At 40.7% G+C, this 136,994-nt stretch overlaps 1 protein-coding gene across 4 annotated transcripts; it reads left to right on the forward strand.

Moving 5' to 3' along the window:
• The first annotated feature begins 3,886 nt into the window (after positions 1 to 3,886).
• Positions 3,887 to 103,123, forward strand: ZNRF2 (zinc and ring finger 2). Of its 4 annotated transcripts, none has more exons than XM_058180699.1 (5): positions 3,889 to 4,823; positions 51,814 to 51,909; positions 74,906 to 75,011; positions 77,122 to 77,203; positions 102,967 to 103,121. In XM_058180699.1, exons 1-4 carry the CDS (start codon positions 4,361 to 4,363, stop codon positions 77,177 to 77,179), a joined length of 723 nt encoding a protein of 240 aa, XP_058036682.1. In that variant the 5' UTR covers positions 3,889 to 4,360; the 3' UTR covers positions 77,180 to 77,203; positions 102,967 to 103,121. The 4 variants fall into 4 exon arrangements, with proteins under 4 accessions (XP_058036684.1, XP_058036683.1, XP_058036682.1 ...); XM_058180698.1 differs by lacking the exon at positions 102,967 to 103,121 and adding an exon at positions 82,670 to 84,140 and having other exon boundaries at positions 3,890 to 4,823; XM_058180701.1 differs by lacking the exon at positions 77,122 to 77,203 and having other exon boundaries at positions 3,887 to 4,823; positions 102,967 to 103,123.
• Positions 103,124 to 136,994: the final 33,871 nt, after the last annotated feature.

Below are 136,994 nucleotides of genomic sequence, written 5' to 3' on the forward strand. Positions count from 1 at the left end.
GTGGGGAAGGAGACAGAACAAAAGCCACTTGCACGTGGCACACCCTCTCAAAACAATTCTCCTGTGTGGAGCGCATGCATCTCATCTCGCCATACTGTACTGAGCCTTGACGAATCGTCATGTCAAATACAAATATGCATGTACTTGTATACATGTATGATGTATACAAATACATCACACACAACGGATCGGATCGGCATCGATTGAATATGGAGATTAGTCTTCAAATATTGAAAAGGAGGATATGTAGGAGGACACTTTTCAAGAGAGGACAAAACTTACAAAAGAAGGACTGTCCTCCCTAAAGGAGGATGATTGGTCACCTTGTGTAATCATACATCAGTTCACATTACTATTTCATATGTGGAGATTTTCAACTTGGATACACTTATAGAGGTGGTTTAAATCTAATGCTGAGACATCTTTTAGCACAAATGGCAGCAATCTAGACTACAATTCTACCCACTCCTCCCTGCCTTTCAGTCTGCCCTGGACACTGGGAACCTGTGTCCCCAATGCCAGGCCTTAGTATCAACTTTTCCACCAGCAATTGGTCTTCTCTTGCCTTTTGGTAGATACTGATTTTTTTGCAAAACTAATATGAATTTCACATGGTAGTCTGTGCCTTCTCGCGTAATTTGTTTATACTCGATAAACTTCATTGATGTTATTCTATAGTTTCTGTTTGTCCATATGTAGCGATTCCACTAGCAGTTCCGCCATGAGCTTGTATAGATCCTCCTCTTTGTTCTCTGCTATATTTTGAAATCCTAAATAGATTAAATAGATTAATCTTAAAATTATAAATTGACGATGGCAATAACATATAAAGAAAACATCTATAAAATGTTTTATAGATGGCATTTAGCATCAGCGAGATTGGCAAAAATGTACCCAAACTTATCACCCAAATGTTGGAGATGTGGCCATAAATTAGGAACATACTACCATATGTGATGGATGTGCCCCAATGTTAATAAAGTTTGGTATAAAATTAAGAGTTTTGTAAATATATAGGATGCAAATATACATAACAATTTTGGTTACAAGAGTTGTTAAGATGGTTATATAAGACTAAAGGATTATATAGCAGAATTGAATTTAAAAGCAAAGATGACTGTCGATGCAGAAAGTTGTAAAAATATTATATAATATTGTTACTTATGTTTTGTATTTTAATGTTTGGTGTATGTGTATGTTTTCTTTCTTTTTTCCTTTTTTCTTCCTTTTTTTTTCCTTTTTGTCTTTTTCTGTTACATCTTTGGTTTTAAAAGTGTAAAATATTCAATAAAAATTATTCTTAAATTTTTTTTTACAAAAGATTAGAAAAGAGAATTTATACTATGCACATAGTCTATCGGGTCCAGTAGATAGCAATGGTTTATAATAAATAATAAAGATAATAAATAAAGATACTGAACTTGTGCAGAAATGGATAGGTTGACTCTGGAATTCAAAAACAAGGGTGAAACGGAATATTATGAAACCTGGAATAACATGCATCAATGATTGGAGAGGAGGAGAAATGTTGGGATAGTGAAATATGGATAAAGCAAGAGTTTGAGAGTTATTATGTTAGTATTATGTGATTATGTGACAGGAAGCCTGGAGAAATGTTGTCCATGGGGTTGTGATGGGTCGGACATGACTTTGCAACTAACAACAACAAATTATGTGATAGGTAGGAACTGTATTGGTATTGAATGTAATTTTTACAGACGAAGAGATTTATGTAGCTGCATTTTGATAGATTGTATAAAGGTATATTATATTATTATTATTATTATTATTATTATTATTATTATTATTATTATTATTATTATTATTATTTAAATTTTTATACTGCCCTTCTCCCGAAGGACTCAGGGCGGTTCACAGCCAGATAAAACAGTAAAAAGTGCACAATAAAAACAGTAATTAAAAAACTTATTAAATATAAGGCCAAATTAAAATCCATTTAAAACCATAAAACCCAATAAAATTTAAATCCAAATATTAAAAACTACTAAAAATTCTATGCCAGTCCTGTGCGAATAAATAGATATGTCTTCAGCTCGCGGCGAAAGGTCCGAAGGTCAGGCAGTTGACGGAGTCCTGGGGGAAGTTCATTCCAGAGGATGGGAACCCCCACAGAGAAGGCCCTTCCCCTGGGGGCCGCCAGCCGACATTGCTTGGCGGACAGCACCCTGAGGAGTCCCTCTCTGTGAGAGCGCACGGGTCGGTGGGAGGCAATCGGTAGCAGTAGGCGGTCCTGTAAGTAACCCGGCCCTAAGCCATGGAGCGCTTTAAAGGTAGTAACCAACACCTTAAAGTACACCTGAAAGACCACAGGTAGCCAGTGCAGCCTGCGCAGGAGTGGTGTTACATGGGAGCCACGAGCGGCTCCCTCTATCACCTGTGCAGCTGCATTCTGAACCAACTGGAGCCTCCAGGTGCTTTTCAAGGGGAGCCCCATGTAGAGAGCATTGCAGTAATCCAAGCGAGAGGTAACAAGGGCATGAGTGACTGCATAGGGCATCCCGGTCAAGGAAGGGACGCAACTGGCGAATCAGGCGAACCTGATAAAAAGCTCTCCTGGAGATGGTCGTCAAGTGATCTTCAAAAGACAACCGCCCATCCAGGAGAACGCCTAAGTTGCGCACCCTCTCCATTGGGGCCAATGATTCGCCCCTAACAGTCAGCCGTGGTTGCAGCTGACTGTACCGGGGTGCCGGCATCCACAGTCACTCCATCTTGGAGGGATTGAGCTTTGAGCCTGTTTCTCCCCATCCAGACCCGTACGGCTTCTAGACACCGGGACAATACTTCGACAGCTTCGTTGGGGTGGCCTGGGGTGGAAAAGTACAGATGTGTATCATCAGCATAAGTTGGTAACTATTACAGTTGGTAACTATTGAATATGAATTGTAGTTGTTGTAAGGAAAAATTTGATGGAAATTTGGAACCAGAGAAGTCACACTATGTCCAATATTTTTAACTGTATATTTAATAAAAAAAAATTTAAAAAGAGAGAGTGACGTCATTATTCCATACATTATTACTTTCGCTGCTTCCAAGTTTTTTTTTTAAAAATGAGAAATTTCCAACTGGTAGAATACTGTACTTTTCAACAGCCTTTTTCACTGTGGGATCCTCCATAAATATTCTAATCCTAACTTCCAAGGTACATGCTAATATGCTTTGGAATTGTGGGAACTGTAGTCCGATCATTTTGGGTAAACACCAGGCCAGGTAGAGCCCAGTATAAATAAAGTAAACATGAGAGCCCTTGAATTTATGTACGCTACATTTTACTCCTCGTCCTTACGATAATTAACAGGAGTAAACGGGACCGCTTTATTGTATTTTCAAATTTAGAACTATGGATATATTTCTCGGGACAGAAGTTACGTGCCGTATTTTTTGCCCTCCCACCCAGGCGCCCAAAATTAATCCATTTGAACGAGTCTGAGCGGATATGATTGACATCACAAGGCTCGCGGGTGAACAGGATATTGATTGATAGGTTCCTTCCGCTCTCTAATCTGCTTCCAATAGAACACAGTATAGATTTGGGTTCCCCCCCCCCCGCGCCCTCCCAAGTAACAAGCACTGCCAGGCAGAAACTGAACGAGCCCTGTTCTGGACCGAGAAAAGCTTAGCTTGCTGATCGGCCGGTAGCAACTTAAAAGCATAAAGGCCAGGCAGGAAGGGGAGCATAATACACGCGGGTCGGATGGGCCTGCGCTTGCCTCATCGCACGGCTCGAAGCGCGTGCGAATCCTGCCTTCTTACTCCACCCGTCGGAAAGGATCGGGTGCGTTACCTCCAGGACTGGCAGAGGGCGGAACAGAAGGCGGCCGGAGTTTCCCCGCCTCCCGCCTCCCTCACGCCATTACGGCGAGAAGGCAGTACAAAAAGAGCGAGCGAGCGACTGCGCAGCGGTGACGCCCCCTTGCCTCGCACTTGAGCCAGCGCGGGGGAATCGGGCCGAGGCGGGGAAGCGGCCTCACAGGCGAGTGGCCGGCTGCGGCCGCTTTGCTCGCTCTCCTGTTTGCGGGAAGGGAGAAGGCGGAAGGATGGCGGGAACAGCGAGGCTGAGCTCTCAAGCCGCAGCTTCAGCGGCGCCGTCATTCCGCACCGCGGTTATAGCTGCTGGAGCCTTTCCCGTCACTGCTTCTAAGATCCCGCAGAGGTGGAAGCGCCTTCGCAGCCCCGGGGCCGCTAGCTGAACTACCGCTTCCTGGTGCTTCTTTGGCGCTCCGGCTGGAAGGACGAGCTGTGGACATTTCATTCTCTACTCCGTGTCGCCGGCGGATCCCACTGAAAGGAACCGCGGGAGAAGAAGGAAGAAAGAGAAGGTGGTAGCGAAGGAAGGACCATGGGCGCTAAGCAGAGCGGCCCGGCGGCCAACAACGGCCGAACGCGGGCTTATTCCGGGGGAGACTTGCCGTCCGGCAGCGGTGGAGTTAACGGGACGGGCGGGCGGCCGATAGGCGGAGCGATGAGGTACACACACCTGGCGCCTGGAGCGCACCACGCGCCCTCCAGCTCTTCGACAAGCAGTGGGGCGGCGACGGCGGCTCCCCCTTTGGCAGCCCCCAGGAGTAGGTCTCTAGGCGGGCCAACCGCCTCCGGGACTCGAACGGCTCACTCTGCCTTCAACATCCCAAATAGCAGCGGGCTCTATGGCTCCCAAGACTCGGTCAGCAGCACTCCTGAGGAAGGGGGACGGGAACGAGCCACAGCGAGTGGAGGCGCAGAAGGACCCGGCGAGAGAAGCGGAGGACCCCGGCTACTTATCGGCTCGCTGCCCGCGCACCTTTCGCCTCATCTTTTTGGAGGTAAGGATTCATGCCCGGCCCTAATGATCAGGGATTGGGGAACTATACCGTTTGGTGGAAGACAGTAGTGCTCGGGAGTCATTAGAAAAACGTAGGGAGAAGGAAAGGGGGAAATTTTCATTATTAATTCTCCAAATGTTGGGTGGGTAAAATATTTATAGTGGATTAATAGATTTTGGATGGGACCAGAACTCTTCAAAAGTTTGATCCTGGGACTTCCAATCCTACCCCAAGTGGAAGAGCGATATTCCACGTGAGAAATAACAGCAAAGTTTTCCTTGTGGACAACAGAACTCTAATTCTATTGGTTAAGCCGCGCTGTTCAACAAAGTTAAACTACACTGTGTTCAGAAGGTCCTGTTTAAGTACTGAAGGTAGGTTTATATTGTATGCCAATCTGTTCAAAGTAAGAGTGTATTCAAACGGGAGTTACTCCCAAACAGGTCCACCTGAACACAACACAGATTTGGAATTTCATTATTAAAGCTGGTAGCCTTTATGCATGCAATTTAGAGCTGGCTGGATTACCATTGCATATGCTACAGTGGATCACTTCCTAAGTAAGTGGTTCACTATAATACTTAACAGAAACTAATTACACCATTGGGATATAAATGATCAACAAGTGCTTTTGGGCTAAAGAGGCCTACTTATTTCTAAACAGATTTTTTTGTAAGTGGCAAAGCCTGGATTTTAATTGCTAATATATAAGGAATATTGAAGAATTGGGTGGGGTAGGACATTAATTTATGCATCAAAATCACAAAGGATATTAACGATGATAGAACTTGATTTACTTGTACTTTTTATTGTGTTCTTCAGGAAAAAATTACTAAGGATGTTCCAGGTTGAGAGGATTTGAATTAGTTTTTTAAACTTATTTTAAAAGAGGAATTCAAAGACGTCAAGTCTGTTAATACAAATGTCTGCCCTAATTGCTTTTGGTTTATGAAATACTTTGCCTGATAACTTAATAATTAAAACATTCTTAGTAATTCTTTAAATGAATAATATTTATCTGACAAAGGACTGTTTAAAAACATAAAAACATAACATATAATTTGGAATGTGATTAATGAATTTTCATTCTGGTTTTTTTACTTAAGTGTTATGTTAATTTTATTAGTGTGAAATAAAAGCAATAAGCAAATGCATTCAGATGACATAAGAACAACCATAGTAGTATACAAACTATAGAGCAGTGATGGGAAACCTATCGCGTGTGTGACAGAGGTGGCACTCAGAGCCCTTTGTGGGCATGCGCACCATTGCCAGCTGCTCTTCCGGGTTCCGTTGCGCACATGTGTGCTGACCAGCTGGTCCCATGCATGGGCCAGCTGCTCTCTTCCAGGTTCCAGTGTTCTGGTGCTCGCTCCAATTTCAGCACTCAGTGCCAAAAAGGTTAACCGTCACTGGTATAGAGCATGGGTATCCTACCTTTTGGTTTGCCTGGGCTGCATTGAGTGAAAAGAAATTGTTGAATTGAATAAAGAGAAATTGTTTTAGACAGTATATAAAATATATAATATTTATATATAATTTCTATAAATAAATAAATAAATAATCCAGTATTCCAGTAGAATCAGTAGATACATTCTAAGGCAGTGGTTCTCAACCTTTATAGTGCTGCGACCCCTTTAATACAATTCCCCACGATGTGGTGACCCCAACCGTAAAATTATTTTCGTTTTGAATTTATCGCGCCTGAAGTCAGACATAGCGATCTGAACTGTTTGCGATTGCCTTGAGGATGGAGGCATTAAAGCGGAGACTCCTCCCCTATTAAGTTTATTGCGCCTGAAGCCAGATTAGGCTAGCGATTGGGAGTGATTGCAGCTGGCTTGAGAGGGAGACATCAGAGCAAAGATTTCTCTCTTTTTTAATTCATCGCACCTGAAGCTGAATTTGGCTAGCGATTTGAAAAGCCTGCAGCTGGCTTGTGGAGTCAACCATTGGAGCGCGATTCTTCAACTCACAAGTATACTTCCCATATTTCCGATGGTCTTAGGTGACCCCTGGCAAATCGTCATTCGACCCCCAACGGGGTCGCGACCCACAGGTTGAGAACCGCTGTTCTAAGGGTACCTGGAATATCAGTCATAGTTCAACACTCTTTTAAAATGAAATAGAATTTGTAATATTGGTTTGGAATTCTTAATTATGGAAAAATATTGGATTTTATACTAACTTTATTTTAAATATTTTTTAGCTTTTCTAGTGGTTTCCATTGTTCTTAATAGTGATTGCTTATATGAAGCCTTTGACTGAGTGAGTAAAATACTGTAGTCTGATCTGACCTATGATCATAGCTGTGAACTGCCCTGAGTCCTTCGGGAGAAGGGCGGTATACAAATATAATAAATAATAATAATAATAGCTACAATCTAGGAAAAGTTGGTGTGAGATGCTTCCTCCTTTTTTTCTGGCAAGGTGGTAAAATGAAATGAATAAAGTCTTTCTGTGGAAGTTTTGGGAAAAATATTTTATTGAATGAGCACGGCAATTGCATTTCAGGAAATATCTTGAATCCACTTAGGTCAATGGGCCCTATTCTTTATAGCTTGGTGGCCTGGTGGGAAGGGGGAGGAGGGGAAAGTCCATACATGTATGTCTGTTCAGGCTGGTCCATTGCTTGCATAAGTCGAGCTGTGTGTATGTGCCCCAGCCCACCCCTTGCGCAGCCCTGTTCCAAACAGGCCACAGTTCAATAGTGGGCCGCGGCTCCGGTGTTGGGAACCCCTGATTTAGGTCTCAGTGTACTGCTATTACCAAGTCAATATGCGCTTAAATTTTAAAAAATAAAATATCTAGTATAGTGATTGGTTATTCCTAATATAATAATATTATGCAATGTCTGGACTGAAAATCTACTTTTTCTGCATCTACTATGAATTGTCTAATGTTTGGGTTTACAAATTGTATTAAGCAATAAAGTACTTAACTTGATTCTGAGTTAATATACTGTGCAAATTTGGATTACAAATAATGCTTTCTTGTATGAATTGAGCCATCTATGGATTAACAGTTAAAACATGGCTTAGAATAATATATGAACTTAGCTACCTGTGTTTCTCCAATATTGTTTATTAGAAGCAAAACCTCCTAAAGATTGGCTATTTCAATAACTATTGTATTGGTGCCTATAGCCTTTTTAGATTTAAGTAATCAAAATGTTAGATTTGAGACTGTTGCCTTCTTTTTATACATTTAATTTTGTATATGAGAATCCCTACAGTTATTATACACTACTTTGAACTAAAATTCGTAGTCTTTAAAATGTTTCAACATATACAGTAGAAGTTCAACATTGCAAATTATAGATATACATATACATTAGCCAAGGGAGTGGGATGGCTCAGCAGTTAGACACTGAGCTTGCTGGCTGGAAAGCTGACAGCCCAGATTTGAGACCCGATCCTGCATGAAGGGTTGAGCTTCGGTTACTTGCCCAGTTCCTACCCACCTAGCAGTTCGAAAGCATACAAGTGTGAGTAAATAAATAGGTACACTTTGGTGGGAAGGTAACTGCTAGCCACATGACCATGGAAATATCTTCGAACATTTAGCTCCCTTGGCTAAGAAACAAAAACAGATGAGCACCACCCCCTAGAGTCAGACATGACTGGAAATGGGAAACCTTTACATTAGCTATAAGCCAAATTCTGCGTGAGAATTCTCATTATGTGCAAATCTCATGCCATCTATAATAATCAAAATTAATAAAATGCTTTTCTTCTGAGTAATCTGCTAATTTTTACAGAGATTATACTGACTTTCATCTTTTCCCCTTTGCATCTGTATAGCTCATAAGAGCCTGTTACTAAATACTAATTTTCAAAATGCCATCAACTTTGTATGGAAAAGCACTTTTCTAGTCATTGCTATTATACTGTGTTTTCCAATCAGTTTAGTAACAGTTTATTAGAACATTTGCTTATATTTGATCTTGAAGCAATTGATATGCTACCAAAGTTTATCTCTATAATGAGTGAAGGGCTGTTTTTAACAAGCTCAAGCTATACGAACCTTTTGTGTTTCAGTTTGAGATGCAAACAGCAGACTCATCCCCAACAGCCTGTGCCTATGCTCAACAGTGAAGAGACACAGAGCAGAAAACATCCTGCAGAAAGTGCAGCTCCTCAATGAAAGAATTAGACAGATTAATTTCACAATTGAGGTTTAAAAGAGAGAGTGCAATATATACTCCAAGAGCTGAAATCACTTCTATAAACAGAAGTATTGGAACAGGTCACAGAATTTATAAAGAAGGCACAACTAACACAAAACAACAAGAGCAAAGAATGACAAAAAGGAAATTTTTTTACCCTATAATCTTAGACAGGAAAAAACACACTGTTGGAAGAAATGTCCATCTGGGTTCAGTTCCAAGTGGGGAAAAGACACTGGAAACATGGAGACTGCTTGGAAAGATGGTTTAATGGTGGACAGGAATCACGTAATTTGAGTTCCTGAACATGGCTTGCGGTCCTGAGTAGAAAAGGTGATTGTAATGTATTTGAATTTTAGGAGGGAAATTTGGGCGGGAAAATGCACGTTGCTGATTGGCTGATGCCTCAGCCAAAATACTATTTAAAGAGGGGGTTTTGCCTGTTGGTTTTTGCTGGGATCACAATAAACCAAAGAGCTGTTGTCACTTGTATCGTCTCCTGCCTCTTCATTGCCCGAACTTAACATTGGCGACGAAGATGGGATTTTGAAGGCAGTGAGACTAGGAAAAGAGCTGAAGGAGCAAATTAGTTTCAAACCCAGCCAGTATCAAGAGCGGATACATAGCGATGTCTAGCTATACGCCGCCAGCGCCATTCGACCCAGCCAAGGAGAAATGGGGTCGTACATGGCTCGTTTGGAGTGTTTCCTCGAAGCTAACGAACTGCAAGGAGTATCGGATAATCGGAAGCGCGCTTACTTCCTGAGCCACTTTGGGCCAGAAATCTTCGATACTGCCGAATCGCTGTCGGAACCAACGCCTGTACAGTCGGTGCCATGGCAAACGCTACAGACGACGCTATGAACACACTACGCGCCGGTGCCATCGAAGTTTGTACAACAGTTCGAGTTGAGGCAAAGAGTTCAGCGAGAGGGCGAATCGATAAGCGTGTACATGGCCGCATTAAGGAAAGCCGCAACCCACTATGAGTATAGAGACTTGGAGGACACTTTATTAGAACAACTCATTTGTGGGGTCAGGGACATCCGACTACAGAGGCGGCTGCTGTCGAAAAGCAACCTAAATCTGGCGATAGCCCTGGATGAGGCCAGGGCACACGAGATGTCCACCAAAGCAGCGGAAACCTTACAAAAGCCGAACACGCCGAATTCCGCGGTGAAAGCAATGCCAGTCCGCAGCGAAGAAATCCAAGCCGAATCGGACGGTGAAGAAGAGGAAGAGGTTTTCCACACCGGGAGGCCGGAGAGAGGCGACCGGGATGAGTGTGTGAGTTGTGGAGGCCAACACCAACGACAGAATTGCAGGTTCAAAGACGCAATTTGTCGGTGGTGTGAAAAGAAAGGACACATAGCTCAGGCCTGCTGAGCTCCACAACCTTCCCGCCCAAAATTCAAACCGGCCAATCAACAGGGCGCCGGATCCGCGAAGCGGCCAGGGATTGGTCAGTTTAAAAAAGGTGCGAAGTTGAATCAGACCACTGTGCGAGTGGGCCACACATCGACACGGCTAGAAAAGAAAATATTCACCAAGACATATATCGAAGGAGTGCAGTGTAAAATGGAGGTGGATACCGGCTCATCAATCACAATTATGTCCTGGGACACTATCGCAAGGGACCTACCAGACATCGCGAAACGCCAGCTGCAACCCCAAAAGCTGAGAGTGCAAGACTACCAGGGGAACTGAATCCCTGTTCGAGGAGTCATGTCCATCAGAGTGAAATATGGACAATTCAAGAAAACCCTGCCGATCACCATTGTAGATGGAAACTTGCCCAGTTTGCTAGGTCTGGACTGGTTCCACGCCTTGGGCATGGGAATAACTGGGATTCACAGAAGCAGAGTCAAACTGAAGGACGAACTGTTGAGAGAATTCGAGGACGTTTTCCAAGACAGCCTGGGCAAGTACGTGGGGACCCCCATTTCATTCAATTTGGACCCCCAGGTGGTTCCCATTAGATTAAAAGCTAGGAGGGTCCCATTTGCCCTCAAACCCAAGATTGACAGGGAACTAGACAAATTAGTAAGCCAGGGAATACTAGTCCCCGTTGACCATGCAAAATGGGAGACACCAATAGTGACCCCAGTCAAACCGGACGGATCAGTCCGGATTTGCGCTGACTAAGGCAATGCTTAACAAAGCATTGCAAAAGAGTGCTTACCCCGTTCCCGTAGTGCAACATTTGTTGCACTCGTTAGGGCAGGGACAGGTCTTTGCCAAACTCGATCTGGCTCAAGCCTACCAACAATTACCGGTTGACAACGGAACGGCCGAAGCGCAGACGATTGTCACACATCGGGGTGCTTTTAAATGCACTCGACTTCAGTTCGGAGTTAGTGTAACCCCCGGGTTATTCCAAAACCTAATGGAATGACTCCTACAAGGTCTACTGGGAGTAGTTCCATATTTCAACGATGTACTGGTATCAGCAGAAAACTTGGAAGAATTAGGGGTCAAATTGCAGAAGGTTTGGCATTTTCAGGTCTGCGGGGCTTAAGGCTAAACTCAACAAATGCCAGATAGGAGTTGAATCTGTAGAATTCTTGGGTTACCGGATAGATAAGGAAGGCATCCACCCAACTGAGAGCAAAGTGCAAGCCATTAGAAAGGCTCCAATCCCAAAAACCAAAACAGAATTACAAGCATTTTTGGGGCTTGTAAACTTCTATGAGGTATTTTTAAAAAATAAGGCAACGGTAGCCGAACCGCTACATAAACTGCTAGCAAAAAAAGCTGTTTGGACTTGGGGCAGGATTGAGGCTAAGGCATTTGAAGGCGTTAAGAATCTCTTGTCCAGCGATAGCCTTCTACTTCAGTACAATGGGACGTTGCCACTAGTACTAGTTTGTGATGCATCACCCTACGGGGTAGGGGCTGTCCTCAGCCACAGGTTACCGAACGGTTCAGAAGCCCCTATCGCATATTTTTCCCGCACGATGTCCGCAGCGGAAAGGAACTATAGTCAACTAGACCGGGAAGCCCTGGCTATAGTTTCTGGGGTTAAAAAATTCCACGAGATATTGAAAGTTTCCAATTTGGCTGAGATGGCTAAAATCTCAGCCTTCTTGAAAGACAGTACTCAAGAAAATATTTAAATGAATGGAAGAACTGGATTGATTATATTCAAAATAGATATCAGATTAAGAAATTTCGGATTGCTTTTGAATGAAGGATGTTATTTTTGATTTTAATGGAAGAAGTCAGGTTATGTGAGAGAGAAAGATTATAATTGTGTTAGATTTTAAAAAATTTAATGTATGACTGTTTTGTTTAAGGAACTATACCTTGTGTTTGCTCCGGGAAGTCCGGGGGGGGAGGGGGGTTTAGGAGGGAGGGGGGAGGGGGAAAAATTTAATTGTTGTAAAACTTTTTTTAATAAAAAAAAATAAAATTCCACGAGTACCTGTTTGGGTGGCAATTTGAAATAGTCACAGACCACAGACCTTTATTGGGACTCTTGGTGGGGGACCGTCCAACACCGGTTGCGTTATCACCCAGGCTGACCCGTTGGACTATTTTCCTGGCAGCATATTCGTACAAACTGTCTCACCAACTGGGCAAGGACTTGGGACATGCGGGTGCTTTAAGTAGATGCCCGTTTCCAGAGACTATTGAAGACCCGACCCCAGGGACGCCCGTCTTGTTAATTGACTTTTTGGACTCTGGCCCAGTCAAATCTACAGAAGTGACTAGGGCATCTTACAAAGACATTGTCGTAAGAACTGTGATCGGTTGGGTGCAGAGGGGATGGCCCGCTGCACCGGGGGATCGTTTCAAAGAGTTTACAAAAAAGCGTTCGGAACTGTCGGTACAAGGAGGTTGTCTGTTATGGGGGAATAGAGTGGTTATTCCGGAGAAATTACGAGGGCATGTGTTGGAACTATTGCATGTGGGCCACCCAGGGATTGTGAGGATGAAAAGCCTAGCGAGAAGTTACATGTGGTGGCCACAAATGGATAAAGACATTAGCGACCGGGTAGGGAAATGCCAAGCATGTCAAGAATCAAGGCCACTACCCCCAACAGCCCCCATAAGGGATTGGGAGAAACCCCAGGGTCCTTGGTCCAGGATGCACATAGATTTTGCCGGGCCGTTCCATGGGCAGACCTTCTTAATTGTGGTAGATGCCTACTCGAAGTGGTTAGAAATTTTACTCATGAAAACCACAACAGTGGAAGCTGTAATCACAGTCTTGAGGCATCTATTTGTGACACACGGGTTGCCCGACACTCTAGTGTCCGATAACGGCCCACAGTTCACGGCCACCCAGTTTGAGGGGTACTTGGCAGAAGAGGGCATCCGACATGTCCTCGGCGCCTTTCCACCCGGCGACGAACGGACTTGCAGAACGTTTCGTACGCAGTGCCAAGGAAGTGCTATCTAGAATTAGCCCAGGAGATTGGCAATCCAGAATTGATACCTTCCTGGCAGTTCAACATAGAACTCCCTGTGTGACCACCGGCCGCAGCCCATCGGAGTTATTAATGGGTAGAAAACTCCGGTGCCCCCTAGATCGGTTAAACCCAACATACTCCCCTGATGGGTACCAAAGCACAAAGGGAAGAACCAGAACAATGACAACAGGTGACCCGGTATGGGCACATAACTATAATGAGGGCCCAGCGTGGCTAAAGGGAACAATTGTAGGAGTGACGGGCCCAAAGTCATACATAGTGGACATGGGGGATGGCCGAGTGTGGAGACGCCACATAGATCAATTACGAAAAAGAATACAAAACAATCCAGAGACCAAACAGCCAGACCCTGATTACCCAATATTTGAACCAACAACTAACTCAACCCCGAGGCGATTGGAGGACTTAGCTGAGTCTGAAGAAGTCCAGCGACGCCAACCGGCTCCTCCAGAGGACAGCAGGGACGACTGACAATAATCCAGGGCCGGATGGCCCAGAGGAGGAGCTGGGAGGAACAAACAGTCCCTCCGACCAGCTCGACTCACTCCCAGGGAATGATTTGCGCAGGTCAGAAAGAGTTAGGAGACGCCCTGTCTACCTGCGTGACTACGTGGAAAAATAACATGCAAATGTTATGCAAAAAAAACCAAAAACTATGTAAATATGGTAAAATATGTTCTGGGAGGGGAGGAGTGTAATGTATTTGAATTTTAGGAGGGAAATTTGGGCGGGAAAATGCACGTTGCTGATTGGCTGATGCCTCAGCCAAAATACTATTTAAAGAGGGGGTTTTGCCTGTTGGTTTTTGCTGGGATCACAATAAACCAAAGAGCTGTTGTCACTTGTATCATCTCCTGCCTCTTCATTGCCCAAACTTAACAGTGATCACATGTTTCATGGTGTTGGGTGAAGAACCAGAGAGGAAAGGAGAATTAGAGAAGAGAAGAAGGGGAGAACAAGATGCTGAGTGCCTGAGTTTATACTCTCTGTGGGGCGCCACCTTGGTGTTTCCTGTTCCTGTATAAGAAATGTACCCTGATTGGTTGTCAAACTCCCAAGTGGTCTAGGGGTCTTAGCTAACTTTGTAGGTTGTCTCTCAAGCTTGCTTGAGCCTTGCCATGTGGTGAGTTTCTGTTGCTAGATGGGTCCTATTTTGTTGCAGATGATGATCCATTGGCAAAGGTGGGGGGAATGAGTGAGCTTGGCTGAGGCCTTAATGGCCCATTGACAAAGGTGTGAGGAGGCAGGAAGCTGCTTTGTCTTTCAAACAGGTTTCTCCATTTCTCATCCAGGGAAACACAATACTCTGCCTTATTCAATATCCTCCAAAATATTTCATTCTTCTAGGAGAAGGGTGAGTGCTAACTTCCTACAATACAAAACAGAAAAACCAACACAGATGGACAGGAACATGTCTCAGAAAACTGATCAATGGGTGAGAAATCTGTCTGACAGAGATCTTACCCAAACAGAAAATAATGTTTTGGCCAAAGAATTGAATTTTGCAGTAATACCAGAACAGTTACCAATTGTAGATCTCCTCACAGCCACAGTAATTCTCATAGCCACAGAGTCAGCCATCAGGAACAATAAACTGGCAGAACTAGAAGCAGAACAATTAAGGATGAAGGTATCTGCAGCGCTCATCAGTGCCAAAACACCCCCTTCTCACAATTCAAGAAAAGAGAGCAGTGACATCTCTAGGAAGAGACCAAAACATCATCTGCCAGCTGATAAAGGAAGGTGCACAATCATTCTAAACACACATGACTGCAAGGCCAAGGTGACCAATCTTCTGAAGGACATTGCTACATATGAGACTCTGAAGAGAGACCCCACAGCAGTTACAAGAAAAAGATCACTGATTTCTTGCAATGCCTATTGAAGGAAAATGCCATCAACAAACCACAATATTACTATCTTTACTGTGGGGAAGCCACCCCATGGATATATGGACTTCCCAAAATCCACAATGAGGGAACTCCATTAAGACCAATTGTCAGCACCATCGACTCTCACCTACCACATTGCAAAACATCTAACCACCTTATTAGCTCCTCGAGTTGGCAACACCACCCATCACATCAACAATTCACAGGACTTCACCTGTGAAGGTTTGGAAATTAAAACTGGATCCAGATGAGACCATGGTTTCCTATGAGGTGACTTCTCTTTTTATTTACATTCCAACTACCGAAGCTATCATGGTAGTGAAAAAATGACTTGCAACAAGACCGCACCTTACCAACCTCAGCCCAGAACACATATGTGCCATGCTGGACCTCTGCTTGACCACTACCTATTTTAAATATAATGAAAGTGTCTACAGATAAAAACACAGCTGTGCCATTGCTTCACCGGTATTCCCCATTGTAGCCAGGCTCTACATGGAAAAAGTAGAAACCAAAATCCTAGATTCTTTCACAGAATTCCATCCACTCATTGCTATAGGTATGTGGACCATACTTGAGTCAAGATCTCAAAACACAGGAATTGGAAGCATTCACCAAACATATCAATTCTGTGGACAGATAATCAAATTCACACAGGAAGATATTGAGGAAAACAGTCTAGCCTTCTTGGACTGTGCAGTATACATTAAGAAAGACAGAAGTCAGCATTGAAGTTTACAGAGAACCCACTCACACAGATCAATATTTACATTTTGATCCCAGCACTCACTAGAGCACAAAATAGGAGTCATCAACCTTACATCACCAAGCTAAAGGCCTGCCTACCAGCAAAGATGGGAAAGAAAATTTTTTTAAACACATCAAGGAAGCCCTCAGAACATGTGGCTATCCCAAGTGGGCCTTCATCAAATCTCAAAAAAGACCCTACAGGAACTCCTCTGTAACAATGATGAGAACCAGAAATAAAGCAACGTCATTCCATATGTTGCAGGCATATTGGAAAAGCTCAAGAGGATCTTCAGCCAACATAACATACATGAACACTTCAAACCCAAGAATACACTAAGGCAGAAGCTTGTCCACCCCAAGGATAAAACACCCAGACAGAAACTGAGCAATATGGTATATGCAGTACAATGCAGTAAGCCATGTGCAGATCAGTACATTGGGGAAATAAAACAGCCATTTCATAAATGCATGGCACAACATAGGAGAACAAACACATCAGGACTATATTCAGCAGTCCATCTGCATTTAAAAGACACAGGCCACTCTTTTAAAGACAACAAAGTCCATATTTTGGACAGAGAGGATCACTGGTTTGAAAGAGGGGTTAAAGAGACCATCTATGTCAAAATTGGACAACCCTCTCAACAGGGGGAGGGATAGTCATCATCTATCTCCAATCTACCACACAGTCTTTTTAACAGTTCCAAGAAGGCTCCACTAATTTGTACCACTCAGGTGACTATGATGACACAGATAAACCTCCAGGTGACCTTAACAACCTGCTAAAAGAATGCAAAGGACCAGCAGTCTGCAAGGCATATGAATCCTTCAATTTTCCATCTTCCAGTCAGAGTTGAAGAAGCTTTCATTTTTATATGACTCTGTCCTTTGTTCCACTTAGAAAACACACATTCCTTATCAAAACAGGAAGTGATTCTAAAAACAATTTGAATTAATGGTGGTGTCAGGGTTCTTTTTGCTTTTCCTTCTCTTTTGAATTTTCTTTGACCTTCACAGAATCAAAATAAGCATTGAGATACTCGAGGAATAATAGTTGAAACAGATAAGATTAGGAAACAGCAGCTATACCAGCCATGGCACTTGGGGGGTCGATGCTCTTTTGAGAACATCACCCTACATGTCCACATTCCATTCCTTAACCAAGATTCCCATTAGTTATACACCTATACAGATAAGACATCTTTATGATGGAATGTTGTTTTTTATGTACCCCTTCATGAACCCTCTTTTCTACCTCCCTTGCCTCTTCCTCCTCCAAGTAGGTTCAAATGTGAAATATACTCATGATTAAATATGCAAGTTTATGTCTCTATCTACATGTGCTCTATTTGCATTTCAGTGTAGCCATGTGAGGAAAAGGAGCTGCTGAAATTTTATTTATTTATTTATTTATTTATTTTATTTTATTTTATTTTATTTTATTTATTTATTTATTTATTTATTTATTTATTTATTTATTTATTTATTTATTTGTCACAACAGTATATATAAGCATAAGCATGAAATAACTATATGATATATAAGCATAAATATAATCATAAGTATGTAATAACTATAAGAAATTGGATACAATCAAAGGGAACATTAGGACAGGAATGGTAGGCACTTTAACTGTTTCATCATTATATTCTTTGCCGTAGATCCTTTTAGTGGTAGGATGGATCTCGAGTCTTTAAGTTTGTTGTTCACAAAATTATAAAAAGCATGATTGGATTTTGTGCGCAGAAGGTCTTCTTGTTTGGTGTGGTAATTGGTGCATTCCATTTTTTTTTTTTTGATGGCATATTTTTTGTAGCGGTTTCTGAAGTTGGCTACATAGCCAGTTTTGTTTCTTCGCCAGAGGGATTTTTTTTGGATTGGAGCTTTTTTATTGATATGGGTAATTTGTTTTTTCTGATTTTGGTGGTGGTTTGTGGTACGTATAGTTTAATGACTCTATTGACTTCAAGTAGGAAAACTCTATAGTGGTCTTCAGCAGTGATACAGGTTGAGAATAAATTTTGCCAGTCAAGAGATGAGAGGTAGGTGTTTCTAAAGTCATAGTTGGCTTTTTTGAAATTGTAGTTTGGAATACCATTATTATGAAGATCTTTGTAAGGCATATATTGAGACAAAAGTCTATCATGCTGTGGTCACTGTTGGAAAAGGGTTCTTTTATTTGTAGTCCATAAATTGAGTTTGCGTTGTTGCAGAAGATGAGGTCAAGGCAGTTGTTGAGTCATTGATCAAGATCTAGATTTGTAACAGCATTGTACAGGGTAGTATGGATGGGTTCAGTTGTACATTTGTTTGTTATCCAGTTAATAAGAGGTAGATTGAGGTCACTCAGGAAGATGAGAAGATATGGGCAAGAGGTAGCCCATGTTAGTAGTGTGGTTAACATGTTTGCATGTGCAATGTTGTAGTCAAGGTCTCTGTAGCATAGCAAGAAGCGAAGTGTGATGTTAAGGGACAGTTCGCATACAATAGTTTCAGGAAGAGCGAGTTTATGTGCAACTTGAATATTTTCTGGATTCAGTGATTTTTTGTAAAAGATAGCCACTCCATCTCCTCTGCAGGTTTCGCGATCTGACCGAAAACCATGATACTCTTTGTCTGAAATAATGGAGTCAGGGAGGGATGAGTTCAGCCATGTTTCGCATACAAATATAATGTCAAATGTACCAGTATTTAACAAGAGGAGAAATTCAGGCAATTTGTTTACAATGCTTCTTGCATTTATCAATTTTCATTTAAGATCTACAGTGTTTGGTGTAGAGAAAATAAGTGGCGTGCGTACCTAGTTTCCAATGACAGTTGGTTGGAGGTTCTGAACGATGGGTGGTTGGAGGTTCTGAACGACGGATGGTTGGAAGTTTTGTATGACGGATGGTTGGAGGTTGGTTGGTTGAACGACGGCTGGTTGGAGGTTCTGTACGACAGATGATTGGAGGTTGGTGGGTTGAATGACGGTTGATTGAAGGTTCTGTACGACGGGTTGACAGTTCTGTACGACGGGTGGTTGAAAGTTCTGTACGGGTGATTGGAAGTTCTTTAAGACGGATAGTTGGAGGTTGGTTGGTTGAACGACGGTTGGTTGAAGGTTCTGTACGACGGATGGTTGGAAGTTTTGTATGATGGATGGTTGGATGTTTTGAGTGATGGGGTTGGATGTTTGCCAATTGACTGTAGGTTTTTCTTTTTATGCAGTCAGCATGGTAGTCAATGTAAAGGTTGGTTTCGCCTTCGTCTTGTCATCGTTTGAGTTCTGTGAGAGTTCACGGGAGCGAATTCGTTGCAGAAATGATAGATCAGGCCTTCCTCTAAGTTTGTTGAAGCTGGGGATGTTTCTGGCAATTGAGTTTATAGTATGAATGAACTTTCCTTTTCTGGTCTCATTTATGCAGATGACGCTACAGAATTTAGATGCCACTGAGCCATCACTGTTTTTGTATTCAGGTCCATCTCTGGAGACTTCGGTTATTTCTTCAGGGAAGAATGTGGGTGAATTGTAATTTTTAATGATGTTACGAACTTTAGATGTATCTGATTCACTGGTATTATCTAATCCAAATAATATAGCATTTTGACATTTTTGTTCTCTCTCGATGGTATCTTTTATTAGTATGGCTTCTTGGATAAGAAGTGAAACTTCTTCAGAGAAAAACTAGAAAATCAGTTTCCTCTTGAAAAAAGCACCTTGGGGACAGCCATGGCCTGGATGACTGAGAATCTCCATAGACATCTTCAGTATATAGGAAGGTGAAAGAATGTAACCTTGCTTCACTGTTTTTTTTTTGTCTTGAACCAATCAGTATCTCCATGAGGTGTTTGCATAGCAGTTTGTTCATTTTTGTGCATGACTGCACCAACTTGATCAAATGTCTTTATACTCCAGGTCTTCTAGGGCTTTCCACAGGCTGTCATGATTGACATAATCAAAGTGTTTCTTGTCAATAAAGCAGCTATAGATGTATTTTTATATTCTTGATTTTTCCATTATCCAGTTATGAGTGTCACAATCTCATCAATTAGTTTTTCTAAAACTTTCTTATAAAGACAACTCCAACTGTTTAATTGTTTCATGGTTGTATTTATTTTGTTTGCTGTAAAATTGAATAATTTTCCCTGAGCTATTGTTGCATTGGAAAAGATGTACTTCTTACAATAATTTTATATTATTTTATAGTGTACATATCATACATGTAACATTTCTTATGTCCTGGCTCAGGTATACTTAAGTATATTTACTGTTGAATGAATCAGTTTGAATCCATAAATAGGACTTATCAGTGAAAGCTCCAGTTTAAGCTTGTTGGTTCACTCCAGTTGGCTAGATAGAAAACATTTGTCTTTTAATTTTATGATACCGTGTACTTCTGAACACTATTATCTTTCAGCCGCAGGTGGATTCTCTGATAAACTATACTTTTGGATTATTGTGTTCTCATGGGATTGATGTCTTTAAATAGCTTTTGAGCACAAAATGCAAAACAAAGTTGATATGAACAATAGGATCTGAAGAAACAAAAAAGTCTCTCCAGATTTTTATGGGACAAATGTGATTGAGTTTCAGTCTTGTTAATGCATGCACAATGTAAATTGAAAATTTAAATATGTGTGTACATAACGTTTATGCCATTAGTAGACACATCAACAGTGAGAATTAATCAGTGGAAAAGTTTGCCTCCAGATGTGGGTGCTCCATAACTATAGGCTTTCAAGAAGACTGGACAGCCACTTATTTAGAATTGCACATTTCCAGGGTCTCCTGCTTGATTAAGGGCTGCACTAGAAAACCTCCAAGGTGATTTTCAATCCTATTTTTCTGTTTTCGATATTCTAATAGGGACCTATACTTTCCATTTGTCTTAAGTAGATTTGGATACTATACTATGGTGGGTGTTTCAAGAAAAAAAATGATTCATTTGTCCAAAGCTGAAATTACACAGAATCATAGTTGCTCCAAATTAGAGGAGGAAATTGAAAATAAATTTATTGTTTTAGATAAATTAACAAGGAATGTAATTAAAGTGGCCATGCTTCCTAGCAATGAAAGTATTTGAACTAGTATGCTGTTGTTTATTTTAGTTATTAATTTGCAGTTTTAATTTTTTTAAAAATCTATAAAAGTATACAAGTTTTTTTTAAATAATATATAGCATTCCTTGGTGTAATTTACAAATAAATTGCGAGTAAAGGTATCAGGACTGCAATGTAGCAGCAGCAGTGACTTTGAAATGTATGAAAATTGGATGCCCCTGGCTGCTGCTGTCACTCTGCACTCTGTCCATCTGCTCACTCACCTGCTTGTGGTGCATCCATAATAATCTAAAACTGAACATGCTTAAAACTGTAGATAAGAGAGTGGATTTTAGGAGGAGTCTTTCTATTACACCACCTCTTATTACATTCAACAGTACAATATCAGCAGTAGAAGTCTTCATGTTTTGGGTTTTCCAGGACTTGAAATGGACACTTAACATTAGAATCGCCATTAAAAAGGCACAATAAAGAATGTTCTTTCTGCATCATCTCAGAAATTCAGATTGCCCCAGGACTGTTGATACAGTGTTACAGAGGAATCATTAATGTGTCATTTGTATTTCTATAACTATCTGGTTTTGTACAGCAACTAAATGGGACAGATCCCAATGATGCCAGCGTTCCAGAAAACCCCCTGCTGGAGAAAAGACTCCAAAGCAAACATCTTTGCCAACCGTCCCATCTCAAGACATCACTCCAGCCACACCTTCTCCAGATGCAGGCTCAGCCTGACCTTGACCAGCAGGAAGAATGTTATTATGTCTAATGGCCCCCCTCTACCAAATCCTCCCTCCTACTTTCTCACACATGGGAAAGTGGCAGCGTGGAAGCCTCCGGCCTAGTATGGCTTCCAAAGCTGACAAATGGATAGTTAAGACTGCCAAAAGAACAATTGTATCCAGCCTGCCTTCCATAGAAGTCTTGTATATTTTTTGTGTGAGTCACAAAAAGGACTGAGAAGATGTCTGCAAACCCCCCTCTCATTTTGGACATAAACTGTCTCAATTCTCCTCTCCTCTTGGGTCAGTATATGCCAAAACAACTAGACACATGAACATTTTTTTCTTTGTGCCATCACACTGTTGAACATCTTATTCTCACAATACTATCTAATGTTTATGTGGGTTTACCCATATAGTATGGTTGTGGTATTATGAATTATCCTTATTATCTTCTTTATTCCCTCCCTTCTATTGGTATTATTATATATCTCTCTGTCTTTATTATTTTTTATGAATAACTCAAGCAAAAATATTTATATATATAAAGATATATAGCTTCTGAGCATGCGCAAGATGGCGTGCGGATAGAGACACCAGAGAAGATTGGCGTTCCTTTCTAGTCAGTCCAGGCAGGAGGGGGGGTTGTGTCTGATAGTCTCACCCCCCCAGGTCCGGCTGCGGAAATATCTTACCAGCCTGAAGAGGGGGTTCCTGGCCCCCGGAAAGAGCTCGGCTGGTCGGGGCAAGGCCAGGACATGGGTGCCGGCTCCGTTGGCTCGATTTGGGCGGTGGGCAGCGTTCCGGCCATTTTTCAGCGGCAGTGGTACCTTTGGGATGGTGGTGGCGGCGGCGGCGGCGGAGTCATCCTCCCCACGTGGAGTCCCTGGAGCTGGCTGGGCGACTGGGGCGGTGGTTGGCATTCTTCGGCCACTTTGGGTGGTGGTGGTGGTGGCGGCGAAGCCCTTGTGGCAGCGGCAGTGACGACGTCGGCGGCAATGATGGCAGCAATGATAGTGCCGTCCTCCTCCCATGGAGCCCCATGGATCCTTGAGAGCTCTCCTGGAGGCCTTTTGTGTAACTGCTGCTGCCACGGAGATGACGGCGACGGTGGCGGTGGCGCCTCCTGTGGTGGCAGCAACTGTGGATGGCGTCCCTTTGGCGGTAGCGGTAGTTATCCTTCCCTCCATGAGTTTTGCCTGAGGCCCGAGTGCCTGAACTTGGGTGATGACGACGATGGTGGCGGTGTTTCCTGACAGTTGGCGTTGTCTATGGCGATGGCGGCGGCGGCGGCGGAGTCATCCTCCCCACGTGGAGTCCCTGGAGCTGGCTGGGCGACTGGGGCGGTGGTTGGCATTCTTCGGCCACTTTGGGTGGTGGTGGTGGTGGCGGCGGAGCCCTTGTGGCAGCGGCAGTGGCGAGGGCGGGGGCAATGATGGCAGCAATGATAGTGCCGTCCTCCTCCCATGGAGCCCCATGGATCCTTGAGAGCTCTCCTGGAGGCCTTTTGTGTAACTGCTGCTGCCACGGAGATGACGGCGACGGTGGCGGTGGCGCCTCCTGTGGTGGCAGCAACTGTGGATGGCGTCCCTTTGGCGGTAGCGGTAGTTATCCTTCCCTCCATGAGTTTTGCCTGAGGCCCGAGTGCCTGAACTTGGGTGATGACGACGATGATGATGGTGGCGGTGTTTCCTGACAGTTGGCGTTGTCTATGACGATGGCGACGGCGGTGATGACCTGCCATCCTGCGTCATCACTGTCATCCGGTGTCATCATTTTCCACCTGGGCAGTTAAACCCTGCTTTCCGGCCGGAGTCCTGCCGTGACATCATGTTTACCATCTTGACTGACTAGGTTAAGGTTTTTTACCATCTGCCATTCTTCATAAAACTCAGTGATGTACTCACAATCGCAACTCCTTGATCTGCGAGATTCCCCCCTCTTGCAGATATGGCCCTCCATGCTATCGAGGGCCTACCTTGATGACGGATTTTGGAATCCCGAGTGGTGGCATGCGGCCAAGAAGAGGCTTAGGGCCTTTTTAAATTTGTCTTATAAGAATTTTTTAAATAATTTAAATACAGGGAGGGATGGGAAGGCTAAGATAGGTCTTGGGGGAAACCTATCAGGGCCGTTGCTAGACCCTGTGAAGGCTCGTGGAATGGACACTATCGATTCGGAGGTAGAAGAGGAGGCTAGAGCTCGAGACCATGAGGGCTGTTCCATCTGCAGAGTAATTGAGAGGGGCAGATATGGCGGAAGCGGGGGCCCATATCATGTTCAAGGAGTGTGTGCTTGCTGTTTGCGAGTGATCGCGCACTCCGGTCCTCTGGACTTTTCCCGTTCCCCAAGTGGCTTGAATCCTCAGAGGCTGGGCCTTCGGCTGATGTTGTGCAATGCCAGGTCTGTGGTAAATAAAGCCCCCTTCATTTGTGATCTTATACAGGAGGGGGGCGCAGACCTGATGGGCATCTCGGAGACCTGGTTGGGCACGGAAGCAGGGGTTCCCCTGGTACAAATGTGCCCACCGGGTTTCCGTGCATTCCATCGGCCAAGGGTCCAGAGTAGGGGTGGGGTGGTGGTGGTTATTATTAACGAGAGTTTAGAGCCGACGGAGATCACTGTGCCACAGATAGCTGGATGTGAGTCCCTCCTTGTGAAGTGGGGCCTGGGGAAGCAGGTGGGTTTGCTGATCACGTACCTGGCTCCTTGCTGCGTGACAGAAACCCTGCCCGAGCTGCTGGATGTGATCGCCGGGACGGCAGTTGAAACCCACAGACATATGGTCATGGGGGACTTCAATCTGCCATCGGTTGGGGTGGCATCCGCGTTGACTCGGGAGTTCATGGCTTCCATGGCTGCCTTGGACCTGACCCAGTTAGTGAATGGTCCCACCCACATCGGGGGAAACATGCTGGACTTGATTATTGTCTCTGGACAGTGGTTGAATGAACTGGAGTTAGGGGATTTAGTTACTAGACCCCTGCCATGGTCAGACCATTCGCTCCTTCAGCTTGACTTTCGAACCGCCAGCCCTCACCGCAGGGAGACGGAACTGACTCGCTGGTTCCGTCCTAGGCACCTGATGGACCCAGAGAGGTTCCAAAGGGAGCTTGGGCCATTCCCTGAGGATTCAGCCCACGGCTCGACTGGAGATCTAGTTTCCACCTGGGATAGGGCGGCTGTTGGGGCTCTAGATCGTGTTGTGCCTTTGCGGCCTCTCGACTAGCCCCTTGGTACTCCGAGGAGCTGAGAGAGATGAAGCGCCGGAGAAGTCACCTAGAGAGTAATTGGAGGGCCAGCCATTCCGAAGCTGACCGGACACTAGTAAGATCTCAAATTCAGACCTATCTAGTGGTGATGAGAGTGGCAAAACGGGAGTATTTTTCCACTCTCATTGCATTGGTAAATAATCGCCCAGCCGCCCTCTTTGGGGTGACCCGCTCACTCCTTCATCCGGGAGCAGTGGAGGACCCCTTACATGGGCGTGCTGAGGAGTTTGGACAATATCTGTTCGATAAAATCGCTCAGATTCGGGAAGGCTTGGACTCAGATTGGGTAGAGCCGGGCGGGGTGGAAGAGGCAGGTCTTGGGGTTGCTACCTGGGAGGAGTTTGATACTTTGGCTCCTGAGGACATGGGCAGGATACTGGGGAGACTGAATGCGACCACATGTTTATTGGACCCGTGTCCCTCCTGGCTGGTACCGCCTTGAAAGAGGCGGTGGTGAGGCCCCTCCTCAAGAAGCCCTCCCTGGATCCAGCTGTTTTAGCAAATTACCGTCCTGTCTCCAACCTTCGTTCTGTGACGAAGGTTTTTGAGAATGTGGTTGCACGACAGTTCCCCCAGTACCTGGATGAAACTGTCTATCTGGACCTGTTCCAGTCCGGTTTCTGGCCTGGTTACAGCACGGAGACGGCCTTGGTCATGTTGGTCGATGATCTCTGGAGGGCTCAGGACAGAGGTTGCTCCTCTGTCCTAGTCCTATTAGATCTCTCAGTGGCTTTTGATACCATCGACCATGGTATCCTGCTGCGGCGGTTCGGGGGACTTGGAGTGGGAGGCACTGTTTATCGGTGGTTCTCCTCCTACCTCTCTGACCGGTTGCAGATGGTGTTGGCAGGAGAGCAGAGATCGGCCCCGAGGCACCTCTTGTGTGGGGTGCCACAAGGGTCGGTTCTCTCGCCTCTTCTGTTCAACATCTATATGAAGCCGCTGGGTGAGATCATCCGTGGTTTTGGGGTGAATTGTTATCTGTACGCTGATGACACTCAGCTGTACATCTCCACCCCTAACTACCCCAATGAGGCCGTCAAAGTGATGTCCCAGTGTCTGGAGGCCGTATGGGTCTGTATGGGGAGAAACAGGCACCAACTCAATCCCTCCAAGACCGAGTGGCTGTGGATGCTGGCAGCCCGGTACAGTCAGCTGATTCCATCGCTGACTGTTGGGGGCAAGTCGTTGGCCCCCACGGAGAGGGTTCGCAATCTGGGCATCCTCCTGGATGCACGGTTGTCTTTAGAAGAACATATGACGGCCGTCGCCAGGAGAGCTTTTTATCAGGTTTCCCTGATATGCCAGTTGCGTCCCTTTCTGGACCGGTTTCCCTTTGCACGGTCACTCATGCCCTTGTTACATCCCGCCTGGACTACTGCAATGCTGTCTACATGGGGCTCCCCCTGAAGGGCACCTGGAAGCTCCAACTGGTCCAGAATGCGGCTGTGCGGGTGATAGAGGGAGCACCTCGCGGCTCCCATGTGACACCTCTCCTGCGCAGCCTGCACTGGCTCCCAGTGGTCTTCCGGATCCAATTCAAGGTGTTGATCACCACCTTTAAAGCGCTCCATGGCATAGGACTGGGTTACTTACGGGACCGCCTACTGCCACCAATAGCCTCCCATCGACCTGTGCGCTCCCACAGAGAGGGCCTCCTCTGGGTACTGTTGGCCAAACAATGTTGGCTGGCAACCCCCAGGGGGAGGGCCTTCTCTGTGGGGGCTCCTGCCCTCTGGAATGAGCTGCCTCCGGGGCTTCGTCAACTCCCCGACCTCCGGACCTTTCGCCGCGAGCTGAAGACGCTTTTGTTTCAGCGCACAGGGTTAGCTTAAATGTAGTTTTTAAATGGGGTTTTTAATTTTATTCCAATTTTTAGGCCATATATTGAATTAGTTTTTTATATTGTTTTTAACCTGTGTTATACGTATTTTTTGTATTTTTATTGGCTGTGAACCACCCTGAGTCCTTCGGGAGAAGGGCGGTATACAAATCGAATAAATAAATAAATAAAATAAATAAATAAATATTCAACACATCTTCCTCCTCATATTTTCCTCACAACAAAAACTCTATGAGATGAGTTGGGCAGAGAGAGAGTAACTGGCCCAATGTCACCAGCTTATTAAATGAGGCAAGAATTCATTTCCTTTTATTTTCTTTAGCATGGATTGATTTTATGTTAAATACGTTATTTAGGATCAAGAATGTTCATGTTCTCTTTTTGATTAAACTGCCAAAACATTTTTTCTGTTCCTGTTTTTCGTAATTTTCCCCTATTTTGAAAAAATGCAGTAAAACAAACTATTTTTTTTTAATTTAAGTTTGGTAAAGCATCCTGTATTGATTTTTCTGAAATAGCAAAACTTGCCATCACTCCCTAATTGAAAAAATCTAATTTTAGTTTTTAGCATGGAGATGCTATCCAGACAGTGTTTTGAAATGCACAGGAATATGAATATGGCACATATGCTGTATGTGTAAATATTGTCCTGCGTTCTCAGGATGAGCAAATACACTTTGGGTATTCAGATTTAAAGTGCTGCGTAGTTCCAGTATCTAGTATTTTTGTTCTTTCGTGGGATTATGAAAGTGTAAGAATGAGGAAATTCTTCCATAATCTCCCCCAGTTTTCAGAATATGATGCATTGCTCTGTTGGAGATATCCAAATATATAGAAGTCTAAGAAAGTAGTTCTAGTTCCATAAAATGTATAGAAAATATATTTTCTTAAAACAGGTAATATAATAGGAACTTAATAGGGGGAGGAGAATAATCATTTTTGTAAGTACACAAACACATTGGAATGGAATTTTTGAAACATTTATCTTGTAGAATCATACTTTGGCTTTCCTATTAACTTCAGTTTGTTATATGGAGAAGTATACTACAGTATTAACTATAATACTATAATATTCTGCTGGAAATTTGTCATACAAAATCAGGAGAGTAGTGTTATCCTGAAAATAGTATCTGATTGGCAATCTTATCTATTTGCATAGGCATTGCTGTCTATTACGATTCAATGAGCTTATGCGTCCTAAATTACAATTTTGACAGAGGCTGCAAAGTGCTTGAGAGTGAGCATGAATGAAATTGACTCACGATATTGCCAGTTTGTTTGTTTTTTGATTTGTTTATAGTGGTGGGGTGAAGGGGTTGATGTCTTTCATTTTTTGTTAATGAGAAATTAATATTAACTGCCAACAGTCTTAATAGAATATCTGTGTTGCTATAATAGCTGCCCAGGCTTTTTATAAATGTGTGAGCTACTTCCAGACATGACATCTTAATTAGACCTACTTGTGATTGCTTTGAGTACAACCTGGAATTTCCACTTTCATGATTCTGTGAATTTTAAACAATAGTAATCTCTATTGTGGTACAAGTTGTGTAAATATAAATGTTCTGTGCTTAAAAGTATTTTTACAAGATTTGCTCAAAATAAAATAAAGACAAAAGTTTTGGCATTGGTTAAACAAAGGTAAGAAAATATTCTATAATCTATATGGTCTCTATACATGTATTTATATTCTGTATGAGGGCTTGAAAATAAATAGAAGAATGAAAATACTCAAGAGTTTGTACCAAGTATTTGAAAATATAGGTTATCATCACAACATTCTGTTATCTTTGTGAAAATACAATATTAGGTGCTTCAGGCTCTAGCCTGCAAATATAGTGTAGATCAGAATTTCATCTATAATTCATATGTATTTTCCTTTCATACAGATATTTGCTTTTATGTTTATTGCATGTGGAAGATTATATCTGAAAAAAATCAGGAATAGCCACATTCCTTGTGAATTAATCTATCTTTAGGGCAGAAAAGACCTAAGTTATTTCAAAAACTTCAAGGCTTTTTAAAGTAGTGTGAAGTCAGGTAGATCTATGAAGCTATTACTTGGCAGTAGCAATGGTAAGAGGGATTCTAAGAAATACTTAGCAGTAATTTATTTTAGCCCTTAGATTTATACACTTCACTCCAAACCTTTTTGCTAGAAGCCTTTATATAAATGAGTATTACTATTCAAATGGGAGTGACATATGAACCTCATAATACCCCAGTAGGGTGACTGTTTTGAAATTATAGGCAATAGTATAGAAATATAGAATATCTGTAGCTATTTAAAGATATTTTCTTTTTATTAGAAAAGATATATGCTATAATATTCTTTATACGTGTTTACAATATTATGAACTACTGTGTTTTCCTGAAAATAAGACCCTGTCTTATATTTTTTTGAACCCCTAAATAAGCACGTGGCCTTATGTTCAGGAAGGTCTTATTATTTTGGGGCATGTTGAGTAAGACGGGGCTCCTCTTGCCATCTTACCTGATTTCCAACTCTGTCTCCCTAACCCTAACCAAAAGAAATGGCAGGAACTGGCTGCGCATGTATTTAAATATTTTTGGGGAGGGCTTATTTTTTGGGGGACTTATTTTAGCGCATGCGCTCAAAAGTCCGATTGGGCTTATTATCAGGGGATGTCTTATTTTCAGGGAAACTGGATATTTTCACATATAATTCTATGAAATTTGGAGAAAATGTGATTTATATGTTATTGAAATGTAGTAGATAATATTTATAATAATATTTATATAAATCAATTACCAGATTATTGAAATGTAAATATTGTATAAAAATCTAAAAGCTTTATTTACAGTGAGCTTAAAATCTATGTTATTAATAATAGAATAGAATTCTTTATTGGCCAAGTGTGATTGGACACACAAGGAATTTGTCTTGGTGCATATGCTCTCAGTGTACATAAAAGAAAAGATTCCTTCATCAAAGTACAACATTTACAACACAAATGATGGTCATAGGGTACAAGATGGCGCCGATGAAGGCTGCCTCGGTGAAATGTTCTCTAATAATAGAATTAAATTTGAATTTTAAAGAAATATTATACAATCAACATTGTATTTAAATAAATCACTTTAAGATTAATTCTAAGCTGCACTACTATTTCAATCCCCAGAATAGTAATTTTTATATCAGTAATTGTTTATCATCAGTAGTTCATAAAGTATATTGACTTATGAACCATTATGGATTATAATCCTTATGACTTATGATTTATGAACCATTATGGATTATAATCCTTCAAATGGATTTGAAGTAGTACAAATAATTACAATAGTATTGTAAGAGGTGGAAATATGGAAGTGTTTCTCCTTAAGTCTGCCACCATTTCTATGCTTTTGAGTGTGTTCAATTCCAGATTGTTCCGGTCACACCCCGAGGCTAGTTGTTCAACCTCCCATCTGTATGCGGATTCATCATTGTCTTGAATGAGACCGATCACTGTTATGTCACCTGTGAACTTCAGTAGTTTAACAGATGGATCATTAAAGATGCAGTCATTGGTATACAGAGAAAAGAGAAGTGGGGAGAGCACACAGCCTTGGGGGGGGGGTGGCTGTGCTAATTGTACAGGTATCTGATGTGATTCTGCTTAGTTTCACCTGCTGCTTCCTGCTTGTTAGGAAGCTTATGATCCACTTACAAGTGTGTTCAGGTTCCTGTGGTTTAGCTTATTTAGAAGAGTGTCCAGAATGATGGTATTGAATGTCGAACTGAAGTCTACAAAGAGGACCCTCGCATAGGTCTTTGGAGATTCAAGATGTTGTAGGATGTAGTGCAGAGCCATATTAACAGCATCATCTGTTGATCTATTTGCTCGATATGCAGATTGCAAGAGGTCTAACAACAGATCCGTGATGGTTTTCAAGTGGGACAGCACTAGCCTTTCAAAGGTTTTCATGACTACAGATGTTAGAGCAACTGGTCTGTAGTCATTCAGTTTTTGATGGTGGGCTTCTTCGGCACTGGGATGATAGTAGAGCGTTTGAAGCAAGAAGGAGCATAGCATTTTTCCAGTTAGGAACTCGAGACCCCAGGCATGGGTATCACCCTGTCTTCTGGCTCTATGGACTGGGTTCAAACTGTAGAGATGCCCCCTCTTGATGACGTTCCCAGTTACAATCAGTCCTGAGCTCGTTAGGACTTTTTCTGGGGTTCTCTTTAAAATTTATTACAGCAAATTGGCAGAGGATTGTGAGCAGGATTTCGAAGACAGTTTAGGAGTTTGGTGAGATATAGGAATTTTCACAGGTTGATTGTAGCCTTTTGGTGAGGTTTGGTTTCCCCATGTTTTGTTTTGTTTTAAATAGAGGAGCCTTCCCTGATCTTTGTATTAAGGCTGCCAGTGTTTTGGATTGTTCAGGGGTGTTGGCTGCTGCCTATCAGCTGTAGAGTGGCGTTTTTTTCCACATGGCAACGAGGCACCAGGTGAAGGAAGCCTGGAGCCTCAGCCTGCAGCTGTACTCTTTTCCGGGGATTGTGAGTACCGGAGGAGGGTGGCAATTGGCAGCATGGAGCCTGTAAACAGTAAGGAATTTTTAGAATTTTTAGAATATTTTTTTTTATTGGCCAAGTGTGATTGGACACACAAGGAATTTGTCTTGGTGCATATGCTCTCAGTGTACATAAAAGAAAAGATACGTTCATCAAGGTACAACATTTACAACACAATTGATGGTCAATATATCAATATAAATCATAAGGATTGCCAGCAACAAAGTTACAGTCATACAGTCATAAGTGGAAAGAGATTGGTGATGGGAACGATGAGAAGATTAATAGTAGTGCAGATTTAGTAAATAGTTTGACAGTGTTGAGAGAATTATTTGTTTAGCAGAGTGATGGCCTTTGGGAAAAAACTGTTCTTGTGTCTAGTTGTTCTGGTGTGCAGTGCTCTATAGCGTCGTTTTGAGGATAGGAGATGAAACAGTTTATGCCCTGGATGTGAGGGATCTGTAAATATTTTCATGGCCCTCTTCTTGATTCGTGCAGTATACAAGTCCTCAATGGAAGGCAGGTTGGTAGCAATTATTTTTTCTGCAGTTCTAATTATCCTCTGAAGTCTGTGTCTTTCTTGCTGGGTTGCAGAACCGAACCAGACAGTTATAGAGGTGCAAATGACAGACTCAATAATTCCTCTGTAGAATTGGATCAGCAGCTCCTTGGGCAGTTTGAGCTTACTGAGTTGGCGCAGAAAGAACATTCTTTGTTGTCCTTTTTTGATGATGTTTTTGATCTTAGCTGTCCATTTTAGATCTTGCGATATGATAGAACCTAGAAATTTAAAGGTTTTTACTGTTGATACTGTGTTGTCTAGTATTGTGAAAGGTGGAAGTATGGAAGGGTTTCTCCTAAAGTCTACCACCATTTCTACGGTTTTGAGTGTGTTCAGTTCCAGATTGTTTTGGTTGCACCACAAGGCTAGTCGTTCGACCTCTCGTCTATATGCGGATTCGACATTGTCTCGAATGAGACCAATCACTGTTATGTCATCTGCGAACTTCAGTAGCTTAACAGATGGATCGTTGGAGATGCAGTCATTGGTATACCGAGAGAAGAGAAGTGGGGAGAGCACACAGCCTTGGGGGGCCCCTGTGCTAATTGTACAGGTATTTGATGTGATCTTCCTTAGCTTCACCTGCTGCTTCCTGTTTGTTAGGAAGCTTGTGATCCACTTACAAGTCCGTGATGGTTTTCAAGTAGGAAAGCACTAGCCTTTCAAAGGTTTTCATGACTACAGATGTTAAAGCAACTGGTCTGTAGTAATTCAGTTCCTTGATGGTGGGCTTCTTCGGCACTGGGATGATGGTAGAGCATTTGAAGCAAGAAGGAACATAGCACATTTCTAGTGATTTATTGAAAATATGGGTAAAGATGGGGGCCAATTGGTCAGCACAGACTTTTAAGCAAGAAGGAGTTATCTTGTCTGGGTCTGGAGCTTTTCCTGGCTTTTGTCTGTGAAATAGGTCCTGCACTTCCTTTTCTGTGATCACTAGGGGTTGTGAACCCAATGAAATGGGGTCAGTTGGAAGAGGCTTGGCTGTTGTTGGTGTGTCTGAGATGGGGGTTGTGGAGATAGGTGGCTGTAGTTTCCTTTCAAACCTGCAGTAAAACATGTTCAGGTCATCTGCCACTTGTTGATTTCCTTCAGCCTGGGAAGGAGGTTTGCCATAGCCGGTGATATTTTTAAGAGTTTTCCACATGTTTGCTGATTCATTTGCTGAAAACTGATTCTTTAGCTTTTCAGAGTAGCTTCTTTTTGCTGCTCTGATCTCCCTTGTTAATGCATTTCTCGTCTGATTGTACAGCATTTTATCACCTTTTCTGTAGGCTTCCTCTTTGGAATGTTGTAGCTGCTTAAGTTTAGGTGTGAACCAAGGTTTGTTGTTACTGTATATTCGCAAGTTCCTTGTAGATACACATAGGTCTTCACAGAAGCTGACATACGATGTTACAGTATCTGTGAGTTCATCCAGGTCTGCAGAGGTATCTTCAAAAATATTCCAATCAGTGCAGTCAGAGCATGCCTGCAGCTTTAATTTTGCCTCCTCCGTCCAGGTCTTCACTGATTTGATTGTTGGCTTTGTGGTTTTAAGTCTTTGCCTGTAAGCAGGTACAAGGTGAATCATGCAATGATCAGAGGGTCCTATAGCTGCACGTGGTAAAGACCGATAACCATCTTTTAGTGTTGTGTAGCAATGGTGTAGAGTATTCTTGCCTTTGGTGGGACAATTGACATGCTGGAAGTATTTTGGTAGCTCTTTCCTTAAGTTTGCCTTGTTTAAGGAAAGAGAAAGAAAGAAAATTGTTTTGTTTTGGAGCCGAATAGATGAGGCTTTTTGTGGGGATTGAAAAAAATGAAATGAAATAATGAAATGAAATGAGATGAATTGAATTGAAATGCAATGCAATGCAATGCAATGCAATGCAATGCAATGCAATGAAATTCAATGCAGTGCAATGAAATGCAATGCAATGTATTGCAAGGCAGTGCAATGAAATGCAATGCAAGGCAATGCAATGAAATGCAAGGCAATGAAATGCAATGTAATGCAATGCAATGAAATGCAATGAGATGAAATGCAAGGCAAGGCAAGGCAATGAATTGCAAGGCAATGCAATGAAATGAGAGGCAATGCAATGATTGGAAATGCAATGCAATGCAATGAAATATTGAAATGAAAAGAAATGAAATGAAATGACATGGAATGAAATGAAATGAAATGAAACAGGAATGGAAAGCTGTCATAGGGCTCGGTTCTCGGCCCTCCAGCACAGCATGAAATGACATGAAATTATATGACATGACATGAACTGTCATCAAATGACATGACATGAGTTGAAATGAAATGAAATGAAACAGGAATGTCATAGGGCTCAGTTCTCAGCTCTCCAGCACAGCATGAAGTCCTCGGCTGGTATGAAAGGCCCTAGACCTGAGTCCGTTTTGGCCTCTAAGGTGATAAGGAATGTTGAGACGGTCATTAAGTGAGACAGAATAGCCTGATTGCAGCCAATTCTGGCAGCACAGCTAGTTTACATTTCTAATTATTCTAGATGCGCAGCAAGGTTGCATTTATTCTGAATAGCCTGATTGTGGCCGGACCCATCAGCATGGCTTGTTTACATACTTGAATAGTCTGAGGGCGCAACAGGGCTGCACTTTTTCTAAATAGCTGATGGCAACCAGTCATGACAGCAGGGCTTCTTTACATTCCTGGACAGTCTAAAGGCGCAGCAAGACTGCCTAGCCAGATTGTGGCCAGGCCTGGCAGCATGGCTTGGTTACATTCCTGAATAACCTGAGTGCATAACAGGCTGCATTCATTTCTGATTTGCCTAATTGTGGCCGGTCCTGGCAGCATGGCTTGTTTAAATTCCAAAATGGCTTACATGTATTTCTGAATAGCCTGATTGCGGTCGGTTCTGGCAGCGGGTCTGTTGACATTCCTGGATAATCAAAGTGCGCAGCAAGGCTGCACTTATTTTTGAATAGCCTGATGGCAGCCAGTCTGGGCAGTATGGTTGTTATAGTTCTGAATAATTTACATGCGCAACGAAGCTGGATTTGTTTCTGGATAACCTGGTTGCGGCTGGTCCTGGTTGCAGGGTTTGGTTACATTCCTGACTTGCTCATGTGCGCAACAAGGCTTGATTTGTTCTGATTAACTAGATAGAATAGAATAGAATAGAATTTTTATTGGCCAAGCGTGATTGGACACACAAGGAATTTGTCTTGGTAAATATGCTCTCAGTGTACATAAAAGAAAAGATACGTTCATCAAGGTATAACATTTACAACACAATTGATGATCAATATATCAATGTAAATCATAAGGATTGCCAGCAACAAGTTATAGTCATACAGTCATAAGTGGAAAGAGATTGGTGATGGGAACTATGAAACGATTAATAGTAGTGCAGATTCAGTAAATAGTCTGATTGGGCTGGTTTTGTCGAAATGGCTTATTTAAATTCCTGAATAGCCTACGTGAACAGCATGACTTGTTACATTCAGGAATAGCTTAGGTGAGCGGCACGGCTTCTTTGTTTCTGAATAGCCTGTTTGTGGCAGCTTGGCGCAGCAGGACTTGGTTATCTTCTTGAATAGCCTGAACGCGCAGCAAGAATGGCACTACTTCTGGATAGCCTGTTTCGACCAGCCTTGGTAGCAGGGCTGAATCTATTTTTATAAAGAGGCCGGTGGTGGTCAGTCCTGGCAATGCGGCTTGGTTTTCCAGTCTGAATAGCCTGATGGAGATGGGATCTACATTTCGACATAGTCTAATTACAGTCGGTTAAGTTACCAAAACTGGATGGATAATTATGAATACCTGGATTGCAACAGGTTCTTGCGACTATGCTTGATTGACAATCTGAATGGCCTGCTGGCAGCTGGTTCCAACAGCAGGACTGGATGGATTTCTGAATGGCCTGAGGGCAGCTAGTCTGCGAGAGGTGGCTGGTTCTGGTTGCAGGGCTTGCTTGACATTCGGAATAGTCTGAGGTGGAAGGCTTGGACAACAAGGCTTGATTGGCAATTATGAGGGGCTTGATTGCGGCCGGTTCTGTCAGCAAGGCTTGAAGGATATTTGGCCTCAAAGCAGATTTCTTTTCACGCGGCAGAGCAAAATGGAGTGTGTGTCAGAGGTTTGGGGGCCTTTTTAATGGAGCTGGACCAGGGACCCCAGGTTATGGATGGTTTGCTCTTGGCCGGAGCTCAGAAGGCCGTGGTCATGAGACACCATATGGTAGGGTGAAGGTAAAGCACAGGGCAGGGACCCAGTGCTTAGCACCATTTATGGGCCTACAGAGGGCGGAACAACACCTACCACAGTTTGGAAGCAATCCACTCATAGAACTGTAAGTCAGGCGCCTGAGACAGCCACACAGGCCCAAGGGGACCTCTGCGGAGCAAAACTGGAACATGTCAGCTCTTCTATCATTGGTAGAGATGATTCAGAAGCAGAAGGATTCCCAGGGCCCCTGCCCAGTTTAATTCTACAGGATACAGTAGTTACGGCTGACGCTGCCTCGAATTCCACAGAGCTTGGGGTGAGCTTCATCGCAACTGCGGTCAGTACCAGGGGCCCTTATGGAAACTAATTGGCAGGATGATACGGACGCAGGTGGTGCTATCCTCAGTGTCTTTATGGATCTAGTCTGGGACTCCTGTTCCCAGAAAAAATGGCTCAGTATCACGAGTTTGATGCGTGCGATTCAGTGGGCCAGTATTCAGTATGATTCATTAGAGGTACTGTCATCACTGTTAGGCATGATGATCTCTGGTATAGGGGTTGTGCCTGGAGAAGGTTCATGCACGGTCTCGGCAATGGTTTGAACGCCCATTTCAGATAAATGTCGGGACACTCACCATGCCAGGTTTGGTGTCCCGGTGGGGTGACGTCTTAAGAACTACCCACTGGTGCACTTACAGGCACATGATGCAGGGATGTTACTTATTATTCAGGAGTGAATAGTGGTAGCATAGGAGGACAGTTTAGTCGGTTGGGAGGACCATTGTCTGGATCTGTGATCCAGGAAACTTGGTTGTAAGTGAAGGCAGGCACGAGTAGCACTAGCAGGAGTTGAGGAGGTCAGCTTGGCACTCTGGAATTTCAGAGGGTCTCCAGGACTACTGTGTGCTTCCCATTACCGACTCACATGTGATCAAGACCATGTCAACTGACGAGGGAACTCGTTCTTAGACACTAGCGGCAGGATCCTCGGTCATCTGGTGGAACATAACTGGGATCCATCAGGACGGAGCGTAAGCAGGGCAAACTATATGAGGGCAAAGTGGATGAGTAGAACCCTTAGAACGGTTTGCATGGCACCTGCTTCTAGAGTGGTTCGAAGTGACTGTGATTTGGTTCAGTTGACCCCCAGGGATCTCTCCATGTTGTCAGTATCTGGATGGATAATCCGTTGTTTCCCATGGTGCCCAATTCAGGGGGCAGCAAGGGTTGACACACTTCATTCTCAGTGGTCCAGGGCCTACTGTCCGCTTTTTGCTCTGGCTTTCCTACCAGGGGTCTTCAGCGGATTCTACAGATCTGGGCAGAGTAGCCTGGATAGTGCCACTTTGGTCCTGGCACCCGGAGGTCGTGGGATGGGGTGAGCCTGTTGGTTGGCCTCCGCAGAGACTTCCCCCCGATGGTATCCCTTGACCAGTGGGTTTTGTGGCCATCCAGAAACCCAGGGGGATATTCTTGACTGAGTGGCGGTTGTACAAGGACTGCTGGAAGGGCAGAACCTCTCCTTCGGTGTGCTCCGACCTTTGCAGATAGCCAGATGTCCGTTCACAATGTCAATTCTGTTGCTACTTGAAAGGTGTTTAGTTATGGAGCTACTCTAAAGATATCCAGCCAATAAGGATAGCAGTTCCACTACTCATCGAGTGGGCAAGCAGCTGGAAAATAGAATGAGATCCAGCAATAGTAGTCAGCACATAGCAGTATTGCAGAGTGTTAGATTGTGAGGATAGCAAGGCAGTGACACTACTTCAGAGGGTCAGGAGCTTCTCTGGAGGGCCACTAATTGAGACCGGTGGTGGGTCATTGCTATACCAACTGGGATGCCAGAGGCGTTTTCAGCTCTCCCTACAGTCTTTTTGTTTTTGTTTCGGGCCACTAAGATGGTTCACCTCAGTTCTTAGAGTAACAATACGGCCAGACAGATATCACAGTTGGCCACTCTCTCTGTGAGAGAGGACTTAGGTGTTCTTCACTTGGATGGAGGAGTGTTTTTACGTCTAGACCTGGACTTTAAGATCACTCTCACCTCCTGGTTTCACTGGGCACAGGAGTGGGTTCTACTGTTTTTTACTATTATCCATCATCTGCCAGAGAGGAGGACTGACAGACACCTGGGGTAAGCCGGGTCAGGAAGAATTTCATCAAGAGGACACAGGGGTTTGACATATGAAGGACCTCTTTGTGTCTTTTTTTCTATCAACCACGGGAAGGGAGTTCGCGCCTTAGACAGGGGGCAGCTGGATTAGAGTTATAATTGCCAGAGCTTCGATGCTCAGTCTTTGCCATGACCCAGGGTGGTTACCACATTCTACGAGAAGTGCGGTGACCGGGGACACTAGTGTATCTGTGGAATAGAGCTGCAGAATGGTGGGCGACTCCGTCGCCATTCTTCCAACATTACTATATCAAAGCTTGGGTCTCAGAAGAGGTGGGGGGGTCAGTGAGTTTGTCACAGTATGGTGGAGACGCCCAGACCAGACGACTTCCCACCCTTGTGGACTGACTTTGGTAAGTCCCATGCCTGGAGTCTCGAGTTCCTAGCTGGAAAATGGGTATTGGTCCTACCTGATACACCCCTTTTCACAGAACAAGAGACTCCAGCCTCACCCTTTGACCACCTAGCCACCTCCACCAGTCACATGGCCATCTAGCCACACCCACTCAGTCACATGGCCACCTAGCCATGCCCACCAGTCACATGAGCACCTAGCCACACCCACAGAACTGATAGTAAAAATTTTTGATTCCACCACTGAGTATACCGATAGTTTTCTTAACCACTGCATACTGGATGAATTGCATTTTCTGGGCTAGTTTCAAAAGTAGCTTCAGGTAAAGCATGTTGCAGTATTCTACTCTGAGCTGAAGGATTGTGAGCAAAGCTGACTGAGTTGGGAAAATATGCAGTTGATATACAAGATTGATTTGTGTCTTAACCACAGCTGCCAGTTCCAGAAAGAAATGTGTTCTGTTTTCCCCTCCCAACACTTCCAACAAAAAGTCAGTCAAAGGCCTCCTTAAAGTTTATTTACATTTGTCTGGATTCCTTCTGGCACAGAGATGGTCTGGCCACGTCTCCCCATGCGCCTGCCAAAAACCCTGGCGATAACTAGAAAATTATAGATAAAGCACGAGTCACTCACGAACAGATTCTTACATCCAGGAAACAGTTTGCCAGCGCAAATTCACTGCTTTGTCCAACACAAAAAGCCAGGAAGCTCCACCTCCTGCTTTATAGCCCCTGTGGGTGTCACTCCGTGACTCATCATTCCCTTAGCCGGTCCCAAAGCCTCCTCTGCTGCACGCGCCGGTCACGTTTGCGCAGTCTCGCATCGAGCCAAGATTGTTCTTGGGGCGTTGCCAAATCAGAAGAAGGCCCAGGAGAAGCAAGCCTTGCCAGCTCCTCCTCCTCACTCTCTGAATCATCCTTCTCCAGAAGTTCGAGTCCGGGAACCTGGGTCACAACAAAATGAGAGTCTGAGATTATATCCAAATTGTACAAGTTCTACCTGGAATAGTGCAATTCCAGTTGTAAAGATGGAGATCTCCTGAATTAGGGGACCCCAGAGCTTACAATTACTACTTGTTAGCTGTACAGCTAGAAACTTGATGCTGCTAACCAGCTCCACAGGTGAATCATTAATACGTATAGGTGTGTGGCTATGCCGCCTTTTTTGAAATCATCAATGATCTCTTTAGTTTTTCCTAGGTTTAAAATAAGGCTGTTTTTGTTCACCACTTCATTAAACCATCTACCTTCTTGCAGTAAGCACCCTCATTGTCATTAAATGAGCTCATTACTGTTGAATCGTCTACATACTTCACAATATGGTTGGTGGTAAACCTAGCACAACAATCATGAGTCAACAGGGTGAATAACAGCAGACTTAAGACATAGCCTTGAGGAGAACCTGTGCTCAAGAAAATGGTGTTAGAAATATTAGGAATATCTGCAGACCCCTCACATCCTGGACATAAACTGCTTCAAGCCCTCCTCTTGGGATGGTGTTATGGAGCATTGCAGGCCAAAACACAAGGGTAATTTCCTTCCCTCAGACCATCACTGCTGAACACATAATTCTCACAGTGCTGTCTTATGTCTATGTGTATTTGCCTAATTACCGTATTTCCCTGAAAATAAGACCCTGTCTTATATTTATTTTTTGTTTTAAAACACATTAGGGCTTATTTTGGGGGGATGGCTTATCACCTACTTGGTGCTGCAGGTGCTGGGCTATGGGCTGAGCCCAGTGCTCTTTGGGCCCTGGCAGGTACTGCAACTCTCAGACCAGCTAACGAGGTGGGCATGGGGCTTCTTCTGGCCACTATCAGCCTCTATCTGACCTATGGCTACTCTGCCACCGGCTGCTGCCACCCCCCTCACCTTTCACCTGGCCCGCCATCAAGCTCCAGCTGCTACCCACTAGTCTCCACTATCTCCCACTGGAGCTGCCCCATGTATCCCACCACACTCCTCCCTTGCTCCTGTCCTGTGCACTTTTGGTGGGTGTCTGGCAGGTGGAGGGAGGCAGCTTCACCGCTACTTGCCTTGCATTATCTTGTGACGGCAGCAGCAGCAGCCCGCTGGACAGGCCAAGGTGGCCAGTGGTGGAAGCTGGCAGCAGAGCAGCCACAGGTGAGGTACAGGCTGAAGGCATCCAGGAACAGTCCCACCTCCACCTCGCACAGCCGGCACAAGAGCTGCAGCAACTACCAGGGCCAGGGCCCAACAAGTGCCAGGCTCAGGCCATAGCCGGCGCCTGCATCGCTGAGTAGGCATGTAGGCTGATGCTCAGCAGCCCAAAGGTGGTGGCTGGCGAGACGATGCAGGCAGTGTGAGTCTACTAACAGATGCTGGTGGGGGCCCTGACAGGCCAGCAGTAGGGGAGCGTTCTGGAAATAGTAGATCTGGGCTGAATCGCCCTGTGCCAGACAGGAGCAGCTCAGAGTGGGTAGGCGGACGTCTGCCAAGAGGGAGACTACAAGGACAAGGGCCTGCTTCCCCCAGAGCACAAGAGGAAAGAGGGGGAGCAGGTAGCATGTTGCCAGACAGGCAGGCCTGGTGGCAGTGCTGCTGCAACTGAAGGAGAACCGGGACACCGATGAACGACAGTAACTCACTGATGAGATACTGTAGCAGCAGCCTGAGCAAGACCCAAGTCCAGGCCTGGTGGAGTGCAAATTGTAGTTGCTACCTGCTCCAGAGCCACAAGGTAAGTGGCAGTAGGGAATGGCCCTCAACAACGAGGTTGCCTGGCAAAACAGGCAGGACCAGAGCTGGGGAGAGTGTGCGGGGAAACAACTCCACATCCTTATGTCCCTATGCCAAGGATTGGGGCAGGTGAGCCAGGACTGTAATGAGTGTAAATGATTCCGAGTTGTTGAGAAGAGGGAGGTGTTGCTAGGGGGTGCCTGGAGAGGTGGAATGAGAGGAAGCTCCTGGCCCTCGCTGGTTCAGCTGATCTGCAGGGCTGCAATTAAGGGGATAGGTTGGGTCCAGGCTGAGCTTGGTGTGGCGCTTTACTTACATTGCCGATCCCGCCACTATGCTGAGCTGTGCCGTGCACCCCCTTCCACACACACGGAGTGCTTAACACCAAGGTGTGGCCACTGGAGTCATGCTGGTGGGGCAGAAAGAAGCTGAGCCTCCATGAGGTGGCCAGAGAAGTGCACTGTGCACTGTGCACTGTGCACTGTGCTAAGAATTGCCTCAGGGATCACTGTCCGTGATTGTGAGGTGACACATGGTTAGGTGGGTGTTTGGTTGTTTGTGGCCTGGAGGGCAGAAGGGAATAAGTTTTCTTCTCTAGCTTCTCGGCTGGGGGAGGGGGGGCTACAGCTTCAACGCAGGCCTGTGGGTTTCTGAATTGATATACCCAGAAATGAGATAGAACACCCTCCCTTTAGCTACTTTTTTTTTTTTTGCCATATTTTATTTTCTATCCTTGGGACGAACTGTGTTTGGTCAATTTATACATCTGTTGTGCCTGCCCACACTGTCCCACTGTCTCTCTGCTTGCCCTTGGCTGCTGCTGGACACTGTCGGCCCCCACATATTTGCCACGGTGTGTGGGGGCTGCGTAGCCATATTGGTGAGCACGCAAGCTCAGTTCCTACCTCTGGAGGGCATGGTGGGGGTGGGGAAAGCCTGTTTTTTGCTCTCCTCAGGCTCCAGAGCTTTTCTAGGAGTCTTGGGAGGACCAAAACAGCCTTCTCCAACCCCAGAGGCCCTCCGGAGGCTGAAAACGGCCCATTTGCCAACTTCCAGTTTCACAAGTAGGCCCATTTTTCACTCACTTCAGGCTCCAGAGCCTTTCTATAAGGCTGGGGAGGGTGAAAACTCCCCTCCCCACCTCCCAGTCCCACAGGAAGTTGGCAAATGGGCCGTTTCCAGCGTCTGGAGGGCCTTGGGGCGGGAGGCCGTTTTGGTCCTCCCAAGGCTCCTAGGAAGGCTTTGAAGCCTGGTGAGAGGAAAAAATGGGCCTACCAGGCCCTCCGTGCCAAAAGCGAGGGGGAATGCGGGGGGGGGTGTCACATGCGCATGCACGGGGCGGGGCACATAGAATTATGGGTGTGGGCATGTGTGTGACCCCCTCTTCCCCTCTTTTTTGGCATGTAATGGCAAAAAGGTTCATCAATGACCTAGGGCTGATTTTCTGTTTAGGTCTTATTTGTTGAGAAACATGGTAGTATGGCTATAACATTATTATTTATCTTTATTATCCTTCTTACAGCCCCCCCCCCTTATTAGCGTTATGATGATGATGTTGATGATCATATTATGTTACTTTGCATGTACAAATTCCTTGTATGTCTAATCATACTAAACATAAATTATTCCAGGGCCTCTGGTGGCTCAACAGACTAAGACAATCTGTTATTAACACAGCTGCTTGCAATTACTGCAAGTTCAAATCCTACCAGGCCCAAGGTTGACTCAGCCTTCCATCCTTTATAAGGTAGGTAAAATGAGGACCCAGATTGTTGGGGGCAATAAGTTGACTTTGTATATAATATACAAATGGATGAAGACTATTGCTTAACACAGTGTAAGCCACCCTGAGTCTTCGCAGAAGGGCGGGATATAAATGCAAATAAAAAAAAAATTCCACTCCATTCCATTTCATGTATTGCTTCTCTGTGGATAGAGAAAAGTTAGAAAGCAGTAAGAGCTAGAATTAGAATTAGTGGTATAACTTTTCTTATTTAGCTGATAAAATGAGGAAAGTATAGACATACAGTGTTCAAGTATATTATAATTTAGGGACATTTTCTGTACTACCAATTTTTTTTCTATTTGCAGTCAGAAGTTCCATTTCGTATCTAGTGATATTTCTTTTAATTTGTCATTTTATGCACTCCTTCATATACATGGCAGTAATGAACAGAATAACAGAATCAAAGCAATGCTTGCACACAATTTTTCTTAAACAGAAATTCTGCTAGGCAATTTCAAAAAAGTAAAATGAACTCTAACACAATTTTTTAAAAATAAGCGGTCTCTTTCTACTTCTTTCTATTGAATTTGCTATATCCAAAGTCCAGTGGAGTTTACTTATCAGTAAAGAATAGTCAGAAATTGGAAAGCTGGTCAGATTATACATTTAGACTTCAGATTCATTTCTTCTTCAAGTTTATTTTTGCATTGAACCTTTATAGTAATTGATACATTGTGACTTTTTTTGCTTCTTTTTAAAAATCATGCAACAAGACAAGGTTGCCCGCTGTCACCTCTATTGTTTGTGTTAACATTGGAAGTACTTATCCATGTGTAGTATCTTCTTGTTTTAGCTTGCTAATCATCTCCTATGTTTTGTAACAGATATAGAATTCAAAAGAGAATAGAAATGGGTCAAAGGAAGGCAGGGTCCTGATTCTATGAGGCAGTGGTTCTCAACCTTTATAGTGCTGCGACCCCTTTAATACAATTCCCCATGATGTGGCGACCCCCAACCGTAAAATTATTTTCATTTTGAATTTATCGCGCCTGAAGCCATATTGGCTAGCAATCTGAACTGCTTGTGATTGCCTTGAGGACGGAGGCATTAAAGTGGAGACTCCTCCCCTATTAAGTTTATGGCGCCTGAAGCCAGATTAGGCTAGCGATTGGGAGTGATTGCAGCTGGCTTGAGAGGGAGACATCAGAGCAAAGATTTCTCTCTTTTTTAATTCATTGTGCCTGAAGCCGAATTTGGTTAGCGATTTGAAGAGCCTGCAGCTGGCTTGTGGAGTCAACCATTGGAGCGCGATTCTTCAACTCACAAGTATACTTCCCATATTTCCGATGGTCTTAGGCGACCCCTGGCAAATCATCATTTGACCCCCAACGGGGTCCCGACCCACAGGTTGAGAACTGCTGCTATGAGGCAAATAAAGATTTATACTTTTGACATGATTCATTTAGACAAGTAGAGTTTCTTGTCATAACAATAGTAATTTCATAGAATTTGCTTTGGTGATTTCTTCCAGGTTGTTTCTGTTCCACAATCTTTCTTCATGCAGATCTATACCTTGTATTCTGTAGATCTGTTGTTGATGCAAAATATCAGAGAAATTGCCTTATGTAGGGAAAGACTGGGGAAGAGTTACTATGCTGTTAAGTCACTTTTTCTTTTGCTAGACCAACTGAAGCCTAGAAGGTAGGAACTGGGATAAAAATAGTTCTCACAAAAAAAGGAAATGTATTGCTCATCAAAAGCTAGAGTGTTTCAAAGATTAGTTTTACTGTGGTTTCAGATATATCACATATGAGTCAAAAAGAAGATGGTTCACTTCAGTGTTGTAGTATAAAAACTTTGAGCTAGTTTCACAGTGGTGCACAATCCTTATGTAGTTTTGCCCTATCTATAAAAATAATTTCTCATGAGACTTAAATCTTAGGAGATGTGAATTCTGTGGATATATTGACATCTGATACTGCATATTAAATTATCTGGCTGTTTGTTAAGCTTATTTAATCATTTGATTGGCTTTGTCACATGTTGGATCTTTAGGATCTTAAAGAGAAATATAATTTATCTTTGCTAAATAAAATGTAAAGATACCAAGTTTAACAATGACGACTTCATCATTGATATAGTCCCACAATACCCTACTCTTCAATTCAAGATATTTTTTTCAATAAGAAACACTCCTTCTAATCAATCAGAAATATTTTACTTACATACAAAGTGTGGCATGTTATCATTTAATATGCATGTGTTATCATTTCATTTCAGTTTGGTTATTGATGGTGGTCAGTGGTGAAATTCAAATTTTTTCCTACCAGTTCTGTGGGCATGACTTGGTAGGCATGGCTTTGTGGTCATATGACTGGGTGGGTGGGTGTGGCCAAGTCAACATTACTTCTTTGCCCTAATGATTTACAAAAAGAAGATATACCAATTATTTCATGCATTTAATATTTAAGAATAAACGAAGTACACAAAACAATAAAAGAGATACACAAATACTTACATAAGAGCAATAAAAGTATGGTCTTCGATGTCACTTCTTTGCACCAATAATAATGACCTACAAAAAGCAGTTTGGAATTCGGTTCGGGTGTGAAGCGAAGTGAAGGTAAGCAAGCTGAAGGCTGGGGGGGAAGGTCAGTTAGTTAGCTAGGCCTGCCTGGGATGGAACCGAGACGGCTGGCCAGCTAGTCAAGCCCAGGGATGGAGACACGCTATGCCGCAACTGATTCCCGGCGGCTTCGTGAACTACGCGAGGGGCAATTTTTACAGTTCAGCGAACCGATTCAAATTGTCCCTACCAGTTCGCCTGAACCAGTCCTAACCAGTCGAATTTCACCCCAATGGTGGTAAATGGCCCTTAAAATGTGGAGAGGATCTGTAAAGAGAAGTGGAACAAAATGCCTCCCAAGATGTGTGCAAACCTGGGGCCAACTACAAGAAATGTCTGACCTCTGTGATTGCCAACAAGTACTAAGTCATGTTTTACAAAGGGGTCAAATATTTATTTCACTTATTAAAATGCAAATCAATTTATAACTTTTTCAAAATGCATTTTTCTGGATTTTTTCATTGTTATTCTGTCTCTCACTATTGAAATAAATCTACCATTAAAATAACAGACTAATCATTTCTTTGTCAGTTGGCAAACGTACAAAATCAGCAGGAAATCAAATACTTTTCCCCCTCACTGTACATGTGGAATATCCACATTGACTGTGCATGTGTTTTAAAAGCAATAGGTCAGGCCAGGAATAACTATAATATGTATGTATAAAATCTGTCATCTGTCTGTCTGTCAGTTGGTCTATTTCATATGCCATCCATTTCACCAAAGCTAATTCTAGCTGCTAACAATAAAGATACCAATATAAAAATGAAAAGGTAGAGACATTAAATTTGAATTAAAATTGACCAAGATAGAGAGGAAGGGAGGAGATAAGATTCTTGTCTGATCTATTAGCTACCTCCAGAATGACATTCTCCCATTGGAACCCCAGGCCAGTTGGCAAAGCCATGTCTTCAGGCCCTTTCAGAAGAGTGGGTACAATCTTCCCACTTCCCGCTCCCGTTTTCCTGGCAGAAAAGACTTTTCCAGGATCCTGCCAGCTGGAATTCCTTGACCAATGGGGTCTGCTGCATGGTCCTTCTGCCAGCATGTTTGAGGTGGGCTAGTCCCAGTAGGGTGAGATGGTTCTTTAGATAACATGGGCCTTTCCATGAAGGGCTTTAAATGTGATAATTAGCAGCTTGAATTGAACCTGGAAGCAAATTGATAATCCACTGTCTTTATTAAATATTGATTATAATATATTTACCACTATATTGGCTGAATGTATAAGGAAGTGCATTCCCAAATTGATACACACTGATCAGACAGGTTATTTTTAAAAGAGAGAGATGATGGATTGTACTGTATTGTACTTGTATTGTAGAAATATTTTAAATGCATTAGCAATAGCACTTAGTTTTATATACCGCTTCATAGTGGTTTACAGCTCCCTCTAAGTGGTTTACTTTGTCAGCATATTGCCCCCAACAAACCTCGGAAGGATTGAAGACTGAGTCAACCTTGAGCCAGTGAGACTCAAACTGTCAAACTGCTGGCAGCCTGGAGTCAGCAGAAGTAGCCTGCAGTACTGTATTCTAACCACTATGCCATCACAGAATCTCAGAATATATCAATACTAAGAAAAAGAAGGCATGAAAAAGTTTTTTGAAATTTTAATTGTTTACTTTTACTAGGGGTTTTAAAGAAAATGAAATCTGGGGACGTTAAAATATAGAGTATATATAAGCAGTAAACAGCAAAGATTGTATTGAATGGAATATTTTTTGCAAGTTTCTCAATATGCAAAAGTGTAAGGCAAAAGTGTCTTCTGACTCCCTTATTATTTGGTGAATGAATGAATGAATGAATGAATATTTTAATTTGTATACCGCCCTTCTCCCGAAGGACTCAGGGCGGTGAACAGGCAGATAAAATACAAATACACACAATAGTTAAAAACATCCCTTAAAAAACTAATTTAAATTTGCCCAAATGTTAAAATAACATACTCCCCCATAAAATTATAAAACTTTAAAAACCCATCAAATTCAATTAAAATTTAAAGATAAAAATCAGGCTAGTCCAGCCATACGAAATAAATAAGTTTTAAGTTCGCGGCGAAAGGTCCTAAGGTCAGGTAATTGTCGAAGTCCGAGGGGAAGTTCGTTCCACAGGGTCGGAGCCCCCACAGAGAAGGCCCTCCCCCTGGGGGCCGCCAGTCGACACTGTTTGGCTGACGGCGCCCTGAGGAGTCCCTCTCTGTGGGAACGTATCGGCCGATGGGAGATAGAGGCTGGCAGTAGACGGTCCCGTAGATAGCCCGGTCCTAAGCCATGGAGCGCTTTAAAGGTGGTAACCAATACCTTGAAGCGCACCCAGAAAACAACAGGTAGCCAGTGCAGTCTGCGCAGGATAGGTGTTATGTGGGAACTCCGAACCGCTCCCTCAATAACCCGCGCAGCCGCGTTCTGAACTAGCTGAAGTCTCTGGGTGCTCTTCAAGGGGAGCCCCATGTAGAGAGCATTGCAGTAGTCCAGGCGAGAGGTAACGAGAGCATGAGTGACTGTGCATAAGGGACGGTCCAGGAAGGGACGCAACTGGCGGATCAGGCGAACCTGATAAAAAGTCTCCTGGAGACGGTTGCCAGATGGTCTTCAAAGGACAACCGACCATCCAGGAGCACGCCCAAGTTGCGTACCTTCTCCATCGGGGCCAATGACTCACCCCCGACAGACAGCCGCATCTGCAGCTGACTGTACCGAGGTGCCGGCATCCACAGCCACTCCGTCTTGGAGGGATTAAGTTTGAGCCTGTTCCTCCCCATACGGCTTCCAAACACCAGGACAGCACTTCGACAGCTTCACTTGGGTGGCCCAGGGTGGAAAAGTACAGCTGAGTATCATCAGCGTACAGTTGGTATCTCACCCCGAAGCCACTGATGATCTCACCCAACGGCTTCATATAGATGTTGAACAGGAGGGGTGAGAGAATCGACCCCTGCGGCACCCCACACATGAGGCACCTTGGAGTCGATCTCTGCCCCCCTGTCAACACCGTCTGCGTCCGGTCAGAGAGGTAGGAGGAGAACCACCGATAAACGGTGCCTCCCACTCCCAACTCCTCCAACCGGCGCAGCAGGATACCATGGTCGATGGTATCAAAAGCCGCTGAGAGGTCTAATAGGACCAGGGCAGAGGAGTAACCCCTATCCCTGGCCCTCCACCAGTGCGACCAAAGCTGTCTCCGTACTGTATCCGGGCCGGAAGCCGGACTGGAACGGGTCTAGATAGACAGCTTCATCCAGGTACTGGGGTAGCTGACATGCCACCACACTCTCTACAACCTTCGCCGTGAAGCAAAGATTGGAGACTGGCTGGTAATTCCCTAAAACAGCTGGGTCCAGGGAAGGCTTCTTGAGGAGGGGTCTCACCACCGCCTCTTTCAAGGCCGTGGGAAAGACCCCCTCCCGCAAAGAAGCATTTGTAATCCCCTGGAGCCAGCTGAACAGAGCTAGCAGGCGAGCATGGGCAGGGCCAGTCAGAAGTGGTATTTACCAGTTCAGTGAACCAATTCAAATTGCCGCTTCCAGTTTGCCCAAACCAGTCCAAACTGGTCAAATATCACTCCTGTTTATATCATTGGCAAGTACAAACTTCAGTCACAAAAACAAAAAGTATAATACATAGGACTTCCATTCTAATTATCTTAATTATTATTGGGAAAAAATAAGTCAACAGGCAAAAAAATCCAAGTCACAATCCTTTCATATTATAACAGCTTTCAAATAGGTTTCGTGGTCATTACTTCTCAAAAAGAGAAAGTAATTATATTCTGAGAAAGCACTGAGAAAGCAAGATAGGAGCTGAGCTAAAAACAGTCACCAGTAATAATTAACAGTGCACAGACTCAACCTCACCTCCTGACTCCAGGCCTGGTGATAAATTTTGGAAAGAAATAATGAATTATTCTTGCTCTTAATTCCAAATTTTAAAGAGATTTACCTTATTATGCACCCTTTCAAGTTATTTTGTATTTTTTTATGCTACAGCTATCTATGAAGTCCAATAGCTATAATTGTTCCTTTTATCACTAATAATTCTACTGTTCAAAGCTCTTATCTGTTCTGTTATTTTTTAACAGGAAGCTTGCTCTCTGTTAATTTGGCTTGCTCTGTCTTAATTTGGAGAGTGTTAATTTATATCTTTCTTTTGAATCTTGCAGAATTTTAAATCTTACTCTTATTTTTTTTCCTAATCCATATAAATCTGTTGACTGTTTTGTGAATCTGGCAGTTTTTGTCTGAATTTCAAATCAGTGCCATTTTGCAAAGTTCATTTTGCATAAAATTCATTTTTATTGTTGCAATAAATCATTTCCTGACTTCTCCCATTGTTCAAGATCTCATTTTATTTCTCTCCATAACCTATAGGCTACTAAAACTTCCATTACTGTAACATTTTAACTGCAAAACAGTGATCATAAGGCAACAATTTTTGAACCAAGTACCTCAAATGAGTTTTTAGAGAATCTGTACAAAATCTGGGACCCAAGACTCCAGCAGAATTAAAATTAGGCAAATTTTATGCAATATTTTATAACAATTATATTAAACAGTTTAATCATACAAAATGTCATAAAACATTTCCTTGTGCTGATGTTTAACTGTATTGTATGGTTCAATGTAGGCTATTTTCAAGACAGATTCATCTCTTGAATATGTCCTAGCTTTTCCAGTGAAGGCAGTACATTAGAAAGTTGAGGAATCTGGTAAAGAAATATCTCTGCAAGAAGGATCCAAATGATCAAATTGTCTAGTTCATTATGATTGTCTTGAAATATTTTTAATGCTTCCTATTAAATAGAACTAGGTGGATTATCTTACAATGGTCTGTCTTTTCAGAAAATTTTCTTCATAAAAGCTTAAGTCTTTTGCTGTTATCTAAGTTTTTATTTATTTTGTATTCAAAAAAGCAACCAAAGTCTTTAATTCCTTTCAACAGTTCCAAGAAGGCTCATACCCATTTCCACAACTCAGGTAACCCTGATGACATAAACCTCCAGGTGACTTTAATGACTTGCTAAAAGATTGCAAATGACCAACTGTCTGCAAGGAGTATAAATCCTTCCATTCCCAACCATCCAGTCAGAGCTGAATAAGTTTCTTGCGAAAAGAAAAACCAGAATGTCCAGTTGCCTCTTGAAAAGCACCTTTGGGACAACCATGACCTGAATGTCTAAGAATCTCCATAGACACTTTAATTGTTTGCACCGGCTACCACATAGAATTTTATGTTTACCTAATTGTTAACAGTATATCATTTGCATAATACATCTTATATTCTTCTCTTTGAATTTTGATCTATTTGTCTTCTCACATCTTGTTTACTAGAACTTTCAAAGAGATTATGCATGCTGCCCGTTCGCCCTTTGCTTTGGGCCGGGGACCGGGGCTCAGGGATGTGCCATTCCCTGGAGCCACCGCCCACTCATTGTCTGCCTTGGCCAGGTCGGGAATGTGCCATTCCCCAGAGCCGCTGCCGCCCACATTGGCCGGGTCGGGGAATGTACTATTCCGCCCACCTCGCTCACTTATCTTCATGACTTGGGGAGGAACATGGCGAGGCTTGGCGCTTTTCACATCAAGAAGCCTCCAGTCACTGACGATCATTTTTGGCTGCCTTCTGAACAGTACCGCTGCAACACCATCCCTCTGGCTAATGCCATTCTCCTGGCCAGGTCCAGCCGCGAGCAGCACCGGCAGGCAATGAGGTGTGCATGCATGGCCACCGCCCTGTTCTGTGAGTGATGTCAAGTTGGCCATGCTCACTCAGTCACATGACCCCCCACCAAGCCACGCCACAGAACTGGTAAGGGAAAAAAATGAATATCACCACTGGGTACTCAATTTTGTATATGAACAGTATAATCTATCTTAGATACATAGCCTATTATAGTTGTGAATAAACCTCTACTTAAATCACTGTGAGCCCCTATGCAAAAAACCAGCAACAAAGAAATTAGAGATACAGTTAATAAAGCAAAATGGGATTATTTATGTATTTTCTTTCTTTTCAGGATTCAAATGTCCAGTTTGTTCCAAATTTGTACCTTCAGAAGAAATGGATTTACATCTTGTGATGTGTTTGACAAAACCAAGGATAACCTATAATGGTAAGGGATAAAAGTTCATAATTGAGTCTAATAATTAAATTAATATAAACTTTGCAATTTTAATGTATTTCTTCAGATTAGATTCTTAATGTAAGGATCTGGTGCCAAGAATTAACATCAGTATTGGACATATCTAAGCTTTATCTTGAATTATCTGATACTTTTCTTTATTTCAACTACCATATTTTTTGGACTATAAGACGCACCAAAATTTAGAAGAGATCAACAAAAAAAAGTTTTTGGCCTCCACAGGCCCTCTTTTGGGGCCTTTTCCAGCCTTTTCCCGGCCTGTTTGCAAGGCTTTTTCTTGCCCATTTTCAAGGCTTTTTCCTGCCCATTTTCAAGGCTTTTTTTGGGCCATTTTTGAGCCTTTTTGGGGGCATTTTTGAGACTTTTTTCAGGCCATTTTTTTTTAATGGCCAAAAAAAGTCTTGAAAATAGGCCAAAAAACCCCTCAAAAATGGGCCAAAAACAGCCTTGAAAAAAGACCTGAAAAGACCCAAAAATGGGGTGTGTGGAGGCAAAAAAACGGCTGGTAGGTGGGCGGGGCCTCAGCAATATTCACTCTATAAGATGCACAGACATTTTCACCCCCTTTTGGAAGATAAAAAAGTGCATCTTATAGTCCAAAAAATACAGTAATTGTCTCTTCAATGCTTCTAGATTATGGTTTTTTTTCAAGAATCAATCTTTGAAAATTACTTACCAAGGTAACTAAGAAATGGTTAGAACATACATTATTTAATACTTTGAAGTTAAGCCAGTGGCTCTCTAGCACATTAATAGCATTAAAGAATTTGAAGTCAGTGATTTCTTCCACTTTGATATTTATGTCTTGGCTAATCTTGCAATGAATTGAAGAATTAAAAGTGAAGATTTTAGAATAATCTATTAAATAATGAATCTTTAAGATGATTATATACTCCAAATGTGCAGAAGAATAGAATAGAATAGAATAGAATAGAATAGAATAGAATAGAATAGAATAGAATAGAATAGAATTTATTGGCCAAATGTGATTGGACACACAAGGAATTTGTCTTGGTGCATATGCTCTCAGTGTACATAAAAGAAAAGATACCTTCATCAAGGTACAACATTTACAACACAAATGATGGTCATAGGGTACAATTTAACCCTTAATGATAGCAACAAAAAGTTATAGTCATACAGTCATAAGTGGAAAGAGATTGGTGATGGAAACGATGAGAAGATTAATAGTAGTGTAGATTTAGTAAATAGTTTGACAGTGTTGATCTCATACGGCATGTGAAGAAAGTTGATGCAGTTCAAGACAATATTAATTTCTTGGTTGTTGTGTACACAATTAGATATGTATTTCTTTACATTTAATTTTTATCAGAGTAGCCTAATATTGTGGCAAAAACATACATACACACAAACACACTGCTAAACTGATTACTTCCAAGATATGTATTATAATTTGTTTTAAGCAAATAATCCAAGGGTTTTAAATTGACAAACCTCAATTTTAAGTTAGATTTGTTGCCATATTTGTCCATCAAACTGAAAGTAGGTAGTGAGGCAGAATTGAAGGAATCCATAATCTGAGAACATATATTCTCTTCTATTTTAAAATTTGGGACTTTATTAATCTTCCTCGACAGTGTTTTGAGACTGAATAATGATTGTATTAAATGCTTCTTGGACTATTTACATAGAATTTCAGTAGAACTTTGCATACTTGTTTTTATAGGTACAAAAACATTATTTTTTGGCTAAATATTTTTATATAAAATGTAAAAAAGCTATGGTAGCTTTATTGGTCTTTAGATACCATATACACTGCTCAAAAAAATAAAGGGAACACTTAAACAACACAATGTAACTCCAAGTCAATCACACTTCTGTGAAATCAAACTGTCCACTTAGGTAGCAACACTGATTGAAAATCAATTCCACATGCTGTTGCGCACATGGAATAGACAACAGGTGGAAAGCGTAGGCAGTTAGCAAGACATCCCCAATAAAGGAGTGGTTCTGCAGGTGGTGACCACAGATCACTTCTCAGTTCCTATGCTTTCTGGCTGATGGTTTGGTCGCTTTTGAATGATGGCAGTGCTGTCATTCTAGTGATAGCATGAGACAGAGTCTACAACTCACACAAGTGGCTCAGGTAGTGCAGCTCATCCAGGATGGCACAACAATGCGAGCTGTGGCAAGAAGATTTGCTGTGTCTGTCAGCGTAGTGTCCAGAGCATGGAGGTGCTACCAGGAGACAGGCCAGTACATCAGGAGACGTGGAGGAGGCTGTAGGAAGGCAACAACCCAGCAGCAGGACCGTTACCTCATGCAAGGAGGGACAGGAGGAGCACTGCCAGAGCCCTGCAAAATGACCTCCAGCGAGCCACAAATGTGCATGTGGCTGCTCAAATGGTCAGAAACAGACTCCAAGAGAGTGGTATGAGGGCCCGATGTCCACAGGTGGGGGTTGTGCTTACAGCCCAACACCGTGCAGGATGTTTGGCATTTGCCAGAGAACAGCAAGATTGGCAACTTTGCCACTGCGCCTTGTGCTCTTCATAGATGAAAGCAGGTTCACACTGAGTACATATGACAGACGTGACAGGGTCTGGAGACGCCGTGGAGAATGTTCTGCTGCCTGCAACATCCTCCAGCATGACCGATTTGGCAATGGGTCAGTAATGGTGTGGGGTGGCATTTTTTTAGGGGCCGCACTGCCCTCCATGTGATTGCCAGAGGTAGCCTGACTGCCATTAGATACCGGGATAAGATCCTCAGACCCCTTGTGAGACCATATACTGGTGCAGTTGGCCCTGGGTTCCTCCTAATGCAAGACAATGCTAGACCTCATGTGGCTGGAGTGTGTCAGCAGTTCCTGCAAGACGAAGGCATTGATGCTATGGACTGCTCCGCCCATTCCCCAGACCTAAATCCAATTGAGCACATTTGGGACATCATGTCTCACTCCATCCACCAACGCCACGTTGCACCACAGACTGTCCAGGAGTTGGGGGATGCTTTAATTCAGGTGTGGGAGATCCCTCAGGAGACCATCTGCCATCTCATCAGCAGCATGCCCAGGCATTGTAGGGAGGTCATACAGGCACATGGAGGCCACATGCACTACTGAGCCTCATTTTGACTTGTTTTAAGGACATTACATCAAAGTTGGATTAGCCTGTAGTGTTGTTTCCACTTTAATTTTGAGTGTAACTCCAAATCCAGACCTCCATGGGTTGCTCAATTTGATTTCCATTGAAAATTTTTGTGTGATGGTGTTGTCAGCACATTCAACTACTGTACATTGTATTGTTTAAGCATTCCCTTTATTTTTTGAGCAGCTTATTTTTTAAGGATCCGAATCAATTGATCAGGTATTATTGAAGATCCCATAAATGTTGAGTTTAAAAACATTATTGATCTTTTAAATTAAAAAATGTTATAGTTTTAATTCTGTCATGGATTTTGTCAAGTGAGGAAGCATCCACCATTTGGTCTTTAAGATGACCATAGCATATGGCCAGTGGTGGGATTCTTCCGGTTCGGACTGGTTCGACTGAACTGGTAGTTCCCACTTCCTGCCAAGAGTGAACCAGTTCTCTGTTGCTGTGAAAGTGGACCCATCCACCTGCCTTCGGGTTATACTGGTGAAGCACGCACTCAGCAAACCGGTTGTTCAACCAGTAGGATCCTTCATATAGCCCATATTGATCAATTACAACATACTCAAGTTGAAAATATCACCATTATTGTGAAATAGAAAGTTCAAATTCAATTTGAAATTGGGAAATTTTTTTAGAACAGCCATTATGTAATAATTATTTTAATGTGATACTAACTTCCACCAAATTTTCCAATAGAACATTTTACCACAAATTTTCAAAGTAGAATTTTTGAAGAATTAAATATTAATAAGTATTATTCTCATTATTATTAAAATCTATTCCACATTTTAAGATTACCAAAATATTTCTTAAAAGATTACCCACAAAAGTTCAAATGTATTTTAGGGGACAGACAGATTAATTACCTTTTAAATTTTGAATTTTCTTTACAGTGTAAGTTTATATATTCCCAAATGCCTTTTCCCCTTGTTTTACTTATTTATTTTTTGTTTATTCCTAGGGTTATTTAGGTGGGTTTTTTTTAAATTTACATTTATACCCCGCCCTTCTCCAAAGACTCAGGGCGCCTTACACTATGTTAAGCAATAGTCTTCATCCTATTTATATATTATATACAAAGTCAACTTATTGCCCCCAACAATCTGGGTCCTCATTTTACCTACCTTATAAAGGATGGAAGGCTGAGTCAACCTTGGGCCTGGTGGGACTTGAACCTGCAGTAATTGCAGGCAGCTGTTGTTAATAACAGACTGTTTAGCAGTCTGCGCCACTCAAGGACCCAAGTTTGATATGATAATTTGATCTTTCCAAACTAGTTTAATGGTATATATTTTTAGCATTTTTTTAAGTAAAAATTTTTATTTCCATTTTCCAACATCATATTTATGTACAATCTGTTATCCATCATTAATCATTAATTTTTATTCATTGCTGATTCAGGCCTGCCCGACTGCCACTTCCTTTCTTCACAACCTCCCTCTACCCTCTACTACTTTCCCCTTCCTTCATCTCCTTCACTTTACTACTTCCTCTCCTCCTTCTCCACTCCTCCCTTCTTCCACCCTTTCTAACCTTCTTATTCCCCTCCTCCTCCTCAACTCTTTCCTACCTACTTTCTTCCCTTCTTCTACTCCTCTCTCCCTTTCTTTCTGAAATGGCAGTCGAGCAGCCCCAATATCATTTCAAATTTTAATTTCATATCTTCAATCATTACTGTACATTAATAAACAATCCATGTATCATTTCCCCCCCTCCTCCCTCCTCCCTCTCCCCTCCCCTCCTCCCCTTCCCCCCCCGGACTTCCCAGAGCAAATACCGGGTATTATAACCAACAATCACAAGCTAAAATATACAAAATATACATAAACTCCCACCCCTCTCTAAAACTTTAAATCCCCTCACAATAAAAATAAAAAGATAAGAAAGAGTAATAAAAAAAAGAAAAGGAACAATACCAATACAATCTTCCCTTCATATATTACTTCTTCTTACAGTCCGTTTCTAAAATTAGTCCATCTTCTCAAATTCAAATTTTCTCCACTTGTATATTCCTTCAAATTTCATAAGTCCATTTCTTAAATTACAGTCCATCTTCTCGAGCTCAAATTTTCATCACTTATATATTTCTTCAATTGTCATAACATTTAATGTCCAATCTTCCAATATTACTCCATCAGTCTAATATCATTACGAATAAAGTTTCTCAGATACGATATTTCCAACTTAACTTCATAACTTTTGCTGTCTATAAACTTATATCCAAAGCGTATCAGTTAAAACGAATAATCATTTAAGTTACATCCAAAATATAACAGTAAACAATTAACATCATTACATCCACAACATTATCTAAATTCATAAATTTTACTTTCCATCCTTCAAAATTAAATAGTATCATCCCATAGGTTTATACCTTACAAATAACAAATAACAAAAGTCCTATAATTTATATCCTAAACAAATCAATTCTAGAAATTAACCATAATCATCATATTCACATCTTAAACATTCCTCCCCTCTCCTGTTCTATTTTCCATCATCTCCAAACTAGTTAACTTAGCATCTAACAAAAAAGGATTCCCGCTCTTTAAAACATTAATATAGAACTTTCTTGCTTTCATAACTGTACTAAGAAAATACCTTCTACCTCTAAAATTCACTGACAAACCCATTGGAACTTCCCATCTAAAATATATCTGATGTTTCTTAAACTCATCTACTAAAAAAGCAAATTCTCTTCTCTTTCTTAATATTTTAGGAGGAATTTCCTTCATCATTTTTATATCTTGTCCCAATGTTTGAAATTTATTTTTATAAAAGGCTTGCAAGTTTTCATACCTAACCTTTTTAGTTGTAAAATAAATAACCACATCCCCCGGTAATCTATTTTGTCTTGCCCACCAAGAATTAACACAATAAATTCTTTCAATATTAATCTCAAAGTCTTCTGGCTCCATACCATTTATCTGAGCAAAAGCTTGCGTAAAAATCTCTTTTAAATTTTCCTTCCTACTTTCCTTCAACCCCTTCACCCTTATGGCATATTCCATTAATCTATATTGTAATATTACACTTTCTTCATCTGCCCTATCTATCTAACCTGTATATGTTCCATCTAATTATCTAAGTTCCAATTGTTTTGATTCTTTTGAATTTCCTCTATTTTCCTTTGCAACTCTAAATTAACTTTATTAAGTTCTTCCAAACTATCCTCCATCTGAATACAAGACTTTAATATTTGCAAAATTGCATCCTTTACCATTTTCATTTCCCTCTTCTGCTCTTCCACCACTTCCTTAAAATCCAACATCTCTTTCTCTATTTCATCAAATTTTTGATCTATTTCTGAAAGATGAGTCTCCAGAAACTACTGTAAAAAATTTCTTAATTCCTCTTTAATGTCTTCTTTTAATTTTCGTATCTGAACTGAAGAAATTTCAAAGTTTTTAGTGGCTTTTGGTACTATTTGCTTAAAAGCCATTTTTTAAAATATATAACCTACCAAGTAACAGAGGACAAAAAGGGGTTAAAAAGGAAAGATTCAAAAAACTTTTCTTCTAAATCACTGTAATCCCAAAGAAGAAGAAAAAATATAAATCATAAAATTCTCATTTCTTCCATTTAGTCAGTATCTTCTTGTATATCTCCTGGCTCCACACTGGCTGTTAATAAGCATTTCCTTAACTTTCGTTTCCAATACACAAATCGCCATTTGCTTGCATTCCACAAAATGCCATTTGCTTTCTTCTCTCCTATCTCCACAACAAATGTATCCTCTATTAGGGGCTTGCAATCTTCTTACAAACTAATGCTAGAACTCCAGTTTCTGCTCTATCCACGTTACAATTCATCACAAATCCATTTCTGCTGCGGAGATTGGACGCTACGTTTTTTTCTGCCAAAAGACAGATTCCCTCTGAGTCCGGAGCTTCTTTCAGGCTTTAGAAGGAGCACTCCCCTCAAGCCTCCAGAAACTTTTCTGGGGCTTCTCCGGATGGCTCAACTTGAGCCCAAATGCTCATCTCTCTCTCTTTGCCCGAGGGGGAGATTTTCAAGCTGCCGGACAGCTGATTTGCGCTGTCCTGGCAGCTCTACAGACTACGAGTTAGCGGTCTAAAAAAGACCACCATCAATGAAGCGGAGCCAACTGAAAGTCTGTTTTTAGCATTTTTATTGGTTTCTAAAACTGATGTTTGGTTCGTGTAACATAAACTTCTCAATATTGTATTTGCACTCAGTTAAGCAAAATTTCCAAATAGGTTTTACTACATTTGTATATAATGTTAGATTTTTCATTGTTTGCATATGTATGCATGAATGTGTGTTTAACTTGATCTTGACTTCTACCAACTACCTGGACAAATCTATGCATTTTTATTTGCAACATTTTCTGAAGTGTTTTTTCATTGGGCAATTTGCCTCCATCCTAGGGCTAACAGAACAGAACTGCCCCCAAAGTTCCCTATTTGGCTTTGTGCCTAAGGCAGGATTAGAATACACAGTGTTTTTGTTTTTAGATTGGTGTTTTAACCATTATACCAAATTGACTTGCAATAATTTACTGTTATTTTTGTTAAAAAAACTGTGAGAAAATGACAAAGAACATAATATACCATGCAACATAAAGTATAAATAATAAGACATTACCATTAAACAAAATTCAGTTTATTTAAAATGGTATAAAATGTTTTGATTTAAATTTTTAAAGGATACCTGTCATTTTTTACAGTCTCAGTTGGGTTCAAGAAAATCAAAAGAGTGGGGCGTGACCAGTGTCACGAATGAGATGGTCGCACACCCCAATAGCTCCGGGGTGTGTGCCAAAATCCCCCCCATTATGGGCGTCCGTCTTGGACCATAGCTATCCTGTAGAGGCAGCAAAGAATGGGGGAGCCGTTGGAGCAAAAAGGAAGATTGCAAACTCCCTGTAGCTCGGGTCTTTTTCCTCCGACCCATCGGGGAGGAATGGCAGCCGCCATCAGCTGCTACAAAGTCGGGACGGCCACAAGAACAGGCAGGAGGAAGAAGCACTTTTTCAGAACAGATATTGAAGTTGGGTGAGTTGTCACCAACTCACGAAGAAATATTGTTTTTAAAATAGGCACAAACATTGAAGAAATATGGAATTAGCGGCTAAACTTAATGGAAATTGAAAACGGAAGGAAATATATTAAAGGATACCCTAATTCTGAAAGAGAGGGCTTGGAATTGAAGTCTAGAGCCCTAATTAACTAAAGGAAAATAAGTTCTTTTTTAATTAAGTAAACTGCCTGGAAGTTTCGACTCATTATTCAAAATTTATATAAGAAAAGGAATAAGAGAAAGGAGCTAAAGGAAATATTAAATTGACTTTGATGGAACATTTCAAATCCCTCTAACCTCTGTATTTTGGGACTGAAACTATTAAAATGTGAGAAGATTTTGAAAAAGAGAAATAAGTGGAGATAAAGGCAAGGTATTTCTATGGCTTAACATCATAGAAATAAAATGGAGACTGTGCTAATTGAGACTGTAAATGAAAGGACGACATTCAAAGGCAGAGGAAGAAAGGGAAGAAAGGAATTGTCTTTGATATACTTGTATTTGATATATACTTTGATATAGATACCATACCATACCATATAGATATCACAGATACTTTGATATAGTAGATTGATATATTTGTGTGATTTTAGGACATATTAAGAAAAGATTGTGGACAAGAAAGCTGATTTTTATGATTTAAAATCTTTAAGAATAAAAGAAACTAAATTGTTATTTAAGCATGACAAACAAAATGGCCACTTGTTATTTGTGGATTGTAATTGTAACTAATTAGGGATGCTGTGGCTCAGGGGCTAAGACAGCTGAGCTTGTCGATTGAAAGGTCGGCAGCTTGGCAGTTCGAAACCCTAGTGCTGCCATGTAACGGGGTGAGTCCCAGCTTCTGCCAACCTAGCAGTTTCAAAAGCATGTAAAAATGCAAGTAGAAAAAATAGGGACCACCTTTGGTGGGAAGGTAACAGTGTTCTGTGCGCCTTTGGCATTGAGTCATGCCGGCCACATGACCATGGAGACGTCTTCGGACAGTGCTGGCTCTTCGGCTTTGAAACAGAGATAAGCACCACCCCGTAGAGTCGGCAACGACTAGCACATAAGTGCGAGGGGAACCTTTACCTTTTTAATTGTAACTAAAGAGTGACATCCACAGGCAGAGGAAGAAATGCAAGAATCAAATAGTTTTCATGATTTCAAGACTATTCCCAAGAAGATGGATATATTGGTGTGATCACACGATGGCTTAAAGAAAAGGCTTTGGTGGGCTGCCCTCAGATTCAGAGGTGGCGGAAGAAATGCAAGAATCGAATAGTCTTTGTGATTTCAGGGCTATTCCCAAAAGATGGATATGTTGGCGTGATCGAAAGACAGCTTTAAGAAAGGACCTTGGAGGGCTGACCTCAGATTTAAATATATTTAAGAATTAAGCAGAGAACTCAATCATTAAGCAAAATATAAATGACAATTATAGAATAACTATTAATGATCTTTTGGGGAACGGAGGAAAGGGCTATAGAAAATTTTTTATCTTTCTTATTGAGAATTGATTACATGGAAACTCTTTAGCATATGTTACTTAGAGGCAGAATAAAATGATAAGAGGGAATAGTCTTTGTGATTACAGGACTATTCCTAAGCAAGATGGAAATGTTTATGCGATTACAGGGCAGCTTTAAGAAAGGGTTTTTAGATAGTCTGACCTCTGATTTAAAAGCAATATAGAATAATTTCAGTTTTGTGAAATTTCAGAAACTAATAGAATAATTACTAATAATGTATTGTTATATTTGGAACATCTGGGTACGGTAAAAAGGGTTTAAAATATGAGGACTAGACTTGATTTAAATATGGATTTCAGAATGGGGGGTTGGAATAGAATTTTTATTAGATATGTGCAAACAATAATAAACTCTAAGGAGAAGAAAATATATTGATACAATACAATTGGGGGGGGGGTGAAATTTGAAATATGTTTAAGGATGTACCTGACTGATATCCTGTTCAAAATGATTCTTTTTTATGTGTATAAAAAAAATTGCAAAAAAAAAAAAATCAAAATCAAAAGAGTGAAAAAAGTAGGATAGAAACCAGATTAGAATGGTTTAAAACGGATGTCAAACTGAATTTCTTTCAGGGCCGGATCAGCATTGTAGTTCTCCATGTGGGAAGTGAGTGAGATGGAGAAGGGACCTCATGCAGCACTTTACTGGCCAAAACAGGCACAGGGGGCCATGTGTGCCCCCCCACCTTGTTTTCACTCTCCCTCGTCTCCAGCAGCCCTCTGCCGGCCAAAAACAGGCCGTGTGAAGGGTCTTATATTTTTGCTACAAAAGACCTATTAGGGTTTATTTTGGGGTGATGTCTTTTTTTTCCACAGAGGCAGGCTGCCGCCACAAAGCAAGGGAGGGGCTCACAGCACACTGTGAACTCCATGCAGTCACTGCCTCCTGGGTGAAAAAGTAAGACAAAGTGAAAGGCAAAGTGGCGGAGTGTGGGAAAAGGTCAATCCAGGAAAACCAAACCAGAAAGGCAGAACGAGCTGCGTGAAAAGTCACATCATTCTTCCGACCAGGACGCGTCACCCTTCCAGAGAGAAGCCAAAGTTTTGATCTTGCTTCTGGGGTGGAATGCAGAGCGGGGCACACAAGCAAACTGCCCTGTGAAGCGCTGGCTGGCCTTCCCCACCAGAAAGGAGACCACCATTTCCCACAAACACACCCCGGTAGGAACGGCCGGAGCAACCCCTTTCCCATCTCCCCTGGCAGTGGCAGCTAGTAAGGCACCTCCTGCCACCACTCCCATTCACTGCTGATTGCTGTGGTTGTAGCCAGGACTCCTGCCACCACTGTCGCCTTATCCTGCTGTCAGCTTTGCAGGTGGTGGTGGTTACCACAGGAGGCAGCAAATGCACATGAGGGGAGTTAATTTAATCCTTTTAATTTACTGATAAGAGCAGTGCTGGATGGTGGGGCCCAAGGGTGCAGGTGCTGCGGTTTGGCACATTCCTGCCTGCCCCATGCCTCACCTGATCCATTTGGTGGTAGCATTGTAGCAATTCGCTGCCCTGAGTGGATTCAGCACACCCTCATTAAATCGTTTGCAGAAAAATCAATCCCCTCTCATCAAGTTGGCATTTTGGCGCAGCAACAGACAGAGCCTTGGAACGAACAAGCTTAGATGGGCAAAGCTAGAGGAGTACTGGAGGACAATGTTGGATGGTGGAGGCAGAGCACACAGGTGCCATCCCTGCCTCCTGCCTCGCCTGATCCGTTCAGTAGCAGCGCTGTACAAGCTGATCAACAAGAAGATTGTCAACAGAGATGCCAAAAAGAAGGAGGAGAGTAAGAAGGAGAGGACAGATGACAAGGAAAAGGAGACAGAAAAAAGTGAGGCCAAGAAAGAAAAGAAGTAGTAGTATTAGTAACTGGTTTTCTATTTGTAGGTTAAAAAGCATTAAATTAAGGTCCCCTGCGCCTGCTCACTGCTTTCTGTGCTGGCCATGCCCCCGCCCACCACCAGAGCTGACAATCTTAACTAGGGCTTATTTTGGGGGTAGAGCTTATATTAGGCGCAGGTTAAAAAACTATGCTAGAGCTTATTTTCTGATTGGGTGTTATTTGCATGGAAACATGATATTTATCTACTTGCATCTACATTCTTTCAAATTGCTAGGTTGGGAAGAGCTGATACAAATTGACAGGAATTCATTTAGTCATGCTGCTCGTCTTCTCAGGTTTACAATTGCAAAGCTGTCAACCCCTCAGTTGTTTTCTGACTCAGTGTCATAACCACATGAGCCACAACAACCCCATGCCCAACACCCCTGTAATCATTAGATCATGATCTGAGTGCTTGGCAACCCATTCACACTCATGACTAGTTACCAAAAGTTCCACAATCACATGGTCACCATTTGCAACCTTCTATGCTGGCTTCCCCAGAAAGTCAAAGGGGAAGCTGGGAGGAAAGATGAAAAGTCACTGGGATAAATTTCTCCCATCCCTCTACCCTTCCCCAACCTCTTTGTGCTCATTCTTGGTTGGCCACTCTTGCACCTTTTGCAACCCATGTGGCACTTCCTGCACATACCCTTGTGCACCCTCAATCCACATAGTGCCTCACATATCTTGTCACACACCTTCCCTGACTTGCATGGAATGTCATGCACTTTGTGGAATACATGCACCCTTGTACTGTCTCCACATTACATGATACTTTTCATCTACCCTTGTTCACCTTCCTCACACCACTCACATGTACCCCCACACCTTCCTCATGCAGTGCCTATTGTGCACTCTGTCCCATCTCCCGACATCTTTTGGCACCTGTGTCTTGCAGCACCTCTCATACACCTTCCTCAACCCTTCCCCATATCCCCTTCTGTTGCTGTTGCTGCTTCCCCTACCCATACTTGCCTGAGATTATAGCTTACTGCTAGCTTCCACTCTGACTTGGTTGAGGGAAGCTAACAGGAAGTTGCCTTGCTTAACAACCATGGGATTCAGTTATTGATAGCCACTGGGACTACAGGGATTGCCATTCCTAAGCAATGTGATAGTGCTTTAAGGCCATGTCACTTACTGATGGAAATTACAGACTCAATTGTCATTTTAAGTAGATTACTTGTCTATACTTGTAAAGCATTTTACATTCAGATTTTTTTCTATGGTGTTGAAATAAGTCAGTTCATTCTTAATATTCTAGAGCAGTAGCCCTCAACCTTTGGGGCACTAAGGACCAGTTCCACGGAGAAAGGTTTTTTCCCTGACCGGAAGGGAAATGGTTTTTCATGCTGCCTGCATCCAGTGGATGGGGCTTTGCTTGTTTGCGCTTCCAGGTTGCTGTCATGCCATGGCCCAGTGGGGGTCCACGGACCAGGGGTTGGGGATCTCTGTTCTACAGTCTAGGCAGGTGGGGTATCTCATTTGGGTGCTTTTGTTAATGTTTTTTGGGAGACAGATGTTGTTCTGATTGGTTTTGGTACTTGCTTTTTACACTGTCTTAACATTATCAATATTTCAGTAGAAAACCTTGGATTTATTTTGCACTTGAGGTAGATGAAACAGACATTTTAAGGCTTGATAAAATAATATACAAAAACTCCTAATACAGCTAGCTATTCAGAATGTCTCATTGTAATGGTAAACAGAATTTAACTATTTGGCTAATAAGTAACACACCTTAAGTTGTATCACAATAAGCAGCTGACGTTTGAAGTTGAGCTAAGCAGGACCAGGTCAAAAGTTAAGAACTTGGATAGCAGTGGTAGTTAGCAAATCCTACTATTTTCTTTTCCTCTTGAGAATAACAACCTTATGGCTGCTATAGTAACTTCAGTTTGCTTTAAAAAAAATTGCATCGGGGTTTTTCTGCACCTGTTTTTTCTATAATTTTTTTCTATAATTATATGCAGAAGAGTGGACAGGGTTGTGATTGAAATTCTGACTTTGATGTACTGACTGGTGGTCAATCTGTTAAGCAATAAACAGGTCAAATTATCCAGAGTTCAACCTAATCTTTGTTTATCAGTAGCTGTGTCTTCCATTACACGTGAGAAATATTAATAAATACCTATATTCTTTTGTTATACAAGATGTATTAGTGATAGTTTAAAGAGTATTTTTGTATTATTGAGGTCACCTAATACAAAATTCACTATTTACTTGTATTGGAAACTCAGAGTTTCCAGAAATCAAAATATCTGAAAGTTAGCAATGTTGAAAATGAATTTGTACTAATGTTACTGCATGGCATGTTCTTTAGGAACATTAATGTGAATTTCACATGATTATTTTTATTAGATTTATACAGTAAGAAAGTTTACTATAAACTTTTACTACTATAGTAAAAACCATTTCTTAATCAATGAACTGACATTGCTTTGTCTGCTGAATAGAATTTACAGGTAGTCTTTGGGTTATGATCGCAGTAGAGTTCAGAATTACAGTTGTAAATTGTGATTGTTAAGTTAGGTGCCCACGCAATTGCCTCATTCAACAACCAAAGTCCTATGCAGGATTGTTAAGAGAGAGTGGATTGCTTGAGGCAGGAGAGGCCCAGTTGTAGGCCCGGGCCTGCACTGAAGCATTTCCCCCCAGCTCCCATAGTTGGCCTATGCCTGGCCTCCCAGAGTTTCCCCCACCCCCTTGGGCACGCTTACATATTTCCCACACCACTGGGTCAGTGGTGAAATCCAAATTTTTTTACTACCAGTTCTGTGGGCGTGGCTTGGTGGGCATGGGTTGGTGGGCCTGGCAGGAGAAGGATACTGAAAAATCTCCCTTTCCACCCCACTCCAGGGGAAGGATATTGAAAACTCCCTATTCCCTCCCCACTCCTGGGGGAAGGATATTGCAAAATCTTCCCATCCCATTCTGGGACCAGCCAGAGATGGTATTTGCCAGTTCTCCAAACTATTCAAAATTTCTGCTACTGATTCTCCAGATTTCTCACTCCTCACTGGGTCCTGCAGGACATGGGCCTACTTCCTGCCCTACCAGATCCCACAGCCTTGGATCTCCTCCCCATCCCATCACTCCTTGCACCACTTACCTCTTGCAAATATCACTTTATTGAAGAAGTCCACAGCCAATGTAATACATAGCCTTCCTACACACACCCCCTCAGACCATTCTGGAATGATATTCTGAAGGGTACATTTTTCCAAATTTATGGTTTTAAAAATCATGCCGTTCTGAGAGATTGTGATAATGGCACCTGCTTCCAGATGTCCCTTGCTTTCAGGAAAACATGAGCTGATCTTTGGAAGAAGTAATTGGAAAAGATATGATAGGGCAGGGGGTAGAGTCAAATTCTCTGGTGCCTGGCAGGGCACAGAACTGGGGGAACAATAGGTGTCAGGTCCAGCATCCCTCCAGTTGGTTTTAAGGACAGATTGCCTGGTGCCCAAAATTTCATCCGGAGGTTGCAGTAACTTCAAGTACAGATCAAACGTCTCTTCATTCAGCACTGTCATAATTTTGAACAAATGTTGTAGGTTGAGGACTACTTAGGTAATTGCATAAATTGTAGTTTTATTTATGTTTTCTATGTATTAAATTCAATATTTGTTGCATATAAAAGAGATTGGGAAGAATTGGTTAAAGTGCATGTGTTCCATATAGTCTTTCCTTATTTCAGTAGAGCAGGCATAGTAACGTGTGAATGTATCTTTATAAGGAAGTAAATTAAAATAATGTGTAATGAGATGTAAATATACAGTGTTTTGTCAACTGAAGATTTATAGGTGATCTGGATTTCTCACATTATGTTTACTACTATGTTAGACATAACTTTTTCACTTCATTTTTCTTCAAATGTTATGGTAATTTCATTAGCTCGTGATTACAATACAGTGAAAATATTAAAATATTTTGTGACAGAATTAATTCACCAAGGAACCAACAAACTGGAGAATTTATAAGTTCAAATTAGCACATTACAGTAAATAATTGATCTTATTTCCAAGCAGGACAAAAGCAAAAAATTGTTACGCTATATTGATACTATACAGAACAGGGGGGTCAAAGTCGATCATGTCATGTAACTTATCATGATGTATCACAACATTTTTTGCCTTTGTGGAACTGGTGTGGGCGTGGCCTGTGCATGACACATCTGGCCTGTGGGCCACCAGTTTGACAGGTCTGATATTGAAGATTAATCAAAGATAGCTTGAGTATACATATGGCAGTAAAGGAACACATATACATTAAAGTTGGTAGGATTGAAAGTAGCATAAGAGAGATGCTGGTAATCTTCAGTGTAACTGCAGAATCGACACATTCCTTAATAGTTGCAGTTTAGGAGAGCAACATGTTTCCTTTATAAAAGGCCTCAGGAGAAGTTATATAAATTTATAAATAAATAAGTTATATAAATTTATAAATAATAAATAAGTTATATAAATTTATAAATAAATAAAGTGTTTGCATGTACTTGTGTCTGTACTAATAAATACAAGTATATGATTATATAATTGAATCACATAATTCAACCTAAATTCGATTCCTGCTCTCCACATTTCCCCATTTCTCTTATACAGGTAGTCTTCGACATATGAACCCAAAATTTATGTTGCTAAGTGAGAAATTTGTTAAATGAATTCTACCCCGTTCTATGACTTTTCTTGTCTCATTTGTTAAGTGAATCACTATAGTTGTTAAGTTAGTAACACCGTTGTTAAGTGAAGCTTAACATTGACTTTGCTTGTCAGAAGGTTGCAAAAGATGACCCCGGGACACTGTAACCATCATAAATATGAAGGAGTTGCCAAGCATCTGAATGTAAATCATGTGACCATGGAGATATTGCAACAGTTATATGTGTGAAAAATGGTCATAAGTCACTTTTTCACTGCTGTTGTAACTTTGAACGATCACTAAGTGAACTGTTGTAAGTCAAAGACTACCTGTACTGTTATAATTCATGAAGATATGATAAAAGGATTTGGGACCTTCAGGAGATGTTTTCTCATCTTCTCTATTGTTGTAAGTCTAGATCAGCTATGATGAGAAGAAATTATTCTGATGTAAGACGAACCAATAGATAAAATACAAGAGTAAAATTACCTCTGATTTTAATAGAAAAGTTGGTCTGTTGAGCAAAGCTTATACATACACGATTTGTTACTTCAGTTATATTTTCTGTATATAATAAATTCAACAATTTCTTGATCATTTTTTTTGTAAACTTGTATAATCAAACAAATCTTTCACACAAAGAAAATGAGAGGAAAGCCCTAATAGGGGCTCCTTGCACTCGCTTCATTTATCTGGTGAGCAGATCTATAGTGGCCCTGGTCTTAGGCTGCTGCTTTTAAATGTCATATCAGCCTGCAATAAGGCTAGTCTTATTGCCAGTTTGATTGTTGAAGAGAAGGCTGATCTGGCTTGTGTAACCGAGACCAGACTGGGCCCAAGGGAAGTGTTAACCTCTTAGAAATGTGCCCAGTGGATTATCAAGCATGGCACCAGTCTAGACTTCAGGGCTGGGGAGGAGATGTGGCTCTTATCAGAGAAAATCTAGCAGCCTCCAGGGGCACTGCTTCAAAAGTGCTTGTCTGTAAGACCCTTTTCCTTAGGTGGGCCTCAAGGGATCAGGTGGGATTGCTACTGCTATACCAGCCTCCCTGCTGCATGGCAGCTTCCCTACCCGGGCTTCTGGACCTCACCGTGGGCTGACGGTGGAGTTCTCCAGGCTTATAGTTCTGGGGGATTTCAACCTGCCATCCCTGGGGGCGAGGCAGAGGTAACCCAAGATTTCATGGACCTGTCCCAGGTCATCCAGGGCCCAACTAGGAATAGTGGTCATACACCTGATTTAGTGTTCTTGTCGGAGCAGTTCCTATATGACCTGGAATTGATTAAACTCAATCAAACATGGGTAAGAGCTGCTATAAAGAGCTGTCTTGTGGCAATTTGTGCAGCAAAGATGCACTAATTGCATCTGCAGATAGTCACCTAGCGACCCTTTAAGGTGAGCCACTTCTTCCTGGAGAAGGAGGAGATTGAGGTCCACCTGAAGGAGCATGCTGAGGAATTTGCAGATTTTCTGGAAAACAAAATCGCTCAACTTCATTCCCAGTTAGATGCTGGCATGCTTGCTGATCCGGTGGAAGCCCCTGAGTCAGGTTCTTGCTCTGTTATTTGGGAATGGTTTGACACTGTTGCTCCTGAGGAAGTGAACAGCATCCTAGGAAATATGCATGCAAGTACCTGTGTTTTAGACCCATGTCCCTCCTGTCTTGTGAAAGCTTCCCTGGAGGTGACAGGTGGGTGGACTTTGGTGGTGATTAATACATTCCTACAGGAGGGGGTAGTGCCCCAGCACTTTAACGAGATTGTGGTCCGCCCTGTTCTTAAGAAGCCATCACTGGATTCCACCCTGTTGAATAATTTCCGATCTGTCTCCAATCTTCCCTTTTTGGGGAAGGTTATTGAGAAGGTAGTTGCGCGCCAGTTCCAGCGGTTTCTAGTGTAAATGGATTATCTAGAACCCTACCAGTCAGGATTCAGGCCTGGATACGGGACAGAAATGTCATTGGTGTTGCTTTTGGATGATCTCTGGAAGGAACAGGATGGGGGAAGATCATCCATCCTTGGTCTACTTGATCTCTTGGTGGCTTTCGATATCATCGACCCTGGTATTCTTCTGGAGTGGCTTTGGGGGATGGGAGTGGGAGGCCCTGTGCTATCCTGGTTCACTTCCTTCCTCTGCAGCCATTTTCAGTGAGTCTTGATAGGAGGTGAGAGATCCAGCCCTCCCCCACTGCTTTGCAGGGCCCCACAGGGCTTGGTACTCTCTCTGTTCCTGTTCAACATTTATATGAAGCTGTTGAGTGAGATCATCCGTCACCATGGACTGAGGTATCGTCAATATGCTGATGATACTCAGCTGTATGTCTCAGCCAGTGGTGAGTTAAGTGATGCTCTGTCCTCCCTCTCGCAGTGCCTGGAGGCTGTTAGGGGATGGATGGGGAGCAACGGATTGAAACTGTGTGTGTGTGTGTGTGTTTGTGTATATTCTCCTTCAAAATCCTTAGTGTCTGGATCAATTTACTTTATACAAAATCTTGATAACGATGATATTAAATATACATAAGAATTCTCTCAGCTTCTCAGATTTACATATACATTGTAATTATAATATATTCTATTTTGTGGCACTATATAAAATAGTGTTTTTCCAACTTCTACTTTCTGTGTCTTAATACTAGCCTCTGATAAAACAATTCCCATATTAAGAGGTATTATGTATCCATCATCCCTTATTTTTTCCTTTTTAAGCCTCCATAATAGTAATCTTAACTTCTAACGAAGTTAAGAAGTTAAGTTGCTACCAGTTCGCACCAGTTCGGGAGAACCGGTAGCGGTAATTTGGGCTGGTTTGGAGAACTGCTAGTAATTGCTGGCTGGCCATGCCCCCAAACCAGTTCTACTTGCTTGCCTCAGCTGCCCGACGCTCACTCGCCCTGCCCCCCTCAGCCCAGTCACTCTTCACTGTGGGTCCTTGCAGCTTGCCTGACTGAAGCACTGCACCCCAACTGAGCAGCCCTGATCTGGCTGCCAGTTAAGCCTGCTAGTCGTGGCCTACCTAGCTGCCCCTGCCCCCTACTCGCCATCTCAGCCTGCCTCCCCTACTCCCTTCCCCGCAGCCCATAGCCATGTCATGCTTCCCTGTCTTCCACGCGGCATCCCAGTTGCCAGCTTGTGAAGTCAAGCAAGCGGAAGGCCAGGTGGAAGGCAGGCAGGCATGGCAGGGCTGCGGGAAAAGAGCTAGCAGGCTTCTCCCTTGCCCGAAGCTGTTCCATGCTTCCATGCAGCCTTCCTGGTGTCCCGGTAGCCACCTTGCAAAGTCAGGCAAGTGGAAGGCCACATGAAAGGCAGGCATGTATGGCAGGACTGCAGGGAAGGAGCTAGCAGGCTTCTCCCTGCCCCAAAGCCCTGTCATGCTTGCCTGCCTTCCACACTACCTTCCCAATGGCCTGGTAGCCAGCTTGCCACCCCCCATCCTGCTTCCCTTTTACTTTTAATGTGCCCCGCTTGCCTCCCCAAACCTTGGGAGGTGGCATCCTCCATGCCGCAAAGCCATGGAAGTAGCTGCAGGTGGGGGAAAAGAAAAAAAAAAGACTTGGCCTCTGAAGCCTCTCAAAGGAGGCCTCCATGTGTGTGTGTTTGGCAGTGCTGAAGTGAGCCACACGAAGGGAGCCCACTGGGTAACCACGCCAGCTGCGATCAGCTCGTTGCCTTCCGCTGCCACCTCTGCCTCTTCCTTCTCTCTGCCAACAGAAATTGGAGAGGAAAAAGCAGTTGCTTCGCCAGGCATTTCTCCATATTTCCATCCCAAGTCAGCCACCCTCATTGGAAACACAGAGAAACGTGTTTTCTTTTAACTCAGAAAGTTAAAAGGGAAGCGGGATGGGGTGGGATTTGGTCTCCCCCCCTCGCGATCCTCTTCCAAGCGCAGATGGTTCCTCATTTAATATCTGGTCCTGCACTTGACCTGTCTGGACAGCACCCCCCCAGCGCCCTCCCACCTGTCCTTCCTTCTCCTGACAGGATCCAGCGATTTGTCATGGGAGCCCTTAGCACATCTGCTCCCTTCCCGAGGTTATTTGGCTGTGCTTGTGTGCTGTAGGGGCTGGGTGGTTTTCTGGACTGTGCTGCCCTGAGAGTGGGCCTTCTGAGGTTTCAAAAGTATGGGTGTGGGGGTCCTCACTGTGAAATCGGCCCCCAAAACAGATGAAAGGAGTGTCGGAGGGGAGGCTGATGTAGCCCTTTGGGGGCAGGGGTTACCTACCTACCAAGTGCTGTACTTGGTGGCTGGGTAAGGTCTGCCTTTCGCCTCTCTGGTGGGGAATGGAACTGCCTTCCCCGGTCCTTGGCTCTCAAGTGAAATTCCAGGGGGGCACAGCAGCAGTTGGAGGGGCTGTTGGCTGGATCAAGTGACCCAGAGGGCTGCGGAGACCGAAGGTCCGGGGTGGAGGGGCTTTGTTGCTCAGGCCGAGAAGCGACGTGGGAGAGAGAGAGCCAGCTTTGCTGGCTGAGGAACTCTGGGAGTTGAAGTCCACAAGACTAAAAGTTGCCAGGGTTGGAGACCCCTGCCCTAGACTACTTTTGGAGTGAAGTGGTGGATTTTGCTGGCATTTCAGGAGGAAAGGGAGGGAGGGGAGGGAGAGAGAGAGAGACAGAGAGAGAGAGACAGAGGGAAAGAGTCAAAGACAAAGACAAAGAAGGAAAGAGGGAGAGAGAGAAGAGAGACAGAGAGAGAGAAGAAGGAAGGTGGAAGGGAGGGAGGGAGAAAGAGAGAGAGAGAAGAGGAAGGAAGGACCACAAATCCTGGCACTAGACGTGGCTTCAGAAGACGCTATGAAACAGGACAGCAGTCTAGGGCGGGAAGGGACCTTGGAGGTCATCTAGTCCAACCCCCTGCTCCAGCAGGAAACCTTACATCATCTGGATTATTTTGGTGTCTCTAACAGAGAGGAAAATTGCCAGAAAGGAGAAGGAGTTTATTAGGACAAAGTTGCCATGCAGAGGAAGGCAGAGATAGTCCTTGATTTATGACTACAATTGAGTCCAAAATTCTGGTTGCTAAGCAGGAGTGTTGTTAAGTGAGTTTTACCACATTTTACTCAATCCATGATCTCTCCTGGCTCTAATAGTCATGTGCAAATTAGGGAAGAACATCTGAAGGTATGTGTAATGTTCTAAATGTACAGAGGTTATAAGTTAAATGTTAAATGTGTGACAGAAAGTGGACTCTGGGTGTGTTTTTCCAAATGTAATAAGTGAGATTGAATGTGAATAGTTTTAGAAGAAGTGTGTGTGTGTGTGTGTGTGTGTGTATGTGTGTGTGTGTGTGTAGATAATATATCTTTTTGTGTGCCTATATACACTATACAATGTAATATGTATGTACACGTACGGCATATATACATAGGATTAAATAGTATATTTTGGATGTTCAGTATGTAAATAAATAGACAGGAAAATTGTATCTCGTTGAGACCTTTGAGGCAAGGAGAGGTCAGGCACCCTAACCCTAACCTTTGACGTGAATGACATCAAGTTGGCCACACCCTCCCAGTCACATGACCACCAAGCCATGCTCAGCCAGTCACATGACCACCAAGCCACGCCCACCAAACAAGCCACGCCCAGAGAACCAGTAGTAAAAAAATTTAGAACCTATCCCTGCTTCTAACAGTTACTTATACGTATTAACTATTATAGCTTCTATCACCATGATGGCGAACTTATGGCACGCGTGCCCAAAGTGGCATGCGGAGCCATGTTGCCTGGCATATGTGGCATCGCCCATTCCTCTTCTGGGTTTCTGGCGCATGCACACTTGACCGTCAGCTGGCCTTTGTGCATGCGGCACTGCTGAAAACTGAAAGAGCTGGTCTTCCGTTCTCCTGCGTGAGCATGTGCACTGGCCAGTTGATTGTCCTGTGTGCATGCGTAACAGAAACCCGGAAGAAAAGCTGGCTGGCACACATATGCATGCGGAATCCGGAAGTTCATTTTTGGGCCCATACATTCGCTCTGGGCAGCTTCTCTTCCGGGTTGTGGGCCAGACAAGCACACACTCCCTTTTCAGCACTCGGTACTGAAAAGGTTCACCATCACTGTTCTATCATATAACAGTATGCATAATAACATTTTCCCAATTTTTAATTTCTAGCTCTATTTTTTAGCTTTTACTAAAACAAATCTGATATTAAGATGTATTCTATATCTATCCATCATACTCTAACATTCTTTTGGAAGGCAATAAAGACCGATTCTGCCAGTGGGCCTGGGGAACCCAGAGTGGGTTGAAGCTCATTAAATGGCTTGTTTGAAGTGTTTAGCCGAAGTGGGGGGCTATTATATTATTTTATTAATTTATCATTTGATTCTTTTTTCTACTAGTTTTATTATTTATATATGATGTTTTTATATTCCTGTAACTGCCTTGAGTCGCCATGTGTGAATAGACAGTAACATTTTCTAACTAAATAAAATAATAAATAAAATATCTCCTGTGAAATTGAAAGTAATCATGACAATGGAATGCAAACAGTTTTTTGCTGCTGAAATGGAATGCAATGTCCTTGAAGAACATATGGTGGATTCGCTGAACAAAGAGTGTTCCATTCACAAAATCATCTTGCTAATGTCTTTGTTATTGTTTTATTAGCTGTAAGCATGTGAAGTATTATGTTTATTGTAAACCAAATTGCACTATAACTTTGTGAATAACATCATTAGGTTTCAAACATGAACCATTTCATTTAAAAAAAACAGTATCATTAACAAAAAATATAATTATTGTGTCTATTAATTTTTCTCTTTCTTCAGAGGATGTTCTGAGTAAAGATGCTGGAGAATGTGCAATATGCTTGGAGGAACTGCAGCAAGGGGATACAATAGCACGATTGCCTTGTTTATGCATATATCATAAAGGGTGAGTGCATATGAAATATAATTCAAGAACTAATTTTTAGACTACGTTTAGAGGCAGGTAGGCATACCTCTAATCCACCATATCTACCATGTCTTTCCTTTTATCTGCTTCCATATTATCCCTTCTACATAATTTATGGAGTAACTCCAGATTTTTCAGACAGATAAGAATAGAAGGGAGGTTTAAATGTTCTGTTGGTTTGTGGCTGTATGTTATTTTTTTTCTAACTATGCCTGCATTAAATGAACTGTCAAAGTTAACTCCTACAATTATGATCATGCAGTTTCTGTTGCATTGGTTTTTTTTTTTTTTTTTTTGTTTACATTTATACCCCGCCCTTCTCCGAAGACTCAGGGCGGCTTACAGTGTATAAGGCAATAGTCTCATTCTATTTGTATATTTTTACAAAGTCAACTTATTGCCCCCCCAACAATCTGGGTCCTCATTTTACCTACCTTATAAAGGATGGAAGGCTGAGTCAACCTTGGGCCGGACTTGAACCTGCAGTAATTGCAGGCTTTGTGTTCTTAATAACAGGCCTTACCAGCCTGAGCTATCCGGCATTGGTATATTTAATGTTTCAGTTCAAACATAATTATGTCTTTTTTGATACCTGATCATATAATGCAGAAAGATACTGTAAAGTAAAAATTGTAAAGGTTTACCTATGTAAATATTGACACATTTGTTTCAAAAATATTTTTATTTGTCCCATTTTCTTGGCGATCATATATGTATTTGAAACAATTCAGAAGATTTATTCTCTCCCTCCCCCTCTCCTTCTCCCTAGCACAACTGAATTTTTTAAAAAATAAATATAATAATAACAGAGTTAGAAGGAACCTTGGAAGTCTTCTAGTCCAACCCCCTGCCCAGGCAGGAAACCCTACCCTGAAACAATTCAGACAAATGGTTATCCAACTTCATCTTAAAAATTAATGCAAGTTAATTAAAAACTTAATACAAGTCTTAAAGGAGAAGATGCTTGCTTTCTCATTTGATTGCAGTAGTAGTTTTAAAATATTGGTGGCTGCATATACAACACATGTCTGAAGCATGAGCAACATCTCAATGAGTGATGGACTCATTAGACTCCAGTAGACAGAAGTGAACTACAGTGAACTACAGTGAACAGAACATTGATGCTTCACCAAGAGTGTGCGGTTCTACCTTTTTATTTCCCATCAGGAACTGTGCTTCCTTTTAGTAGTTTGCTGCTCAAGTTCTGCAAGTGATCTCGGGAAGTTCATGGGACTTCAAGAAAAAGGTTGCAGGTTGGGGTGGTGGGTGGATTACAGGTCTTGCCTTGCCCTACTTTGCACTTAGTCCTCAACTTAAGACTGGTTACTTAATGGCCATTCAAAGTTTCAAGAGACTCAAAAACTTCTGATTGCCATACCATCCCCACAATCATGTTAATGATTTTGGGTGGTTGGCAACTGGCTTGCAGTTGCATTGATATGCAGTCACATGATTACATTTTGTGACTTTTTGCCATTTTCTGGCAAAAATACTGCTACACACTTACGACCACATGAAAATAGGAGGAGGAGGATGCATTGGATATGTTCGCCACCTTGAGTTATTTTAAAAATAATGAAGGTAGGATATAAATAAATACATAAATTATTGTGTGATTTGGTTAAAGATCATCATAAAAATGTTCCTAACATTGTTCGGTCACGTGATGACTTGATTTAATTGCTACAATGATTTAGAAACAAATTTCCATTCTCAATTGTGGTTGTAAATCAAGGACTACTTGAATTGGATTAGGCATTAAGGCCCACAAAACTTATTCAGTGAAACATGGCTATTTATGAATGCATGAAATACAACATATTATTTTATTTATTTTTTTAAAAAATTAATTTATGAAAAGTCATTTATTTATACAGTTTTCCTAATGTTTATATATCATTAGGAAAACTGTATAAATAAATGACTTTTCATTCATTAATCCATTCAACAATAGCAAAATATTCATTTGGAAATCAGTGCCTTATAATTGACATTTTCTATTGTCAATTTTAACAAAATTTAAAAATTATTATAAGTAATTTGTCCTCATATTTAAGCCTGAATTTTTTTCCCTTTTGTCATTCCTTAGGTGCATAGATGAATGGTTTGAAGTAAATAGATCTTGTCCTGAGCATCCTTCAGATTAATCACCAAGTTTGCTGTTTTTAAATGTAAGAGTTATCTTCTTACTCTTTTTAATGTAATGTGGATTAATAATTGAGCTACTATTAGCTGAGCTTGTCGATCGAAAGGTCGGCAGTTCAGGGTTCGAATCCCTAGTGCCACGTAACAGGGTGAACTCCTGTTACTTGTCCCAGCTTCTGCCAACCTAGCAGTTCGAAAGCACATAAAAAATGCAAGTAGAAAAATACTTTTCCTACTTTGGTGGGAAGGTAACAGCGTTCGTGTGCCTTTGGCATTGAGTCATGCCGGCCACATGACCACGGAGACGTCTTCGGACAGTGCTGGCTCTTCGGCTTTGAAACGAAGATGAACACCACCCCTTAGAGTCAGGAATGACTAGTACATATGTGTGAGAGGAACCTTTACCTTTTATTAGCTCTCTTTTGATTTACAGGTAGTCCTCAACTTACAACTACAATATTTCTGTTGCTAAATTAAACATTAGTTAAGTGAGTTTTGCCCTATTTTATAACCTTTCTTGCCACAATTGTTAAGGGAATCACTCCAATTGTTAAGTTAGTAACTTGGTTGTTAAATGAATCTGGCTTCCCCATTGACTTTGCTTGTCAAAAAGTCACAAAAAGTGATCCTAGGATACTGCAATTGTCATGAGTCAGTTCCCAAGCATCTGAATTTTGTTCTTGTGACTATGGGAATGCTGCAATGTAAGTGTAAAAAATGGTCAAAAGTCACTTTTTTTCAATGCCGTTGTAACTTCGAACAGTCAGTAAATGAACTTTGTTAGGTCAAGTATATTGTTCTGTTTGTAATGGTACACAAAGTGTATATAAACAATGGATACACTGTATTTCATTGTCATAAATTCCTTATGCCAGTCGCTTTTTTAAAGAATGTCTTACAATAGAGATTTTGTCTGAGTGATATCAATTAGCCTATTCAGAACTGATTTGTAATCGCTAAGATCTTTTCCATGATTTAATTAATTTTCCTTGTTGGGATCACTGTCATATTGAAAAACAAATTTCTCTTTTTTTAATTTGAAAACTTACACTCTGAAGAAATGAGAAATTCCTATTTTGAATACCTGCTGCTGTTTCTGGTACAGTAGTTATGTAAAAAAAAGTTTCAATTCAGATACAATTTTATTTTAGGATAGCATCCCTTTTAACTGTAGACTCTGTAATTACATTGTGTATCTCCTAGATAGGTAATTGGATATAAAAAAGCCACATATGTATCACATGGATGTTTTGATTGCCATGGTTTAAGCCTTAAAATCAGAATTGAGCTGGAAGAAACCTTGGAGGTCTTCTTGTCCAACTCTGTACCATTTCAGACAGGTAGGCTGTCCAGTCTTCTTAAAAACCTCCAGTGATGAAGCATCTACAATTTCTGAAGGCATGTAGTTCCACGGGTTAATTGTTCTCATTGTTAAGAAGTTTCTCCTTAATTCCAGTTTTTTTCTGTCCTTGATTAGTTTCCATCCATTGTTTCTTATCTTGCCTTCTAGTACTTTGGTAAATAAATTGACCATCTCTTCTTTGTGGCAGCCCCTCAAATACTGGAATACTGCTATCATGGCACCCCTATTCCTTCCTTTCTCTAGACCGGCCACACCCAATTCCTACAACTTTTCTCACATGTTTTTGTCTCTTAATCATCTTAATTGCTTTTCTTTGCACTTTTTCCAAAGTCTCATCAAAAGAGAAGGAGAAAAAAACTCTTGTTTCACTGATATTATTTACTATTATGGTTTTTATATCCAGTGGCAACAAAAACATAGAGTTAGAGATGTAAACTATTGATGCTGCCACAAAAAAGAGCTGATTTAGTTTACTGGTTAAGGCACCAAACAGAAACCAGGAACCTTAAGCACAAAAGCTGTGTAGGGTGACTTTGACCCAGTCACTCTCTCAGCCCAACTCATTTCACAGGATTGTGGATAAAACAATAGAAAGGAACATTATGTATATATACCACCTTGACTAATTTATAAACATAAAAAAGACAGGAGAGAGATGAACAAAAAAACAAATAATCTTGAAAGAATTTTCTACTATTGATATTTTAATGGAATTTTGTATTGTTACTACATTGTAATATTATATTAGTGGTGTATTTAAAAAAATACGATGGCAGTCCTAACTAATATATGGCAGATTATCTGTAACCAATGCCTTTTTTACATGTTTTTACCTAATTTACTAGAATTATCTACCCTTAAATATAGAAATAATAGATATCTAAACATATACAGCTATATTCAGTCAGTTTCTTTTACTTAGTCAAAGGTTGTGTTTGCAATTAAGACAACCAAAAGTTTGACTAAATAAACAAATTTACTTCTTAGGGTTGTAACAACCAAATTACTGGAACTTTCTATATCACCTTGAAACATACGCATATCCCCATAGGGTTCCAGTACTTATAGTGCAAAAAGACATAATTAATTCAGAAGTACTGTGTTTCCCTGAAAATTTGACATGTCCCAAAAATAAGGCCAAGCCTGATTTTTTTTGGGGGGGGGGCTAAATATACGCCCTCCTCTGAAAATGAGCCATAGTGAAGGGGTGGGTGTGACCAGGACATAAGGCAGCTGTTCTGTCCCCCACCTCAGTCTGGGAGGCACGCAAACTGACTCAATTAGCCAGCAATTTAGTCCACGGCAACTATCAGCTCTGGCAGCAAACCAGTGTTCATCTGCCAAGGGTTTCTTTATCTCTTTGATGCCAGCGTTGCAGAACTCGTTACCAGAGCAACCAGGAAGTCAGAAGCAAACAGCAATTCAGGCCCAGTCAGGTAGTTCAGTCAAGTTTTCTCCAGTCAGTTGATTTGTTCGTCACGAAGTAGTATAGCAGCCCCTCCTGCTTTTATACCCTGTGGGGTGTGGCTCCGTGACTCAGCACTTTCTAGGCCTGCCCCACCCCTGCTTCTATTGTTCTCACCTCTCTTGTCTACGAAACCTGGGATCTAACCAGGGCTGATTGTTCACAGCTGGGTCTGGAAGCATTTCCTAGGCGGGGGGGAGATACGGGAGAGGCCTCATCATCTCCTCCACCTGGCCTGCCTCTGGCTTCTGGAGCTGAGTCAGAGAGGCCAGCCCTGCAGAAGGGAGCCCTGACGGTCCTTCCCCCTCACTCTGAGTCACTTTCTGGCATGGAACCAGGCCTGGGGTGGGGGTGGAGCCACAACAGCAGCCCTTCCCTTCCCGGTCACCTCAGGGCTTCTCGGCCCCTTAATCGGATCAGCTGAGCCACTCCAGCCACCATTCACAAAACAGCTGATTCACAGGTGCCACTCAGGCTGCCGCCTCCAGCAAGCGTGATCACTTTTGCAGCCAATCGTGGCTGCAAAAGAAGCCAGAGGCCAAGCGATGCACCCTACGCGCCTCACACCCTCCTTACCTAACGGTGACAGTAACAGCAGGCAATTCCATCCACAGAACAGCTGTCTCGTGGGTGCCACTCTGGCTAGTGCCTCCAGCAAGCCCGGCTGCTTTTGCCATCAATTGCAGCCACAAAAGCAGCAGGAGGCCAAGCAATGTCCCAGTGGATTGGGATGAAATAAGGGTAAAAAAAATTGGATAGCTGCTTCTACAGTACCCTTCGGAAGGCCAGTGTGAGGAGAGAGTCTTCTACTGCAGAACTGACTGCGCCGAAGGAGTGCTTTTGGGAGAGAAGGCAAATGGGAAGCAATCAGCTTCGCCTTGCCCTCAGCTCCCCTTTGGCTGCCCAAGGGTCTCTCCCAGAATCAAGCTCTGGCGGAGCTCAAGCAGAGAAGTGGCCTCAGGCTTTCAGGAGCAAAGCTTCGCTGGAGAAATTTGAGAAGCCCAGGCTTCCAAATCTCTCCCCCGATTATCCCCCTCCCCTCGCGAAGAAAGCCCAACCCAGCGCAAACATCACCTCCAGCCACCTCTTCATCCTGGTGAAACTCCTCTTTGAAAGGATGATCTGCAGGTGTGGGAGATTTCCTGCACATTTCCGACAGCGGTGTCTCCTTGCAGGGCTTCTTCCGATGTTCCAGGTGTATGGATTTCCATCCTTTTTTTATGGGATGTCCCTTTATGCATCTCATGTCTCCCTGGCCCCACTCCCTCCACCTGTCACCCCCAAATTGCATCCAATTGGGGCAGGAGCAGGAAGCCCTGCCATGCCTCGTGAGGGCGGGGGAGAAGAGACAGCAAGAGGAACAAGCCCCTTCTTGTTCCACTTGTCTCATTTCTCCCCCATCCCACCTACCACCCCCCTTGGTAAAGAGACGGTGGGGAAAGGAAGCAGTCAGGCTGCTGTTGCCATTGGGGCATATGTCTTACCTGCCTTCCAGCTCCGTCATGTGTCTTGCTGTTGTGTGGAGGGAAGCACGTTGTATGGTTAAAAAAAAACCTCTCACAAGTTTGAGAAGTCTGACTGAACTCACAAGAAGGGTTTTTTTACTGCACAATGTGCTTCCCTCAACACAGTGGTGAGACATGTGACAGAGCTGGAAGGCAGGTAAGATGCAGATCTTGCATTTCCCTGGTCCCTGGTGAGGGGGGGAGAAGAGATGGCAAGAGGAGAGATCCCTGTCTCATTCCACGTGTCTCACTTCTCTCCCACCCCACCTGCCATGACCACCCCCAGATAAAGAGCTGGGCGTTGTGGAAAAGGGAGCCGAGCAGGCACAGGCTGTGGGCATCTGGGGCTCCTGGGGGTTGCCCGGTGGAGAGGCGGGAATGGAGCAGGAGTTTGCAGGCGAGGGGGATGGATGGATGGATGGATGAATGGATGGATGGATGGGAAGCAGGCGAGTGCCAAGAATGCTGGGGAGATTCCCACCTTTGGTTGCCCTGGCGAACAACTGATGAGCAGCTGTGTTGCACAACACACCAGCAGCCATGAGGAGGCCATGCTCGCTGCCTTCTGCACCTCCAGAATAATAAGACACACACACACACACACACACACACACACACACACACACACACGAACGATAATAAGGCCAAGCCCTTATTTCGGAGTTCAAAAAAATATAACACGGTCGTTTTTTTTCAGGGAAACACGGTAGACATTTCCTATTTTAACCTTTATGCTTAGAAATTTCCTCTCAGTGGAGATCAGGTCTGTTATTTTCTTCTTAGTTTCAGAAGTGCAATTAAGATCTACTTATTTCATTTAACATAGGAGTAGAACATGTTTGAGGAAAGGTGGGTTGACTTTATTTTCTTTATATTACATATGGAAATATCTTATACTAATCTTGATTGTTATCTGTCCAGATCAGATCCTTTGAGAATAGACTACATACAAATAAAGAAACTGTGATCAAAGATATCATTCATATGCTGAAGTGAAAGTAATTATTTCTCTTATATTAAAGAATACATTCAAGATAATTAATTAATTATAATTATGTTAAATACCTGAATATCAGATGCCCTGATTGATACTGCTGTGATTTAGAAAATGCATTTTACTCTCCAGAAATATAATTATATGTTTGTAAATCTTTTGTAGTTTCTTACACTGCTCACCAGAAGTAATAGATGTGAAGTTCCATCATTAGAAGTTAATCTGAAAGTAAATTTATGTTCGTTTTGGAGTGGGAAAGAAGAAGATGGAACAAGCATGGAATATGATACAAAGCAGGAACCTCAGTGTACCAAATGCTCATGTAACAACATAGGGATTTGAAAATGCTGCACATTCTGGAAAAATTCTCTCCCATAAACTTCAAAGATATTTTATATTTATAGGCCAAAGTTAACTCCGTTTTTTTTCAAAGCAGTGTACAGAAACAGAATTGAACAGAAACTGTATGCTCTACATCAGTCTGGAACATTATACAAGGAAGATGCCATTTTAGAGTTGGAATCACCTATTCTTTTTTTTCCACAGTAAAGGAGAAGACAAACTATGAGATATAGAGATTCTTTATCCAATATGCTGTTCACATTTTTTATGGAAAATAATGCAATGTTATTTCTTTGAATCTTTGAAAATTTTATAAGTAAAGCTTTGTCACAGTTCAGCCCAAAGAACAAATGCAATCAAGGCTAATTCTGAATTAATATTCTTGTTCCAATTAAAGTTATTGAAATCCATAATCTTTTCTCATTTCTGCATAATAAATTTTTTCTGCTTGTAAATATTAGTGCAGTAATTTGGAAAATGCATAATCTAGCAGCTATGCAATATTTTTTTAAAAAGAACCTTATAGGGACATGCAAATAACATCTTTCAGAATGTTGCCAGTTGAGCTAATTTAACGGGTATTATATTTTTAATGTTTCAGGTAGTTACTTTCTTATACTATCACATTTACCAAGCCATCTTTCCTCAGTAGTCATAAAGATAGGCAAGATGAATGTTTCATTGGGATAATATCTGGCCTTTTTTTAAATTTTTGTATTAGAGATTATTGTATCTCAATGGCTGGTCATAGCAGATTATAGTAATTTGCATCAATGTCATTGATATAGTAGCTATAATCCTACACCCAGTACTATATGCTTCTTGTCTGATAAAAACAGGCTTCATATTTTCTGGGTTTAAGATTAACAACATTGCCTGTATTCTTGAATATGTAATACTTTGCTACACAATTGTGTCTTATAAATTGTAAAAATGGGCTTTCTCTGATGGGGTAGAGAAGAAGCTCATCAAATAAAATTATGAGTTGTTAATATATTTGAGGATGTTTTTGGAAGCAATTAAAGTATCTTGTAAAAGTATTTAATAAAGGTGATGGAAACTTAACATAAAACTTAAAATAAAGAAAAATAAAATGTACCAGATTATTTCATTATATTTATGCATTGTGTTTCTCTAAGATCATTTTACAAACAAGTTTCTGCTATTATTATTATTAACTACTGCTGTTACATTGTGCATAATTCATATGCATATAGAAATATTTGGTATATTGTTGAATATTCACAACTGTTCAAATTTTAGACCAAATATTAAATATTTAATATTAAATTCATGAATCTTTTGCAGTGTATATATGTATTAAATTCTATAGCCAGCAAACTTTATCTTCTTCAGAAAGAAAACCAATACTGTATTTTCCTTCTCTGGTTTAATATTGAATAGTGGTCAGAAGTTGATGTTCAGCAAGCATGAAATTCCCAAACCACATTTGCTTGCAATATTCAAAACAAAACAAAACAAAACAAAACCAGGAAGGGGCATTTACAGGGGGAAAAAAGTCATGAGGGACAAGTCACAAGAATCTGAGTTTTTTCCCATTCACTGGTTTTTTCTCTAAAGAGTGTGTTTCAATTTGTACAAAAAAAAAAAAAACCCAATATGAAAGATTTTTCTTTTATTCAGAATATCTAAGACAACTTTAATTAAAGCATAATATTGGCTGTTTAGTGTGGAGATAAGAGAACTTCACAATTATGAGAGTTAATTTGTTTGTTTTTTAACTAGATCAACTTTTAAGAACCAGGTGCAAAATACTGAGATCAATCAGAGCCAAGTACAAAGGACTGTAACTAGAAATAAAACAAAGGTTTGGATTCAAAATACTTTGAGAATCGGAATCAAAGTTAGCTTTTTCAAATAAAGATTTTTTCCTACTGTAATTATCTCATCCCTTCATTTTATTTATTTCAAATAATTTTAAGAATTTTACATGTAAAAGAAGTTGATACATACTACAAAAATACAAAAAAGTATCAAAAAAGGAGGAGGGGAAAACGAAAAGGGGAAAAAAAGAAAAGAGAAGGAAAAAGGAAGGAACTTCCCCTTTCATCCCAGCAGGTTAAAAAAATTTAATAGCTTATCACCACTTCTAAATGAAACACAATCTCTCTGCTCCCATAGCTCATCTCTTAGATAAGGAAAATAAAATTTAAATGCTCCATCAAGGATTTCTGCTCCATTTTCCTTAGTGTCCAGCTTCCAAGCTTTCCTTATTTTTTTAAAAAAAAAAGCCTCTGAAAACAAACCCAATTTTCTCATGAGAAAGTATCTTCTAAATAATTTAAAATTATAATTCCAAATACCTTTGGCCCCTTAATGCGTTACTAATTTTCCATATTCGTATATTAAGTAAACTTCTGGTGCATAGTCCAAAATACTATTTTTATAACCTTGAAAATCAAATTTATATTGTCTTTTAAGGAGAGGAAAGCCTACCTGTTGAATACAGTAAAATCTTGCCAGTCCATAGGTCTCAACCTCTTCAATATGCAAAGGATTAAAACAAAATCCTCAAATGGGATCAAGATGCAAATTTCTAGGCATCTTTTTTTCTTCATGCAACTCTCAAGTTGAGCCTGGTCCCCAAACCAATGCCTTATAAGGGAAGAGAGTTTGACAGTTATTTGAACTGTCGCTACTTTCTAAAATCTGGTAGGGGTAGCCTTCCTCAGATATTCTGGTTTTTTTGAAGAAATCCTACAATGAAATGTGAAAGTTAAGAGTTTGTAGTAGATATACTGCTCGGCTCACTAGACTTAAAAGTCAGCTGGCATTGTTCTAAATTAATTCATTAATAAAATGAATTTGAGATTACAGTCTTAGGATAAAACCATGTAAGTTAGAAAGAACATTGATCTTATCTGATATGCTTCTTCTTGATGTACTGCCGGAGAATCCAAAGAGTGGGTATTACTCCACCTTCTTCCTTTGGAGACTGAATCTGTTGAGCTTTCTGCCATGCCCCTCCTGGTTGCTTCCCAGTTTAATGAAAACGTAGCAGATGACTTGACCTTTCTCTAACTTTGCTGTCATTTCTGTACTCCGGACCAGACGGTTGCTAGGGGGGGATTGGATTCCCCGGCATTACATCGAGAAGAAGCGTATCAGGTAAGACCAACAATCTTTCTCCAATCTTTCTCCAATCTTTCTGCCTTGAGAATCCAACAAGTGGGACATACCAAAGCTGGCATATGCTAAGGGTGGGTCCCATTCTGGTCCCCGAGTCACCCTGTCTGTATCTTCTGGAGGACCTTTCTGCCAAAAGCCGCCTTAGCTGAGGTGAATGCGTCCAGTTTATAGTGTCTGATGAATGGGGACGGTGAGGACCAAGTTGCTGCCCTTCATAAGTCCTCTACAGAGGCTTGTGTCACCCAGGCAGCTTTTATGGCCGTGCTTCTGATAGAATGCATGGTCACTTTTCTGGCCCTGGCAGAGCCTGTATCTCATAAGCATTGGCGATGCATGTACAAATCCATTGTCCCACTGTTGTTGCCGTAACCTTACTATCGTGGAAAGTTGGAATGAGACAAACAGTGACTCCATTTTGATCAGAGGAGCTGTCCTTTTAATGTAAATGTGAAGTGCCCTCCTGACATCCAAGATGTGCCACTTTCTTTCTAGTTCATGTTTTGGCTCAGACAGAAGTACAGTAATATAATTTCCTGTGCCCTGTGGAAGCGGGAATTAACCTTGGGTAAAAACGTAGGGTCCAATCACAGTACTACCCTGTCTGTATGGAATATATACAGATCCTCCTTTATGGACAGGGCTGCCAGTTCCGATCTCCGTCTGGCCGAAGTAATTGCCATGAGGAATACTACCTTGCATGTTAGGTATTGCAGGCTAGTCTCTCGTAATGGTCAAAGGGGCTCAAGGTGATTGCCTATAGAACCTTGGATAGATCCCAGGTGGGGTACCTGTGCATCACCAGCAGTTTTTTATTATTATTATTGAAAAATTTTTACAAAAATTTTCACCCCCCTTTTCCTCCCCACTCCCTCCAGAACCACCCTCCTCCCTCCCCACCCCGACTTCCCAGAAGAAACACAAGGTATAGTTCAAAAGAAAAAATAATCATTCACTAAATTTTTCCTAACACAAATTATAATCCTCCCCTTCTTCTCAAATCCTAACTTCCCCCATACAAATCAAAGATAAATACATCCTAATCATTCAAAAGCAATCTGTATCTCTTAATCTGATATCTATTTTGCGTATATTCAATCCATTTTTTCCATTCAGTTAGATATTTTTCTTGTGTAGTGTCTTTCAAAAAGGCTGAGATTTTAGCCACTTAGCCAAATTAGCAACTTTCAATATCCATTCTTCTATTGTAGGTAACTCTTTTTTCTTCCAGTATTGTCCTATCAGTAGTCTTGCCACTGTTATTAAATTTAAAATCAACTTGGTCTCAATTACTGTACAGTCCGTAATAATTCCCAATAAGAAAAATTGCGGTAGGAACTTCATCTTCTTTTTCAAAACATTTTGTATAATCCACCAGATCCTTATCCAAAAAACCTTAATCTTCTTACAAGTCCACCAAATATGAAAATATGTAGCATCATCACAATTACATCGCCAACATTTCGCTTGCATATCTGGATACATACATGATAATTTCTTAGGATCTAAGTGCCACCTATAAAACATTTTATAAAAATTTTCCCTCAAATTCTGTGCTTGCGTAAATTTAACATTTCTAATCCAAATTTTTTCCCAAGTTTCCAAAAATATTGGTTCTTGAATATTTTGTGTCCGTTTTATCATACAATCCTTTATGAAATCCATTCCATTTCTATCAACACATTATACAATCTCTTTATATGTGCCTGAGTTTGATTTATAATTTGTTTTACCAAGTTTTCTTCATTCTGCATGATACCAATTTTCTGATCTTCTTTCCACCTAGCTCGCAATTGCCCATATTGGAACCAAGTATAATTTCTCCCTCCTTCTTTTAATTGTTGCAGGGATTTTAATTGTAAATTACCTCTCTCAAAATATAAAAGTTCTTTATAAGTAATCATTTCCTGTTTCTGTTCTATATTTATATTCTCTATTGCATGCCTGGGATTTGCCCAAATAGGGATTTTATAATTCAACTTGTAATAGTATTTCTTCCAGATACGCAGAAGAGCAATTCCTAACACATGGTTCTTAAAGGCTCTATCCACTTTTTTATCATACAATAAATATGCACGTCATCCATATAATAAACCATAACCTTCTATATTCAAAATCCTTTCCTCCGTTAAACTAAACCAATCACTTATTACTGAAAGAGCAGCTGCTTCATAATATAATTTAAAATTGGGCATTTTTAAACCTCTTTCCCGTATGTCTTGAATTATTTTCATTTTAACTCTCGCTTTTTTACCTTCCCATATAAATTTATTAATTCCAATCTGCCATTCTACCAAATTTTTATCTTTCTCAATTATTGGTATCATCTGAAACAAAAAAAAATCTAGGTAAAACATCCATTTTAATGGCTGCTATTCTCCCCAATAATGATAACTGTAATTTTTTCCAACTGAACATTTCCTCCTGAACTTTTTGCCATAATATGTCAAGTTATTCTTATACAATTTCACATTTGAAGAAGTAATATAAACCCCTAGGAATTTGACCTTTTTTACAATTTTAAAATCCTGTTGTTTCCTCTAATTTTTTTTTTGTTGTTTAATCATATTTTTTGTTATCACTTTTGTTTTATTCTGATTTACTTTAAACTCTGAAACTTTTCCATATTGATCAGTTATTTCCAACAAACATATACTTGAATTTATAGGATTTGACAAAATAATCACCAAATCATCAGCAAATGCTCTCACCTTATACTCATGTTGTCTAATTTTAATTCCCTCTAGCTCCTTTACCTCTCTTATTTTATCCAGTAATGGCTCCAGAGTTAAAATAAACAATAATGGTGATAAGGGGCACCCCTGTCTTAAAAACTTCTCTTAAACTACCATTAACTGGGCTGTTTGCTCTCCATAAATCGTTCTAATTATTGTCATAAAACAATCTCCAAATTGCATTTTATCTATTAATTTAAATAAAAATTCCCAATGCAGTCAATCAAAGGCTTTCTCTGCATCCAAAAAAATAAATGCTGCAGAGATCTGATTGTTCTTTTCTAAATATTCCAATAAATTTACAATCTGTCTAACATTATTCCTCATCTGCCTCCCCTTTATAAATCCAGATTGATCAGTATGAATTCTTTATTGCAGAACTAACATTAATCTATTCGCTATTATTTTAGCAAAAATCTTATAATCATTATTCAAAAGTGAAATTGGCCTATAATTCCCAGGTTTAGAGCAATCCTGTTCTTCTTTTGGTATCAATGAAATGAAAGTAATTCTCCATGATGGGGGTATTCCCCCTCCTAATTGTATCTGATTAAATAATTCCTTAAGTACTATCTCATTCTGTAAATTTTTATAATAAATTGCTGTAAATCCATCTGTACCAGGGTTTTTTCTCATTTTTAATTGTTTTATTATCAAAATAATTTCTTCAGAAGTTATAGGCCAATTCAATTCTTCCCTTTGTTCTAAGGTTAAACCTTTAGCCTTGTACTCTTTCAAATATTTATCAATATCCATGTTCAAGATTGTATCTTTACACCTATTAACATCTATTATACTATAGATTTGTATAATATTCTAAAAAAGCTTTTTTAATTTTATCCTGTTGATATCTCTCTTTACCTTTATATTTTATTTTTTCTATAATAGGTGCTTTTTGTTTTTTCCTTAACATATATGCTAATCACCTACCAGGTCTATTTGCATTACAAAAAGTATTACGTTTAGCATACTGTATGTTTATTGCCACCTGGTCTGCCATTATCATATTAAATTGACTCTGTAATATCTTTATTGCATCTTTAAGTTTTTGATCACGTGGATTATGTATTAATAATTGTTGTTTCTTTTGGATTTCCTCTTCTAAATACCTACGCTGTTTTTGTTGTTTACTTCTCTGTTTATTATTCATATATATTAAAACTCCTCTCATAAAAGCCTTGCTCGCATCCCAAACCATTTCTATCGATGTTCCCCTATTCAAATTATCATCAAAAAATTCTTTCATTTGTTTTTTGCATTGATTTACATTATCTTCATATCTAAACAAATTCTCCACTATTTTCTACCACCTTTTTCTTGTTGCAATTCCAACCTTACTGGACTATGTTCAGATAAACACCTTGGAAATATCTTTGTTTTCTTCACCCTAAGAAGCAAATCATTAGTGATTAATATAAAGTCAATACATGAAAAAGATTGATGCCTATCAGAAAAAAAAGTAAAATCTCTATCTTCAAGATTCCGCATTCTCCATACATCTCTCAACTCAAAATCTTCCATCATCTCAAAAAAAGATTTGGGCAGCTTTGCATGTGTAGGGATTTTCTTAGAGAGAATTCTCTTATTCTTTCGGGTATCTATTACACCATTCCAGTCCCCTAGTATAATAAACGATTTATAATCCCAAAGAGTCAGTTTATCATGCAACATTCTATAGAATTTTTCTTGTTGCTGGTTAGGTGCATGTATACCAATCAAGAGTGTCTTTTTTCCTTCTAATACAAGTTCAGTAGCAATATATCTCCCTTGGATATCTGCTTCAATTAATTTAGCTGGTATATCTTTTCTCAAATATACCACTATACCATTTTTCTTATCCAAAGCTGAAGCAACAAAGTGTTTTACCTAATTTTGAGTTTATTAAGTATTTATGATCTGATAGTTTAATAGAATAGAATAGAATAGAATAGAATAGAATAGAATAGAATTTTATTGGCCAAGTGTGATTGGACACACAAGGAATTTGTCTTGGTGCATATGCTCTCAGTGTACATAAAAGAAAAGATACGTTCATCAAGGTACAACATTTACAACACAATTGATGATCAATATATCAATATAAATCATAAGGATTGCCAGCAACAAGTTATAGTCATACAGTCATAAGTGGAAAGAGATTGGTGATGGGAACTATGAAACGATTAATAATAGTGCAGATTCAGTAAATAGTCTGACAGTGTTGAGGGAATTATTTGTTTAGCAGAGTGATGGCCTTCGGGAAAAAACTAATATGTGTCTCTTGTAAACAAATCACATCATTTTTAAATTGTCTCAAATAATGGAATATTTTTCTTCTTTTCTGCGCTGAATTCAAACCATTAACACTCCAAGTCAGGAATTTATTTGCCATCAACAGCCTCACGAAGCTTTTGAGCAATCAGCTGAAGATCCTCACTCCCCTTTGTCTTCGGCCTCGCTCCTCCCACTGCTTCTGCTTCTGTAGTATAATCCTGACTTTTACTTTGAAGTTGACCCTTCTTTTCTTTACGCTTAGTAGCCGCCCTTGTCATCCTTTGTTCTTGTTGTTGTTCTTGGGATAATAACATCAAAGGGGCCACGTCAGCTTCCATACTCATTTGCCTCTCTTGTGGGCTTTTATCTGTTGCTTTGGGATCAACTTTCAGCACATTAAAAAGGAAGTCTTTCGCTTTCAACACAGTTTCAATACAATATCTTCTTCCTTGAAAAAATACTGTGAGACCAGGTGGAACCTCCCATCTAAATTGAATCTGACGATTCTTAAGCTCTTGTGTAAAAAATACAAACTCTTTCCTGTGTTTTAACATCTTAGGGGAAATCTTTTTCAGAACCATCACCTCTTGTTCTCCTATTTGCAACTTTTTCTGATACGTGGCTTGCAGAATTTGATTTCTCATTGTTCTTGTCAAGAAATAAACTACAATATCTCTTGGCAATTTTTTTTGTCTAGCAATCCATGAATTAACAATCCATGAATTGTCAATTTGAAAAGCAACCTCTTGTGGATCAAATCCTTACCTTTCAGCCAAAGTTTCTGATAGAATTTTCTTAAGGTCCTCATCTTTTACTTCCTGCAAGCCTCTGATTCTCAAAGCCCCCTCCATCGCCCTGTATTGTAACACCACCACCTGATCTTCATTTTTGTCCACTTTTATTTGCAATTGTCCCATTTTATTTTCCAAATGCTGATTAGATTGATTAATTTCTTCCACTTTCTCTTCCAAAACCTCCAAATTCTTTTCCAAACCTTGAAAAGCCATCAAAATATCATCTCTTATTTTTTTATTATTTTCTTTCATTTCCTCTCTAGTCAGTTCAGTATGATTCATAACTTCTTTAAACCTTTCTTCAAATATTTTTGTCTGTTCTTTAAACATATCTTCCATACCCACTTTAGATCCCCTTCTTGTTGTAGGCTTAGGTGGTTTAGAAGCCATTTCAAATTCCAAGTTAAAGTTCAGTTATAACATCAGAATCAAAGATGTAAAAAAAAAAAACTTTTTCAATCTTCCTTTCAATATAGGAGAGCCTCCACTTTATTACAATCCACAAGTACACTCTCCACTTGATTACACAAACAACTTCAAACTTTCACTTCCATTTTCAGCAATCCTAATTGAAACGATAGAAAGTTTCTTTTCTTAAAGGGTAGAAGTCAGGTTCAATACTTGCAATCCCAATGATCGATCACTTGTGTTTGTTCCGTCTGCATCCAGAAATCCAAAGAAAAATCCCTTGAGCAAAGGTGGTCGCTTTCTTCTTTTCCTGCTACTGCAGGAGCGTGCTGGATTCGGAGCTAAGCGAAGTTATGTGGGACTCAACCCTCCGAGGCTTCACTTTCACAAAGCAAAGCCTCTGGGGAGTTCTAGTGCTTTTCTGCTGCTCTTTCCCTTCCCTTTCTTCCAGGGAGGGTACTTCAAGCCGGCGAGCAGCTGATTTTAGCTGTTTTCGCCGGCTTTTACCATATCTCAGCATGGGGCGCCTTTTCAGGCGTCCAGTGAAGAAAGCGGCGCCACCAGAAGTCCCACCACTGGCAGTTTTAAATTGGTTACCCCCATAATGAAGCTGCACACCATTGGATGATGTGCGAGGGATTCTAGGTCCCTGCATGACAACACCGATGCTAGTGCTGCTACCTGCCTATGTATGGTGCTTGTTCCTTTGTCCAAATTCCAGGATTTGACCCACCATTACTGAGATGGGATCAATATTGCCCTTGGAGCACCAGATACAAAAGGTCTTCCAAGTAGAGTCATAAATCCTAATTGTTGAAGGCCTCCTGGAAGCCTGGATTGTCATGATGACTTTGAGAGATAATTTGCTCTGTGTCAGGGCTTTCTGCTCAAATGCCAAACAGTCAGATTTAGCCATTATGGTTCCTGATGCACCGTAGCCCCTTGGCTGAGGAATATCTTTTCTGTGGTATCTTCCATGGTCTGTTTACTGCCAGGCTGACCAGGTCTGTGAACCATGGCCTCCTGGGCCAGTGGGGAGCTACAATTAATACTTCTCCCTTCTCCAACACCTTCTTGATTACTCTCAGGATTATTGGAAGAGGGGGAAAGGTGTATAGAAGTCCCTTTGGCTACAGGGTTTGGAGCACATTGGTTCCCTCCACACCTGATGTTATGAACCTGGAGTAAAATCTCAGCAGCTGACTGTTTGATGGTGTTGAGGCAAACAGGTCTAGGACCAGGGTCCCAAACCATTCTGTTATTTCCTTGAATAGTCTTGGATGCAGTTGCCACTCTGTGTGATTGACTGTGGTTCTGCTGAGCCAGTCTGCCTGCACATTTGCTGTTCCTGATATGTGCTCCGCTCTGATGGAGAGAAGGTGCTTCTCCACCCAGAGGCCCAACTGCTCTGCTGCTTGCATGAGAACTCTGGAATGCGTGCCCCCAACCTCACCCACCCCGCATTCCAGATAGTTGATATGGGCCTTTGTGGCTACCTTGTTGTCAGGATGAGAATGTGATGGCCCGCTATCCTGTCCTGAAGCTCTCTCAGGGCCAGGAGAACTGCCCTGAGGTCTAGGCAGTTGATATTGTTTGCCCAGTCCTCCTGCGACCTCTGCCCCTGTGCCATCTGTTCCTGACTGGGCTTCCCAGCCAAAGAGGCTGGTGTCTGTTGTGATGGTCAGGCAGTTGGCCTCCTTGAAGACACAGTCCTTGTCCATGGCCCCGGACGTCCACCACTGGAAGGACTGAAGCACCTTGTTGGTGACCCAAACCTTGGTGTTTGAGCTGCTTTCTCTGGACTTCTGGTAGGGTAGGAAAACCACTGTAGGGGCTTTGTGTGTAGACGAGCTCAGGGAACTATTGCGATGCACAATACCATCTTGCTTAGGAGCTTTGAGAGAATGGCTAGTGGTACCTTGCAGTCTGCCCGAATCTGATTTATTAATGTCCTTATGTTTACCTATCGCTCCTGTGACAGGTAGACCTCACATAGTGAGGTGTCTATAATCACCCCCAGGTGGGGCAAATGGTTGGTGGGAATCCAATGATTCTTCCCATAATTGACAGAAAACCCATGATCCTGCAGAATCCGGGTTGTGACTCTTAATGCCTGATTAAGGAGGACTGGATTAGTATGTCGTTCAGGTAACATTGGACTCGTACTGGTAGTGCCTTGATGTGGGCCAAAAGTGCTGCCAGGACCTTGGTGAACACCCTGGGCACTAAGATCAGGCTGAACGGCAAGGCTCTGTATTGGTAATGGTGCCCCGCATAATAGAACCTGAGGAACCGTCCGTGTGACGGTAGTATGGGGACATGAAGGTATGCCTCCATCAGGTCTATGGATGTTAAGAAGTCGTCCTGGATAGACTGGAGAGATTGCATCTTGAACTCAGTGTATAAAGAACCTTAGGGGTTTGGAGAGGAATCTGAGCCTGAGACCTAGCTTCACTGTGCTTAGAATCCATGTGTCTGATGTGGTTGCCTCCCATTGGCTTGCAAACAGTGCTAGGCATCCGCCAAAGGGAACTTTTGTCCTGGGGTCACTTGTAGCGTCGGAAGGGCCACCCCCCACGAAAAGGCTTCTTGGCCTGGAACTGCTGCTTGGCTTTGTCTCGGAATCCAGCTCTATCTGATTGACGGTCGGTTTCCTGAGGGTACCTCCTCTGAAAGAAGCCTTGGCTCGTTTCTGCTGGCTGAAAGGAGGAATTGCATGTATAAAGTAATGACCGCTGGTCTGTTTGTCTGTGCAAGGATGTCAGAACCTTACTCCTGTTCTTAGTCTCTACCAGCATGGATTCCATGGCTTCTCCAAACAGCTTATTCCCTGTAAATGGTGTAGAGGCTACCCTCCCTTTTGATTTGGCATCTGCCTGCCAGTTGCAAAGCAACAACATTTGTCTGGCCGACACCGCTAACACGAATTTGGCTGTGTTCAAGGCGGCATCCGCCTAGAATTCTGTCATTGCTATCAGCTTAGTAATGTCCTGCTGAAGGCGCTAGTTGTCAGGTAGAATTTTAGAATAGAATAGAATAGAATAGAATTTTATTGGCCAAGTGTGATTGGACACACAAGGAATTTGTCTTGGTGCATATGCTCTCAGTGTACATAAAAGAAAAGATACGTTCATCAAGGTACAACTACAATTTTGCTTTGCATCTGTCGCAGCCAGACTAAGGAGGTCCTGTTGAAAAGTGATGCGGTCTTGGTTGATGTTATTGCTGCAGCCTGGTGAACCCTGCGAAGAGCCAACTCTGAACTCCTATCTTCTGGCCTCAGGCTGTCTGCTGCATCCTGGGATACTACGTTAGTTGAATTCAAGGTTGCGATTGGCCCATCCACTGCTGGTAATTGTAGCTTCTCTGCAAAGTCAGAAGCTATATTGTAAAAAAAATTGTCATTCCCATTTGGACTGGGATATGCTCCTGGTTGGGTCTATTGTTTTCTGTCCACATCACGAAACAATTTTGGTGAGAGAATCCCCACTCTGTGTCACTGGTTGTGCAAACAAAAGTATGTTTGGATCTGTTGTGCCTGGAGAAGTCTCCAAGGCTTTTCCCTTGACCTTAAACAAGTGGGTTTAAACAGGGGCGGGGAGGCAGAACAGCCGGTGGATCTGGAGCTGATCCCTCATCTTCTGAAAGGCTCCATTCTCTCTGGACATCCTCTCCTGAAATCCAATCTCTGCTCTGTAGTGATGGTGTGGGGATCACCTAAATTTTCTCCATGGGGAGGGGGTGCCAGGATGTCTATTGATGAACCGCACCAAACTTTAGCCCTTCTGTGAAGAAACCGAAAATGGTGCTGGTCTGAAGTACTTTTCACTCTAGCCACTTACTTATGGTGGCTGCCGGCAAACTGACTCGCCAGTGTTTACTTTCTCTGCTTTGTAGCGGCACCAGTCAAACTGGGTAGCCTGCTAACTAGGTTGCAGTAGCTATCAGATAAACTGTTTCACCAGCTATTCTTACCCCAAAGAGTTTTCTTCGTGAGCCTCTCATAATCAAGAACTTTGCACTTTAAATTCCAAGCTTCCCTGGTGCTCTTTATAATTCGAGCCACTCCTGACTCCCTGCTGCTTTCTCCACAGCTGATTAATGCTTAGTAATAGAAGAGACTGACCTTCCTTCCCTCTGGGCACCCCAGAAGCACTGCTTCCAAAGCTCCGGTTTTCCGCTCCTCTCAGCTCTCCTGACTGGCAGGCTGTTCTATTCTGGTCCTTGCACAGTAAAATTAGTTTATTTAAATCTCTCTGATAGTTCTCTTCCTGCCTTGAGAATCCAAGGTATACAATTAGTTAAACTATTTCTCTAATAGCTCAACAAAAGGAAACTGTGTCTCTCCTGGACATAAGAATCAATCAAACTGGGTAGCAACTAGGAGGGGTGTGGCAGAAAGCTCAACAGATTCATTCTCCAAAGGAAGAAGGTGGAGCAATACCCACTCTTTGGATTCTCAAGGCAATACATCAGAGAAGATCAGGCTTTCTGTAAAGCACAGTTCACTGGGTGAACTATGATAGCTGTAATGATAACTTCTCTGTGATCAAAAGGTACATTTTTTCATGAGAAAGATGTCAGAAGCCACAATTAGCTGAGGTGATGCCAAATTTCAAGTGGTAGATATTACTTTTATCGTTTCCTCCTTCCTTTCATTATCACTTCTTCACATACTACCCATCGATTCATTAAATCAGAAACGTGTACAGCAGTTGCCAAAATTGTGGAAACCTTTTGGGAAAAGTATATTTTTGAGGTTTGATGGCTAATAACACCACTTTTTTTTAGTAGTACCATAAAATTATGTATCAGTGGAAAGATAATTTAATCAAGAATGTAATGTAACCAAGTTTGTTCAATTATCTGTATTCTATGAAAAACTATAACAAAATAACCAGAAAAAGGAAGCACAACTTGCTTAGGTTGATATCAGGTAGCTTTCCTTCATCTGACTGTAGCCAATGAGCATGAGTGTTTAGAGAACCAATCAGGTGTCATCTTGTTTTAGCACTGAGCCAATCAGATCACAGTAAGATTCAGTTATTGATGTCATGTATTGAAGTTGAGAAGAGGATATTTATAAGTGTGTTATGTGATCGCTATCAAGTTGTGCTCTTTCATTTAGTGAGCTTGTAAAACATAATAAAATTTAAATAATGGTGCAAAGAGTTGACTGGTCACCCAGAAAACGATATAAAATAGTATTATTAAATGAACAAGGCTACAGTTATAAAGAAATTAGAAGAAAAATTGGTGAAAACTTAACCAAAGGTGGCATTTCTAAGTTTTTGAAGAGGTATAAGGAGACTCAGTCATCTCAAAACCACACTGATAAAGGCAGGAAAAGGTGCACAACAGCAAGTGATGATAGAAGAATTAAGAGACTGTGCCTACATGACAGAAGAAAATCATCTGGGTGTATACAAGATGAAATGGCGCAATGCAATGTGAAGTTGAGTGCAAGGACTGTTCGGCAAAGACTGCAGGAATTTGGCCTAAAATCTAGAATTCCATGAAAAAAGCCAATTTATCTCTCAAATTTATCTCTAAGGTTGAAAAGCATTACATTCTTGATTAAATTATCTTTATATTGATGTATAATTTTATGGTACTACTCCAAAAAAAAGTGGTGTTATTAGCTATCAAACCTCAAAAATACACTTTTCCCAAAAGGTTAGGGTTAGGGTTACGGTTTTGGCCACTACTACACTACAATTTTGGCCACTACTGAACATACATTCTTGGTGTATCAGCTCCTTTTCCTGCAGCAGTGCACTGGGGGTCCCAAAGGTGCTTTTTCCAAAAGGCAATTGGACTTTCTTGGTTTTTCTTTTGAAAACATTTCACTTCTCATCCAAGAAGCCTCTTGAGAAGCGAACCATTTTCAAAAGGAAAAATAGTCCAGTTGCCTTTGGAAAAAGCATCTTTGGAACAACCATGACCTGGATGATTGAGAATCTTCATAGACAGTGCACCTGAGGGGTATAGTATAAAGGTTTGGGAGGTGTTAGAAGCAAAACCATAAGAGGGCAGCATTATTCCAAAACTGGGTTATGTTATTTTCAGTCATTGTTTTCTGGTTGAGATATACATGAGCTAGCCTGCTTTCTTTTCTCTGCATGATGATGTGGAAGAAAACTGAAATCTACTTGTAAGCTAGTTAATTCCTTTGTGTTGAATGTTAAACTACTACTTCAACCTGATATAGTTCTAGCACATCTGGAGAGCAACATTAAATTCTCAACTACTATCCCAACCAATGATAGTTGTTTCACCACTCTTGGAGTCATAAAGCTAGAAAAGGTTGTTATGAACAGATGCAAAGCAACTATATTTATTTAGGCTCCTGCTGTGTATATTTGAAAAATTGATACAACAAGATGCACAACAGAGGTTATTCCCTGAGGTAACATTAATACTGTGCAATAATTGTTTGCAGAAGTTAACACACCAGGTTTTTTTAAAGCTATCATAGGTCTTGCATTGCTTCAGCATGATTATTTTAAATCTGAACAGTTGAGATGGTAGAATTTTAATTAACTAAAATATTGATCAATGAAAATTTTAATGAGGCATTAATTAATTGGTGCAGCGAGTTAGATTTGCTTAATTTTAAAATTAGAATGTCCTTCTAAAGAATAAAAAAAAATCTATTTAGTTGTGAACTGTTTATTAAATTGTAGAATACTATGGATTGCCTTCAATAGCCTAAATGCAATTATATTGAGGTGTTAATAAGGCAGAGATTAAGAACATTTTTATTAATTTCATAGATTAATTTATCTAAAAGTGCCAATCAATAGTTGGCTGTTCAGTTTACAAAGTGCATCGTGCCTCAACACTTTTCCATATTTTGACACCCTGACTCTTAAAACACTGGCAACAATCTCAAAAAATTGTTTACACAAACAACAAAGGTGATTTGGGAGAAATTATATATTCTATTGTTTCCAGATCTGATTTTCAGATAACCTTTTTCCATGTTGACCTTGTTTATTGCTTGCCAATGAACCACTGGGTTGTAGAGAATTTGAGAATGTGTTCTTCATTCATGTGAACAATTTGCTACCTCATTGTACAATGTTGGTATAGATGAAAGTGGTTTATATTCTACTAAATCATAGCATGCTTTCTTTGGTTTGAGATTTGCATGCTGTGTGAATTCAAACATTGTGATTTGGATACCATGGCTTAAGAATTATTGTAATGTTTGAGACCAGCCAAATATTTAATTGAAAAATACGGTTAAACAAATCACAGTATAGCATAATGCATATCTGGTATGTCTGATATAGCCAGATCTTAAATGATAATATATATTGTAGGCAAGAATTTATAACAGTAGGCAAGCTTCATAATAGGAAACTTGTCTTTTTTTATCTTTATGATCATTGTGAAACTCCTAAAAAGCTTCCAATATTTTCTTGAAACTAAGAACAATTAGACTTATATAGGCACTAAGTAAAATTGAAATGTGATTTTGGTTTTAAAAGGACTCTAATGTCACCTCCCTACTAACCTTAAATTACACATAATAATTTGAGAAATAATACAGAGATATCAGAATATACATTTGAAGAAACTAAATTGCCAAATTAACTTTTAAATGTGAGAGGATGATTAAAGAATAACTAGATTAGTGAAGAATATGAACTTTTTAACTCTCCCTGGAGCTATTTGGATGATAGAAAGAACTCGCTGAAAATCAGCAGTTCAAATTAACCATTTCCATAAAACGGGAAATGAAACTTGGAGGATGAACAATTTAATGAGAAACGTTATAATATTTGGTAATAACAATAAGCAAGAAGGCTTCTTTCATTATTCTGTTGATAAAAGAATGTAATTGGTAACACTGAATGTAAAATATGTTTGTAATTTTTTTAAATGACCTACATGATTGGTAAAAATTACCTGAGAATTTTTTAAAGGTACATCTTCTTGGTCTGGAAATATACAATCATGTTTTTTATTTTACTGATCTAGGCTGTACATTTTAAGTAACATTCCATTTGTTTAAAATATGTACTTGATAATAAATTTTTGAAGCATACTTTATTACTTAGTATCTTTTTGAATTTTATTTAAACATATACAGGAAACTGACCTCAGTAATTAAAACTGGCTTATAATAACTTCAAGATACATTTTGTTTCATCTTCTTATGGGTTTTTATTGAGTTTGTCATTTTTGTAATGAACAGCAATGCAGTATATTTTAAATGTGTGATGCTTCATTCTTAGTTCTATTCAACTGCTGGCATGAAAGAGTGAACTGAATGAATTGTCCACAATGTGCAAAATTAGTCTAGATTTTCTATCTTCTACATGCCAAGAATCAGCAAGGACCCAATACTAAGTATTGTGACTAAGAAGAAAACAAGAAATATTTTGGAAGAAATCTGTCTTCAGTACAATATCATCATTCACCATCATTTTAGCCATTCTATATTCACTACAGGTTGAAGGCCTCTTCTGCAGGTTTCCAATCAATACAGTCCAGGAGCTTTCGTTTGCCAATTGGGCTTGCAATATTTGCTGATGTCATTGATCCATCTTGTTTTAGTCTCGATCGTGGATGCTTTTTATCAAGTGGGATCCATTCTATGAATGCCTTGGTTCACCTGCCATCCACTCTTCTTGCTATGTAACCAGCCCATTTCAATTTCAATTTTTTTACTCCCTTGATGATATTGTATACTTTCGTTTGTTCTCTATGTGAGGTTTTTCTAATTTGTCTTGCAATGCCAAACATATATTTTTCCATGGTTCTGTGCCTCTCATAGCTTTTGTATCAATTGTGAGATTATTGTCCATGTTTCACTGGCAGAGTTGAGCAGGTAAGCACACTGATCAAAAACTTTTTCTTCAGGCATAGGGGGAGCTTGTTCTTGAAAATTATGCTTAGGTTGCCGAATGCCTGCCAAATACATTTAACATGCCATTCAAATTCCTTTATTGTATAACATTCCATTGTGATCCATTGGCCCAGGTATTTGCTCTGTAGTAAATGTATTTATTTATAAATGTAAATATTTAAGATAGCCATTTTTCCTGCATTAAAACATAGTCTATTTATGACCTTAGATAATATTCTGAGACATAACTTGCACTGTTGCCAATTTTGAAAAGACCCTAGTAGGCAACCTGATACCTTTAGGATTATTTAGACTTCAACTTTATAAAACACAGCCAATAATGTAACCCATTGAAATCTTCCATTAGAATCTATCATAAGGATGTCTTCTACTGCTACTTTCCAGATAATATGATTGACTTTATGATTGCAGCCAAATGAAAACCTTCAAAACCTTTATAAATTGCTAGAAGCACTTTTTGACTTTCCAATACAATAATAAATTGAATGAAAATAACTTCAGTCTAGTTAAGTGCAGAAGTTCATGTGTAGAATTTAAATGAATACCTGTTGGCTCTATTTGCAGTTGATTTAAATTTCACTGCAGTATACTCTAGAATTGCCTTTAATTATAATTGTGCTTCATTGGCCTTAAGTTAGTGTAATGTATGTGTCAGATTTGCACTGACATTACATTCCAAACTAATTAATGAATTCAAAGTCACTTCTATTTCCAGCAATGCCAGAATTCTTACAAGACACTTGCGAAGTGTTCATTTTGTACTAAAGTGGAGTGTAGTAAAATCCTCAGTCTTTGCTCTCTGTGCTAATGAATCTGAGGGAACAATTAATCTCTATTTGTTCTTCCAGTTTTCTTTGGATTTGACAGAACCTTTTTTGCTAAATAGACATACATAGATTTGACAAAACACATTAATTCAAAGATTTGCCATAATTTTTGTATATGTTACTACTGGGGACTTAGAACACACTGAAAAGTAATGAAGTCCTATATTAAATATTTTCTAGTGTGTAATTCTTCGATTTCATACTAAATGATATGCATCAAGATATTAAACATAGCCAAGAAGTTTGGTTCCAGAATTGCCTTTTGATTTTGTGCCAAGGCAGTACAGGGAGAAATATGGTAGCCTTTGCTGAGCTGTGATCTTAACAGGCATGATTTCAGTGCCTGCTCACAAGAGTAAACCATCAAGCTGCAAGAACTGCTGACTTGGAATATGTCTTGGAGAGACATGGATACAGAGTATATTTTCTATTTCCTTTCTCTCTAGAACAGTGTTTCTTATTCTCAACAGCTTTAGGATGTGCAGACTTCAACTCCCAACAAGCTGCCTAGAGATTCAGGGAGTTGAAGTCCACACATGTTAAAGCTGTTAAGGTTGAGAAACACTGCTCCAGAGCAAAGCTCTTTTTGTTCTTCCAATAACAACGGAGTGTTGGATAATGTATCTCACCATGTTCTTTCTTCCCCTGTGCAAATCAGGGAACTTTTTATCAAACTGCTGTGTCTCACTGTTCTGGTGCTTTTGGCACCCCCTCCTTATTCAACACACCCACCACCACTTCCTGTCAGTTGTCCAGCTGCTTTCAACAAAATCTGTATCTGTCAGTCCTGAAGAAACAGGAACATAATACTAGTTTAAGCTATGTTGACAGAATTTTTTGAATTTCTTTCACAAATACTGTAATCCTCCCTGCTTTCAGTTGTATTGTTTTTGATGCTATTGTTCTGTTTATATACAAACCCAATCACTTTCAAGCACAACAGTGGTTCCCTCCCTAGTCCCAGCAAATGTGCAACTGTTAATTGTATGACGGTCTTGACAATTTTCTACAAAGGCTGAATTTCAGAAACCATATTTTCTATCTGGGTAAATTTTTGTTTGCTTTTCCTTTCTAGCACGCAACAAGCAGTAACTCTGATGTCAGTTCAATAATACTCTTCATTTGCCAGCAAATGTAAAAGCCTGACTTGGAAACCACAATATTATCTTGAAAGGGATGTCCCTATCATGAGAAATAAAGAACTTCAAAATGTGTGGATAAATAAATGTAATACTTGTCTGCAACTATTTATTTGTTTGTTTGTTTACTTCATTGTTTGTATATCTCCTTTATTATTTTTACAAACTACTTAAGGTGGTGAACATACACTTTTGTTCTCCTAGTTTCCCCATAACAGCAACACTGTGAAATGAGATAGGCTGAGAGAGAGTGACTGGCCCAAGATCATCCAGCTGGTTTTCAGGGCTAAAGTTGAACTAAATTCATTGTCTCCTGCTTTCTAGCCTAGTATCTTTAAAGCAACTGCATCTTTTCATAATAAGGTGACAGATAAGCTATATTTGCAAACATGCAATACTCTCATGCACTATTTTGAAATAAAATCCAATGTCTTGCATAGCTCTATTAGCGTGCTTAATTGGGCCTAGGACAACTCAGCATGGCCAACTTGCCACAGCTAACTCACCATGGCCAACTCACCACAAGTCAACTCACTGTAGAACAAGAGTTACATTAATATCAAAGAAATGGTGGATTGAACAAAGGACCCCGAAAATAGATAATAAATCAGAAGAAACCGGGGGTAGGGGTGGGGGTGGAGGAACTGACACAAGCAAATAAGAATCTCGAGGAGACAATTATCATTCTGGAAATAGAGAAAGCAGCTCATTTCCTAATATTTCAAAATATAGAGGAGGATACCTCCTCTAGAAGATGATCTCCCTGAAGTGATGACAGAGCTATTGGCAAATGCTTTAGGGATAGGAAAGCAAGAGGTGGAGGGAGAGATTGATGAAATTTTTAGAATAAATACAAGTTACACAAGGTCCCAAGGGAAGTACATGTGAGATTTGTTAAAAAATCAATAAGAAGTACTGAAATACTAAAAAGGGCAAGGGAGGATCCCCTGAACTATAGAGGGAAAGAAATAGTGGTTCTGAAGCAGATCCCAAAAGGGTAAGAGATTTACATGAGCAATATCAATTCCTGACCATAAAGCTGATTAAAAGAGAGGCACACTTTAGATGGTTGGAACCAGAAGAAATACTAGTGAATTGGGAGGGGGAAAGATATACACTAGATTTGATAAAGTATTAGAATTCTATGACAGTTATTTTGCTGCACATGAAGGACAAGAAATAAGAGGAGAGTTAGAATATCAAGGACAAGAGGAATCAACAGCAGAAGAGAGGAAGACATAACAAGAAAAAGAAAAAAATAGAGCAGAACAAGAAGGAGCAAGGGCAAAAGAACAGAGACAAAAAAGAAAAATTAGGACTCTAAGACATATATAAATATCAGAGATAGATGTGGTCAATAAATATAAATGGACTGAATTCACCCATAAAAAGGGAAAAAAAATCTTTACATGGTTACAAAAATTAAAAGTAGATACAATTTGCCTCCAAGAGACTCAAATAAAAAAGTAGCATAGTAAGCTACTGGAATGCCCCAAAATTGGGAAACTATTTTTCATCATCACAGCAAAAGAAAAGAGGGGTAACTTTATATGTTAAAGCAATAAATCCTAAACAAATTTATACAGATGATGAAAAAAGAATTTTAATGATGGAGATAGTAATGAACTAAAAATAGATACTACTGATTGCAAAATATGCACCAAATAATAAGCAAGACAAATGCTATCAAAATTTGCATAAAAAGATATTAGAAGTGGAATATGAAAATATATGTGTTGTAGCAGATTTTAATGCAATCGTAGATGTAAGACTAGATTATAGAAGTAGCATGACTGGAAAAAAGGCAAGGAAGATATTCTGAAAGGCATTTTTTAAAATGGCAAAAGAAATTTCTATGCAGAATGTATGGAGACAAATGAATCCAGGGAAAAATCAGTATACATTTTACTTAAATAGGCACACATCATAGTCTAGAATTGACATGATTTGGAGCTCACCCATATTAAGAACCAATGTGGAAGAGAACCAATATGCAAAAAACCAATCTATGGGCCGACCATAACCCAATAAAAGTAAAATCGAAAGGAGAAAAGAAAAGGTGGACATGGACACTGAATCAATCTACCGTATATACTCGAATATAAGCCGATCCGAGTATAAGCCGAGGTCCCCAATTTTACCCCAAAAACTGGGGTAAACTGGGGACTCGAGTATAAGCCGAGGGTGGGAAATGAGGCACCTACCGGTTGAAACCCTCCTCCTCAGCTGAGAAGGCTGGCGGCCCCCGCCCGCCTCTCACTGCACCGGCAGGGCTTCCGTCCGTAAAATGTGAAAAAGAAGAAAAACCTCGAGTATAAGCCGATATACTCGAGTATGCCGAGGGCTTAAAAAAAAAAACTCAAGTATAAGCCGTATAGACCCGAGTATAAGCCGAGGGGACGTTTTTCAGCACAAAAAACCTGCTGAAAAACTCGGCTTATACTCGAGTATATACGGTATATTAAAAGAGAAAGAGTTTATGCAAATAACAGTAAAAAAATGTAATTTTTAAAAAAGAAAACAAAAAAGAACATACTTTACTACAAAACTTATGGAATACAACTAAAGCATATATTAGAGATTTAGCAATAACTTACATAGCGAGAAAGAATAGAAAAAAACAACAACACCAAAAGACATTAGAAGGAGAATATAAAAAATTGAAATTAGAACTTCAAAAAGATCCCAAAAAGGAAACTTTAAAAAAATAAATGAAATAATAAAACACACACCAAATTTAATAGAAAAAGAAGAAATGCAGCAAAACAAAAGAGCAAAACATTTTTTTTTTGAAAATGCAAACAAACCAGGAAGATAGTTACTCTATAAATTGAAAAAAGAGAGAGAAAAGAAATTGATAAGCAAATTACAAGATGGAAAAGGAAACTTACAGTTTCAAAATGAAATTAAAAAAATAATTCAGGAATACTACGAAAAATTATATGACAAAGAAAAAATTCTGGAGGAAAGGATCATTCAATACTTGAAAAAGCCAAATTACTAAAAGTGACTGAAAACATTAAAAATATGCTAAATGAAAATGATGATGGCAGAGGCAATAAAGAGACAAAAAAATAATAAAACCCAGGACCAAATGGACTACCAGCTGAAGTATATAAACAATTACCGGATACGTTGAGTTTGTCAATGTTAGAGGTTTATAATGAGGTTTTGCTAGAAGCTAAGCTATTAAACACCTGGATAGATGCTAATATCACTTTAATTCTGAAAGAAGACTCAGATTTGACACAGATAAAGAACTATAGGCCTATATCATTACTAAATGCAGATTACAAAATTGTTGCATCAATAATGGCAGAGAGATTTTAAAAAATTCTGAATGAATTCATTCACCCAGATCAAAATGGATTCTTTTCAAAAAGACAAATCAAAAGCAATGTAAGATTTATTCTAGACACACTGGAATATTATGCACTCAGAAAAACAAATGGTGGGGAGACCAAAAGTGACGTTGCAGCACTACCAGTCGCAAGGGAATGGAGCAGTCCTTCCCTGTGCTGGCTTCTTCTTGTTTGTGGGGTCCTTGGAAGGGAGGTGAAGGTAAGGAGGAGTGTCCTATGAAGTTCCAGGAAAGATCGCAACTCTCCTGTAGAGCCCCAGGCCTTTTCCCTCTATGCCACAATGAGAGAAGAGGCAGCCTTAGACGGCTGCCACAAAGCCAGAGGACAACTTAACTTCTAAGAGTGCTGGAGCGGAATTGGTGAACAGTGTCTGGAACTTGGTCAGAAGAATCCTTTTTATTTAAAGTATTTAAATATTCAGGAAGAGAAACTCTTTTATTATTTTAATAATTATTAATTATTTTAAAAGTGGCAGCGACTTAGCTATTTTGAGTAAAAGTTACTTTGAAACGGAAGAGAAAAGAACTAAAAGAAGAAAATAGAAAATCTGTTAAAATACAGAAGATTGGATTTTCAAATTGGATAAGAACTGGCATAGGATAGGCATTTTAAAATGCTGGAGCTATTTATATAAAAAGCTAATACTACATTTAAATTTGGGGATATTATATTAAAATTGGATAAAGAAGATTAAGACTGAAATATGATATGAGTGCCATCTGCTGTCAAAGGGAGGTACAACATACCCCCCCCCCAAATTCTGGAAAGATTTGGCTTGTGGAGATTCAAATACGAGATTAAAAATACTTTATTATCAAAAAAGACCCCTAAAAGCTTCAAAATAAGATGGACTTGGCAGAGGGAACTATTAAGGTTCCACTTTTGACTACTAGAGGAATGGGTTAACTTAATTTTGGGGAACAAAGACTCTTGGACATTGGATATTGAATCATCTGAGAAGTGATTTTAGGTTGGAATACAGTATAAGATTGGACTGTTGGACAAAAAAGAAGCAAACAAATAAAAATAAAAAATGAGTGGAATTTGGGAAGAAATGGCACCATTAATCCAGGATGTTAAGGACACTTTGTCAAGATGTGACAAGATCATGAATAAAATGCAGAGAATAGATGAGAAACTGGAAATTATAACACAAAAGACAAGAAGAAATCAGGACATTCAGGAGGAGGATTTAATTGAAAAAGCAGCTGGAAAACAGAACAGACAAAACAACAAATAAGAAAACATGATGAAAAGGAGATAAAAATAAAAGGGGAGGGTATTTTAAGAGAAGTTAAACAGGAACTGGAACTGCAGGAAGACTTTTTTGGGAGAGAAACAGGGATACTTAGACAATGGAATAGGGCAGAGAAGGGAGAAATATTTAAGAGGATTGGCCAAGTAGTGAAACTAGGTAGAGAAGATCCAAGAGAGGAATATGGAAGACAAGCTAAGAAATGGGAAATCAAAGCTTTAAAGCAGGCGAGAGATGATGGGTAAAAAAGGGAATATTTCTTAAAAATAATAGTGAGACAAAATAAAATAGGGTTGGAAGTTTGAGAAAGGGGGATTAATGCAATATATATTTTCAAGGTGAATTAATAATAAGAAGGGAACCTAAACTCTTAATGTTGGTAATTTTGAATATGTTTGAATAATATAGTGACGTCTATAAGAATAACATACAGAAATATTAAATAAGCAAATATTGAAAATTATAACTTAATAAAAAATATGGGTATTATCAGTATAACTATATAAATTTGTTAAAATGTAACAAATATGATTATTAATATTCTATCTGTAGTAAAAGGAAGGATATGTAGAATCTGATTGGCATGAAAATAGTATGTTGGATTATTGAACAAGATAATAATGGAAGATTAAACATGTGTATTATTATTGGAATTGTATAACTTGTCAAATGCAACTAAGATGAATATTGCTTTATTTGTTAAAATATAATTAGAAATGGAATATTTTTTTAAATATGGTAGTGGCATAATAAAAAATTAGAAAGGGAATAAATAATGGTAGATCATAATTCAATCTAAATCTGTGTATTACTATTAGAACTATGTAAGTTTTTTAAACATGACAAATATGATTATTGTTATTGTATTTGTAGCAAAAGGAGTGATATCAAGAATATGGAGACTGGCATAAAAATATATTGAAATATTGAATAATGAAGGAAAGATTATAACTCAACAAAATGTGCATTATTACCAAAAGTTTATAAGATTGTCAATTGTATTAAATATGAAGAATATTGTATTATTTTACTAAAATGTCCCATGCTATTATGTTTGTAGAAAAATAATATATATATATATATATATATATAAAACAAATGGTGCTGATTTTTTTAGATGCACAGAAAACTTTTGACAATGTAAATTGGCAATTTATGATACAACAGTTAGACTATATGGATTTTGGTGAGAAGTTTATAAAAATGATTAAGGCAATATATCATAAGCAAGTGGCAAAAGTAATAATTAATGGGGACTTGATGGAGAATATTAATATAAAAAAAGGCACAAGACAAGGATGTCCATTGTCTCCATTGTTATTTATATTAACATTGGAAGTGTTAAATAGAAATATTAGACAAGACTTAGAAACAAAAGGTATGGAAATAAAAAGGGAAAAATACAGATTACAAGCATTTGCAGATGACTTAGTATTTATTTTAGAAGAACCACTGGAAATGGGCCTAAATTAATGGGAATAATAAAAGAATATGGAAAAGTCACAGGACTGAAAATAAACAAACATAAAACTAAAGTCTTAGCTAAAAACCTCACAGAAAAACAGAAAGGAGAATTGACAAAAAACTTAGATTTACAGATAGACAGGAAAGTTAATACTTGGGAATATATTTAACTGTAAGATATATTACAATTGAGGAAGATAAATATATAAGACTGTTACAACAAATTAAAACCGACTTGGATAAATGGAAAAATTTGCAGCTATCAATGGTAGGAAGAATTGCAACTATAAAAATTAATATTTTGCCGAAGTTACTTTTCCTGTTCCAAACGGTCACCATCAAAATAAGGGGGGGAGATACTTTGATGAATCAAATACAATAATTTTGAAATGTGTTTGGCAAGGGGAAGAAGCAAGAATAAGATTGAAAATGTTGCAAGAGTCCAAAAACAATCAGGGCTTTGGACTACCAGATTGGGAGCTCTTTTTTTTTTTTTTTTTGAATTTATATCCCGCCCTTCTCCGAAGACTCAGGTCAGCTTACATTGTGTAAGGCAATAGTGTCATCCTATATATATATATATATATATATATATATATATATATATATATATATATATATATATATATATATATATATATATATTTGTTTTCTGAGGTTTTCACGGGTGTTTGTATATAGGTCTTTGGTTGTTCGGGTTTTACACGGGAGAAAACCCGAACAACCAAAGACATATATATATACACACACAAAGTCAACTTATTATCATGCAGCTGAACTAACATGGGTGAGGGAATGGATAACTCTTAGATATAAAAGATTACTGCTTTTAGAAGGCCATGATCTCCATTTAGGATGCCATGCTTTTTTAATGGTATAACAAAAGCAACACTCATATATATTTTCAAAGACATTATATAAGAAATTTTCCCATACTTTCCGTATGGGAAAAGGTAAAAGCAAAAATTTACATTAAAATTCCAGTTTGGCTCTCAACAATGGAAGCATTTATACATCCAAATGTAGTAAATCTAGAAAAAATCTTAACATATAAAGATATTTTAAATGTGGAAGGGGTGGAATAGAATTATTAAAGAAAGGCTGCAAAAGGAGGGACAAAATGAAATGTGAATGAATTTAAATTATTACCATGAAAGTGTAGAATTTCTGATTTACCCTGGAATTCTGATCACTGCTTTGAAATGGGAAAAGGAAAATGGTAAAAAAATAAATAAAAAACAAACCACCACACTGCCCAAGATACTCTCTTATAGATGGTTGATTGGATGTGTTTTGTAATCAGGCTTGCAAATATTTCATCATTACCTCCCAAATGAGAGTCAGAAGATATTTGGGTTTTGCTATTATTTTCCTACTAAGAAACTAAATTCCTGGTATCCATCAAGAATTTGACCCAGGGCATACTGAATGTTTTTCAGATTGTGAATGTGCTAGGTTGTCATGTCCTGATATCAGTTATTTAGTGAAAAAAACAGATCACATTATCTGGCATCCTTGTCTAATGGTCTTGAGGTTCATATTGTTATTTAGCAGTCAAAGAAAACAAAAAGAACAGCTTTCCTTTAAATTTTCAAAGGCTTAATTGCCTCAAGATATTGCTTTAGGCAATTGATGTCCTTATCATTATGGGGGATTGGAAGTAGGAAGTAAAAAGATAACTGGAATAACAGGCAAGTTTGGCCTTGGAGTACAAAATGAAGCAGGGCACAGGCTGATAGAATTCTGTCAAGAGAATATGATAGTCATAGCAAACACTCTTTTCCAACAACACAAGAGACGACTCTACACATGGATATCACCAGACGGTCAACACAGAAATCAGATTGACTATGTGCTCTGCAGCCAAAGATGGAGAAGCTCTATACAGTCAGTAAAAACAAGACCAGAAGCTGTGGCTGTGGCTCAGATCATGAGCTTCTCCTTGCAAAATTTAGGCTTAAATTGAAGAAAGTAGGGAAAAGCACTCAGGTATGAACTAAATCATAACCCTGATAAATATATGGTAGAGGTGACAAATAGATTTAAGGAATTAGATCTGATAGACAGAGTGCCTGATGAACTATGGACGGAGGTTCGCAACATTGTACAAGAGGTAGCAACTAAAACCATCCAAAAGAAAAAGAAAGGTAAGAAAGCAAAATGGTTGTCTGAGGAAGCTTTGCAAATAGCTGGGAAAAGAATGCAAGTAAAAGGCAAAGGAGAAAGATACAATACATGCAATTGAATACAGAATTCCGGAGAATAGCTAGAAGAGATAAGAATGCCTTCTTAAATGAACAATGCAAAGAAATAGAAGAAAACAATAGAATAGGAAGGACCAGAGATCCCTTCAAGAAAATTGGACATATGAAGGGAACGTTTCATGCAAAGATGGGCATGATAAAGGACCAAAATGGCAGGGATCTAACAGGCAGAAGAGATTAAGAAGAGGTGGCAAAATTACACAGAAGAACTATACAAAAATGAGCTTAACGTCCATAATAACCACAATGGGGTGGTCACTGACCTGGAGCCAGACATCCTAGAATGTGAAATCAAATGGGCCTCAGGAAATCTGAGCAACAACAAAGCTAGTGGAGGTGACAGTATTCCAGCTGAGCTATTCAAAATCTTAAAAGATAACGCAGTAAAAGTGCTACACTCAATTTGCCAGCAAATTTAGAAAACTCAACAGTGGACACAGGATTGGAAAAGGTCAGTGTACATTCCAATTCCAAAGAAAGGCAATGCCAAAGAATGTTCAAGCTATCGCACTCATTTCACATGCTAGCAAAATTATGCTCAAAATCCTATAAACTAGGCTCCAGAAGTATGTGGACCAAAACTATATGGTCTATTTCCAAAATGGTCTCTTTTCAAGATGGTATATATCTTTCTAAGATGGCACTACTGACAGCAGCCTTGGTGAAATGCTCTCTGATAGTTTTTCTGTTTTTTTATAATTCTCTGTGATTCATTCTCTATGATTCACTATGGATTTCATACTCAAGAGTCCAACTACTAAGCATCAAGTGATGTTTCTTTGATGGGCAGCTTTCTGTGACTTCATCCCCCCTGTCTTTACAAATGCAGAAGAGTTTCCAACACAGGAAGCAGCAACTTCCTCTGAACAAAAAATAAACAAAAACAAATGGAGGAGATGCTGGAGGTGAAGAAGGGGTAAGCAAGTAGGAATTTTGAATAGGTTAAGGAAAAATGGGATAAAAACTGTTCTCCCTTCACTCTTTCTGACTAATTTACATTCACTCACTAATAAGATGGATGAAGTACTTCTTTTAAATTTTAATTTTTACAACTCAGCAGCTCTCTGCTTCACTGAAACCTGGCTAAATGAGTCAATTGATGATAGCAGCCTGCATACCCCAGGACTTCAGATACAAAGAGCAGACAGAATTGCAGAAACATCTGGTAAAAAGAAGGGAGGAAACTTATATTTATATAGTAACAACCGCTGGTCCTGATATATACTGTAACTATACTGAAAAAAATCTGTGATATGAGGCACATCCCGAAAAGCAAACAGCTTTGATATTTCTTGATGCACAGAAAGCTTTTGATAATGTGAACTGGCAATTTAGGTTACTACAATTGGAACAGATGGGCTTTGGTAGAAAGTTCATTCAGGCTATAGAAATTATATATTACAAACAAACAGGGAAAGTAATGGAGAATTGACAGAATCGATTGAAATAAAAAAAAGAACAAGACAAGGTTACCCACTCTCACCTCTGTTGTTTGTATTAACATTAGACGTGTTAAACAGAAATATTAGAGAAGAATAAGACATAAAAGGCATGAAAATCCAAAAGGAAGAATATAAACTTCAAGCATTTGTGGATGACCTGGTTTTTATTCTTGAAGATCCATTAGAATCAATAACTACATTGATAGACAAGATAGGAGAATATGGAAAAATTGCAGGACTGAAAATAAAGACAAAACGAAGAACTTGACAAAAAACATGCTAATAAAACAAAAAGAAGAATTGGCGGAACAATCAGAGATGCAAGTCACAAATAAGGTTAAATATTTGGGAATATATGTGACAGCAAGGTGTAGGTGTAAAGGAAATAAATATAGTAAACTCAAACAACAGATAGTGACAGATTTGGCAAAATGGGAGAATTTACAACTATCATTGATAGGGAGGATATCAACGATTCAGATGAATATACTGCCTAGAATTTTATATTTGTTCCAGACAATTCCAATTAGGTTGGGGAAAGGATATTTTGAAAAATTGAATAAAATAGTGTTGAACTATATTTGGCAGGGTAAAAAAGCGAGGATAAAATTAAAATTGCTGCAAGACGCCAGAATACGAAGAGGGTTTGGATTGCTTAATTGGGAATTATATTATCAAGCAACAAATTTGATGTGGATCAAGAAATGGATAACATTAAGAAATACTAGAATATTGACTTTAAAAGGATATCTTTTCTTTTATGTACACTGAGAGCATATGCACCGAGACAAATTCCTTGTGTGTCCAATCACACTTGGCCAATAAAAATTCTATTCTATTCTATTCTATGATTTGTTATTGGGATGGCATACCTTCTTATGGTATAAGGAAGCAAAAATGCAGGGCTATTTCAGAAGATATTTTATAAGAGAGGCCTTGTTATTAAATTGGGAGAAGATTAAAAGACAACACTATTTTAAAATTCCAGTCTGGTTATCAACTATTGAAGCATTCTCATACTCAATAACATTCAGAAAAGAACAAAGAGTTAGATATAGTGAATTGTTGAATGAAAAGGGTGAACTTAAATCTATGCAAGAATTAGAAGTACAAGGTATAAAAATGAATTGGTTTTCTTATTTGCAAATGCACTCTAGATATGATAAAGATTCCAAGACAGAAAGTTTTTACAACAATGTGACTAGTTTAGATAAAATCTTAACAGGCACTGATGAAAATTTAATTAAAAATTATACGGATACTTATTAGAGGTTAAATTAGAAGAAGAACAAGTTAAAGAAACAATGATTGCTTGGGGGAAAAACTTTGGACATGGGATTGATTTAGAGACATGGCAAAAATTGTGGTCGCAAAATTATAAAATGACTGTCAGCTGCGTATAAAGAGAATTTGTATAAGAAGTTTTACAGGTGGCATCTACCCCCAATGAGAATAGCCAGAATGTTCAAGAATAAATCCAAAAAGTGTTGGAAATGTCATCAGATACCCAGCTCATATTACCATATGTGTGGACGTGTGTAGAAGCTAAAAGATACTGGATCCACACGTGGTTGGAAAAAATGATAAAAAAACACATAGACTTTAAACCAGAGGGTTTTTTATTGGGGATCATATCTGAAACTTATAATAGAGAATTGAGGTATTTGATTGTGACTGTAGTAACAGCAGCTAGGATTGTGTTTGCTAAAAACTGGAAAAATGAGAAAATATCAACAGAAGATGAAGTTATTAAGAAAATAATGGAATGTGCTGAAATGAGTAAATTGACATTTGAAATTAGAGAGCAGGAAGATAAACAATATTATAAGATATGGGATTTTTTTATCAATGGTTAGACAAAAAATATGTTAATGAAGTTTGATAAAGGTTTTTATAATGTAAGAATTGTTGAAATACACATTGATTTAAGATGACGAAATGAATGATGCAATACAATTAACATAAAATCTAGAACATTTTACATGAAAGAAGGGAAGAAATACTTATAGTTAAATAAATGATTAATTGACCAAAATACTTGGATATATATTAGATTGGTAAAATGTAAAATTAGATAAATCATACATTGTGAATATGGTGAAATTGCACAAAATATTTGTAACCAACCAACTGGCACAGTGTTTGTATTTGTATTGAAGATGTTTTTATATATGTTTGTCTAAAAAATAAAATAAAATAAAAATTCTGCGAGGTGGATTTAGAAACATAATTATCAGTTGTAAACCACTTTTTTTCCACGAGAGTTCTCATTTCTCCTAATTGCTGTGTATGTTTGTCCACAAGCTTGTATAAACAATGTGTTACAAATTTTAGCTGACCAGATGATGTGGGCTGAAGCCAAATACCCAGATTCACTTCCCATTATTTTAGGAGATTTTAACAAAGCCAACTTAAGGAAAGAGCTACCAAAATATTTTCAGCATGTCAATTGTCTCACAAGAGGCAAGAATACTTTAGACCATTGCTACACAACATTAAAAGATGCTTAACAGTCTTTACCACAAGCAGCTGTGGGACACTTTGATCATTGCATGATTTACCTTGTACCTGCTTACAGACAAAGACTTAAGTGAGGATTTGGACTGAGGAGCAAAAGCTAAAGCTACAGGTTTGCCTTGACTGCACTGATTGGAATGTTTTTGAAGATATCTCTGCAGACTTTGATGAACTCACACAGTGGTGGGTTGCTACCGGTTCTCCCCAGTTCTTGTGAACTGGTAATAAACATTTTGAGTAGTTTGGAGAACCAGTAAATGCCACCTCTGCCTGGCTCTGCCCCCAATCTATTGCTGCCTCCCGACTCCCAGCTGATCGGCTAGAAGGAAAAAAACAGGACTCACTTGATAAAGAAGAGGGAAAAAAAGACACCATCACTTTAAATTGAGAAGCCAAGAAGCCTCCCAACTGATCGGCTAGAATGAAAAAATCAGGATTCGCTTCTCAGCCAGGAGATCGCTTGGAAAAGAAGGAAGGGAAAAAAAAGATGCTGTCGCTTTAAATTCATGCAGAATTTACTTGCAGAAGCAGTTCGTTTCTGGGTCAGCTGAACAACAAACTGAATAAGAGGAGGAATTCTTGTATGGTTCTATGTTTTTGAAGTTTTGGGTTTTGTGCAAAATGGGCTTTGTGTTTCTAAAAAGGTTTGGACGATTTCCATTGTGAAATAGCCTGTCTTGAATGAGTTTTCTGCCTGCTTGTAAATGGAGCCAAACTTCTGGCTTCTACTTTATATTATCTCTAAGCACTGGTAGCTGTTTTCTGCTTACAAAGTTTCCTTTATGCAGCTGGCAGAAATGTGGAGGGAATGGGGATTTTGAAGTAACCTTACCCTGGAGTGGGGAGGGAATGGGGATTTTAGGCTTATTGTCAAACATCAGCCATAATACTAATGACTGTTTTGAACAATATGCAGGTTGTATTACACAAATGGCTATTTCATATGTGAAATTATGACTGAAATATTTCTGAATCTATATTGGTTCACACTGTCAGGAATGTCTCCTTGGTTTTAGGTTGCTTCTCTCTTTGTTCAGTTTCCATTCATGTTTTTGTCTTCTGGTGCTTTGGAAAATACATTGCCTCCCCTTCTTTCTGGCAGCCCTTAAAAGCCTGTTGCCTATCACACTCTTGGGCAAAGCATGTAAGCCATTTCCTCCTTTCAGTGGTCCATGAAACTGCATTTATAGTATGTAGATAATGAAGTTGAAAAAAGGTGAACAACATGTTTGCAGAACTATGGATACGCTGAGGCTGGGTGTGACAAGGAATGGCTGGGAGTCCTAACGAGCTCAGGACTGAGTTGAAACTGGGAACGTCATCAAGAGGGGGCATCTCTATAGTTTGAACCCAGTCCATAGAGCCAGAAGACAGAGTGATACCCATGCCTGGAGTCTCGAGTTCCTAGCTGGAAAAGTGTTACGTTCCTTCTTGCTTCAAACACTTTACTATCATCCCAGTGCCGAAGAAGCCCACCATCAAGAACTGAATGACTACAGACCAGTTGCTCTAACATCTGTAGTCATGAAAACCTTTGAATGGCTAGTGCTGTCCCACTTGAAAACCATCACAGATCCACTGTTAGACCCCTTGCAATTTGTCTACCAAGCAAATAGATTGACAGATGATGCTGTTCATATGACTCTGCACTACATCCTACAACATCTTGAATCTCCAAAGACCTATGCAAGGGTCCTCTTTGTAGACTTCAGTTCAGCATTCAATACCATCATTCCAGATATTCTTCTAAGTAAACTAAATCAGCTAGTTGTACCTGACCATACTTGTAAATGGATCATAAGCTTCCTAACAGACAAGAAGCAGCAGGTAAAGCTAGGCAAAATCATATCAGATACCTGTACAATTAGCACAGGATCCCCCCCAGGGCTGTGTGTTCTCTCCACGTCTCTACTCTCTATACATCAATGATTGCATCTCAAAACATCCCTCTGTTAAAGTACTGAAGTTTGCAGATGATACAACAGTGATTGGTCTCATTCAAGACAACAATGAAACTGCATACATATGGGAGGTTGAACAACTAGCCTTGTGGTGCAACCAGAACAATCTTGAACTAAATACACTCAAAACTGTAGAAATGGTGGTAGATTTTAGGAGAAATCCTCCTATACTACCTGTACTAGACAACACAATATCAATAGTAGTGGCCTTCCAGTTTCTAGATTCTATCATATCTCAAGACCTAAAATGGACACTTAACTTCAAAAACATCCTCAAAAAAGCACAACAAAGAGTGTTCTTTCTGTACCAACTCAGAAAGCGCAAACTGCCCAAAGAGCGCTGATTCAGTTCTACAGAGGAATTATTGAGTTTGTCATCTGCACCTCTATAACTGTCTGGTTTGGCTCTGCAACCAAACAAGAGAGACACAGACTTCAACAGGTAATTAGAACTTCAGAAAAAACAATTGCTATTAACCTACCTTCCATTGAGGACCTGTATACTGCATGAGTCAAAAAGAGAGCTGTGAAAATTTCTACAGACCCCTCACATTCTGGACATAAATTGTTTCAACTTCTACCCTCAAAATGATTCTATAGGGCACTGCACACCAGAACAACTAGACACAAGGACATTTTCCCCCCGAATGCCATCCCTCTGCTAAACAACTAATTCCCACAACACTGTCAAATTATTTACTAAGACTGTATCATCATCATCATCATCATCATCATCATCATCATCATCATCATCATCATTATTATTCTCATCCTACCTAGTACCTATCTCTTCCCGCTTATGACTATAACAATGTTGCTTGTATCTTTACAATTTATATTTTTTATTTGTTTTCTAGTATGATTTGATTGCTTACTAGTAACCTATGACTGTCACTAAGTGTTGCATCTTATGATTCTTGATGGATGCATTCTGTTTTTCTTTATGTACACTGAGAACATATGCACCAAAGACGAATTTCTTATGTGTCCAATCACACTTGGCCTATTCTATTCTATTCTATTCTATTCTATTCTATTCTATTCTATTCTATTCTATTCTATTCTATTCTATTCTAACTACCAGAAGTAAAGGCAGAATTCCGAAAAGGCAGAGGAACTAGAGATCAAGTTGCCAACATACACTGGATCATGGAGAAAGCTAGGGAGTTCCAGAAAAAAACTACTACTGCTTCATTGATTATGATAAAGACTTTGATTGTCTTTATCACAACAAATTGTGGCAAGTTCTTAAAAGATGGGAGTACCAGACCATCTTATTTGTCTCTTGAGAAACCTATATGCGGGTCAAGAAGCAACAGTGAGAACTGAACATGGAAGCACTGATTGGTTCAAAATTGAGAAAGGAGTTTGGCAAGGCTGTATACTCTCTCCCTGCCTTATATGCAGAGCACATTATAAGAAAGGTGGGGCTAGATGAATCACAAATTGGAATTAAGATTGGTGGAAGAAATATCAACAACCTCAAATATGCAGATGATACCACTCTAATGGCAGAAAGCGAAGAGGAACTAAAGAGTCTCTTGATGTGGGTGAAGGAGGAGAGTGCAAAAGTTGGCTTGAAACTCAACATTAAAAAAACTAAGATCATGGTATCCAGCCCTCTCAATTCCTGGCAAATAGATGGGGAAGAAATGGAGGTAGTGACAGATTTTATTTCTCTGGGCTCCAAGATCACCATAGATGGGGACTACACCCAAGAAATTAAAAGACGCTTTTAACAGTTTCCCAGCCAGTCTTCCAATCCCTTGCTGTCTCCCTGGCTTACTTGCCTGCTGGCAAGGCATAGGAACAGGTACAGGCAAAAGGCAAGATTTATGATCCTCCCAGATTCCCACAAGAAAACTCAGTGGGAAAGCCAGCAGGAATATGGGAATCATGTTTACGCGCACTATTTTTCTGCTCAGTTTAGTCATTTTGTTTCTCCGTTTAGGCATCTTTGAAATGATGATAATGACCCAATGGGGCATGGGTTATTTAGTAAGTATTATCTCTCAACCAGCATGGCTAGTATTTCAACATGTCTGGAGAATAGGGAGATTTAAAAAAAAAGAAAAAAAAGAAATAGGTTATTATTTTTAATCCTATTTCCAGTTCACATATTTTATCTTGTATTTAATTTGTAGAATGGAATTTCACAAAATCTAATTTTGTGTAAGGTCCTGCCTCATAAGTCTTCTCAAGAAAACAGAATTCTTGAAATGATTATCATTTCAAAAGGAACTTTTATTAAAAGACAGTGATAGCAAAGGAAATGTAGGCAGGATCTGAAGTTTCCCACTCAAAGTGTTAGATTAAACAGCTATAAATAAAGCCCCTCCCAATGTCCAGTTCAACATCCAATCCCAAGGTGTGAAGATGTTTTGAGAACCTCGGGCTAAGAAGGTGATGACTGTCAACTCCCAAGCACTTTGGTTTCATTTTCTCATTTTCTCCGGTGTTCTCTGGTGATAAAGCAGATAGCTCAAAGCACATTCCTTTCCCCCTCCCTATTTATTATTTATTTATTTATTTATTTGTCACAACAGTATATATAAGCATAAGCATGAAATAACTATACGATATATAAGCATATATATAAGCATAAGCATGAAATAACTATATGAATTGGATACAATCAAAGGGAACATTAGGACAGGAATGGTAGGAACGTTGGTGCTCTTATGCACTCCCCTTACAGTCCTCTTAGGAATGGGGTGAGGTCAATGGTAGAAAGTCTTTGGTTAAAGCTTTGGGCAGGGGTGAAATCTAAAAATTTTCCCTACCGGTTCTCTGGGCGTGGCTTAATTGGTGAGCGTGGCTTGGTGGTCAGATGGCTTGGTGGGCGTGGCCAATAACAATAAATAATAAAAATAATAAGCAAAGTGTAAAAAACAATGAGAGGTACCAAAAACCAACTTTCACACTTTACACACACACAACACAACACAACTGACTCACACACAATGTAAAAGCAGCTGCACTTCACATTTCACATAGCCACAAAAAAGTCAAAAACCAACTTTCACACTTTACACACACACAACTAACACACACACACACACACACACACAATATGCCACATACAGCTTTCTGAGATTTTGTGTGTTTGTGTAGTTAGAGTGAAACACTACAGAAACACACCAAATTTCAGAAAGCTGCACAAATATTTTATTTTATTTTATTTTATTGTGGACTTCAAATCCCAGAGTTCCTCAGCAAAGCCAGCCAGTTGATCACCGAGGAAATAGATTAGCTGAGCGATTGATGCTGTCTGACTGAAAGTGAAACTAGAGCTTTCGGGCTGGAAAGAGAGCCATGCGTTCATCAGTAATCAGGTAAGTGCCTTAAAATCTCTACTTTTACTTGTAGAAAACATGTTTTCTACAAGTAAGAGTACAAGTAAGGGTCTGCTGTTTTTTACTTTTAAAGGCCTGTTTCGGCTGAAGCAAAACCGGCTTTTAAAAGTAAAAAAAACAAACCTCTGCAGATGGTGCCGCTCAGCAGAGGCAGGGAGGGCGGGGCCAGGGATTTTTGCTACCGGTCCTCCGAACCAGCCGCCGCCATCACTACTGGATCGCGTGATCCCCTCCGATCCGGTAGCATTTCACCCCTGGCTTTGGGGATTTTGGGAAGAGACTAGAGAGTCAGGTAGTGCATTCCCACAAGGTACAGCAAAGCAAAGGAAACCTTGCACAAAGACTCTCCCCCAAGCCTCCCCCCTCCCACCAGAATGTCAGCATCCCAATAGAGAACTATGGGAGTTGACATTTTGTTTTATTATTTTCTAGCACAGAAAACATTATGTATTTGTACCCCTGTTGAGGTGGAGTACTTTTCTACAGGCTTCCCCACCTGAATTTCTGAAGTCTAAACAGACATGCTACTCTACTTCCTCTGAATTTCTGCTCTGAACTTCTACTCTCCCAAAAAAGAATCTTCATGTGATCCTGTCTCCATGGAGAAAGAAGGAGGGAGGGAGGGAGAAGAGAGAAAGTGAAGAGAGAGAGAGAGAGGGAGGGAGGGAGGGAGAGAACAAGGGAGAGAGAGAAAGTATCTCAGCCATTAGACTTTGGAAGCAGCCTGGCCGTGTGTGATTATTACATCCTATCCATCATGGAAAATTGTTCTTCATTGAACTCTGTTCAATTGTTTCATGTATATTTTGGGGATATAAATGTGTAAAGATAATGTTCTGAAATGTTTTGGAGAGAATTCTGTCTTCTCTGTAATAATAAATGAAATTTATTATATATGAAAAGAGGAAAATCAAAGAAGCATATATTGCTTCTATATTAACTAGCCATCACACATATCTATACATTCCATGTCAAACATTACATTATTAGCATTTAAAGTCTTTTTTACAGCAGTGATAAAATGTTCATTCAAATATAGAAAAAGAGGTCAATTCCTCCTACCAATATAGCTGATGGACAATGAGTATATTCTTGCTTTTTCTCAGGATGTTCTTTAGAAGGCCCAAGACAGCCATGGATGATTCATGAGTTTCATGAATTCCAGTTTTTACAACTTGGGAGACTTCAAGATTGTTATTTTAATGAATGTTTCAGCAGAAAATCAACAAAATTGATATGTTAATTGGCCAATAGACTTAACATACCTATAAAAAAAACCTCAGCAGGGAAGAATTTGGGCTAAAAGCTTTCTCTCTTGTGATGTTTTTAGGTGACTCGTCCACACTCTGCAGCTCTCACTAACAGTTAAAAATATGGCAATAGAGATAGTCGATAGTTGGATCTGGGAATACAATATTTCCTTGGGTGTGTTCTAAACTGTGCAAGACTCCCTTTTCTCAGGTGGCACCTCCCAGATGTGTTATCTTTTGGTCACACTTGCTAGATCAATGGACATTACAGCCTAAATCATTTGGAACTTGGAGAACTTGATAAACGGTGCTGTTCTAGAGTTTTAAGTTAAGATTGCACTTTTTAAAATTTACCCAGGCATTCAGTTTTATTATGATGGTCACATTTCAACTGTTAGCATTTGATGCTGGACTGTTCCTGTGTTTTCTTTTATTTTAATGCTGATTTTTATTACCATTTTGATGATGTCTTGCTGGAGGATATTGATAGATCTTGAAAATTAATTGGTTTTAGATGAGGTGATGCATGCCTCCATTTCATTATGGGAAACGTCCATTCCCACATTATGGCTGAAAAGAAAGTAAGCAAGCTTTTTAAATGTGCTTTGTAATATGCTGTTTTGCAAATTCATAATTTCAAAACAGTATATCTAAGGCCATTTCTTATTTTCACATAAGACTACGCTGCCCTCAGTAATGACTAAATTACTTTCCCCACAGTCTCAGCTTGGCCAGTGAGAATGCATATTGGGAATTGTAGTTCCTTACCCGTCTATCAATAGAGTCCCTTGTCTGACAGATGAACTTGCTATTAATCATTAGATCATCTTACATCACTCTTCATGCCTGTTGGCTTTGCACTATTTTTTAACCTCTGACTCAACAACACATGTTGGAGAGCCAATTGATGAAAATAATCCTTAGCAGCTCTTTGTTAACATGTTGGAAAAGTTCAGCTCTGACTGAACAAAATGCATCAGAGGGCAGAACCCACAAGTATTTCTATGTTTGCAGAGAATATCACATCTTAAATTGCAGCAATTCCCAAGAAAGCCCCTTTGCTCTTTGAAAATGCTTCTGATTTGGAGTGATGTTTTTCATCTCTCATGGCAGTTTTTCATGTTGGGTGTGTAACTATTTAAGGGGATGTATCCCAAAAGTATTAAAGTACTGTAATGCATTGCTGCTTTCTTCCATTCCTCCCCATTAACATATTGGCATTTTATCTTTTTGGGGCATGGCAATTCCTGGTGATTTAATAGATAATCATGAAGTTATCCTGGCAAGAGTGCAGAACTTGTTTGCCCTAGCTTTCTTCCAGGATATATTTCAAGTTTCCAGCCTGCATCTTGGAATTCTTTTGTTACTTTAACCTAGTTAAAACTTCCAAACTTTCAATTTTAACCCTGCTCTAACCAAATATTAATCAAGATTGATCTAGCTTAGCTCAGACAAGGAACTGGTTTACCCTATCCCTTTCCAAAGCCACCTAAAACTGATGATGCTAATAAGCTTACTAAACAAACTGATTAGCTTTTTCCTACAATTCTTAAAAAACAATTTTTTTTACAATAATGGAAAAGGTTCTAAATAAAAACCATTTACCTCTACAGGAAGTATATTTAGCGCATGATTTCTGAAAGGAGTCTGAAAGGTTTGGTGTCTTCTAACTTGCAACACAAGTCTATTTTTATTTTCAGGGACCTGAGTTCTGCTGAACAATGCTCCATTATGAGCTGCCAACTCTTTGGAAAGATCTCATTGCCCTGTATTTTGCCAAGGTATTTGGCATTTGAAAAACCTAGTGAAACAGAGCTGGATTTTGCATTCTGTAGCTACGTGTGGCCATCAAAATGGGCCATTTGGTTTAGTGATTCCAAGAAGAAAGACCTGTTTGTTGTTGTTGTTGTTGTTTTTTGCTGAAATGGCAGTGAAGGGGAGAGAATGGCTGAACTTACATACTGCCCTTCCCATGATGTGATTTACTTTAAAGCATTGTATGAAATTAGCCATTAAGTAAGCCATGGTGTACGTTTGGGTGCAGAAACTGTGGCCCTACATCTGCAGGGGATCCCAAGACATCCCCTAAAAATTCTTAGTGAATTTGTTACAGGAGAATGAAATTTTTAAGTATGCTGATAGTATTTGTTTGCTTACATGTAATTAAAGTTCATTAAATGTTTAAAGTTAGTTTTATTTTCACCTGATCCTGCTACCTGGGGCATCAACATGCCATTGGAAGATCAACTGGAATCTAGATCAGACTGTATTGGAGCAACCCTGCTAGCAAAATGTGGAGCAAACTAATCAGTGGCCAAATAAAAGTTCAATAGGATAGTCCTCATCCTAACCACAGTGTGATTGACTTTTGTCTCAACTTACACCGTCTCAAAAATCATAATGATGGGATTCCTGTTATAACTTTAAAAAAGCCAGCTATGATCTCAATGAACTCTCATATCTTGATTGGCAAATTCTATTCTCTGGCTGTAATACTACTGACAACCATTACAACATTTTCTTGTGCGAAGTCAAAAGTATCATTAAACTTTATGTACCACTAATAAGCCACAAAATCAGAAAAATAAACTACCAATATCAATAAGGAAATTACAATCCAGAAAAAAAATCTCTTTGGCTAAAAAACGAAACTAACTATGTAGCTAACTTCAAAATATAAAAAACTATAAAAAGCTATAAAAAACTATGCCAACAAATAAAGACTGAATATACCAATTATCACATCAAGCAAGAAGAAAACCTTCTATGTACAAAATCCACCCGTGCCTTCTATAATTTTATAAACAACAAACTTAAATACTCGAGATCCATCCCCCTTTAAAAGGACCAAACAACAAAGACTTTATTGATGAAACCATTAAAGCCAATCTCTTTAACACGTTCTTTGACTCAGTCTTTGTAAACAGCAACAACATACACCCAATATTTCCCAGCCATACTACAGACAATTACAATGATTACAGTGATCTTATACATATTGATTTTACAGAAGACAATGTTGAAAAGGCACTACACAATCTAAAGCCATCTCTATCTATTGGACCTGATGGACTATGTGCATACTTCTTAAAAAAGCTTTCCACTGCAATTGCAGAACCTCTAAGCATAATTTTTGAAAAATCTTTCAGTACCAGCACCTTGCCCTACCAATGGTCACAAGCCAAACCTATCTTCAGAAAGGGAGACTCTAGCCTAATTGAAAATTACAGACCAATCTCTTTATGTTGCATCATCTGCAAAGTCATGGAATCAATCATTAACCAATCTATTACCCTCCACCTAGAGACAAACAACCTACTTTCTATCAAACAATTTGGTTTCAGAAAAAAATTGTCCTGTAATCTACAACTACTACATTGCAAAAACATATGGACTACACATCTCAATCAGCAATAGACACAGTTTACATAGATTTCTGTAAAGTTCTTGATTCAGTGATACACGATAAATTACTTCTAAAACTAAAATCCTATGGCATTTCTGGACTCATTCATAAATGGATAGCTGCCTTCCTGTCAAACAGACAACAAGTGGTCAAAATAGGAAGCGCTCTATCAAATCCTATACCTATTCATAGTGGTATTCCCCAAGACAGTGTTGCAATCATTTATCCAACTGTGTTCTCTTCACTGACGATGATAAACTATTCAACACTACAGACAATGCAACTACCCTTCAAAAAGACCTTGACTATGTGTCAGATTGGTCTAACAAGTGGCAACTTCAAATCTCAACTAACAAATGCTCTGTCTTGCACATTGGCAAAAAAAATCAAAACATAACTTACAAATTAGATGGACATGACCTTATAGATGACCCTCACTCTGTCAAGGACCTTGGTGTACTCATTTCTAAAGATCTAAGTGCCAGAGCCCATTGTAAAACCATTGCCAAAAAAGCACTAAGAGTTGTTAACCTAATCTTGCGTAGCTTCTTCTCTGGTAATATTATACTATTAACTAGAGCATACAAAACATTCGCTAGACCAATTCTTGAATACAGCTCATCTGTCTGGAACCCGCACTGCATATCAGACATAAATACAATCAAGAGTGTCCAGAGATATTTCACAAGAAGAGTCCTCCACTCCTCTGCTTGCAATAAAATACCTTATGCCACCAGACTCCAAATTTTGAGTTTAGACAACTTAGAACTATGCAGACTTCAATCTGACCTAAGCATAGTACATAAAATTATCTACCACAATGTCCTACCTTTCAATGACTACTTCAGCTTCAACCACAACAATACGCAAGCAAATAATAGATACAAACTCAAGATAAACCACTCCAAACTTGATTGCAGAAAATACGACTTCAGTAACAGAGTGGTCAATGCCTGGAATGCACTACCTGACTCTGTAGTTTCTTCCCAAACCCCCAAAACTTTAAGCTTAAACCATCTACTGTTGACCTCATCCCATTCCTAAGAGGTCTTTAAGGTGTACATAAGTGCACCGCCTACCGTCCCTGTCCTAATGTTCCCTTTTATTCGTATCCATTTCATGTATTCATAATTATGTTTATACTTATATATGTTATTTAATACATGCTTGACAAAATAAGTAAGTAAGTAAATAAGTAAGTAAATAAGTAAGTAAATAAATAAATAAGTAAATAAATATGGAACTACATCCTTTTGCTGGACAGTTGGGACAATCAGATCTGATCCAGACATTTTATGGATCCACCTGATTTTGGCATGTGCTTAGGAGTAAGTTGCTTGAGGAGCTAGTATGCTGTTGGCAGGAAGACTTAATGAAGTTTTCCCCATGAGGCCTCTCTCGATTGGCCAATCCCAGTTAATGATTCTTCAAGAAACTTGTAAAGATACAGTTGCTGAAGGAAAATCTAGAGTGCAGATGGAGGATAATGAAAACAGACCCAGCAGGGGTGCATGATCCATTACAACCAGAGAGGTGAAACTTAAATTATTTCTCCTTTCTTATTGCATCATCAAATGGTGATTATCTAATAGCTCTTTTCAGGAGGACAATATCTGTTATTTATTTATTTATTTATTTATTTATTTATTTATTTATTTATTTATCAATCATATATAAGATAACAGGTAAAATATAAACATAATTTGGATATATGAAAAGAGTAAGTAAAAAGGAATATTAGGACAGGGATGGTAGGCATACAGGTGCACTTATGCATGCCCCTTATAGACCTCTTAGGAATGGGGTGAGGTCAACAGTAGACAGACTAAGATTAAAGTTTTTTGGGGGTTGGGGAAGAAACCACAGAGCCAGGTAGTGTATTCCAGGCATTGACCACTCTGTGTCAGTTTTGGAAGGCAATTTTCCTCAAGGTTCCTCAAACCTCAGAGCTTTATTTCATTGGGGGTGTTCCTTGGAACCCTGACACTCTGTTGCTGAAGTTGTATTTTCTGTAATTGAGTTTGGAGCAGTTTACCTTAAGTATATATCTATTGTTTGCATGTGTATTGTTGTGGTTGAAGCTAAATTAGTCATTGACAGGTAGGACATTGTAGCAGATTATTTTATGTACTACGCTTAGGTCAGACTGAAGGCAGTGTAGTTCTAGTTGTCTAAGCCCAAAATTTCAAGTCTGGTGCGTAAGATATTCTATTGCGGATAGAGAATGGAGGACACTTCTCATGAAATATCTCTGGATTCTCTTGATTGTATTAATGTCCAATATGCAGTGTGGGTTCCAGACTGATGAGCTGTATTCAAGAATTGGTCTAGCAAATGTTTTGTATGCTCTAGTTAGAGTACAATATTACCAGAGAAGAAGCTATGCAAGATTAGGTTAACAACTCTTAGTGCTTTTTTGGCAAAGTTGTTACAGTGGGCTCTGGCACTTAGATCTTTAGAAATGAGTACACCAAGGTCCTTGACAGAGTAAGGGTCATCTATAAGGTCATGTCCATCTAATTTGTATGTTATGTTTTGATTTTTTTTGCAATGTGCAAGACAGAACATTTGTTGGTTGAGATTTGGAGTTACCAATTGTTTGACCATTCTGACACATAGTCAAGGTCTTTTTGTAGGGTAGGAGCATTGTCGGTGGTGTTGGATAGTTTAACATCATTAGCTAAGAGAACACAGTTGCTTATAATATGATCGAAAAGGTCGTTTATGTAAAGTATAAAGAGTGTGGGTTCTAAAATGCTTCCATGAGAGACACCGCTGTTAACAGGTTTGATAGGGCATTCCCTATTTTGACTACTTATTGCCTGTTTGGTAGGAACACAACTATCCACTTATGCAGGGATCCGGAAATGCCATAAGACTTTAGTTTTAGAAGTAGTTTGTCATGTACTACTGAATCAAAGGCTTTACAGAAGTCTATATAAATTGCGTCTATTGCTTTACCTCGAATTGTGAAGTCCATATGTTTTTGCAGTGTAAGAGTTGCAGATTGCAGGACAATTTTTTTCTGAAGCCAAACTGCTTGTTAGAGAGTAGGTTGTTTGTCTCTAAGTAGAGGGTAATGGATTGGTTTACGATTGATTCCATGTCATTATGTTGCATGAAATGCAACATAATGAGATTGGTCTGTAATTTTCAACTAGGCTGGGGTCACCCTTTTTGAAGACAGGGATGACTGTGGCTAGTGACCATAAGTCAGGCAAGGAGCTGGTTCTGAAAGAAATTTTATAGATTATGCTAAACAGTTCTGCTATGGTGGTTTAGAGCAGCGGTCACCAACCCATGGTCCACAGACCACTGGTGGTCCACGAGAAAATGTTGGTGGTCCGCGGTGCACTCAGGTGAAGGAGCTGCTCTGGGATAAGCAATGGCCAGTCCTGTGACTAGAGCTCTGGAAGATGGGACTGGCCAGGCAGCTCATGGTGGGGCTGTAAATCTCCGCTGTTGAGGGAGGTTTGGGCAATTTGTAACTTCGCAGCAGAGCCCTCGCTGGCTGGAATGAGGTAATGGTGCAAGGAAGGGGGAATGGCAGTGCAGATGGGCCGAAGCAATGGGTGGCAGGAACCCCAGGCTGTTTCTTCGCCTGCTGTAGCTTCCTGTTGGCTGAATCCACCAGTGGCTGTCCCTGCCCCTCACCCTCGCTTCCCAGTCACTCCTCGCCTGGCAAGGGAAGGGGACGGGGGAAATGGAGATTCACTCCATATTCCAGAGTGGGAGCTGGATCTTTCAGCTGTTTCTTCCGGCCCTTGTTGGGCTTGACTGCACCTCAGTCTCTTGAGGGGATGACCAGTGGTGGGATTCAAGTATTTTAACAACCGGTTCTCTGCCCTAATGATTTCTTCCAACAACAAGTTTGCCAAACTGTTCAGAAACTTAACAACTGGTTCTCCCGAAGTGGTGTGAACTGGTTGAATCCCACCACTGGGGACGACTGACTTCCTCTCAGCCCCAAGACACTGGCTGGCCCATGAGAAAGAGTGGGAAAGAGAGAGAGAGAAAGAGGGGAGAGAGAGAAAGAAAATGAGAGAGAAAGAGAGGGGAGAGAGAGAGAGAAAGAGAGGAGAGAGAGAGGGGGGAGAGAAAGAGAATGAGAGAGAAAGAGGGGGGAGAGGGGAGAGAGAGAGAGAAAGGGGAGAGAGAGAAAGAGAGATGACAGAATGAGTGGGAGAGAGAGAAAGGGGGGGAGAGAGAATGAGAAAATGAGTGTGGGGGGGGAGAAAGAGAGAAAGAGAGAGGAGGGACAGTGCCTGAAGTATCCCATCCTGTCATTGAGAGTCTAGGCGCTTTAGCAAGCAGCGCACTGGATTCGTATTAGTGGTCTCCAGAATTTAAAATTATGGACTTGGTGGTCCCTGAGGTCCAAAAGGTTGGGGACCCCTGGTTTAGAGTTTTTTAAAGAATTAGGCACATCAGGGCCAATAGATAGTGATGATTTTAGGTTGCATAATGCCTTTTCAATGGCATGTCTGTGAAATTGACATGTAGCAGATCGTTGTGATTAGTTGTGGTACAATTGGGAAATGTGGGGCATGATCTGTTGCTGTTTACAGAGACTGAACCAGAGAATGTGTTGAAGAGGTTGGCCTTAATCATCATTACAGTCTTTCCTGTTTGGCCCTTTTAGTGGTGGAATGGATTTTGGTCATATGGACCAGGAAATAATCCTTTCACAACAGAGAGCAGATTTAATATTCGCCACATCAAAATTATACAGCACTACTTGGAGGAACAAGCCATCTAATATATTGTTGTGACCCAGGCCCCTGGGCCTGGCCTTCTGGAGGGGGATGATTCAGGGAGTGAGGAGGAGGGGATGACAAGGCCTGATTCCCCTGGGCCCTCTTCCTCCTTGGCAACACCCCAAGAGCCAGTTGTTGAGGATCAATCCTGGCTCGATGCGAGACTGTGAAGACGTGATAGGCACACACAGCAGAGGAAGGGGTGGGGCAGGCCCAGGAAGTGCTGAGTCACAGAGCGACACCCCACAGGGGATAAAAGCAGGAGAAGGAGCTCCGTGGCTCTTTGTGTTGGACAAAGCTGCAAACTTCGCGGGCAATCTGTTTCATGGATTGAAGACTGAATCTATTTGTGAATGACTTGCTTTCCCTGTAATTTCCTGGTTACCTCAGTAACAGACTGTTTCAGCTCGCTTCTACGAGATAAGAGATTTTGGCAGGCACGTGGGGAAACATGGCCAGAACATTTCTGTGCCAAAGGGAACCCGGCCAAGTGTAAATAAACTGTTGGCAGAAGGCCTTCGACTGGCTTATTTTCTTGGGAGTGTTGGAGGGGACAGAACATATATAACCATTCACATGAGTCATATAACTAGGGGCAAAGCCATGTTTGTCATGGATTCCATGAAGTATACTTTGACATATATCTACCTGAGAATGAAAACACCAACACATGGGAATCCATCACCAAGTTTGCAACCAGGTCCAGATCTGTATGTGTTTCTATGTGCTATTGCATCCATCACCATACCTGTAGATAGCTGTTGTGAATTTCTCTTAGTTTGGGATTGTCCTGTTATGTTGAATAGATACTTTGCTCCAAACCAGGAGATGCAAAGAACCTTAGATTGGGGAATGGTAGTTTATATTAACCCTAGGTTTCTACGTCCTGCATTGTAATCTTTTGCCAGTCCAAAAAATGCCAAAAGGAAAGACAGCAGAAAGAATAATCAGGCATGACTTTTACATACCTTAACATTTTTGCCCCTTAACAGTTAAGCCCCTTAAACTACATATAAGTTTTAATTACTTAAGTAACTGCATGTGTTTAATCCAAATTTGTTGCAGGATATGCACAATTGTGGAGATTTTAGGCATAATTAGGAGGGCTTTTTTAGAAATGATCCCTATTTATAAAATTCCTGCTGGAGTGATAAGATAACCTATTTTTCATTTGTTTTTTAGAAGATTTGCCAATGTTGTATTTCTCAATTTTTTAAAGAATACATTACACTGGTATGAGTATTAGTGGCTGGTTTTAGCTCAGGCTGAAAAATGGAATTGAATAGTCTAATTTTGTTGTCTTTCTGGTCTTCATTCACATTATTTTAATACTATTTCAAACCTTTTCCCCTTCATTCTAGCAACCCTTCATACAGTATATCACAGAAGTGAGAACACCCCCTCACATTTTGTAAATATTTAAGTATATCTTTTCATGTGAGAACACTGAAGAAATGACACTTGGCTACAATGTAAAGTAGTGAATATACAGCTTATATAACAGTGTAAATGTGCTGTCCCCCAAAATAACACAGCACACAGCCATTAATGCCTAAACTGCTGACAACAAAAGTGAGTACATGCCTGGAGTGGTTGGTGGGACCATCGTTGGCAACATTCCAACTTTGCCTGAGAAGGTGTCCACCCCAGATGACCGGCCATCCTGCCTCACCATTTTCCATCTGGACCTTTGCCATCAAACTCCCATTTCAGCCGGGGACCTGCTATTTTATCACCTGGTCTGACCGGGTTAAAATTACCCATTCCTCCCAGAACTATGATATATTCACCAGCGGAACTTCTTGGTCTGCGAGACTCCCCCCTCTCGCAGAAGTTGCCCTCCACTATATCGAGGGCCTACCTCGATGACGGAATTTGGAATCCCAAGAGGTGGCATGCTGCAAAAAAGGGACTTAGGGTTTTTTTAAGATCGTCTTTTAATTTGCTTTTAAATGACTTAAGTAAAGGGTTTTTAAGGGGAGGGCGGGCTACGGTGGGTTTTGGGGGAAACCCATTAGGGCCAGGGCTGGACCCTGTGAGGGCTCGCGTAAGGATGTCTTAGGTTCGGAGGTGAAGGTAGAGGCTGGAGCTCAATTCTATGAGGGCTACTCCATCAGCACGGTAAATGGGAGGGGCAGATATGGCAGAAGCGGGGGCCCGTATCATGTTTGGAGAATGCAGGCTCACTGTTTGTGAGCGATCATGCACTCCTGACTTTTTCTGTTCCCCGAGTAGTCTAGATCCCCAGAGCCTGGGCCTCCGACTGATGCTATGCAATGCCAGGTCCATGGTAAATAAAGCCCCCCTCATTTCCGATCTTATACAAGAGGGGTGTGTGGATCTGATGGGCATCTCGGAGACCTGGTTGGGCACAGAAGGGGGGGGCGCCCCTTGTTGAAATGTGCCCGCCAGGCTTCCATGCATTTCATCAGCCGAGGGCCCAGGGGAGGGGTGGGGGGTGGCGGTTATTATTAAAGAAGGTCTGGAGCCGAGGGAGGTCACTGTACCACAGATAGCCGGATGTGAGTCCCTCTTTATGAAGTGGGGCCTGGGGATGCAGGTGGGCTTGCTGATTACGTACCTGGTTCCTTGCTATGTGACAGCTGCCCTGCCCAAGCTGCTGGATGTGATAGCCGAGATGGCGGTTGACACCCCCACTTATGGTTATGGGGGATTTCAACCTGCCGTCGGTCGGTGAAGCATCAGCGGTGGCTCGAGAGTTCATGGTTTCCATGACAGCCTTGGACCTGACCCAGTTAGTTCAGGGTCCCACTCACATCGGGGGAAACACTCTGGATTTGATTTTTGTCTCTGGACAGTGGTTGAATGATCTAGAATTAGGGGATTTAGTCATCAAACCCCTGTCATGGTCAAACCATTCACTTCTTCGACTTGACTTTCAAACCACCAACCCCCACCGCAGGGAGACGGGGCTGATTCGTTGGTTCCGTCCCAGGTGCCTGATGGACCCGGAGAGGTTTCTGACAGAGCTTGGGCCATTTCCTGAGGATCTAGCTCACGGCTCGTCTGAAGAACTAGTGGCCGCCTGGGAAAGGGCGGTGGCTGGGGCTTTGGATCGCGTCGTGCCTTTGCGGCCTCTGACCCGGCGCCGATCTCGATTGGCTCCCTGGTATTCTGAGGAGCTGAGAGAGATGAAGCGTCGGAAAAGACGCCTAGAGAATAATTGGAGGGCCAGTCATTCTGAATCTGATTGAATACTAGTAAGATGTCATATTCAGACCTACTTAGTAGTGATAAGAACGGCAAAACGTGAATATTTTTCCGCTCTTATTGCATTGGTAGATAACCACCCAGCCGCCCTATTTAGGGTGACCCGCTCCCTCCTTTTGCAGGGAGCACGGGAGGACCCCTTACAAGGGCGTGCTGAGGATTTTGGACAATATCTGTACGATAAAATCGCTCAGATCCGGGACGGTCTGGACTCGGATTGGGTCGATCCATGCAGGATGATGGAGGGAGATCTTATCTGGGAAGTTTGATGCTGTGGCTCCCAAGGACATGGACAGGATACTGGGGAGGCTTAACGCGGCCACATGTTTATTGGACCTGTATCCCTCCTGGCTGGTACTGGCCATCCGGGAGGTTATACGAGGTTGGCTTCAGAGAATTGTTAACTGTTAATTGGTAATTGTTAATTGATGGAGGGGGTCTTCCCTGCTGCCTTAAAAGAGGCGGTGGTGAGGCCCCTCCTCAAGAAGCCCTCCCTGGATCCAGTTGCTTTAGAGAATTATCGTTCTGTCTCCAACCTTTGTTTTGTGGCAAAGGTTGTTGAGAGTGTGGTGGCACAACAGCTTCCCCAGCACCTGGATGAAACTGTCTATCTTGACCCATCCCAGTCCGGCTTCTGGCCTGGGTTCAGCACAGAGACAGCATTGGTCGCGTTGGTAGATGATCTCTGGAGAGCCTGGGACAGGGGTTGTTCCTCTGTCCTGGTCCTATTAGATCTCTCAGTGGCTTTTGATACCATCAACCATGGTATCTTGCTGCGGCAGCTGGAGGGGTTAGGAGTGGAGGGCACCATGTTTCAGTGGTTCTCCTCCTTCCTTTCTGACTGGTCGCAGACGGTGTTGGCAGGGGGGCAGAGATCGACCGCGAGGCGCCTCATGTGTGGGGTGCCACAGGGGTCGGTTCTTTCGCCTCTCCTGTTCAACATCTACATAAAGCCGCTAGGTGAGATCATCTGTGGTTTTGGGGTATGGTGTCACCTGTACACTAATGATACACAGCTGTACATTTCCACCCCTAACCACCCCAACGAAGCCGTTGAAATGATGTCCCGGTGTCTGGAGGCCGTGCAGGTCTGGATGGGAAAAAACAGGCTTTGACTCAACCCTGTCAAGACTGAGTGGCTGTGGATGCTGGCATCCCGGTACAGCCTGCTGGTTCCATCGCTGACTATAGGGGGCGAGTTATTGGGTTCGCAATCTAGGCATCCTCCTGGATGTATGGCTGTCTTTAGAAGAGCATATGATGGCCATCGCCAGGGGAGCTTTTTATCAGGTTTGCCTGATACGCCAGTTGTGTCCCTTTTTGGACCGGGATTCCCTATGCATGGTCACTCATGCACTCGTCACTTCCCGCCTGGACTACTGCAATGCTCTCTACATGGGGCTCCCCTTGAAGAGCACCCGGAGGCTCCAACTGGTCCAGAATGTGGCTGCGCGGGTAATAGAGGGAGCAACTCGAGGCTCCCATGTAACACCTCTCCTGCGCAAGCTGCACTGGCTTCTGGTGGTCTTCTGGGTGCAATTCAAGGTTCTGGTTACCACCTTTAAAGCGTTCCATGGCACAGGACCGGGTTATTTACGGGACCGCCTGCTGCTACCAGTTGCCTCCCATCGACCAGAGCGCTCCCATAGGGAGGGTGTCCTCAGGATGCTGTCGGTCAGACAATGTCGACTGGCGACCCCCAGGGGGAGGGCCTTCTCTGTGGGGGCCCCTGCCCTCTGGAACGAGCTGCTCCAGGGATACGTCAACTCCCTGACCTCTGGACCTTCCGACGCGAGCTGAAGACATTTTTGTTCCATTGTACAGGGCTGGCCTAATAGGTTTAATGGTTTTTTTTTAGTAGATTTTTAATCTTTCTTAGCCAAATTGAATTAGTTTTTTAAAAATTTGTTTTTAATTTTTGTGATTGTTGTCTTACCTGGCTGTGAACCGCCCTGAGTCCTTCGGGAGAAGGGTGGTATATAAATTAAAATAATAAATAAAATAAAATAAAATGCCTAAGTGATAATGTTCAAATGGGGCCCAAAGTGCAAAATTTTGTGTGGCCACCATTATTTTCCAGCACTGCCTTAACCCTCTTGGGCGTAGAGTTCACCAGAGCTTCACCGGTTGCCACTGGAGTCTTCTTCCACTCATCCATGACATCATGGTGCTGGTGGATATTAGAGATCTTGCGCACCTCCACCTTCCATTTCAGGATGCCCCACAGATGCTCAATAGGATTTAGGTCTGGAGACATGCTGGCCAGTCCATCACCTTTACCCTCAGCTTCTTTAGCAAGGCAGTGGTCATTTTGGAGGTGTGTTTGGGGTTGTTATCCTGTTGGAATGCTGCCCTGCAGTCCAGTCTCTGAAGGGAGGGGATCATTCCATATGTCACAGTACAAGTTGGCATTCATGGTTCCCTCAATGAACTGTAGCTCCCCAGTGCCGGCAGGACTCATGCAGCCCCAGACCATGACATTTCCACCACCATACTTGACTGTAGGCAAGACACATTTGTCTTCACCTGATTGCCGCCACACACACTTGGCACCATCTGAACCAAATAAGCTTATCTTGGTCTCATTGGACCACAGGACATGGTTCCAGGAATCCATATCCCAAGTCTGCTTGTCTGCAGCAAATCGTTTGCAGGCTTTCTTGTGCATCATCTTTAGAAGAGGCTTCCTTCTAGGACGACAGCCCTGCAGACCAATTTGATGCAGTGTGCGGTGTATGGTCTGAGCACTGACATGCTGACCCCCCACCCCACCCCTTCAACCTCTGCAGCAATGCTGGCAGCATTCATACGTCTATTTCCCAAAGCCAACCTCTGGATATGATGCTGAGCACGGGCACTCAACTTCTTCGGTCAACCATGGCGAGGCCTGTTCTGAGTGGAACCTGTCCTGTTAAACCACTGTATGGTCTTGGCCACTGTGCTGCAGCTCAGTTTCAGGGTCTTGGCAGTCTTCAGGGTCTTGGCCTAGACCAGGGGTGTCCAAACTTGGTCCCTTTAAGACTTTTGGACTTCAACTCCCAGAGTCCCTCAGCCAGCAAAGCTGGCTGAGGAACTCTGGGAGTTGAAGTCCAAAAGTCTTAAAGGGACCAAGTTTGGACACCCCTGGCCTAGACCATCTTTATGTAGAGCAACAATTCATTTTTTCAGATCCTGAGAGAGTTCATTGCCATGAGGTCCCATTCTGAACTTCCAGTGACCAGTATGAGTGAGAAGATAGCACCAAATTTAACACCTGCTCCACTTTCACACCTGAGACCTTGTAACCCTAATGCATCACATATCACCAGGGAAGGACAACAGCATTTGGGCCACATTTGGACATAATCACTTAAGAGTGTACTCACTTTTGTTGCCACAAATTTAGACATTAATGGCTGTATGTTGTATTATTTTGAGGGGACAGCACATTTACACTGTTATACAAACTGAATACTCACTACTATACACTACATTACTTACTTTACAACCTAGTGTCATTTCTTCAGTGTTGTCACATGACAAGATATACTTAAATATTTACAAAATGTGAGGGGATGTACTCACTTATGTGATATACTGTATATGATAAATCACAACCTCTATACTTCACAAAAAAGCTTTGAATTGATTCAAATATATGGTGCCATGGAGGGTGAAGAATCACATTTTAAAAGTGATAGAACAAATTACCAATTGATC

Source organism: Ahaetulla prasina, chromosome 4, assembly GCF_028640845.1.
Source record: "Ahaetulla prasina isolate Xishuangbanna chromosome 4, ASM2864084v1, whole genome shotgun sequence".
NCBI lineage: Eukaryota > Metazoa > Chordata > Lepidosauria > Squamata > Colubridae > Ahaetulla > Ahaetulla prasina.

What these genes read in the sequence shown, in the direction of transcription:
- ZNRF2 (XM_058180699.1), top strand. Translation starts at nt 4,361, where the DNA reads ATGGGCGCTAAGCAGAGCGGCCCGGCGGCCAACAACGGCCGAACGCGG. An exon ending in TTCGCCTCATCTTTTTGGAG is followed by an intron (nt 4,824 to 51,813) that starts GTAAGGATTCAT and finishes CTTTCTTTTCAG; the next exon opens with GATTCAAATGTCCAGTTTGT. An exon ending in ACCAAGGATAACCTATAATG is followed by an intron (nt 51,910 to 74,905) that starts GTAAGGGATAAA and finishes CTCTTTCTTCAG; the next exon opens with AGGATGTTCTGAGTAAAGAT.